General features: G+C 42.8%; 1 protein-coding gene, 1 non-coding gene and 3 pseudogenes across 5 annotated transcripts; 2 read left to right on the forward strand and 3 right to left on the reverse strand.

The window, feature by feature from the left end:
• Window positions 1-1,331: 1,331 nt before the first annotated feature.
• Window positions 1,332-52,932, reverse strand: VANGL1 (VANGL planar cell polarity protein 1). 4 transcript variants are annotated; one of them, XM_030824783.1, is made up of 8 exons: window positions 52,815-52,932; window positions 43,459-43,666; window positions 35,175-35,301; window positions 30,652-31,259; window positions 12,470-12,603; window positions 10,905-11,037; window positions 9,473-9,707; window positions 1,332-3,895 (listed from the first exon to the last, which is right to left on the reverse strand). In XM_030824783.1, the coding sequence occupies exons 2-8, from the start codon at window positions 43,527-43,529 to the stop codon at window positions 3,635-3,637; spliced, it is 1,569 nt and encodes a 522-aa protein (XP_030680643.1). In that variant the 5' UTR covers window positions 43,530-43,666; window positions 52,815-52,932; the 3' UTR covers window positions 1,332-3,634. The 4 variants fall into 4 exon arrangements, with proteins under 4 accessions (XP_030680643.1, XP_030680642.1, XP_003268078.2 ...); XM_030824782.1 differs by having other exon boundaries at window positions 35,169-35,301; XM_003268030.4 differs by lacking the exon at window positions 52,815-52,932 and adding an exon at window positions 52,195-52,272 and having other exon boundaries at window positions 35,169-35,301.
• A 12,334-nt stretch (window positions 52,933-65,266) lies between these two features.
• Window positions 65,267-114,141, forward strand: LOC100590637 (annotated as a pseudogene).
• LOC115837783 lies at window positions 70,808-70,941 on the forward strand. Its single transcript, XR_004032835.1, has one exon. It is a non-coding gene; the product is annotated as a small nucleolar RNA SNORA42/SNORA80 family (small nucleolar RNA).
• Window positions 114,142-124,204: 10,063 nt separating the features above from the next.
• LOC100590299 lies at window positions 124,205-125,026 on the reverse strand (annotated as a pseudogene).
• Window positions 125,027-132,376: 7,350 nt separating this feature from the next.
• LOC100589963 lies at window positions 132,377-133,012 on the reverse strand (annotated as a pseudogene).
• Window positions 133,013-144,179: the final 11,167 nt, after the last annotated feature.

A 144,179-nucleotide genomic window follows, 5' to 3' on the forward strand; every position in this document is an offset into this window, starting at 1 on the left:
AGTGAGGGAAAGGAATAAAGCAGGGGATGGAAAAGTCACTGGTTTAGAGCAACCTCCCAAAACACAGGGTTTTTAAGTAATCTCTCAAACACAGGGGACTGCAGAAACACAGACACCCTCACACACTCAGCTATATACACATTCACACGTATCTGCTGAGCTATGCACCTGCTACAGACAACACGGATGTTAAGATGTCTGACATATAAATGTGCTATCCTTCTGGTAATACACTCAGAGAAATGCTCACATATATGGAAATAAAAACGCACAAACAAATATGCATCCCCACTTAGGGATACTTACACAGCAGGACCCAGATTGGAAGGTAAACCAAGGACTCACTTTTGTTGGTTTCACTGAGTGGCTGGAACACTCACTCAGTACATAGGTTGGAGTGGCAAAGTAATCAATTTCTGTCAGTCCAATACGCTGGTAGCATCCCACAGAGCTACAGCCCTTAGGTAAATGCATGCACTCGAAAGTGATTATGAGAGGCACAATGAGAGAGAAATCTACCACCAACTACTGTAGAGAGGGGAGGGGTGAGCACTTTATCCCTATCCAACACACACCTGCACAGCCAGTCTCTCGATTAAAAAAGGAGTCCCAAGCCCCAGGCAATGAACTACAACATGGCAAACACACCAGGTCACCTGCCTCTTACCATTTGCTATAAAGAACTTGTCTTCTATGTAGATGTCAAAAGGCAAGAACAGAGGCGGGGGTGGGGGAAGGGAGGTGATGATAGTTGGGCAAAAATTTGATGGTCAAGTATTTTCTCTAGGGCTTACTTTATGAATTTTAGCCAAAGTATTATACATTTGATTTAACATTTTGATAATGCAAAGGACGGATGAACTATATAGCTTTAAAATCCTCTCTGAGAATGCACACAGAACTTTTTAACATTCAGTTCATGGACTATAAAAATTGTCCTATCTTCAAAAGTACACATTTAAGAACAAATTAGCTACCAGTCAAAACATCACCAGGGAAGACAGCCATCTCAGACACAGACTCCTCATTAAGTTCTTTAACACTCAATGCTCTAATTTTAATAATGTAGGCTGAAAATTATAAAAAATCTAAACATTTAAGGCAAATGAAATCCTGTCTACTATAATGTGAACGTATGTTCTACCAGCCTTAGGGCAAGGTTTACCTCCTTTTAAAAAGAATAGCCTACCAGTTCCAAGAATTGAAATAAAAATGCATTGTGTTCAATTGTGGGATGCAGCTTTCTGAAACCTTAAATCTTTTAAATGTCATTTACATTGTTCCCACTGCAACAGTAACTCAAGCTATAAAGAGGTTGAAAGTGCAAAGGCTTTACAAAGATCCTGCATTTTATTTTGTTATTCTTTCAAAAAGAACTCAATACAAAGTCAATATAAAAAAACCAATACTCGATTTAAAACAGAAACAGTTATTTCTGAATGTCTGACATTCTCCTATGCAAAGACTTGGAGAAAGAGGAAGGGGGAGAGAGAAAATAAATTCTTTAATTTAAACCTTTCTTCACCCTGCTGGGAATGCACATGCCAGAGCAAATGAATCCAGCTTAACCCCTTCTGGACTGGTCATTTAAGATAGGGTTGGAAGAACAGTATTTTAAAATGGTGATGAACAGTGTCATTATTAACTATATGTATATACACTTATGGCACTTGGAACTGCACTGTATCCATGACGTAGCAACCTCTGACACAGCCCATCTCACACTTGCCATCTCTTACCCCATCTCCCAAAATATTTCCTGAGAAAGATATTGTAAGGAACTTCCAGTTTGAAGGGATCTAACAGCAAAAACTAAGAACAAAAGCGCCATGGTTCCATGGTATGTGCTTTTTATAAACAGAACCACATAGTTGAATAGCACATCTTGGCTCCACGCCACACCTATGGGTTCCCCCTTCCTTCTTCTCCAGCATGTCTTTTCAAGCTGAAGCCTGGTAATTGAAGAATGTTGTTTACTTTTTCAGGTACGGTGTATTACAAAGACCGAAAGCGAATTTTGATTTTTACAATGACACAAAACACTGTATCACTTGTGGATTGCATGAAGCAGTAAGGGAGTAAGGGGCTGTGCACACATACAAAGAGCATTCGACAATGTCATCCTGTACTACAGCAAGGTGGCTGATTACCCGAAATACTGGAAAAAGCAAGAGTGAACACTTTTAAAAGATTTGTTGCAGATACAGGAAGGCAAATGGAGGCAAAGGCAGCCCAGTGCAAGAGGTCTGGATAGGGCTCCGGAAGGAGCTCCCTGCAGCAGGGCTCCACCAGGATGGCTCCTCTGCCCACAACCCAGTCAGTGTCTGCTCCCCCAGGGCCAGGGGAAAGCCCACTGAAATCAGCTGTGTTTCACAGACAGACTGCGGATGAATCTTTCTGGACAAGAAGATGGACTCCCTACTCTCCCTTCCCCAAACTCTGCAGAGTGTCCATTTTCCTTCACCCCACTTTATCAGCAACTAAGAGTGGGAGCAAAACCAGCCTGTTTCCTGGTCCTAAGTGGCAGAGGCGATGAGTTGCACAGTGACAGTGGTCAGAAAACACAGGGACTGGACAGCAGCAGTTGCCAGCGTGGTTGGCATGGTTTGGTGTCCCTTGGCAGGGCAGCTTGCTATAAGCTTGGGAAGAACTTACATCCCCAGGAAATTAAGTGGCTCCAAGTTGCACCTGCCAATCCCAGAGTCACAGTGTTAGTCTCCCCTGGTTGGTGTAGAACAGTGGGGAGGAAAACTGGGCAGTGTGGGGCTCCTGCTACAGCCTAAAGGGGGCATTCCTGCTGCCCTCTCTCCCTGTGCTTTACCTGCTGGGCACCCCACACTTCCCTATGCTGGGACTGACTTGAGGCTTCACAAAGAGCTGGAGGGCATACATGGAGAGCCAGGGCTGCCAGCCAGGTGGGACAGGATGGCATGGAGGCCAGGTGGGCAGCTGCAGGGCTGGGAAAGGGCTACCTGCTTCAAGCCAGCAGAGGGGTGGGATCAGAAACAGGGCAGGTAGGTTTTCTCTTTGGGAAAAAAACAAAATCAAATCACTTAATAGCTGTAAACGACAGTGCACATTTTTTGTTGTGATCTTTCTCTGAAGAACCTAAGGCAACAAAGAACAAAGACGAAGGCAGGTATCTCCTGAACCGCCCACGACTTTCGTGGGTGATGTGATACTGGACATTAACATACACAAATACATATGTGGACGTGTCGTGACTGGTTTCCTGAAACAGAATAAAGATGTGTCCCCTGGAAGTCTACAAGTAGGCTGACCAGAAGCAACGGGGGACTTGGTACTGGACGAAAGGCAGGAACTAGTTGTAAGGCGAGGCTCCCAAGAAGCACCAGCTCCACTTTGGTTTTCAGCTGTAACAGAAGCTCCAGGGAACGGCTTCTTGAGAAGTCCCATCGACAAAAATCAGATGTCATCAGTCACTCTTTTTCAGGGTGGACAGCCCCTGCTTCCTTCCAAATAAAGTGCAGATGGTCAAAGGATACTGGTCAATCATCTGCCAGTTTCAGTCAGCAATGAAGAAGAATTTTTTAAAAAGATACCCCTCTGGCATAGATATATATCTCTCTATATATTTTTCTTTTTTTTTAATAAAGCCACAAATATAGAACTTTTAAACTGATGTCTCAGACTGTAAGCGAAGGACAAATTTGTGAGATTTGGGGTCTATGAACTCTTCAGAGAGTATGATGAATGGAATTTTCTTCACATTGACTACGAGGCTGAAGTCCAAGCACTTAAGGATGAACACAATTCCATCCCGTAATCCATTAGTCACAGCCTCGTCACTGACAAGCCTCCACTGTGTAGAGAGCCAGCGGTCCTTGTCATATTGCAGGGTGGGGCCCGTGCTGAGGTACCGTTCTAGGAAGGCCTGGAAGCAGAGGAGAAAGGCCATTAGGGAAGAAACAGCCCATTTTAAGGGCAGTCCTGCCAGGCGGCTATCCACTCTCACATCTATGAAGAACTTTTTCCAAATAAACCAGCTTAGACCAGAGCCCAGCTCATCACACTCAATTCCCATCAGACCCTCACAACTGAGTCCTTACTGGGAAGGGAAGACTTCTTGGACTTCCTCACTCCCCTTTACCTAATATCCACCAAGGGCAAGAATAGTGGTACCCACAGAGGGAAGGGAAAATGGAGTGGCTGGTGTCAGTGTCTGGATGAAAGCCGTCATGGCTGCATCACTCCATTCCTAGGGTATGGTCCTACTGGATGTGTTTCTCCATGTCTTCCTCCTCCTGAAACAAAAGTTTCTCAGGGCCAGGGCTGTGTCGGGCCCAAAGGAGCAGTCAGGAAATACGAGCTGAATATACTTGCATGAACAAGAACGCATGCTCTACCATTTACTAGCAGTGATTCTGCACAAGTCATTTACACTCTCTATTAGTGGACGCAGTGACACTACCTAAGTCACAGGGCTGCCGTGAGGATGAAAGTGTTAGCTCTCAAAAAGCACTCATAGCAATGCCTAGCATGGTAAGCAAGCAATGGTTATTCCATGTTGGGCTAAGTGTGCACATGGCCAGTCCAAGGGAAGCCCAGACCTGATGCCCCCTTCCCTCTCCTGAGTTCTCTGCTCCAGTGGCACCTGGCTCGATGGAGTTCTGATACACATGCTGTTCCTCCAGCTAAACACTGTCATTCAGCTCATTCTTCCCTGCCCTTCAAATCTTCTTAAGCCTCCTCTCTTGAACCTCTCAGGCAGATTAACATGTCCTTCTCCAGGCTCCTGTAATCACTGACTCTCGTGTGACCCTTTACTTTCAAAGTGCTTGCTGACTTGCGTGTCTGCTCTCCACACTACATTTCACTCTCTTGAAGGGCAGGAAGTATGTTTTGTTTTTTTAATTTGAATTTCCAATGTGCCTGGCACATACTAGGAGTTTGACAGCATGCGAATTAAATCAAAGAAATACACTGATTTAGCCATGAGGGGAAGGAAGAATGAAATGAGCCAGTAATACAGATAGAAACATACTGGGATATATCAATCAGGTCCCAGACAGAGTCAAGAACAGATTTTGTTTTGTTGAGACGGAGTCTCACTCTGTTGCCCAAGCTGGAGTGCCATGGCAGAATCTCGGCTCACTGCAAGCTCCGCCTCCAGGGTTCAAGTGATTCTCTTGCCTCAGCCTCCTAAGTAGCTGGGATTACAGGCATGTGTCACCACACCTGGCTAATTTTTGTATTTTTAGTAGAGATAGGGTTTCACCATGTTGGCCAGGCTGGTCTTGAACTCCTGGCCATTAGTGATCTGCCTGCCTGGCCTCCCAAAGTGTTGAGATTACAGGCGTGAGCCACCGCACCTGGCGAACAGTTTTTAACTAGTATCCTCTTTTTTTTTTTTTTTTGAGATAGAGTTTCGCTCTTGTTACCCAGGCTGGAGTGCAATGGCACGATCTCAGCTCACTGCAACCTCCGCCTCCCGTTTCAAGCAATTCTCCTGCCTCAGCCTCCTGAGTAGCTGGGATTACAGGCATGTGCCACCATGCCTGGCTAATTTTTTTTTTTTGTATTTTTAGTACAGACGGAGTTCACCATGGGGGCCAAGCTGGTCTTGAACTCCTGACCTCAAGTGATTGACCTTCCTCGGCCTCTCAAAGTGCTGGGATTACAGGTGTGAGCCACTGCGCCCGGCCCGGTATCCTCTTTTATTCACACCCTGCTGCTACTGCCAGGTATATATTTTTTCATCTGTGGAGCATCTATTGTAAGGCAGAAAAGTAAGGCCTTGCATACTCTCACACTTCTAATATAAATACAGCTCTTATGAATCATAAGAAAAAGAAAATAACTCAACAATTAGAGAAATGAAACTAAAACAATAATTTTATAGGAGAATAAATATTATTGGAAAGTTAACATATAAAAATTTTTCTATCACATTATTAACCAAAGAAATATAGGCTGGGTGCAGTGGCTCATGCCTGTAATCCCAGCACTTTGGGAGGCTGAAGCAGGCAGATCACGAGATCAGGAGATTGAGCCCATCCTGGCTAACATGGTGAAACCCCGTCTCTACTAAAAATACAAAAAACATTAGCTGGGCGTGGTGGCAGGCGCGTGTCGTCCCAGTTACTCGGGAGGCTGAGGCAGGAGAATGGTGTGAACCCAGGAGGCGGAGTTTGCAGTGAGCCAAGATTGCGCCACTGCACTCCAGCCTGGGTGAGAGGGTGAGACTCCGTCTCAAAGAAAAAAAAAAAAGAAGAAATATAAATTAGAAGAATTAAAAACTAACTTCCTCCTGTTAGATGGGCAATGATTTTAAAAAATAACACCCAATGCTCCCGAGTATGTGGGAAATAAAAAATCTCAGATGTTAGAGGCAAAGCATGCAAAAGTACACCCCCTAGGAGGGCAATTTGGTAGGATCTACAACTCTGACCTGGCTTTTCCTCTACTTGAAACTTAGGCTTCAGAAATACTTGTACAAATACATATGTAAAAAAGTATTCACCACAATGCTGTTTAAACCAGGGGTTGGCAAACTTTTCCACAGATGTAAATATTTTCAGCGTTTCAAGCCATATTCTTTTTTTTTTTTTTTTTTTTTGAGACAGAGTCTCGCTGTCTCCCAGGCTGGAGTGCAGTGGCGCGATCTTGGTTCACTGTAGGCTCTGCCCCCCGGGGTTCACGCCATTCTCCTGCCTCAGCCTCCCGAGTAGCTGGGACTACAGGTGCCCACCACCTCGCCCGGCTAATTTTTTGTATTTTTAGTAGAGACGGGGTTTCACTGTGTTAGCCAGGATGGTCTCAATCTCCTGACCTCCTGATCTGCCCGCCTTGGCCTCCCAAAGTGCTGGGATTACAGGCGTGAGCCACCGCGCCCGGCCTTCAAGCCATATTCTGTCACAACTACTCAGCCCTGTCGGTGCAGAGTGAAAGCAGCCATAGGTGATACATAAATAACAGGGCATGGCTGTGTGCCAATAAAATCTGATTAACAAATACAACCAGCCCCTGGCTTTCACTAATGAAAACTCTTAATCCAAATGTGCATCAACAGACTATCAGTTGAATAAATCATGGTATTTGGTGGAATAAGACGTAGCTATTACCAGAAATGAGTTATATCTGTAGTTATATCTGTATGAGTAAGATCTGTATGTATTGACTTGGAAAGACAGCCAAGGGATAGCTTTAAGAAAAAAAAGCAAAGTTTTATATATTTATATCTCTCTACATATATAGAGAGAAAGATAATATACATTATATAGAGAGATGTAGTATGTAAATCTCTATCTATGAATGATATATATAGGCTATCTGTCTATCTATCTAATGAATGATAAATATAGGCCGGGGCGGTGGCCTGTAATACTAGCACTTTGCGAGGCTGAGGCAGGTAGATTGCTTGAGCTCAGGAGTTCGAGACCAGCCTGAGCAACATGGTGAAACCCTGTCTCTACCAAAAAAATACAAAAAATACGAAAATTGCCAGGCATGGTGGTGTGCGCCTGTGGTTTACACACACACACACACACACTCTCTCACACACAGAGAGAGAGAGAGAGAGAAAGAGAGAGCAATGACCCCATTTCTGTTTTGTTTTCCCATTTCAGCTTAAAAAACATCTACATATATTTGAAAGAATATATACTAACTCCTTATCAGTAAAAACTGTTTTGGGGCAGGGGCTGAAAATTTCATTTTCCGCATGATACTTTAATGTTTGGATTTCTATACCAAAAACAGCTATTATTTTTAATTCAGAAAAGTATAAAATTTTTAAATGAAACAAAAAGCAATCAGGAAACTAAAATCTTGTAAAAAGAAAAACAACCGTTTTGGTTCTACATGATAGAAGCCATCTTTTTATACCTGCAGACATATGTTCCTCATCTGCAACCACAGTATTCACGTTTCTGCATTCTATTTCTTGTAACTTACTATTCTAACAGATTCTTTCATGATTCAACAGGTGATACACCATAATTTATAAACCACTGTTATGTTTTAAGTTATTTCCATTGTGGAGGTATTACAGATTGTTTTGCAAAACACCACCTTTGTGTATATTCATGTGTATATATGATTGTACTAAATAGTTTTCCTAGGAGAGAGATTAGTGAATCAATACAGAAAACTTTTTGGTTTCTTACTATTTCTAAATTGCTTTCCTAAGGGTAGTTATTGGTTGACAATGTAACCAGCAGGATACACATATAGTGCAACATATAAACAGAGGTCCTTATAGAAAACAGCTACCAGATGTTACACGTGTACCACATGCCAAGCTCATCTACTCTCTACCATGTGATTTACATGCCTTGTTGCCATATTTAATGCAATTCTTACACAACAACCCTGTCAGAGAGATATTATTATTATCCTCATTGATACAACAGCAAACAAGTGCAGAGGAACTGAAAGAGTTAATTCATGTGATGTGCTTAAAACAGTATCTGTCATATGAAGAGGCCAGACTAAATTGCTATTATTATTATTGGTAAAAATAATGCTATGGCTTTGTCAGGCATTTTGGGTGTTACAGAGTCAGTTTTAGCGAATGGTCTTTTAGATTACAGTATTTAGCACACTTTTAGGGATATCACAAGAAACCGCCATGTATCTAATAGAGGGTAGAGTAATTTGTGCACGGTCACAAAACAATTAAGTGGTGGAGTCAGGATTTGAACCCACTTCTCTGTAGAGAAGTCAGTTGCTATATCTTTACTCTAGTTTGCCTCCTTGGCCACAACTCTCTATTAGATACACGGCTGTTTCTTGTAACACTTCTTAAAGTGTCCTAAATATCATAATCTAAAAGACCACTCAGTAAAACTAATTCTGTAACACCCAAAATGCCTGACGGCATTTTGTTTTTTTTGGACGGAGTCTCGCTCTGTCGCCCAGGCTGGAGTGCAGTGGTACGATCTCGGCTCACTGCAAGCTCTGCCTCCTGGGTTCATGCCATTCTATTTTTTTACCAATAATAATAAGAGCTATTTAGTCCATCCTCATATGACAGGTACTGTTTTAAGCACTTCACGTGAATTAACTCTTTCAGTTCCCAAAACATACAAATGAGATAGTTATTAGTATTATCCTAACCAATTAACAGGTTAGGAAACTGAGGCACAGAGCTATTGCCATCTCCCCAAGGTTATGCATCTAGTTGGTGGAGAAGCCAGGTTAGAATGAATCAGTTCAGCTCCGGAGTCCACAATGCACCCCTAATCACTATTCCATACTGTCTCCAATCACTATTCCATACTGTCTCCAAGTGAAATTCTCTCCTCTGTTAGAATCCAGAGGCCTTCAAAAGGCACATTTAAAAAAACAATTGTACTAACATAACATAAAATAAGTGAGAATCACTAATTCTTATTACTTGAGTTTTAGAGATGCCTTTCAATTTTATCACTTCTAGTAACAGGCTAAAATTCAACTGGCTCAGTGACAAGCCAGGATGACGGTGGCAGAGCCCGCCCGAGCGGCGCACCTTGGGGGTCATGCCGTTGGTGATGCAGAAGGCCAGGTGCTGCAGGATGCTCTCCATGCTGTGGTAGTTCTGCTGCCGGGTGGTGCGCAAGTACTTCTGGAGAGCCCTGGCCATGGAGGGGAAAATGGCCTGGGCGGCCTCCCTAGGGTCCATCACCTCCCCTGGGGCTTTCTGCTGCTCCTCAGCCTGGAGACGCTGAATGTGGATGAAGGCCTCTTCCACTGCAACCACCAGCCTAGAAGGTGATGCAACACTAAGTAATCAGGACGGTGCCTGCCACAGGGTGTGAGAACAGAATGACGCTTGTCTACCCTGCTGCGGCCCAACCTGCCAACATACCCAAGGCCTGACCACGCTGCTTGCATCCTTAGCTGTCCCCCAGAGAGTGGAGAGGGAGGAAGGGAGAAAGAAAGGCAACAGCAAAAATAACATGTGGAACAGGGGCCCCAGGGGTCGGGGGGAAGGAGCCCCAGGACTGGGAGATGAACTCTGTTCTGAATTCTGCCACCAGTGAGCTTGGGAAATGCACTAGTCCTTTTTTCATCTCTGCAATGGTTAGATGAAAAGAGTTCTAAGGACCCTCCAACTGGCTATAAAAGGCTCCCTGTACAGAGAGAGGTGGCTGGTGGTGCAGAAGCAGCCCTACAAAGAAGCAGAGCTGCGTGCCCCCTGGTCCGGCCACCCACACCAGCAGCCCCTGGGAAACAGGAAGAGGCACAGCACACATGATGGAACGCACCTCTGTCCCCTTCAGTGAATATGACCTGATGGTGAACACCAGCAAGGGTCCAGGGGTGCAGAACAGGCCCACTCAAGTGTGGGCTGGGGGCCAGGAGCATCGGCATCACCCAGGAATCTGTCAGAAATGCCATTTCTTGGGCCCAACTCCACACCTACTGAGTAGGGCCTTTGCAGGCAGGGCCCAGAACCTGCGGCCTGTATTTGAACAGCCCTCCCAGTGATGCTCATACAGGCTTCAGTTTGAGAAACACTGGAGCAAGGTGCACTCCAAAGGTGTCCCAGCAGGTCATATTTTTAAACAGAAACCTCATTCTAGTGGTAAAAAAGGAAAGATTAAAAGTCTACAAGAGGCCGGGCACGGTGGCTCATGCCTGTAATCATGGTACTTTGGGAGGCTGAGGCAGGCACATCACTTGAGGTCAGGAGTTTGAGACCAGTCTGGCCAACATAGCAAAACCCCGTCTCTACTAAAAATACCAAATATTAGCCAGGCGTGGTGGTGGGCGCCTGTGATCCCAGCTATATGGGAGGCTGAGGTATGAGAATCACTGGAATCTGGGAAGCAGAGGTGACAGTGAGCCAAGATCTTGCCACTGCACTCCAGCCTGAGCAACAGAGTGAGATTCTGTCTTACATAAAATAAAAATTTAAAAGTCTGTAAGAGGGTACTGGCATCAGGAGGGCAGTATACCTTGCTTTCCGCTTCTTTACTCGCCGTTCATGTTCGGCCTCTTCATAATACAACTCGTTGTGGCTTGAGTCCCTGCGCCGAGCAGCTGCAGCAATCATGGCCCGGGACTGGCCAGTGGCATTGTTACTGGGGCCTTTGGGGAAAGGACAGTGAAAGAATAGTGTTAATACCATGAGGCTGGGAAACAGAACAGAAAACTAGTATCCAATCTGTCAATGTTGTCTACCCACCCCCTATGAAACACACACACATAAATCCTAAAGGTCACTTCCCAGGAGGGTGAACTGTGCCCCGGCTCCACATTCACTATGTCCAAGGCAAGGGAGCAGAGGAATCTCCCTAAACCCCAATCTGGTCAGTGGAAATGGAAAAAGAACTCAGAAGGGGATGAAGAATGCTTGACAATTAAAATGTTGGCCAACAACAACACATAGAGAGTGCTGAAGATGTTACCATCTGTTACATAAAGTTTCAGTTTGGCCATAGGGCAGCTGGGACATTAAATTTCAGCAACAAGACAATGAGACAGAATGAGAGGGATGGGGAGAACAAGGACAGACAGACAAAAATGAAAGTCAAAGGACATGAGACACTGAGTCTACAAGGGAAAGCAAGCTATGCTGGAATGTCATGGCAGCCACAACTTTTATAGGAAATGCCAGTGCTTGAGGGTGTGCAACATGACCCATTAATGAATACAGACTCAGAAGTCCTGTCCTGTCCCCTGACCACTGACCACCTTAACTTTTCAGAAACATAGGCAGATTTCAGGCTTTCTTATGGATGATCTACTTGGCTGGTGACTTGGTTTCACTATTGGGAATCTTCCCTAAGTTTTCAGATCACAGGTGAAATTTATCAATCCTTCAGGCTTCGTGAGGGAGCTCACACCTCATATAGCCAAAAAATATACATACAAATAACTGGGAGGATATTGCCACCAAAAACTGACACTGTATATAAATCACTCGACTTGTTGACAATATAATCCTCTCCTAGGGTTTGCAAAGTTCTTGCCCTCACCCAGCGTACCCAGTAAGAAATGACACCGCATCCTGTTTCTTGCACTTAACCATCTGATACCCTGAAACATAGCTTGGCCAGCCTGGCCTCCAGCCTCCTGCCACCCACTCAACTCTGGCTCCTAGCCACAAGTAAGAAGCGCCCGTAGGTATCTCACCAGATGCCTGAACTACTGAGATTTCTAGTCTTAATGATTTAGGTAGCTTTCTGAGTTTGTGGGTAATGTGCACAAATTTTGAAAAGAAACCCTTTCCTAATAGCTTCCAATATAAGGTGATCCTGGCAGAAGGCAGGAAACACACACCACTGCTGTTTTCAATCATAAAATCCCAAAATGAACAGGCTTCCCACACAGGTAGATGGTAAATCAACATTCCTCTAAAAATGTGTCTGCCTACATAAAAAAGAGAAATTGTTCTGAAACAAGAATGTACCATAAAGGTAGGCCCAGAGAGGAAGTAGAACCAAACGTACCATGAAGCTTAAATAGTCACCCAACTGTGCTTCTATGAGCACTACAGACACCCTTTCAAGGCACATACCATCTACATTGTAGACTTTCAGCCCGGCCATGTGCTTGGCTGCTCGGAATTTGGAGGCTGTTAGGAGGTTTGGGTTATAGATGGTGAAATCTTTGTAGTAATTTTCTAGGACCACCAATGCTGCTCGCTGGATACTGAGAAAAAAAGAACAAAATTAATGCAAAGCTTTTTCACTGAATAAGCAGGTCCTAAATGAAAAATCCTCTTTTGGAGTCAGGTAAAGGAACACAACATCAAAGATAATCTCATACAGAAGTCCACTGGGTTCCACCACACCTCAGGTCTCCAGGATGAGAACTTAAAGCTGAAACTAAGCCCCATGGCCAAGTGGCTTCTGTGCCCTCTCCTGGACCTGTGATTAGCCACATCCCATCTAGCCCTTTGTTGAAAGAGGAAGAAGTTGTAACTCATAACTTACATTTAGCTTTAGGCACACAAGAACTTTTTCTATTTTTCCTTGGTTTACAAAAGAAGAAACTGAGGATGCCCCCAAAAGGGCAGGAGACTTACTAATGGTTGCAGAGCTAATGAGTGAAAGAACAAAGTACAGATTCAGGTTTCTCAGGTCCTCATTCAGGGTTTTGTCCCCTAGGCCTTGGTATCCCTGGGTATAAGGAATCCTGGAACTTAGGTTTTATACAGACCAGAACAACTGCAGCCATGCGGGGCACAGCGTACTTAAGAGGGCCTTGGCCAGGCTCTCGCTCTGTAATTACAGGCTCACGCCTGTAATCCCAGCACTTTGGGAGGCTGAGGTGGGCGGATCACCTGAGGTCAGGAGTTTGAGACCAGCCTAACCAATATAATGAAACCCTGTCTCTACTAAAAATACAAAAATTACCGGGGTGTGGTGACATGCACCTGTAATCCCAGCTACTCGCGAGGCTGAGACAGGAGAATCACTTGAACCCAGGAGGCGGAAGTTGCAGTGAGCCGAGATTGCACTATTGCACTCCAGCCCAGGCAACAAGAGTGAAACTCAGTCTCAAAAAAAGAGAGCCTCCGCTGAGACCACTTGATCTTTCTGGGGCCCCCTGCCCCTTGGACTGCTATCTCTGGCCTTCGGCAGAGGGGTATGAAGGTGACTATCCATGTTCCGATATTCTAGGTCTCCAACCTATCCCCTGCTTTGTCCTCAGAGAGCAGCAGGGGAACAAAGAACAGGTACCATCAACAAGTGGGAGAGAAGATGTGGGAGGGTACTTATAATTGGAAATGAGTATAGACAGCAAAACAATATGCCCTTGGTCTATGGTGCAGGACACTTGCCACTTTGAAGAACATCTTGCAATGATACAGCAAGGGTTTGCACATACCTGATTCTCATTTAACCCTCACAATCATTCGAGGTAAGAAAACTGAGGCTCAAAAATCTATGACCTGCACAACAGTATGCATTTAATAAACAGGAGAGCTGGAACTCTGATATGATTTACAAACCTCCAAGTTGGGCTTCCTGGTAACATGTGGCCTCTGTGTAACAGCGTACGTGCTGACATCTCCAACCACCACCGTGTTAAATACCACAGATATATTTTTATCTTGCCCTTTAGATTTTCCTTTCTAGTACTCTGCTAAGCAGATCGGCTTACAAGGATTATTTGCAGTAGCCAGAGCACCAGGATGGGGCTCCCTTTAATTCCTGGATGACCACACTGTGTTCCAACACTCTCAGGGTGGCTCAGGGATCTTCACTTCACACCAAGACAAGGGAGCTCCTAAACCATCCACTGGCAATTCTGTCTACCCACCCATTTGGCTCCCCTTGGAGCTCTGCTTCAAGACTTTAACAGAGTTGAATCTGGAAGTCAGTCAGCTAACCTGCTTAAGAGCAGAATCACGGCAAAACTTTCTGAGTTATATCCCCAACAGTGCCTGCATTAAGTTGGTACTTAATATTGTCCTAGATAATGTACAGTCATGTGAGTCTGGGGAACACTATCAGGGGAAATCTGGTGAGACCAACTTTGCATAATGGAAGTAAACCTAAGACTCCTAACAGTAAATCTGCATTTCGAAAATTCTGATCATTCAATTACTCAGTTGCTCACTCGTCATTCCATATTTGACTGCCTGTGTCTGCTAAGCCCTGGGAATATCAAGACAGACAGAAGGAGCTCCTCTCCTTAGCCGGTACATGGAGCATGAACCCCATGACAGTGAGTATGTTCTCATGCTGGAACATGTAGGGCTGAGTAACCACAGAGAAGAGCTTCTGGCTGCCTGGGACAGGGTGCAGCCTTCCTGAGGGGGTGGCCTTCTATGGAGGTTTGTGTGTCATGAGAGCTCTTCCTGCAAAAGTCCAGTCTGCTTGCCCTGAAGGTCTCACCCGGCAATCTCCAAGTCAATGTGGCTCCAACCCCGTCCTTGCCCCCTGTCCATGGCATTCTCCAGAGAGGGGCAAGTGCTTCTTTATTCCTGCCCCATCCAGAGATTCATCACAACCCTCTCCCTGATCACACACACCACACACACACACACACACACACACACACTATCCTGCCCCATCCAGAGATTCATCACAACCCTCTCCCTGATCACACACACCACACCACACACACACACACACACACACTCCCTGGTGTGCCTGGCTCAGTTCCCACCCCTGTGCATGCCTTTTCTGGAGTGCCTGGGCTTTGTGGGGCAAGGAGTCCCTCCACATGGCTATAAGACTCAGTTTATACACACAGATCCACTGGGGTTCAAACCCACTTCAACCCCCCTCCTCCACTGATAAAGAAACATCTCTAGGCCCCTGGATTCCAACAGAAAAGTATTACCCTGATCTAAATTTAAAAATTAAAAGGCAATCATCAGTTCTCAGAACCATTTTCAACTCAAAACTGTCTTGTAGTTGCTGGGTTTTGCTTTTCTGTTCAGCAAGCCTGCAAGGAGGGGTCAAGGGAATCCCATTAATTCAGCTGGGGCCTGTGAGGGGATGGCTGGGTCGGAGCCTCCTGGCTGTGTCTCTCACCCTTCACCCTGTGAGTGTGATGCACTGCCCAGAGCAGTGGCTTCTGTCCACAGGAGGGCTCCTGGCCCACACCGCCTTCCAGCATGGGGCCTCAGCAGATGCTCTCCAAATGGGCCAGCTCTCCAAATGAGCCAAGTCCATAGCCCACCTGACAGTACCCTCAGAGCAAAGTCCTGGCGTCCCAGGAAGTGCCCAGAGTGGGGGCAGGTACCGTGGGATGCCAGCCCTGGGTGTCACAGGCATGGCTCTCACAGTCCTCCCAAGGAGTGAGAGTCTTTGCTCAAAAATACCAAACAAGGGGAAAGTGCAGGCGTCCCACACTCCCTCTGGCTCTGCCCTCTCAGAGAAGTGACAGGATGACTCAGAGCCTGCCGTGGGCCTGGCCAGCCCCACAGGCTGAGAAGCCAATGCTGGAGCTGAAGGGATCTCAGGGCGAAGTTGATAAACGCCTCCAAGAGTGTGCATGCTCTCACCTACAGAGGATGGTCTGATGCCCAGCATACCTGGCAGTATTAGTGATTGAGAATTTCCAAGTAACTAAACACAAAACTCAAGTGCACAACTTAAAATGGTTGTGACATTTTGGGATAAAATCCAATATGCCTTTCTTCTTTTTTTTTTTTTTGAGACAGTCTCCCACTGTCACCCAGGCTGGAATGCAGTGGCACAATCTCGGCTCACTGCAACCTCCACCTCCAGGTTCAAGAGATTCTCCTGCCTCAGTCTCCCAAATGGCTGGGACTACAGCACGTGCCACCATGCCCAGCTAAATTTTGTATTTTTAGTAGGGACGGGGTCTCACCATGTTGCCCAGGCTGGTCTTGAACTCCTGAGGTCAAGGGATCCGCCCACCTTGGCCTCCCAAAGTTCTGGGACTACAGGTGTGAGCCACTGTGCCTGGCCTTTCTTCATCGTTTTGAAGAGAGTAAGCTATGTGATATACGATTTAAGTCTTCTTGATTACTCCAGATGATGATTACGCATCTTAACACTGAGCTGTGCCACGTACATAATGCAGTGAAGACACTGGGTTCCATCAGGAGGCAGAGGCCATCTATCCCCACTCTGTCCCAAGCTGCAGCAAGTGTGAATAGGTGAGGCTGTTTTGTTTACATTTTTTCTACATTCTCCCTCACTACTGCTATCAGTCATTCCTAATCACTATGCCATGGCCTCAGTCACAGCCCCAGGAGGCCAGGATGCAGGGAGCAGCCGTTCCCTCCACTACTGTCAGTGGCCAGCATTCCTCTTGCCTTGATTCCTCTCCACCCTCCAAATATGGAAGGAACCACAAAGCCAACACACGACTGGCTTCTTTCAGGAAGCCTTTTCGAATCCTCCAGTCCCTGCTGATCTGTCCTTAAACCTGCAGCATCAGCAGTGATGACACATGACTTGTGATATCTTCGAGGGAGTCAAGGAAGCTGGTCTTGCCCCTTCAACAAGCTTGCCTATGCAAATCCCTGACACACAGCGGACATGTCCTTTGGTTCCTCCATGGGTATATAATACTTGCAGGCTTAACTTCTCTGTTCATGCAATCTTAGAATTCCCATAGGCCTAAGATCAGTTCTGAATATGTATTTCACAAAATCATGGAATTTCAGAGGCAAAAAGGGCCCCAGAGATGAACAAAAGCAAATCCTTCTACAAACCCCAATCTCTAGACCAGACAATCTTGGGGAAACGTGGGAGGCAAGAAAAATCAAGTTGGTTAGAAACTTGCCCCCTCTGTTATCACCATTACATTCAGAGAGAAAAGGTGGTAGCCTGACTGAACAGGACCCCTGTATTGCCGTCAGGGGGAGCCTGAAGTATAGACTGTGGACTCACCCCCTCAGAAACCTATGACAAGGAGCATTTTCCCAAGATAGAGGACTCTGTGCTCAACTGGTGCCACATGCCAACATACCTGCCTAGTCACAACCCAGGGAAAGAAATACCCTCTCCCAGACCACACAGATTTGTGGAAAGCAGCACATGAAGGTATGCCTAGTTGTGACAGAAATTCGCTTGAGACATATGCATAAAAACCTCCTCAATAGGCTTGAGTCTAGGTTGGTCCAAACTTGAACTCCTGGGAAGGATGGGCCAGCAATGGGTCTACAAAAAGGTCTAAGGGAATCTGACGGCTACATTTTAATTTAAAACCCACTGCTGACCACATTGCCTACCGGCCTATTTTCTTTGCAGGACAAAGAGGGTGGAATGAGAAATGCTGTAGGCTTTCGTGTCTAATCAACCACGAAAGCACTTCCAGTGTTGTTGACAAATGTTATATGACTGCCATGGCAACAGAGAAGAGGGGCTCGCCCTTGGGCCACATTTCTTAAACAGACCTGGAAAGAAGCACCTCAAAACACAGTTCAAATGTTAATGCACAAAAATCTGAAAGACATATTTTTTAAAGATAAATTCTGAAGAAAAGAATACAAACCAAATTAATGCCCTGCATATCTAGACCATCCACCGCCGCCCCATGCTCTGTGCATGTCTGAATCTGCACAGAGGCTGCGGGAGGAGGCACGCACAGTGCAACTGGTGCAGACTCTGGCCCCAGACAACATGACTCCAGGCTCTCTCACTCATTCATCCACCTTGAACGAATTAGTCACTTCTCCAAACCTCATACTCTTCATCTGCAGGATGGGAAGAGCAGCACAGAAAACCCTGATTACCACAATAATTGGGCTCCAAAATACTCAGTGGCATAAAATGTCTTACTGAAAGGCTAATGAATTGACTGGGGCAGGCCTGGTACAGGCAGCTACTCGGAACCTCCAGCAGCAGCCTGCGAGACCCAAGTATACCGGGTGCTGGCTGAGGTGGGCATCGCCCTAAGGCAGGTTAAGTCTCATGAGCTTAAATATCCATTGGGACAATTCCAAGTTCTACGACATTCTGAGACTTCAAAGCTATTTAGACCAGTATTTAGACCAGGAAAAATACTGGAGACTTGGGAGTTCACCCACCACTTTCCTGCTTCCTAAAGAGGAGTAGCCTGCCTGGTTTAGGTCTGTGCTGAAGATGAAATAACACATTTTAAAGTGTTCAAAGTAAATAACTCATAAATGCTACATGAGCTTATATGGCCATATATGTTAAAGCGGCCAACTTGATCCCATGTGCGCCTGTACCAACCTCCCCCAGAGGCCCACCATGAGGGTACTCCCATGGGAAATGAGCCAAGATGGGTCCACTCTGCACAGTTTTCCTTAGGGACTGGGGCCACAAAGTTATGCTACTCTTTGTTTTTATGCAGTACTTCCTGCCAACTCTCGGCCTCCTGAAAATCAAACCTACCTACAGGGAGGCATCCATTGTAGGAGTACTAGATTTCAGAAGGTCTAGATTCCCGCTACCTACCCTGTAATCCTGTAGAAGTCATTTCTCCTTTCTTGGCCTTTTTTTTGGCCTTTGATAAAGAGATAACACCAACTACTGCATGTGGTTGTTGAGAAGAGCAAATGAAATAATGAGAGTGAAGGTATTTATAAACTATAATGCGTTGTACAAACACAAAAAATTATCACATTACTAATAATAAGTCTGAACATTTCGCAGTGGGGATGGGGTTGGTTGGTGGCTAGAATATACACACAGCACCTAGGCACAAAAGCATGACCCCACTTCCATTTATACTGAACCTCAAAATTTTAGAAATGGAAGGAATCTTAGTGTTCACCCAAGCAGAGATTCAAGAATCAGAGAAATCAAGAGTCCATCAGTCCAATCTCCCCCAATCCATATACCAATTAGTTTTTTAAATTATTTTATTTATTTAGAGATGGAGTCTCACTCTGTCGCCCAAGCTGGAGTGCAGTGGCGTATCTCAGCTCACTGCAACCTCAGCCTCCCAGGTCCAAGCAATTCTCCTGCCTCAAATCCCAAGTAGCTGGGATTACAGGTGCACGCCACCATGCCTGGCTGATTTTTAGTGGAGATGGGGTTTCACCATGTTGGCCAGGCTGGTCTTGCACTCCTGACCTCAGATGATCCACCTGCCTCAGCCTCCCAAAGTGCTGGGATTACAGGTGTGAGTCACCAAACCTGGCCAATTTTTATTTTTATTTTTGAGACAGTCTCCTTTGTCGTCCAGGATGGAGTGCAGTGGTGCAATCTCAGCTAACTGCAACCTCTGCTTCCCAGGTTCATGCAATTCTTGTGCCTCAGCCTCCAGAGTAGCTGGGACTACAGGCACATGCCACCACGCCTGGCTAATTTTTTGTATTTTAGTAGAGATGGGGTTTCACCATGTTGCTCAGGCTGGCTCAAATTTCTGGCCTTAAGGGATCCACCCATTTCAGCCTACCAAAGTGCTGGGATTATAGGCGTGAGCCATTGCGCCTGGCATCCATATAACAATTCTTTTTACAAGCTCCCAGATGACATCCAGCCTTTGCTTGAAAAGAAAGTTCACTTTCACACTGAAATGACCTTTCAGTTCTACCACTGGTTCACCCAATGCTTTGTTCTGAACCCAAGTCCCCCTTTCTTGTGAAAGCTGTTTAGATACTTGAAGGAAACAATCATGAACATAAATCACCTCCATTTTAACTCCCTTATTTTATAGCTAAAGGAACCAAAGCCTAAAAAAATGTGTGCGCACATGAACACATACACACAGACGTACACACGGTCCCTTCTATTTCCCATTCATTCACCCTCCCTTGAACTTGATTGTGGCTTCTGCAATCAAACTTGTACTCTTACATGTTATTAAAATCTGAAATTAACATTGAGCTTTAGAGCTCATCCAGGCTGATGCCCTCACACTTTATGGCCTGCAACTTCTCCCTGAGCAGGGAGAAGGGATGAAGACATCCCCCATGGACAAGTCCTTTTCAAGTTTTAGCCACATCTTTTCAAATATGAATTTGATCCCTTCAGCTAGGTCAACAAAAACAGCTTTCTTCACACGTGGAAAATGTCAAAGTACTTCTTGTATGCTAATTCCCCAAATACATGCCAGGTCATTCTTCTCATTACCTAGGTACGTGCTGACAGAAAAAGCACTAAAAAGTTTTCTCATCATACAGTAAAATCTGCAAAGATCTCCTTTTAGGGCATGCAGTCACTATCCTGAAAGCCAGCTAAGGATGCTACATTCAGAAAAATCTTAACTAGCCTCTCCAACTCCATCAAAAACAGTTATAAATTATGAGCAACTGCTAAGTCCCCAGCACTGAGACTCGGATGTAAATGAAGCCTTCAAGGGGCTTATGCTCCAATCAGTGGTGAGCACCACTCAAACAATAAGTACAGTCAAGTGATCCAGAGACCGTGACAGAGACCGTACACCAGGAGAAGAGGGATGGTGTTTCCGCCAGGGATCCACAGTGGGGGCAAAGCTGGGCTGTTAAGTCTTACAAGATGAATGATGGTCACACCAGGGACAACAGGCTGTAAAGCAAATTCCAGGCAGAGAAAGCATGTGAGCAGAAACAGGCTGGTGTTAATCCTCCCAAACATCCACAATAGAGCAACAGGGTCAGTGTTCCGTCACAGGGCAGCACAACTTGGAGAAACCCATAGTGGCAAATAGTGTCTCCCAAAATTTGCATCTACCTAGAACTTCAGAATGTGACCTTATTTGGACACAGGGTCTTTGCAGATGTTATGTTTAGTTAAGGTAGAGTCATTCTGGTATCCGTATAAGAAAAGAGGTGGCCAGGCCTCTTTGGCTCATGCCTGTAATCCCAGCACTTTGGGAGGCTGACACGGGCAGATCATTTGAGGTCAGGAGTTCAAGACCAGCCTGACCAACAAAGTGAAACCCCGTCTCTACTAAAAATACAAAAAGCAGCTGGGTGTGGTGGCGTGCACCTGTAATCCCAGCTACTAGGGAGGCTGAGGCAGGAGAATTGCTTGAACCTGGGAGGCAGAGGTGGCAGTGAGCTGAGATCACACTAAGGCACTCCAGCCCGTGTGAAAGAGTAAGACTCTGTCTCAAAAAAAAAAAAAAAAGAGGACATACAGAGACCCACACAGAGGAGGTCGTGTAATGATGGGGGCAGAAACTGGAGTGACACAGCCGTAAACAAAGGAACATGAAGGGTTGCCAGCAGCCACCAGAAACTAGGAAGAGATAAGGAAGGATTCTTCTCTAGAGCCTTTGCGGGGAGCACAGCTGTGCCAACACCTAGATTTTGTACTTTCTGAGAAGGAGAACTTTTAAGCCATCCAGTTTGTGCTATACTCTGTTACTTCAGCCTTAGGAAACTAATGTACTTGAACTTAGGGAAGGAAGGGTGGAGGCACGTAAGCGGCAAGGCTGGTCAATGGTAACGGAGGCTGCAGATGAATACAAACGTGAGAGAATGGGAGGAAGGAGTGTCAGTGGACAGGGACAACCAAAGGAGGCCAGTACTGACAGCTGCCCAGGCACTAAGGCCACTCGTTACCTACTTTTTAAGGTGTGCCTGCTCTGGTGGCTGCATTTTAGGGCCCAAACCTAGGTCTTTGAGAAAACTCTAAAATGCAGAACCCCCAATACAAGTTGATTCAGCTTTCTGTGAAAACCTCCAGCTAGGGTGCAATAGCTGATGCTTTCAGTTTTACCCACCTGCTACTTCCCAGAAGAGTCCGTAAGAGCTAAATCTACCTGGACCTGTGGGCTTCACTGCTCCCCACACTTGGAGATAAATGACTTCGGTTTGACAGTCAGAACCATTTGTGGCAACATTTGTGTGACTCCCAGAGAAGAGAATATAATTAGCCCCTGGACGCTGAACGCCACCGCCTTCACTGACAACCAGGCACATGAGTGTTTATATCTCCTGGCCCCTCTGCCTTTTAATTAAAATGTTTGTCTCACAGCTGCATTTGGGAAGTTAGCTTACACAAGTCCCATAGATAACAGGCAATGATCACCTTGGAACTTGAGAAGGACAAAGAGGGGCAAAAACTGGAATTAGCTCATGTTTACTGACAGGTCTGGTTTAAACTGCAGGACAAAGGCCTGGACTTGGTTGGACTTTCAAGATAGAGGAGGAGGGCCACAGGTTTCTGCTTGAGGTCTCGAGACACACGAGACTGACTATCCCGCAAAGGGAAACAGATCAGAGGCTCTTTGTGGCTGCTGAGGCCCACGGGAAGGCTCTTCCTCGGGCCACCTGGATTCACTGGTGCCTCGGGCCTGCTGGTGCCTCAGCTACACAAAAGCTTCAGCAGACTAATTCTTTGAACCAATATCCGAAGGCTGGAAGGCTTACCTGGCTTTTGGTTTGAAATTCAAGCTCTGCAGGGTATCCCCACTGAAAGATGAACAAGCAGATCGGCAGGCTAGGGTATCTAATCCCAGAGCGCCAAGGAAGTGGAATCAGCAGGACTTGGGAATCACAGAATGATCTCCAAAGTGCAGTGTGGGGGACACCCAGAGCACTTCTCCATGAGTCCCTAATAATACAAATAAAACTATACCCAGAGCATGCCCAGAGGACACCATTCTCTGTCAACACTGGGAGGAGTTTGTGAGAACCAGAAGTAGCTAACAGCTCATGCAATTACCTGGTTCTTCTGGTCTCAGCAACTAAGCAATACAAGGTTGTCAACATGTGCACCCCTCCTGGGCTTAACACCATGACCCAGTGGCAGTTCTGAGTGCAGAGACACACTGCTGGTCTCCTCCTGAGGAGCTGAGCCAGTTACGGCTGAAGCCCTCTGGCTGCCTTCCCCACAGCACAGCGATGCTGGCAGACCTCCCCTACTGGGGCACCTAGGAGACACGCTTCCCTACAAGTGAGGGGCTTGGCTCTGCCAGTCTGCCTGGGGAGCATGCAGCCCTGCTTGTAGGCCGCGGCACAAACCTCGCCACGCTGCCATTTCCTTGCACGGTCCAACCTGCACTGCGCCTCCCCTGCCTGGGATGGGAACTCTGCTCTCTCCACATCTTAAATTACAGTGATGAATCACACCAAGATAAACAGCAGAGGCATGGGGATCAAAGACAGCAGCCTGCTTAGGGTGCTCTAAGAAAAAGATTTAGATATGGACTCGAAACACCTCCACTCCACCCAGGATGCTGGACTGCCTCGCCTTCCTCGTGAGTAAGCAGGAAAGAGCAAACCATGAAGTCTGGAGTCTGAGGCTCCCGGCCTGCCCAAGTGGATCCCGGCTCCCCGAAACCTGGGCTGGAGCACAGCTGAGTGGTGGCTTGGCAGCCAGGGAAAGGAGGCCGCAGGCTGTTCACCCTCCTGAGTGCTCGCGCCCCACCACTTTCACACCGTGTCAAGTCACACCCAGCCACTCGTGGTGAGTGTGGAGAATACGGGACCTGGCCTGCAGCAAGAATCCTCCAGGGAAACCAACAGCACAGCATTCAGGGAGTGTGACCCATCTTCCAGGGGCCAGGGGCCCTCAGGACACCATGAAAACCAGCTTCACCTTTGCCAGCTCCTTTTCCTGTGAGTCCTCTGGGCCTCGGCGCAAGGCTGTGGGCAGACGCCGTGCGAGGGAAGCCATCCCAGCTGTAGCTGCTGGCAGGAGGCAGCTGAATAAACACAGGGCTTCAGTGTGCAGCACCTTACACTCTCATTAAAGCCACTTTCAACAGGCACCACAGCACCAAACCACAAACGGCAGCTCCACTCCCACCTTCAAAATTCTCCCACAGCAAAGCATGGCCTGAGCAAAACCCTCCACACTCTATGTTTTAGTCCTTACTTGTTCTTGTCCTTTGCTTTACTATGAAGTAGAGCTGAGGACTGGCAAAATGTCTTTATTAAAAAGTAATTACAGGAGTACAAAAACACACATTTCTAAAAATGAGATGGTATATGAACCCACAATCGTAGTAACATGAGCCAAAACCACTGATGGTCATTTAAGGATTTTCCCAACATTGCAGCCACTGGCTCTGGGCTCTCAGAGACCGTTGGTGCTCATCGTGAACATGGGATGGAGGGCGTGGCCCAGCATGAGAGACATGCCTACCAGTAATGTAATCACTGGCTTGGACATTACTTGACCCAGAATCACAAACATAAGATTTCAAAAGGAGCTGGAAATATCCTGGAATTACTGCAGCAATTTTAACCTCCCTAGAAGACTCTCCCTTTGTCACTTAAAGCTAGAAAATCAAAGTGCAATCCAGAGAAGCAACGCCCCCGTGCAAGCTGGGAGGATGCATGCATGAGCTGGAGAGAGGACAAGATGAGCTCTATTTTAACAGGTCAAAAGTCTTTGGGGTCAAAAGTCTCCAGTGTATGTAATATTCCTGTCTCAGCTCAGGCTGCTGTATCAAAATGCTACAGACTAGGTAGCTTAAACAACAGAAATTTATTTTCTTACAGTTCTGGAGGTTGGGGGTCCGAGATCAAGGCTCCAGCCAACCTGGTTCCTGTTGAGGGCTCTCTTCTGGGCTTACAGATGGCCACCTTCTTTCTGTGGCCTCACACAGCCTTTTCTAAGGGTGTGTGCAGAGACAGAGCAAGCTCTCTGGTATCTGTTCTTGTAAGATCAGGGCCCCACACTATGACTACATTTAACCTCAATTACTTCCTTAGAGGCTCCATCTCCAAATATGCCACACTGGAGGTTAGGGCTTCCACATACGAATTTGGGGGGACCACAAACATTCAGTCCATAACACTTCTTTGAATATAATCACAATTGACAATGTGACAATCATAAACTTCCATTGCTTGAAAAGCAATCCAAGGATCATTTCTTCTAAAGCACAGGTGGTTCTGTGATTAGTTACCACATCTTTGATTACAAGATCTGTATTAGTCTATTTTTATGCTGCTGATAAAGACATACCCAAGACTGGGTAATTTACATAGAAAAAAGAGGTTTAATGGACTCACAGTTCCATGTGGCTGGGGAGGCCTCACAATCATGGCAGAAGGCAAAAGGCACATCTTATGGCACATCTTACAGAGAAGAAAGAAAATGAGAGCCACCTTTTATAAGGTTTCCTCTTATAAAACCATCAGATCTTGTGAGACTTACTCACTACCACAGGAACCATATGGGGTAAATCACCCCCGTGATTCAGTGAACTCCCACTGGGTCCCTCCCACAACATGTGGGAATTATGGGAGCTACAATTCAAGATGAGATTTGGGTGCGGACACAAAATCAAGGTCTACGGTCAGTGTCGATTTATAAGCTACTCTCTCTCTGTCTCAATGAATGAAGCATTTTTTGACCCCAAAACTTTGACCCTGAAGCTTAAAAACCCAAACAGTTACAACCTGCTGGCTGAATTAGGTACAATGGAGCTTCAGCAATATAAATATCCTACAGAATGGGTCACTGTGGAAAGTTTCCCAGAGTGCTGAGTCATACCTGCTTTTGTGGTTTCTCTGTCTCCCTCCTTGTTGATGACTATCAGCTATCATTTTTCATTGATGTTCATATACCTCCTTAAAGCTGTACTTTTTCCCCTCAAAACATGTTAGTTCTGGGCTTTTTAAGGTATAGAAATCAATAATTAAATTTGTTAGAACTATATGCAAAATAAGAATAAACAGACTCTGAGAAAGAGAGCCTGAGGTGATTGTGGGAGTTTGCGACATTGAACTTAACATCCTAGTAGCCTCTGTCTTGTGTCGTCGTCTCTCCTTAAATGTGGGATAGGGCTGTGGCTTGCTTTCACCAAGAGAATGCAATAGAAATACTACTGGGACAGTTCCAGGCCCAGACCTTAAAAGGCCTGGGAGCTTCTGCTTTTGTGCTCCTGGGAGCCCTGAGCTGCCATTTAAGAAGTCTAGCAACCCCAATGAGGAAAGAACAAGGAGGGGCCACGAGAAGGAGAGAATATACAGGAAAAGAAGGAGGAGAGAATACACAGGAAAAGAAAGTCAGCCTCGGCTGACTCACCATGTGAGTGTAATCACACAGGACCATGGGCAGGATCAGCTAAAGAACCTCCTGGCTGAGCCCAATCCATGCTGCAGAATTGTGAGAAATACTGAATTGGTTGTTTTAAGCTACTAAGTGCTTGGTAGTTGTTACACAACAATAGATAAAATGTATTTTCTTTGAGACATGTGAAGTATAGGAAGTTAAAAAGGTCTGACCAAAGGCTCAAACCTACTGCTATGACTTTAAGGCCCAGGCTTTGTCAACTGAGTGAATAAAATAACCAGTGGAGCTAAGGAATGGACCTCAGAGTGCAAGCCATCTTGACAATCCTCCACATTCTTACTGTTCCAGCCCTAAGCACTGTGGTAAGTGAAATACGATGATGTATACAAAAATATCTGGCACCCAGGCTGGCACATGGGAAACACTCAAAAAATGCTTCTGGGTTTGCTCATGTGTTCCTAAAGCAGTGAGGTGAACACGAACCTATCTATTCAGAGGTAGTATGGTGAAATGGGTAAGATCATTCTGGAACCAGAGAGCCTGGGCTCAAATCCTGGTTCCCACAATTACAAAGTGTGGGGCCTTAGACTTACCTAACTCTCCCACGCCTCGGTTTGCTCATCTGAAAAGGAGGCTACCAGAACCTACCTCACATGATTGTTGTGAAAACTGAGTTGGACATTAAAAGATTAGAAGGTACCTGGCTCCCAGAAGGACTATGTAATTGTTTATTGTTAAGGTTTTCTTTACCTGTCTCTGTTGTTCTACCATTTCACACTCAACCAGTCAATTACACTAGTGCCTGTGCACCAGTATTCACACTATTTTCCTTTAGAGGTATCAAAACTGAAAAATGATTAAGATAATTGAATGCCAATTTTTAGGCTCTTCTATTCTTCTGGGTTTCCCCTCAAATAAAGTCATATCAACAGTCATTAGTCTCTGGTAACATCCTGGAAAAGTTAGCAACTTATTGTGAGAACGGGGCCAAGAAAAGTGACGAGCAAGGTGTGTATGGAAAATGACAAAGCGACTGTGTGAGACACCAGGACGCTGTAGAGAGTGCAGTGGGGTAAGCGGTGTGATGCACAGGAAGGTGCTGATTCCCTGTGACCTTGAGCAGGTACCTTACCCTGGGGCTTGGGGACCTCAACTGTAAGAGGGGACACCTCTACCCCACCTGCTCTGACCTCTGACAGGGCAGCAAGGAGGGGTAAATGAGTCCAAACCTATATAAAGCTTTTCATAACTCCTAGGGCACTGGGCAGAGGTTAGGAAGTAGCTCAATCTATTTACAGTATCCTACTTTCTGCAACAACTTTTTACATTTTTGAAAGTTTTCAAATAAGCCCAAAACTTCATTCCTGCCAACAAGCAGGGCCACAGCAAGTGCCTTTTATGAACTAACGAGAAGCCTATTTTCTTTAAGAAACTAAAGAGTAGACATTCTTTTGACAACTCTCAAAAATAGCTCAGTCAATTCGATAAAATCGTCTTTGAAAACATAAAAAAGAACTCACCATCGCTTGGCACCTAAGCCCAATAGGTTGCTGCCACGGTGAAGGCTTTACATAAAGGGAGAGTCGACAGCCTGTGATTCTGCTGGGTCTGATGGAGACCTGCTATTCTGATTTCCAAGGCTTGCTTTGTCTATTCCCGCACCCTCTTCCCTCTTGTCTGTTTCTACACTTTACAAAAGGCCTTAGAAGTTGTATTTCTGGCCTAGTAACTCTTCCAGCCACTGCTGGGTTCAGACCAGATTTAGCCCAAGGATCGGCGGGTGACCAGGCCCACACAATGCCAGGAGGCAGTCTGGCAGACTGGCTGTCACTTGGGCATCTGGCTCTCCCTGAGGGCTCCATTTGTCAGTAAAGACATCCCTTTTTCCCCAGCCATTCTTTCCACCTCCTAACCCAGGCTCTCCACGAGAGGGACAAAGGGGGCCTTATTAAAGGCAGGGAGAGGAGGAACACCAATGGCCCTAAAGAGAAGCCAAAAGGATGAGGCTGGGGACCACCTCAAAACACTCTCCCCAGGGCAGATGGGCACTTGCCACCTTTCAGGTATCCCTGGGGAGCTGGGATGACTGACTTGAGTTTTTGAAAGCCTGGACAGCTGTTGGTCATGGTGAGAGCAGACTGAAAGGTTTGCAGCAAGCCTGGGAGCCAGGCAGCACAATCAGTCTGGCTTCTCCCATCCAGCTCTGCCCTGACCAGCAGAGCTGTGTGGTGAGAGGCGAAGGCTGCTGCTAATTACGTTTTCTGAACACGCCACAGGCATACTTTCCTCGGGCTATTTGGTTTGTCCCCTCTCCACCCCCACTCAGATGCAGTGTGCAGCTCAACCAGTCGTACAGGGAGGAGCGATGTGGGAGCCCATGAGGGTAAGTCAGTCCCACTACCCTGCATGACCTAAGGTGAGAAGACACCCTGCCCTTTCCCACCTACACAGGTGGAATTCACACCAACTAGGGCTAAGGGCCAAAAAACAAAACCGCCATAGACCTCACTCCTGGCCAGTGTCTTGGCTACTTACATATAGAGTTCCAAATATCACTCATCTCCACTGTGACCACAGCCGGATTTTTCTCTACCACTTTAACTGCAGCAAAACCTGTTCTGAGACAGACTGTCTCCTGCTCGGCTTTATTGCTGCCACAATCTGAAATTCTCTGTCCTCCTGTGTTCCTATCACCTATACCCCCAGGCCTGTTTCTGCACCTGTCCACCAGACAGCGGTGCACTGGTCTCTTTCCAAGTGACTGTGAGCGCCACAGGTGCAGAGATAGAGTTCTGAAGGCAGCCAGCCTGGTGTGTCCAGGGCTCTGCACACAGCAGATGTTTAACACAAATCTGCTGGTCATTCCCTGATGCAAAACATGGGGAAAGAAAGCCTTCTGAGATGAATGCGCAGCAAAGCGGTGACCTACTTGTCTTCAGAGCCCTACAGGCATCTGTGAAGGACTCAGAACCCCAGATTTTTGGTGCACAGACGTGTGACTCGGACACCAGTTTCCACCAAGGATCAGTTAGGGTGGCAGCAACCTTGAACACTAGATCATCCCGTCCTCGTAGCACAAGCCAAGCCAGAGGAATGGAGGAGGGTACACACCAACATGAAGATGGTTTGGCAGCATGGCCTGACTCCAAATACAGGCTGAGCCACCTTCCTGGAGCCCAGCCAAATCTATGACAAAGCCGATTGTTCTGATACCCACTAAGGTGTGCCCTTGCTGATTTTGGCTGCTCTGCCAGCTACATGATCACAGCAGTAATAGCTGCAATGAACTAAGTGCCTACCCTGCCCCAAGCAGGCTACACACATCAGCATATACTGTCTAAGGAGGCAGAGAGCCTGGGAGAGGGTAAAGGCTTTGAAGTCAGATGTCCCAGGCTCTGCATTCACCCAGAGACCATCTCAGTGCGAGCCATGCTCCATGCCAGGCACTGACGATGTAATGAGGTATAAGGGTGGCCCCTGGCCTCAGGGAGTTCATAGTCTGTGGAAGAAAACAGATGGAAAAATAGGCCACTAACCACAAAGTGAGAGATGCCATTATGGGGGCATTCACTCAGCCCTGGCCTCATGACATCTGAGTGAATCCTAAATGAGGCTAGCCATATGTTTTTGTGCAAATTACTTAAATCCCCTAAGCCCTAGTTTCTTCATCTGTGACACAGGGATTAATAATACCTAGGTCACAGGGATCTATGAAGACTAAATATACAATCTATATAAAGTGCTTACCTTAAAGTAAATAAAATGATGGTAATCACTCTTATTTAACCACAAAATAATGAGATTTTATGCAGAGATGTAAGTAAGACAACCCAACTGACTTCTAACTTTTTCTCAGGCATACATTTTCACAACACTCAAGGCTTACACATTTGGAGTCTCTAACCTGCACTTGATTCTTTATTGGAGGGTCCCTAGGATGACCATATAATTTACTGCCCAAACCAGGCCTCTGAGAGTGGGAAAAAAGGAACAATTCATGATTCCACTGGGACAACATGGTAAACCAGATGTCACATTTGGGACGAAATGGAGCTGCTGGTCACTTTATCCATTGTCCACTGGCCAATTTCAGAGTCAAAGAAGGCAGCCATCACTATGCATCTCCTTTCTCCATCATTTTTGGGAGCTGCCAATAACTTTGAGAACAGGCCCAGCAAAATCTCAACCCGGGTGAGAGCCAGCAACTGCCCCGTGCCATCTAGAAGTCCAGAAACTCAATGAACATGGACACCCTCCCCATCCCCAAGCCAGAAAAGAGTCAGACTCTGGTCCTAGCTCTTGGCATCTGTCACCACCCCTCACGTGCTACAGAGCAGCTGTCTCCCAGCAAGACATCAGCCATCCTTTCTGCCTCCTGGATGTTGCCTCTTACCTCAGGTGTCCCAGGCTGTAGAAGCGGGACTCGCCATCGGTGGAGCGGACCACCTGCAGTGTGAACATGGGCTGCAGCTGCCTGATCTCCAGCAGGACGATGGCCAGGTAATGGATGAAGAGGAGGGCATCCACGAGGGAGACTGCATATTGCACAATGCCCTGGTAATTCCGGTCCCGAGAGTCCAAAATGCGGACCCCATAAAAAAGCCAATAGGAAACCACAAAGAGAAAGATGAGGACCAACAAAAGGGCACGAAACACAAACACCCGTGGCATGTCAGCTCTCCGCTTGCGGAAAAAAAGTGCCCAGGTCCCTATGAGCAGAATGAGGAGTTTGAATGCCACGGAGATAAAGAGCCCCTCACAAATTGTGCCACAAGGCTCCAGCTCATCCCTCCACAGGATCGGAGGTAAAAGGATGAAAGCAATAGGGGTGAGGAAAACTAGAAGTCCAAGAAAGGAGGCAACAGTGAGGCCCAGGTAGCGTTTGCAATCCAACCCCACGCTGTCCTCCATGTCCTTGCTGATCCTGGCAATGTCCTCTTGGGATATGCTGTGCTCCGAGGTGCCTGTGATGGCCGTGGTGGTCTCTCCCCAGTTGTCATCCTGGTGGGGAGAAGACAGTGAGGATGACATGACGCAGGTCATTTGTAAAAGCTACAAAGAGCAGTGAACATGCAGGGCCCGCTGCATCTACCCAGCCCTATTCACAAAGGCTTCCAGAAAATGAAAGCTTAACTCTTTAAATATTAGAACTTTTTACCTCAAACAATTTTCACTGAAATTTTCAAAATGTATGAGGTATTTACCTTTTCAAACAGAGAAAACATAATGTGATCTTTCTGTCTGTTTGGCTGATTCATTGACATAACATTGATTATCATCCCCTGTGTTGAAAAGCCTTGAGCGGCTCTGAGGGCCTGGAGCTGTTTGCCCTGCAATGCGCAATCCAGGTATTAGACTAATCTTGTGAGAGCTCATCTATAGAGATAAACCTCCTGCATCTTCTTTCCAATTCACGCTGGGTTAGAAAGGCTTACGAAGTCCGACTTCTGGAGGTGGGAGTATTACTACACCCTCCAGCAGCCCAGAAGAGCAAAGGGCATAGCAAGGGAACTTACACCACTACACAAACCCAAGCTTACCTGCAGCTAGGACCCACATTTTAAAATCTCTTTATGGGCTGGGCGCGGTGGCTCACACCTGTAAACCCAGCACTTTGGAAGGCCGAGGCGGACGGATCACGAGGTCAGGAGATCGAGAACATCCTGGCCAACATGATGAAACCCCGTCTCTACTAAAAATACAAAAATTAGCTAGGCGTGGTGGCGTATGCCTGTAATATCAGTTACTCAGGAGGCTGAGGCAGGAGAATTGCTTGAACCCGGGAGTCGGAGGTTGCAGTGAGCTAAGATCTCGCCACTGTACTCCAGCCTGGGTTACAGAGCGAGACTCTGTCTCAAAAACAAAAACAAAAAAATCTCCTTATGATGTTCACAAGATCCACTTAACAGGTATCAGTGTCAAGCACTCTTTAACTCCCATGGACCAAGATAAGCAAATCCAAGAATCCGTGTATGGCCAGATTGGCTTAAAAATTCTTTCTGAAACATGTTTTCATGAGGAACTAAACATCAAGGGCATAGAAACAACCAGGATTATTAAAATGTATCTTTTACTTTCTAGCTTCCTCTCTTTTTAAACTTCTAGGCAGTTGCTAGTTAAAGCAATTAGTCTATTCACTTCGCAAAACCCAGTTGATAGAATTTTAAAGGATTTTGCTGTTTAAAAACAACTGGCAACAATAATGGAGCAACAAGAGAGCAGGGCGCTGAAAAGACACAGGGGGCCAAAGAGCTTTTGGCCTCTGAAATTTGTATGTATCCTTTCACTCGGAAAAAAAAAAACAGATGCAGTGGCAAAGTGGGTGAAATTAGGACACCAACTTAGAAAAAGCTAGTTTAAGTTAGTAGCTAAATCAGCAAGACAGAGATCGCTCATAATCAAATAACCTCAAATCTAGTAATGACCAAAAAAACATGATTTATGAAATGTATGGGCTATGGTAAGAAGTGGTGGTGGTGAAGGTCTCAATCTTATGAACTAATAATCCTTCAACTTGGAAAGTCAGAAGTATCACATACAGTGAGAGAAATTCCTATTTAAGACGATGGCCAGAAGCAGCCAGGACTCTCGAACACTGCTGGTGGAGGTGGACCATGGTACAGTGCCTCTGGAAAATCACTCTGGCGGTTTCATATAAATTTAAATATACACTTAGCTATATGGCCCAACAATTCCACTCTCAGGTTTTATCCAAAAATTAATAAAAATACACATCCAGCCAGGGGTGGTGGCTCACGCCTGTAATCCTAGCACTTTGGGAGGCCAAGGCAGGCAAATCACCTGAGGTCAGGAGTTCGAGACCAGCCTGGCCAACATGGTGAAAGCCCATCTCTACTAAAAATACAAAAATCAGCTGGGCGTGGTGTTGCATGCCTGTAATCCCGGCTATTCGGGAGGCTGAGGCAGGAGAATCACTTGAACCCAGGAGGTAGAGGCTGCAGTGAGCTGATACCATGCCACTGCACTCCAGCCTGGGCGAAAGAGCAAGACTCTGTCTCAAAAAACAAACAAACAACAACAACAAAAAACCCCAAATGTCCATCCATTAGGAGAATGGATAACAAATTGTGGTAGACTGATACAATGGAATACTACTCAGCAAAAGTAAAAAGAATAAGCTGTTGAAACATACCAAAACATGGATAAATCTCAAAATCATTATGCTAAGCGGGGTGGGTGGGAGGGGGCAGGAGACAGACCATATGATTCTAATTATATTAAATTCAAAAACAGGCAAAATTTATCTACAGTGATAGAAATCAACACAGTGGTTGCCTTGGAGAGGTGAGGGTGGGGCAGAGATTGACTAGAAAGGGCATGAGAGAATTTCCTGGGGTGCACATGCATGCCTAAAAAATGTCACATGCATGCCTAAAAAATGTAGATATACAAAGGATCCTGTTAAGCTTCAGGTTCTTAGAAGAAAAAGCACCTAAGATGCTTTCATCAAAACTCCTAGATTTTCAATAAAGAAATTGAGGCCTACAAAGGCTGTGACTGCTCAAGGTAACGTAGCTACTAAAAAATACAGCCTCCAAACACCCATCTCAATGCTTTTAACACCAGATCATCCTGGGGCAACACCAAGAGCTTCCCAAAGTGTTCTCAGCTACGAGGTGCAGAGGAGATGCAAAGAAAGAAGAGCCTTTGCTGTAGGCCACCGGCACCTCTGAACCCACATCCAGGAGGAAACTGACCCCTTCAAGTACTCCAGGGTGATCCAATCCTAGGATTGGCCCCATCCGACCATCAGCCATCCCAGAGCCAAGGCGGGCAGCACTAAAGGCATTTGCTCATTGCTCAGTGAATCCCACGTTCAACCCACAATTGCAGTTTTGTGTCCCGAGAACACCTTGTGTACTCTGAGGAATTCCAGTTTCAGTCCACCTATTTGATTATAAATGCTTACCTGTGTGTGTGTATGCACAGGTATATACAGATGTATGCTTATCGACAGTCCTATATCTATCTTTACAGCTGTGTATCATACATCGCTTTGCTTATGAGGGGCAAGGCTGGACATGTGTATATATACTTCAGGATGTGCAGAGGGTATGCAAACATGTTTCTGTGTATAGCTCAGATGTTTATTTAAATCAGGTGGGCTGCCAGACAGTTGGAACCTGGAGAAGAACCCACTCAATGGTTTAAAAAAATTAATAAAGTGTCAGTATTTCAAAATTACTATAAAGTTAGGATTTCACATAAAATCCTGATTTGCAGCTTTTCTCAAACACTGAATCCCTGCATTCCTGAGCAACAGTAGGGTGTCTGGAGCTGCGGAGCTGCTGTTTCCTTTACAGAGGAAATGCATTCTCCAGTTAGCCATAGGGTCCTTCACACCACACTACAGCACTGACCCTGAGGCACTGCACAGATTGCTGTTAACCCAAAGCTTGTTTAATATATTTTTGCCCCCTCTTTTCGACCCCGGGCCTCCTTAGTTAACTTATGTTTCTCTACCAGGCATCTGAGCGTGCGGCCTCTGAATTACTGCATAGCTCTAGTAGTAATGGTCAGTCTGGGCTGCCCCATGTTTTTTCAACTTCGTAGGTTTTCTGAGTTTCCTTCTCCCTCTTCTACCCTTCCATTTTGAAATGAGTTGTGGGAGACTTCAGCTTTTCCCTTCCCTACCCTGTCATCAACCTTGCTGGCTACTTTTCCACACCATGTAAAGCAGGCCAACCAATCATACTTCAGAAGAATCTCCACGCTACCAAAGGGCAGGACAGGCTGTCCTTAGACCAACAAGAGACCATGGGACATAGATAAACTAATTAGCATGCTAGAAAAATAAAGACAAAAACCCAAGAGAACCTAAGGCAAACATTTACAGAAAGGAGTCTTGGTCGAGTGGGAGTGTGCTTACAGACCACCTTTGATCCTTACCTGAACTTCCTCTGTCCGAGTAGAATCATTTCCTAACAGGGGCTCTCCAGTGGGAGGCTGAATGGTGACAGACTTTTCTGACCCTCTGCCGTCTTTATTCCGGGGTGACTTGTGTCTCTCTCTAGTTCTCTCCCTGAAAAACAACAATGAGCTAGCACATTTATGCCATAGAGAGTTAATTAACTCTCTGGATTTATCAAAATGTAAGTATCATTTTGAATTTAGGCAAATTCTACACACACACACACACACAAACACACACACACACACGCAGCATCGAAACCCACCCATCTTCACCACACTTCAAGGGGTACACTGATCTTTACTCCCTACTTAATATTTTCTTTCTGCCATCCCAAGACCCAAAACAAAGACGGTCACTCTTCCTCTATCAACAGTGATATTTTCTCAAAGCCTAAAATTGTAATTTTAGGATTTCTGTAGCTAGTTACACTTTATTGTAATAATTAGTGATTAGATTTGGTTATAATTTGCCTTAACCAATTTTCTAGGGCTTTTAAAATTGGGACAACACTGTAGAGTATCTAAGGTTTGGTGTGTCCAAAAAAATCTGGGACACATTGTCACCCTTCATCTTTGGACAACAGAAGAAAGGAAATTCAAAGTCAGTACAAAGAATTGTTTACTTCTCATTCTTACAGGTTCAAAACTAAGTCATTCCCATAGGTTCTAGCTGAACTTGAAGACACCCATAGAAACAAACAAGCTAGGACAAAAGGCCAAAGACACCAAGAGGGGTGGAGGGTGTGTGTTTGTTTGCGTGTGTGTGTGTGTGTGTGTGTGTGTGTGTATACATCGGGAGGGTCTCAGGCCTCCTGAGGAAAGCAGGCTGCTGCATCATTTTACCCCACAGGAACTTCCTGGGTGGTCTTCCAGCGTGATTGTAAGAACCCTGCCTGGGGGTCACTCATGAAATTTCAAAATGAACCAATCACTGGCCAAGCCCAGGTCACAACCTGGGCAATAACCACTTATGGGAACTGGCACTCCCCCTCCAGCTGCCAACAGGAAACCCAGAAGCCCCACCTAAGGAGCCCCTCAAGCGTCAGTGAGTACCCTCAGCCTCCTGCCCCCACAGCCACCTTGACATCAGCCCTCCTTCCTACAACCACTCGCCGTCATTCCCAAGGTCTCCCAGGCAGGACAGAAGCAGATTTTGGAGACAAACAGATCTTGGTTCTGCCCTACCAGATGTGTGATCTTGCACAAGTTATTCAATCTCTGAAAACCTTGGTTTCTTTATGTATGAAATGGTGACAATGACAACCACATAATGTAAGTAGTGCTCAGTACAAGGATGTGGAGTAAGTGCTAATGCACAGTGGCTGTGATTGCTATTACTATTAGCCAATGTCAAAGAATGGTGTCTTGACTTAGTGACGCAGAGTGTGTATACCTTGGAGAAAGAGATGTAAATGGAACTATTAACACACAACATATCTTCTGTTAACCTACTACTTAGCTTAAGAAAACGTAGATTTCTTGTCAAACTTCAACCTTATCATTATCTCCCTGGGATAAGCATTGACTGATTCCTTCAGAGCCAGGAGGCTCCCATGGCCAAAGGAATCTTTCAGTGACAACAATTCTATTCCTAGAGCATAACTTATAATTACAATCTATCGCTGATACAGTTCAGATAGTTGTCCCTATCCAAATCTCGTGCTCAACTGTAACCCCCAATGCTGGAGGTGGGGCCTGGTGAGAGGTGTCTGGATCATGGGGACAGACCCCTCATAGCTTGGTGCTATCTTCACAATAGTGAGTGAGTTCTTGGGAGATCTGGTTGTTTAAAAATGTGTGGCGTCTCCAACTGTCTCTCTTGCTTCCACTTTCACCACATGATGTGCCTGCTCCCACTTCACCTTCTGCCATGACTGTAAGCTTCCTGAGGCCTCTCTAGAAGCCAAGCAGATGTCAGTACCATGCTTCCTGTAAAGCCCACAGGACCGTGAGCCAGTTAAACCTCATTTCTTTATGAAGGTGTCAGGTATGTCTTCATGGCAATGCAAGAAGAGACTAATACAACTGCAAAGTTAGATTCCAAAAATAGAGGTGTTCTGGTCAACTCAGGTGTTTTGTTTTAACAAGGCAGCTAGGGAAACAGCCAAATAAGCAGATAATTTGGTTGTTTACCCAGAGATGCATGTAACAATGCCAATTACCTCACATCCTACCCCAATTTATAGAACACTTTGCTGAATGCTTCACTATAATATTTCATTCAATCCTAATAATAATCCTGTGAAGGCATTATCATTGTCTTCATTCTACAGACAAGGAAACTGAGGCTCACAGAGTTCAAGTTACTTCTCAAAGTAGTATTATAGTCAGTGGCAGACCTGAATTCAGGTCTGTTGCCACCACTTCTATTCACACCCACTATGGTGCACCATGTTGAAGAGCAATTGGAAGATTTCATGGCATAAATATTCTTAAAGCTCATTCTCACACCCTTATACCTGAAAACTATTAAAGCTATGAAATATGCCTTGAAGCTATTGCTAGGAGTCACAATTGGACCATGACCTTAGATAGCACAAAGCTGTGTGCCCAACACTCTGGGCTGTCAAATACAATCACTTCAAAAGGCACCCACTGTGAGAAACTATAAACAATTTGGGAGAGACTTCCCACGTTGTTTGGTCAGTTTCTGAACTAACCTCAGAATAAGTCTATAACTGCTGCTCCACCAGCCCTGCCATCGGCCAGATGGACAATGCCCCTCTTCTGTCTTAATCCGTTTCCATTTTCCCCAACTACTCTCACATTTATCACTCTCTCGGCCACCAGCCAAGTCACATGCTCACCTAACCCATCTATCTATTCACTAGTCCCATGGGTCAAATCTTGTGACAGCACAAATTCCACTGGAAATCAAAATTCTTTCACTGAGTGCCAATTCCCGGAGCCTGAACCCTATCAGGGCAGAAAGCAGGTGGGGAGCCACCCAGGGGTGGAAACAGCCTCTGTTGCCAGGCAGGGTTGCCATCACCAGCCCTCCCTGCCTGGCTCTTAAAAGGCCCAGGAGCACCCAAATGTGAAACAACTAACAATTCCCCCGATAACATCGGAGGGAAACCAGAGAAGAACCTGTTATCTGATAACCTAAGCAAGGTTTCTCATCCTCCAGAGCCCAAAACCCTAACCAGTGTGTCTTAAACTTTAAAAACTTCTTAAACTTAAAAAACTGTACAGAAAAACTACCCTAGGTATGGACTCAAGTGCAGATTTGTTGGCCCCACTCTCAAATAATGTTCTGGAAGGGAGACAACAGAAATCAAAATTTTCCCCAGCATCCCAGGTGATTGCAGGTGGTAAAGGAAACTTGCCCCAAGATTCTCTTCCCCAAATGTTCCCAAGAGGAGGCTGCTGAGTGACTGCTTGGAAGTTTGCTTCCTTGTGAAATGCCCTGTATATAGCAGGGGCTTGATAATGGGAGCCATGAGTATAATGCTCAGCTGCACAATGTTATAATACACAGCACCGCTTTATTAAAATAGTATGAAGTGGATGAAGTTGGGAGAAAAGCTCAGGACAGTGTGCAGTCATGACTGAGGGATACCCTGAGCCAAGAGCCTTCCACCCACTGTCAAGTGAGAGGTGAAGGTGAGGCACTTCTTGTCAGCTCAGCACTAGCACTTCGCCAGGTACTGGTCATGCTACCAAGGGAGCAGGACCTGCCATATGGCTTTTATTAGAAAACAATTATTAGAAAATTAGAAAAACTTTATCAGAAATCCACTGGTCCTGAATTACTGCTCTAAGAAGGTCTCTGAGCCAAGCCAGGACTTCATAGTGACACGCTACAAAAATCCTGGCATTCAGTGCCTTCCAGTCTGCAGAACTGCGGGTCACAGTGTGGCCACCTCACTGTAATATGTACTCAAATGCTCATCCCTGTAGTTCCAGATGCCACAACTCCAGGGAAAACCTATGGCTGCCAAGTGCTGTCTGGGAGAGGGTTCCCCAATGATGAAGACAATCCATTCACGGCGTCTAAGTGTATGGAAAAGGGAGACCAGGAGAGTAAACAGACTGCCAAGACACAGGGAGAGGTGTTACAAATACATGTACACATGTGTGTTTTTCCAACTCTGCCTCAGTGGTCTGGATCACCTCTGTGCCTTTGCTGGGCGGCTGTGTCAGCTACGAGAGTTTTTCTTCGTATCTTTATCTCTGAATCTGTCTCCATGCAACATCTGCCTGTATGAGTAAAGATAAGTATATCTGTGTGTGTTGTGTGAGGGGCAGGAAGAGCAAGTGGTGGCATGCAGGCAGCCTGGGCATGTGTCTGCACCGCACGTGTGTGAGCAAATGCGTCTGTTTAGGTGGTTCTAGAGTTAAGCCCTTGGAGGTTGCTGTCACCCTCCTCTTTCCAGCTAGAACCCCTGTAATTCTCACTGTTCCCACTTACAGTCAGCATTTCCTGGGAAGATTATTTAGTCCTGTTTCTGTTGTTTGCCTATTTCTATTTGGGGAAAGCTGGCCCCACCGGTTACTCCTCCCTTTCCTTCTCTCCCACAACCCACGACCTGTCCTTTCTCTCTGCTGGCTGCTGGGGCCCGGCTGGCTGCTTCCTCTTGGCTATGGCCGGGGTAGGAGGGCTGGGCGCAGGGCACACAGACTCTGAAGCAGCCTTGGAACAAAAGCACCAATTCCTCCACTGCCCCGGCGGCCCTCTTTTTGTGCATTTTAGCACATTAATCACGAGTCACCCTTCATTTCCCTTTCCCAAAGTAGCATTTCTCTTCTAAAGAAACAAGGTGGGCCCAAAATCTACTGATGGCACCTGCTAACTTTGTAATTTTAGGCAAATAACACTGCCCTCTGTGCCTCGATTTCATCACCTGGAAAATGGGGCTATGACCTCCCACCATTCTAGGACTGCTGTGAGAATAGGAGATAATGGCTATGAGGGAGGGGCCTAGCAGACACCCCCAAAGCAGTTAACATAACTGGCAGCTGCTGTGTTTAAATCAGGGAACTTGTGCTCCAAATCCAACTTCAAATAAGGATGAGAAACAGAAGGAGCTTGGGGCAGGTGCTGCTGGACGGGGCCTGTGGTGACATGGCAGAGCCCAGCTCCTGAGACAGTCAGAAACCCTCTGGCCATAAGAATTGAATCACACATTTCAGCTGGTGGGTAAACTTATCAGATTTAGTTATGAAATACCAGAAACAGCTGTTTTAAAATACCAGGTTTTTTTTTTTTTTTTTTTTTTTTTTTTTTTTTTTTTTTTTTTAGCCCTACCAATTCCCTTGTCAATACCAGGCTTCCCTCATCCACACCACAATGATAGAAGTTAGGCGGGGTCAGCAAGAGTCCACACCATTCTCCCAGCAAGTTAACTGGACACCCTCTGGAGACTTCAGGCATCGCAAAACCAGGCCACTGACCTCTTTGTTAGAAAAGAGTCACTTGTCATCTGCTTGGAACCTGGCCAGTCTTCTAATATGATCACGGTGTCATCAGGCATATCAAGTTTGGTGCATTTCATTATTCCTCCCTGAGTTGGAGTTTGACTAAAATTACCAAAGAGCATGGTCCCCCTCCAACCCCAACCCGCCTCCTACCCTTCCATTCAAGTTCCCAACAAACCTCTGAGCAGGGCAGCCTTCACAGGAACACTCCTCGGACAAAACACCCTTGGCTGGGCCTGGGGCCTGCTCTCATGCCTGTGGAGGGCAACCCTACTGCTTAACATTCTTTAGGCCCCAGCAAAGTACACCACAGCCCATGCTCTCTAGGGATGGTGCCCCTCGCCCCACAGTTGCTGTGCCCTATGCTGCCGTCAGTTGGAGAATCCACCACCCGTAGGTGGTAGTGGTGTTTTTTAAAGAACCCACGGAGTGCACCTACAAATCTCTAAGGCTCATCTCCTCACTCAGAGCTTTTCTCAGAGTACATATCCAGGAACATTTTTTGAATAATTGATTAAAAGACTCAGCTTGTATTAACATTTGCCAAATACTTTCTGTATGGGTCCAAGAATGCATTAAAAATTCTGCGTGTTGTTTTAATTGGAAGTTACAGTCTCTTAAAGTTACTACGAGGGTATTGGAATATCAATTTCTGGAAGCCCCAAGAGGCCTAAGGAAATAGCAGAGCGTAGCAATGTGCCCCGAAGCGTGAAAGTCAGAACTCGAGTGTAGACAAAAGAGGCCAGAGATGGTTCCCACAAAGGATACTGCAAGCCAACCTCCTTTATTCATCCCCAAGCACCCAGGGAAGCCCAAATTCCTACTTCTGTCATTGTGGTGTGGATGAGGGAAGCCTGGTATTGACAAGGGAACTGGTAGGGCTAAAAAAAAAAAAAAAATTGGTATTTTAAAACAGCTGTTTCTGGTATTTTATAACTCAATGTGGTTAAGTTTACCCACCAGCTGAAATGTGTGATTCAATTCTTATGGCCAGAGGGTTTCTGACTGTCTCAGGAGCTGGGCTCTGCCATGTCACCACAGGCCCCGTCCAGCAGCACCTGCCCCGAGCTCCTTCTGTTTCTCATCCTTATTTGAAAGCCTTACCTGGACTCCAGCACAAGCTCACTGACATGTTTTCCCCAAATTTTTATAAGAGCAATACATACAAATTTAGAAAACAATTAAAGTTAAAAAGAAAATACGACCATAGTCCTAAGAGACAGGCATAGTCACTATGTGAATACTCATCATATGTATATGTAACTACCATAGCATACAACATTTTGAATCCTCTTTCTTTTAACATGGTCTCATGAACATTTTCTCATGTCATCAAATATCTTTGAGAACCTATCCTTATACTCTATTCCATTCATTTCTAAAAATTACAAAATATACACTTGTAAAAAAACTGAACAAGCACAAAAAGATAAATGAAAATTCCCATCATTCTCCAGCTTCTGCCGAGCCTCCCCCTATGGATGACCACTCCTGGCAGCTTGGAGAATACCCTCCCAAACCTCTTTCTACATGAGTAATCCAGATGGGATTGTAAATAATTCGATATATGTAGCTCACTGCTGTTTTACAGAACAAAATCTCACTCTGCATTCGGCTGCTTGTATGGGGAAGAGCGCAGTCAGGGAAAAACCACTACAATCACTATTCCCAAGCCAGTGCAGAGCTGGGCATTTGGGCTGGGGCCAGTTGGTACCTCGGAACATAGTGCTGAAATGCCAAGGCCATTACAGCATTACTTTAGCCACTGGTGAGTGACCTCCAACCTGTACTGTGTTACATGCTTCACATGCATAATCTCATTTAATCCTCTCAACAGCCCTGTAGGAGAGGACTGCTGTACCCATTTCACAGATGATGAGGCTAAGTAAACGGCAGCACTGCAATTTCACCAAGTACAATTCTAACTGGTACAGTACCACCTATCTGTTCACTGATTTCTTTATTCATTCATTTGCTCTTCTACTTAGCAAACATTCTACAGGTCAGTAACACAGCAGGCCCTAAGAATACCAGTGCACACCTGCTAATTTTGCAGAGAAGGGGAAGTTTGACCAATATCACCCAGGACAGTGTTTTCAAAACCCAAACTTGTTCACCTGAAGATTAGTCAAAGAGAATAAGGTGCCAGGGCAATCCTACCAGTTCACTAAATAAGCCTCGTGACAAAGGCATAATGGACAATGAGTCAACAACTTCAGGTGAAAAGCAACAAGCAATGAACACTTTTTAAATCTTCCATTTACATTCTTCATAAAGCTTTTAGGAGAGCTGATACCTATAAGAAATACCTAGAAACCGAGGCGGGCGGATCACAAGGTCAGGAGATCGAGACCATCCTGGCTAACAAGGTGAAACCCCCGTCTCTACTAAAAATACAAAAATTAGCCAGGCGTGGTGGTGGGCACCTGTAGTCTCAGCTACTTGGGAGGCTGAGGCAGGAGAGTGGCGTGAACCCGTGAGGCGGAGCTTGCAGTGAGCCGAGATGGCACCACTGCATTCCAGCCTGGGCAACAGAGCGAGACTCTCTCAAAACAAACAAACAAAAAAGAAATACCTAGAAATGAAAAACATTTTCACTGCAGGAAGAAACTTTAATTTAAAACCAACTGTGAGCAATTAAAGTCATCAACTCTAATGGTGGCTATAAAATGTAAACTGGTGGCGTAGTTACTCCCAAGAATGTTAAATGCTCTTAAAGCTCAGCTTCTCATGCACCAACAGTCCAAACGTCCAGCACCGAGTCCCTGAAAAGTGAGTGTAGAGAACCCCACCAACCTGTAGGTTTCCCCAAAAGGAAAAGTGGAATAACGAACAACTTACATACCCTTGTCTGTGAGATTTTTTCGAATGACTTGAATAGTAAGAATACCCAGAATAAGTGGATTCGGTATCCATAGCAATGGAGGGCTTGCTCTTGAGGAAGGAGCAGGTACTGTTTCTCCTTAGAGGTAGAGAATTTCACCTACCAGACTCCTAAAACCTCAAGGAGTCTGGAAATTAGAAGAGGAGCCACTCTTCAACAGGAACAAATTCTGGGAAAGAGGGAAAAAAACAAGACATTAATCTTCAGAGCCAACCTTAGTAGGGCTGAAAGATAAATGACAAAGCCACATCTCCTCTCTGGGGTCTCTATCATGGAACAAGGGAGCGAGGGTGAAGCAACTGAACTCTAAATGCTCCACCCATGCAGCAACCAGCTTTCCCAGGTGTCTGGGAGGGAGACAGGATAGGCGCTGAGCAAGCTGAACCCCTATCACAGCAGCAGGAAAATGGGAGGCACTTGTCTACGTCCTCAGGACGACCTGACCCCTGCTCACTGGCTTTAGGAGGTGGCTTTCCACATCTACGACCCTCCACACAATGCCCAGCCCCCCCACTGCCAGTTTGCTGGTTAAAAAAACAATACCCAGCGAAGCTGCTTTTAAGAGATTTGGTCATAATTTCCAAAAGTCAATTAAAAAAAAAAAAAGATCTTCAATCTTTTCGATCTAGGATCCAAATTTCGGGGAATTTATCTTAGGGAACTGATTTCTTTTTTAAAGAAAAATTATTGTTGTCTCATTGTCTATAAATAATAAAATGCTAGAAACAATCTGAATGCCCCCAGAATACAGGAATAGGTAAGGAAAACATGGTTCATCCACCAAAAAAGTATCACATATATTTAAAATGATCATTATAAAGAACAGAAACTCTTATAATGATAAATTTTAAAAGCAGGATACAGTATTGTTGATACACAGTGAACCACCATTACAATTACAATTGTATAAAATTGCTTATGTAAGGACAAAGATTTTTAAAAGGAGACACAGAAAATGAAAACAGGCAATTTATTATTTGCAGGCTCCTGGGTCTTTTCCCACATTTTCATTAGACATTGCTTTGCAATAAAAATAAATTGGAAACATTTCCAAGTACATTCCTGAGCTCCCACATGCTAAAGTTTTTACTTCTAGAAAACCGAGATCCACAAGTTCTGTCTCTTTATGCACCCCTCACCCCAGAGCTAGTCTCAGCTCAACAGGGTTCCTTCTTCCAGCCGCTGGAAGCTGAAACTGCAAACACAGCCAGTGAGATAAGTGTGAAGAAAAAACAAAAGAGCTGTAAATGCCATACCCTAACCCTCCTGGGAGGAGGCCAAGTTTCCCTGACCCTAGCAACAACACATAAGTCTGGAGGGAATCAGGTCAGCACAAATCGCCATACACCACCAACACAGCCCCCACAGCCTCTAATCCCAATTAGGGTGTATTTATCCTTACCATTCATTCTTCCTGGGAGTCAGGTACGTTCACTTCCAAGGTCTGCCACCCAGGGCCAGCCTCCTTTGTCCCTGATGCCCTGACTTACCATTTCATTTCTCCTCTGCCATCAAGAGCCCAAGGCTAGCCCTGGGGAAACCTGAGTTCTAGTCTGAGCCCAGCCACTGTTTAGTACAACCTGGGATAAGCCACTTGCTTTCTTATGCCTCAGTTTCCTCATCTGTTAAACAGGGTAAACCAACCAGCCACTGACCTCACAGGTAGATCTGAAAATATAAGCAGATACAGTTTCCAGAGGTGGGTTCCAATCTCGGGTTTTACTCACTTATTAGCTATCAGGCCCCAGTCAAAATTAGTAAGCCTCTTTCAACATGTAACTGTAAAATGCAAATATCAGGGTTGCTGTGAAGACCAAATGAGCTAACAACTATGAAGGCACCCAGGGCGAGCTCCAGATGTGCTAGGTAAACGAAAGTGTCTATCAGCACTCCCTTTGGGGGTTCTGAAATGCTTGTTCCTCTGTCTTTCTAATGAGAGAAATGCTTGGAAAGAAGCAGAGCAGACAGAGTCTCTGTGCTGGCCTTCCTGCCACAAGGCTCACCTGCAGTCAGACAGAATGGAGCTCGCATCTCAGTCCGCTGCCTACTAACTAGCTGTACACCTGGGCAAAGCAGTTTCTCCTGGGAGCCTCAGAAACTTCCCAATCCATAAAAAGGAAGCAAGGCAGCCTATTATGGTGGGCGTTTGTGGGGGGAGGTAGCTGTAAAGATTAAATGTGAAAACACAGCAGGCCTTTTTTAAATGCTAAGTTTTGCTCCTAGGCTTACCCTACTTTCCTAGAAGACTTCAAGGGCTGAGTCATCTTTTTTTCTGCCTACTGTCTCCACCATTTTCACTAGCAATTTCAATCAGCTTTCAGCACCTCAGTCTCACTTCCTTTCTGCCCTGGGCTTTGCTGTTTTCTCACCTGCTTCATAACAGGCAGACGTCAACATTAGGATGTGCTTCGAAGATCTCCAGCCCTGAGTGAACTGAGATCCTCCCTGAAAGCCCCTCACCCAGCCTCTGCTGATCTGCAGATTCTACTGTCCAGTTCCCTGGCCCAGAACACCGATTTCCCTCTCTCTTCTAGATTCACAATTAACCCTTCACAACTCCTACACTCTTTCTGCCTTGCAACCCATAACTCTGGATTCCCCATTCCATCCCAACTTCCAGCTACTTTTTGCTAAATGCTGCTGGAGTGTCTCAGAGGCAGGTGGCCCAGGCCCCACAGATCTGGGCAGATCCAGCTTGGTGCTTCCTAGCTGTGACATCAGGGGGCAGATGTTTGCCTCCCTGAGCTTGTCCAACCCTGCCCCATAAAATGAGGTCATGTAATATTCTCTCTTCCCAGTGTTCTTGCGAGGATTAAACAAAACTGCAAAGGTAAAGTCTCTGGCACATGGTAACCCAAGTTTTATTCCCTTCCCCCTCTGCCAGAGGACTTCATTCCTTGTCCTCAATGAAAACTTGTGGCCATTCATTAAGACAACTCCAGGCCTGTCCCTCAAAGGAAACCATGGGTCCCAACCGCCCTCCAGGGAAAGGCTTTATCTAACTCTACCAACCACCCTAGTCCGGTTTCCCTCCCACGGTTCCTTCCTGTACTTACCAAAGGAGTGGTCTATACATGCTGTCACTCCCTCCTTCTCCACTTTCAGTCCAAATCTCCATCCACAACACTCCACTGAAACAACTCAAAGTTGGCCAAGGATTGCTGTGAGCCAAGTAACATCCTTGTCCTCCCCGCCCAGTGCTTTTTATTTCATTTATTAGTCCATCCACCTCCATATTAAGTGGCACCTACAAGACCATGCTAAGCAATGCTAGGGCACAGCAATGACAAAGGCACGCTGCCTGCCCTAGCAGAGTTTCTCTGCAGCTGGCTAGCCTCCAATTTGATGCCGCTTATGTTACTACTTCTCCTCTAACACTCCCTCTCCTCTCCCCTCATCACGTTATCCCTTGACATTCAAAACTCTTCACATTCTTCTCCATCCACAGATTTCCTACGGCAGAAGCTCCTTGAACACAGCAACTACGTCTTACCTCCACCCAGGATATTTTGAACATAACAGGTACCCAACAAATACTTAGTGAAAGACTAAATCCCAAGTGCACATTTCCTACTGAGATTCCTCTTGCTCCCCTTGGGAATACCATCATCCCTCTCATAGGTGCTCTCCAGTATCCTGTCCTGTTCTTCCCAATTCCTCAGCTAAAGCAATACCCTCATCCTATGGATCCAACCCTATGCCACCTTCAACACCCTCTCTGATCCTCCCCTCACTCTACTGATTCACAGCCACCCACTTCCTCCAGGCTCCACCTACACAGGGCTAGACCACTACAAAGCCTCCAGGTGTCCTCACCAGCCTATACACAGCTATGACCTTCTAAGTCATACCGTTTCTAATAGTTACCAATTCTTATCCTATCCAAGATCTGAGTGAGGATTAAGAGGATGCAGTAAGAGGCAAACTAATAAAATCCAAAGTGAACTCATTTTAAAAGAGTCTGAGCCAAGGTAAGAACTTCAACAAACTTAATAGAAAAGGATATCCTGAAGCTTATCACTGCAATGATATATCTCTGAGATAGTTCCCTTGCATACACAAGAAATTAACAAAACTCATGATAAGGTCAGAAGGAATCCCTTATCAGAAAAGATAATAAAGCAATGAAAAGGAATCAGGTTCCCAGGCTAATAAACTGATAGGCTGTCACACCAGCATGAATGAGACAGTCATATAAAGGTGGGAATATGGCTCCTAGAACCTGGAACTGTCTGTCATACATGACATGACTCATACTGTGTTTGGCCCAGGCTGGGCAGCAGCCAGAGTGACCTTTTAAATTACAATGCAGACATCACTTCCTTGTTTAAAACCTTTCCGTGGTGTCCCACTGCACTTTAAATAAAATACAAAAATCTTTCATTTGGTATGCAATGTCCTGCCCAGCGCTCTAGCTCCCTCCTTCTTCTCTAGCCCCATCTCCTTTAAGGAAGAGTCTTAGGGCTTTGGCAGAGCCCAGTATATCTGTTGGTACTCACCCTTTACATGCCCTGTTTTGCCAAATTCCTACTCATCACTCCTTAATTTAAATACTGCTCCTTTCAAAAGTCCTTTCCTGATCCTTCAATCTCAATCAGGCTCTTCTCTAGTACCCTGTACTCTTCCTTTCTATCCAACTTCCAGTGATACATTTGTTTGTGTGATCACTTATTGTCTAGTTCCTTTACAGGCTGTAAGCTCCATGAGGGCAGAGGCACTTTCATGACTGTCTGTCTTTCCAGCTCCTAGGACATTATGAGTACCTTATAAATGTCTGCTGAATGAAGGGTTTTGTGGCAGATCTTAGGACATGAGGCCATAGATTCATTGTGGAAGAAACTTTAGAAATTATCTATTTTAAATCCTTAGTTTTAGAGGTGGAAAAAAAAAGATGCGGATATTAGACAGAGGCGTGATACCAGAACTATCAAAAAAAAAAAAAAAAGCTATACTACTGGCTCGAATGGCAGTCCCACTCAGGGGCAGAGTTCGTATGCCAGACACACTGAGTAAAAATCAGCAGCAGCCTCTTTCAGCCACTGCCCAAGAGCATCTTGCCTCACTGGTCACCCACTCCTTAAGAGTGCACTGCTTGGCACTGCTTGGGTAGGGGCTGGAGGCAAATATTAGGACAGGGCCAGGCTCATTGAACCACATCGCATGCAGGCAAGGTCAACACTGGCAGATAGGTGCACGGGGTGCTTCTAAGTGGCAGTGTCTTAAATTCTGGACTTCCTAGGCAAAAACGTCAGAAAGAACCTCCTTTACCACCCTTTATCAAAAGTAAAATGAAGATAAGCAGCCTCAAACAGAATTCTCTCCTAAAGTCATGTTCACTCATATAAAAATCCTACTACTTAAAATGAAAACAGTGTTTAGCAAATCGTATGAAGGAAATAATGTTATGATAATGACAGTGGTAAACATAAGCTAACCTTCGCAAAAAGGAAATTATAAAAACATCAACAGCTCTGCCTAGAGCTATTAAGTAATTAAGGGAGCTCTGGTTTGGAAAGTTACTATGTAAGGGGTACAGAGACATGCACTGAATTTAAACAGAGATTTTGCTTCCTATGCAGTAAGTAGATCTATTTCCAAGGAAAAGTGGTGTCTGGTACAACCATGCTTATACGTGCTGTGTACATTATTTTGAATATTTGATTTTTACATAGAATTCTGCAGAGATTATGCTATTATTACTTATATTATGTCTTGAAGCTAACATTCTTCTTAGGGGTACCCATTTTTAATTAAATGGCACTCAAGGGGAAAGTGACAATTGAAATAATTTTGTTTAGAGTAAACTATTCTTCTAGAGAGTAGCAATGAGCCCAGATTGTGGGTTAAGAGCATTCAAATCCTGGCTCTAGTACTTAGCTGTGTGACCTCAGAGCAAGTTACTTAACTGCTCTCTGCCTCAGTTTCCCTGACTGTAACAACAGATTTTATTTTACTTATATTATAGATCTGTGGTGGGTATTAAATGAGATAATTCATAAAAATTATTAGAACAGTGCCTAGCACATGGCAGGCACTCACAGCTGTCAACTACTACTAGCATTCACTAGAGTAAAATTCCTTCAGTTAGGAAGAACTGAAGGGGTTGTATGGCATATAACTTCTGTATCATTTTCACTTAACTTATACACATTTTTCTGGTCTCTGCTACCACCTTTAACTACTACTATTAACTATAGCTAAGTAACAAGTGATTTCTATTCTGTTTCTTACAGGCCTCTATTTACCATCCCCAGGTTGGAAGCAAATGTCAGAGAGACCAGAGAAAACCGTGTGTGTTTTAGTGGGTTTATTTGAAGGGGCATGGGGCTGGAAAGGAGCGGGCAGAGATGCAGGGCAGATCTATAAAACATTTTGAACTTGTGGTCTATAAACCATCAAACATCATGCAGGTCACTGATGTGAGGATCTGCTGGGCTTATGGCATTTGTGACAAACCCAATGATTCTTTTATTACAACAGCTTATAAATGAATGATTCTGGGTCATTATTTACAAGGAAAGAAAATGTCAACTTCGTTTTACTTGTTTCGCCAATGATTTCAACTCACCTTGCCAGAATAACTTCTCTCAGCTCCAGTCATTAATTACCCCTGAAACACCTCCAGCAGCTGGGTACAGATTTCTGAAGAGGTGTGAATTGTTAACATGTCTGGAGTTATGTGATGTACATTTGTTTCCAAGTGACTCCCTTGTCCCCTGCCAGATATTTAAACTACAGAAAAATAGATCTCAAGAGTAGTACCTCCTCTGTAAATCTGATGGTACAGAGTCTAATCACTGTTGTCCCGTAAGTGGGATTCAGAAGGACACTGCTAGAGGCAACAGAACACACATGTATCCTTGCATCAAACTTCAATACTGCTAACATCAAACCAATACTGCTAACAGAAACATGGTCCAATCACGAGCCCACCTAATCTTTTCCATCTTAAGGAAAATAGAATAGCATGATGCCCAAATCACATGCCCTATACAGCGAGACCCTAACCAGCTAGCTGATTTTACAGAGATGATGGTAATAGTCTAACAGTTTCTAGTTGTCATGTGTTTACTATGTGTTAGATGCTGTTTTAAGTCACTTACATGTAATATCTCACTTAATCCTCATAACAAGCGTTTAAGAAGAATAAGACATTAATATCATGTTAGTTAGGGAAACCAGACTGACACATGAGCCAGGGCATGAACGTTGAGTCTAACTCCAGAACCTATGTTCTTAGCTACAGAAAATTGACAGCACTGTAGCAATTACTAGAATTGTTTGTTTATATAGAGGAGTATAAGCAACAATCATAAATTGTCCCAAACCACATATAACCCCACTAAGAATTTTGCAATTTCAACTTCTACTCACAGGTTCAGTGTCCCAAGCATCGTGGGGCATTCAGGAGAAAAGAAACGGATCTAAAATAGTTCTAATTCCTAATGAGCTCACAGCCCCAGTGTGGAGACCTCCAATTAAAACACAATGTGACAAGGGCCCCTCCCACCAAAATAGCTGATAAGGCCTAGGGTAGCAAGCATGGTGTGTGTATATATGTGTGTTAAGGGGATGATGAAGGGGAGGATGCCTTCTTCATTCAACACATTTATCCTTCAAACAAAAGGTGACATGGAATTGTTGCTTAGTAAAGAAACTTTAAATTTCCTTTATGGTTTTGTCCTGTTGCTTAATACATAAGACAATAAAAATGTACTGCTTGGCAAGCAGTCCTTACAAATATATCACTCTCAAAATTCTTCTCCCATTTTACTTACAAATTAAGTTGCACGCAAGCCTCAGTGCCAACATTGTTAATAGTGAAATTCCACACTGAGTGTTTTCACTAATTATATTGAGACATCAACGTTTGGGAATGTTTAATGCTCATGGATAGGTGAAGCGTGTTATTTCTTTTAACTGGAAAAAGAAACAGTTTCCTCCCACAAATCAAAGCCCCAACTATATCACATTGATTTAATTCAACCCTAAAAACTCTATAATTAGTGGTTACAGAAAATGGCTAATTACCTCTCCCTGTATTCAATTTCTGCCATCTCACTTGCAGAGCCTGGGAGCTGTGTACTCAACCCACCCACTGAAGGGAGAATGCTAATTAGCATTGTTGACTGGTGATACAAGTTATAATATTTTTCAGCAACTCCGTAAAATTTATAAACATGTCAGTGAAAATGCCAGATTCTTTTACAGTCTGTTAGCTTTTGGACTAAGTGTCTAAGAATACATTCATTTTTAACCAAAGCCAGGTCAAGAGTTTTAACAAAATGCACGGGCCATCTACACAATCATCATCATAAGGCGCTCTAACACTTCCTAACGAGAATCTAAGGGAGCTCACGACACCTTCGCAGCGTGGGCATTAGACCTGGTTTGGAGAAGTGAAAACTGAGCAACAGATTTCTCGGCTCCAAGTCTCATCTGCTCATCACCCAGCAGCCAGGCCGCGGCTCCGCCCCACTCCTGCCGCCACCACGGACGCGTTTAAATTTTTATAAAGCTTCACACTTCTCTAGGCGCGATGCTTGGGGCAGTTCAAAGACTGCAGAAGGAAATGAGGTCCTGCCGGTGGCGAAGGCTGCCCCGGCGCGGTGAGATTTCCTCCAGCAGGGACACCTTAGGCAGAGACCCGCCGGGCGCCTCTGCTCCACCTCGGCGTTTTTGAAAGTAAACTCCTACCTGCCTGTTGCGCTCTCCGAGGCGCAACCGGACTCGCCCCCCAGGCCTCCAGGGCCGGCTCAATTTTTTGTGAGCGAGGTGTGCACACAGACCAGCTCTGTCCCGGTTCCTGGCGAAGGGCCAGGCGGTGCCCGGGTCGAGTCCCGCCAGGGGTGGGAACCCCGGTGCGCGCCCGGCTCCCGCCCTGCACGGCTGCTGCAGCCGCACGGTGCCTCCAACGCTCGGCCACTCCCTGCCGGCCTGCCCGCCGCCCCGGCACGCGCCCCGAAGGGGCGCACTCCAAAGGCCAGCCCGGGGAGAAAGGGGCGTCCGAGGTGTGAGCAGGGAACCCCGGGACCCCAAGGAGTGGGGTGCGGCGGAGATCGCACGGCAGGGCCAGGAGGGGCGCAACGCATGGGAAGAAGAGTGGAGTCAGAGGAAGCACGACCCGGAGCGCTCCGGCGGAGGGGTGGGAGCTCCCGGCCCGAGGCGGGAGCCGGCGACCCGGGGTCAAAGTCCGGCTGGGCGAGTGCGGGAGGAGGGCGCAGGGGCACGCGGGGTCCGAGGTGGTGGCGTCTCCCAGCCAAAGGTCTGCCCCGGGAGCCGCCGCCGCGCAGCGCTCGGCCTCTCGCGGGACTCACCTCCGCGCCGGCCGCCCGGGCTCCGCGGCCCGCGGTCTCGGCTCACAGCGGCCCCGGCTCTGCGGCCTGCGCCTGGGCTCCTGGAGAGGCAGAGCCCCGCCGCCGCCGCCGCTGCACTGCTGCTTTCCGCTTCCTGTCCCGGCGCCGCCCCGCAGCCCGAGCCCAGCCCTGCGAGCCCGGCGCGGCCGCGAGCCAAGAGCAGCGAGCGCTGCCGGCCCCGCCGCGGGCCCGGCCCACCTGCAGCGGAAGGCGGGGCCCGGCCGGCGTCCCCCTCACCTCGTCACCACCCCGACCCCACACACCCGGGACACACACGAAGGCGTGCGCGGTCACACTCTTGCACACGGACCAGGGAATGACATCTCCCACACACATTCACCCTCATACACACACTCACACTACACAGACGTTCACAGCCCGGTAACCCACTCTCTTCTGGGCAGACACACACACACTAAAAACACATGGCCCAGCGATTGATCTCCGACACCGCCCCTCCCTCCCCCACATACTTGGAATCTCAAGCTCACACACACACACACCACACACAAAATCATGCACAAAATCCGAGCCCATTTGCCCTCATGAGCGCCCCCATGCATATATTCACACGGCACAGGGACTAACCCCCAACCCCACTCAACACATACTCATATACACACTTTCCAAGAACTGACTGACAAATATGCATATACACCGTATCTCAACCCATATACACACACTTAAACTCACATGTAGCCCTGGAAATGACCCCACAAATAGACACACACACACACACACACCCTACAAGCCACCACAGCAAGCCTCTCCCCGCCTCCTCCCTTATCAGAGCAGGCACTGCCGCTAGCCTAGTCTCCTAGAAACTGCTAGATGAGCACATCTCTTCAGGCAGGCAGCTGAAGCTTCAGTGCTGATTCCAACCAGGTACTGTTTCCTTTCTGAGCCTTTGTTTGCCTGTCTGAAAAGTGGTGAGGATGCTGCTGTCCACCTTGCAGGATTGTGGTGAGGATTACAAAACAGTTGGCAACGATTTTCATGAATATTTGCACTTTTCTGAGTTGTCTTGTGTTGGTAGCATTAGGGTTCCTTACTGATCATCTCCAATCTAGCTAGGACCCAAAGCTGCTTACGTGGCAGGATTTTGCAGTGGAAGCAGTGTATAATGAAGTGCTGAATTTCCTGAGTTGTCTACAGGAGTATTGCAGGCATTTGGGGTGGGGAAATGCAGGCCCATCCTGACTAGCCTTAATCAGGGAACCTTGGCCCCAAGAACCCCTCACTCCCCTGATCACCTCTTCCTCATCCCTTCTAGCCTCCATTTTCTCTTGCATATGTCACACTTCCTTGAGAAGACACCCATATGTTCAATGTGGCTGATTTTCACCACTCCCAGCCCCCAGGCTCTACTGCCCCACTCGGTGGCCTAGACCATCTGCCCCCCCGACCCCCAGCCTCCCAGTAGGCTCCAGAGAGCAGATGTTGCTGACTCAGGCAGCCAGGTTCCTATAGGTAAAGCCAATGGTCTATTCACCCAAATCAGCACCCAGGTGCAGAAATGTAGAACATTATAAAAACATGTCTCTCTCATCTCTAAAATGTAGAACTTTCAAAGTTCAAACAGGCCAGGGATTTCTAATTCTAGTCATGTACCTGAATAGCTCCAATTAACACAGAGATCTTCAATGAGTTTTCAGAAAGTAATTCTAATTCACTTAGGTTCTTATGTCTAGCCACCTTACCAGATGATGTTTTGTGAGAAAGAGGGGTAGTTGCAAATAGCCTATTTTAAAATAATAAATTCACCTTTAAATGCCATTTAGAGGCCGGGCTTGGTGGCTCACGCTTGTAATCCCAACACTTTGGGAGACTGAGATGGGCAGATCACTTGGGGTCATGAGTTCAAGACCAGCCTGGCCAACATGGCAAAATCCCGTCTCTACTAAAAATAAAAAAATTAGCCAGGTGTGGTGGCGGGCACCTGTAATCCCAGCTACTCAGGAGGCTGAGGCAGGAGAATTGCTTGAACCTAGGAGGCAGACATTGCAGTGAGCCGATATCATGCCGCTGCACCCCAGCCTGGGCAAAACGAGACTCCATCTCAATTAAAAAAAAAAAAACAAAAAACATGCCGGGGACCTGGGCAAGATGGCTGAATAGGAACAGCTCCGGTATGCAGCTCCCAGCAAGATCAACGCAGAAGGCAGGTGATTTCTGCATTTCCAACTGAGGTACCCAGCTTATCTCATTGGGACTGGTTAGACGGTGGGTGCAGCCCACAGAGGGCGAGCTGAAGCAGGGTGGGGCGTCACCTCACCTGGGAAGTGCAAGGGATCGGGGAACTCCCTCCCCTAGCCAAGGGAAACCATGAGGGACTGTTCTGTGAGGAACAGTACATTCCAGCCCAGATACTATGCTTTTCCCATGGTCTTCACAACCCACAGACCAGTAAAGTCCCTCGGGTGCGTATGCCACCAGAGCCCTGGGTTTCAAGCACAAAACTGGGCGGCCATTTGGGCAGACACCGAGATAGCTGCAGAAGGTTTTTTTCATACCTCAGTGGCTCCTGGAATGCCACTGAGACAGAACTGTTCACTCCCCTGGAATGGGGGCTGAAGCCAGGAAGCCCAGTGGTCTAGCTCAGGGGATTCCACCCCCATGGAGCCCAACAAGCTAAGATCCACTGGCTTGAAATTCTCACTGCCAGCTCAGCAGTCTGAAGTCGACCTGGGACGCTGGAGCTTGTTGAGGGGAGGGGCATCCGCCATTACTGAGGCTTGAGTAGGTGATTTTCCCCTGACAGTGTAAAGAAAGCCAGTGGGAAGTTTGAACCGAGCAGAGCCCACTGCAGCTCCACAAAACTGCTGTAGCCAGACTTTCTCTCTAGATTCCTCCACTCTGGGCAGGGCATGTCTCAAAGAAAGGCAGCAGATCCAGTCAGGGGCTTATAGATAAAACTCCCATCTCCCTGGGATAGAGCACCTGGGGAAAGGGGCGGCTGTGGGTGCAGCTTCAGCAGACTTAAATGTTCTTGCCTGCTGGCTCTGAAGAGAGCAGCAGATCTCCCAGCACAGCACTCGAGCTCTGCTAAGGGACAGACTGGCTCCTCACGTGGGTCCCTGACCCCTGTGCCTCCTGACTGGGAGACACCTCCCAGCAGTGGTCGACAGACACTTCATACAGGAGAGCTCTGACTGGCATCTGGCAGGTGCCCCTCTGGGACAAAGCTTCCAGAGGAAGGAACAGGCAGCAGTCTTTGCTGTTGTGCAGCCTCTGCTGGTGATACGCAAGCAAACATGGTCTGGAGTGGACCCCCAGCAAACTCCAGCAGACCTGCAGCAGAGGGGCCTGACTATTAAAAGGAAAACTAACGAACAGAAAGGAATAGCGTCAATATCAACAAAAAAGACATCCACACAAAAACCTTATCCCAAGGTCACCAACATCAAAGACCAAAGGTAGATAAATCCACAAAGATGAGGAAAAACCAACACAAAAAGGCTGAAAATTCCAAAAACCAGAGCACCTTTTCTTCAAAGAATCACAATTCCTCACCATCAAGGGAACAAAACTGGAATGGAGAATGAGTCTGACAAATTGACAGAAGTAGGCTTCAGAAGGTGGGTAATAACAAACTCTTCCAAGCTAAAGGAGCATGTTAAAGGAACCCAATAAGAGGAAGCTAAGAACCTTGAAAAAAGGTTAGAGGAATTGCTAACTAGAATAACCAGTTTAGAGAAGAACATAAATGACCTGATGGAGCTGAAAAACACAGCATGAGAAGTTCGTGAAGCATACACAAGTATCAATAGCCAAATCAGTCAAGCGGAAGAAAGGATATCAGAGATTGAAGATCCACTTAATGAAATAAAGTGTGAAAACAAGATTGGAGAAAAAGAATGAAAGGGAATGAACAAAGCCTCCAAGAAATATGGGACTATGTGAAAAGACCAAACCTATGTTTGATTGGTGTACCTGAAAGTGATGGGGAGAATGGAACCAAGTTGGAAAACACTTTTCAGGATATTATCCAGGAGAACTTCCCCAACTTAGCAAGACAGGCCGGCATTCAAATTCAGGAAATACAGGGAACACCACAAAGATACTCCTCAAGAAGAGCAATCCCAAGACACATAATCATCAGATTCACCAAGGTTGGAATGAAGGAAAAAAATGTTAAGGGCAGCCAGAAGAAAGGTTGGGTTACCCACAAAGGAAAGCCCATCAGATTAACAGTGGATCTCTCCGCAGAACCACTACAAGCCAGAAGAGAGTGGGGGCCAATATTCAACACACTTAAAGAAAAGAATTTTCAAACCAGAATTTCATATCCAGCCAAACTAAGCTTCGTAAGCTAAGGAGAAATAAAATCCTCTACAGACAAGCAAATGCTGAGATATTTTGTCACCAACAGGCCTACCTTACAAGAGTTTCTGAAGGAACCACTAAATATGGAAAGGAAAAACCAGTACCCAGCCACTGCAAAAACATACCAAATTGTAAAGACCATTGACACTATGAAGAAAATGCATCAACTAATGGGCAAAATAGCCAGCTAGCATCATAATAACAGGATCAAATTCACACATAACAATATTAACCTTAAATGTAAATGGGCTAAATGCCCCAATTAAAAGACACAGACTGGCAAATTGGAGAGAGTCAAGACCCTTTGGTCTGCTGTATTCAGGAGACCAATCTCATGTGCAAAGACACATATAGGCTCAAAATAAAGGGATGGAGGAATATTTACCAAGCAAATGGAAAGCAAAAAAAAAAGCAGGATTGCAATCCTAGTCTCTGATAAAACAGACTTTAAACCAACAAAGATCAAAAAAGAGAAAGAAGGGTATTACATAATGATAAAGGGATCAATGCAACAAGAAGAGCTAACTATCTTAAATATATATGCACCCATACAGGGGCACCCACATTCATAAAGCAAATTCTTAGAGACCTACAAAGAGACTTAGACTCCCACACAATAATAGTGGGAGACTTTAACACCCTACTGTCAATATCAGACAAATCAATGAGACAGAAAATTAACAAGGATATTCAGGACTTGAACTCAGCTCTGGACCAAGCAGACCTAAGAGATACCTCTAGAACTCTCCACCCCAAATCAACAGAATATACATTCTTCTCAGCACCACATCACACTTATTCTAAAATTGACCACATAATTGGAAGTAAAACACTCCTCAGCAAATGCAAAAGAATGGAAATCATAACAGTTTCTCAGACCACAGTACAATCAAATTAGAACTCAGGATTAAGAAACTCACTCAAAAGTGCACAACTACATGGAAACTGAACAACCTTCTCCTGAATGACTACTGGGTAAATAATGAAATTAAGGCAGAAATAAATAAGTTATTTGAAACCAATGAGAACAAAGACAAAAGGTACCAGAATCTCTGGGACACAGCTAAAGCAGTGTTTAGAGGAAAATTTATAGCACTAAATGCCCACAGGAGAAAGCAGGAAAGATCTAAAATTGATACCCTAACATCACAGTTGAAGGAACTAGAGAAGCAAGCAAACAAATTCAAAAGCTAGCAGAAGGCAAGAAATAACTAAGATCAGAGCAGAACTGAAGGAGATAGAGACATGAAAAACCCTTCAAAAACCAATTAAACCAAGAGCTGTTTTTTTTTGAAAAGATTAACAAAATAGACCACTAGCCAGACTAATAAGGAAGAAATTAGAAAAGAATCAACTAGACACAATAATAAATGATAAAGAGGATATCATCACTGATCCCACAGAAATACAAACTACCATCAGAGAATACTATAAACACCTCTACACAAATAAACTAGAAAATCTAGAAGAAATGGGCAAATTCCTTGACACATACACCCTCCCAAGACTAAACGAGGAAGAATTTGAATCCCTGAATAGGTCAATAACAAGTTCTGAAATTAAGGCAGTAATTAATAGCCTACCAACAAAAAAAGCCTGGGACTAGACGTACTCACAGCCAAATTCTACCAGAGGTAAAAAGAGGAGCTGGTACCATTCCTTCTGAAACTATTCCAAACAGTAGAAAAAGAGGGACTCCTCCCTAACTCATTTTATGAGGTCGGCATCATCCTGATACCAAAACGTGGCAGAAACACAACAAAAAAAGAAAATTTCAGGCCAATATCCCTGATGAACAGCAATGTGAAAATCCTCAATAAATTACTGGCAAAAACCAAATCCGGCAGCACATCAAAAAGTGTATCCACCATGATCAAGTTGGCTTTATCCCTGGAATGCAAGGCTGGTTCAACATATGCAAATCAATAAACATAATCCATCACATAAACAGAACCAATGACAAAAACCACATGATTATCTCAATAGATGCAGAAAAGGCCTTTGATAAAATTCAACACCCCTTTATGCTAAAAACTCTCAACAAACTAGGTATTGATGGAACATATCTCAAAATAATAAGAGCTATTTATAACCCATAGCCAATATCATACTGAATGGGAAAAGCTGGAAGCATTCCCTTTGAAAACTGGCACAAGACAAGGATGTCCTCTCTCACTACTCCTATTCAACATGGTATTGGAAGTTCTGGCCCGGGCAATTAGGCAAGAGAAAGAAATAAAGGGTATTCAAATAGGAAGAGAGGAAGTCAAATTGTCTCTGTTTGCAGATGACATGATTGTATATTTAGAAAACTCCATTGTCTCAGCCCAAAATCTCCTTAAGCTGATAAGCAACTTCAGCAAAGTCTTAGGATACAAAATCAATGTGCAAAAATCACAGGCATTCCTATACACCAAAAACAGACAAACTGAGAGCCAAACCATGAGTGAACTCCCATTCACAGTTGCTACAAAGAGAATAAAATACCTAGGAATACAACTTACAAGGGATGTGAAGAACCTTTTCAAGGAGAAGTATAAACCACTGCTCAAGGAAATAAGAGAGAACACAAACAAATGTAAAAACATTCATGCTCATGGATAAGAAGAGTCAATATTGTGAAAATGGCCATACTGCCCAAAGTAATGTGTAGATTTAATGCTATCCCCATCAAGCTACCATTGACTTTCTTCACAGAATTAGAAAGAACTACTTTAAATTTCATATGGAACCAAAAAAGAGCCCATATAGCCAAGACAATCCTAAGCAAAAAGCTGGAGGCATCATGCTACCTGACTTCAAACTATACTACAAGGCTACCTACAGTAACCAAAACAGCATGGTACTAGTACCAAAACAGAGAGATAGACCAATGGAACAGGACAGAGGCCTCAGAAATAACACCACACATGTACAACCCTCTGATCTTTGACAAACCTGACAAAAACAAGCAATGGGGAAAGGATTCCCTATTTAATAAATGGTGTTGGGAAAACTGGCTAGCCATATGCAGAAAACTGAAACTGGACCCCTTCCTTACACCTTATACAAAAATTGACTCAAGGTGGATTAAAGATTTAAACGTAAGACCTAAAACCATAAAAATCATAGAAGAAAACCTAGGCAATACCATTCAGGACATAGGCATGGGCAAAGACTTCATGACTAAAATACAAAAAGCAATGGCAACAAAAGCCAAAGTTCACAAATGGGATCTGATTAAACTAAAGAGCTTCTGCATAGCAAAAGAAACTATCATCAGAGTGAACAGGCAACCTATAGAATGGGAGAAAATTTTTGCAATCCATCCATCTGACAAAGGGCTAATATCCCGAATCTGCAAGGAACTTAAACAAATTTACAAAAAAAAAAAAAAATCCCATCAAAAAGTGGGCAAAGGATATGAACAGACACTTCTCAAAAGATGACATTTATGCAGCCAACAAATATATAAAAAAAAAAAGCTCATCATCACTGGTCATTAGAGAAATGTAAATCAAAACCACAATGAGATACCATCTCATGCCAGTTAGAATGGCAATCATTAAAAAGTCAGGAAACAACAGATGCTGGATAGGATGTGGAGAAATAGGAATGCTTTTACACTGTTGGTCTGAGTGTAAATTAGTTCAACCATTGTGGAAGACAGTGTGGCGATTCCTCAAGGATCTAGAACCAGAACTACCATTTGACCCAGCCATCCCATTACTGGGTATATACCCAAAGGATTATAAATCATGCTACTATAAAGACACATGCACACGTATGTTTATTGCAGCACTGTTCACAAGAGCAAAGACTTGGAACCAACCCAAATGTCCATCAATGATAGACTGGATAAAGAAAATGTGGCACATATACACCATGGAATACTATGCAGCCATAAAAAAGAAGAGTTATGTCCTTTGCAGGGTCATGGATGAAGCTGGAAACCATCATTCTCGGCAAACTAACACAGGAACGGAAAACAAAACACTGCATGTTCTCACTCATAAGTGGGAGTTGAACAATGAGAACACATGGACACAGGGAGGGGAACATCACACACCAGGGCCTGTTGGTGGGGTGGAGGACTAGGGGTGGCATAGCATTAGGAGAAATACCTAATGTAGATGACAGGTTGATGGGTGCAGCAAACCAGCATGGCACATGTATACTTATGTAATAAACCTGCACATTCTGCACATGTATCCCAGAACTTGAAGCATAATTTTTAAAAAATGCCATTTACTGTCCATTTTTCTCCAGTAATCTTAAGTGTTCAAGCTGAAAAGGTAAGCACTGGAAAACTTCTCAGGAACTGAATGATGGAGGCCTGTCCTAGCTCAAGGTTACTGTCACCAAGTGGTTCAGCCTCATTTGGCTTTTTCCCAAAGTTGAGTGCTCCAGCTTATCCTTAATTAGTAATAAAAGTAACATTATGGGCGCCACATGCCACTTCTTTGTTTCACTAATATATTTGTTGCAAATTCAATGTGAGAAGTGGGGTACTATGCACTGGATGATCTCAAGACTCTGTGTTCCACAAATGCATACAAATATTTCTCCCTTCTCATTCTCACAGCTTTCCCAAATCTTGGTATGCTGCAGTGACATGATGATGTATATGTTTTGGTTTTCATCCATGGTGGTTCCTGGCTCACATCTCCTGTGAGATTCTTATTTCCTAAGTGACTAGAGCAGTAAGGATATCTTTTGTTCAAGTATTTGGCTTTTTGTCCTTGATTCCTGAAGCAGCTCTGGAAACAGTTTCAGAGTGATAAAGGTGAAAGAGAGTCTTTTGTTATTTATAATAAATGCTTTTCACCCACACCTGAGCTTATGTTAGTTAATGAGGCAATTTTTGGGAAGTCCCTAGATAACACTTTGTAGGATTGGGGGAGAGATACTAGTTGTCAGGGAAACCAATCCTGTAGTCACAGGGTTGAAGGGTTCTGCCTGTGGTATTTACATTATCGAGGAGATAGGATGCAAATAACCAATAGGAAGCAACAAGGTGAGCATTCAGATTGAGTGCTGTGGAAATTCAAATAGGAGAAACTGTTTTCTGTTTGGGAGACCTGCAGAAGGCTTCGTGCAACTGGTGGCTTTTCAACTGGGGCTTGGTGGATAGGAAAAGTGTTAGTGGGTAGCTGAGAAGAAAAAATAAACTTAGTTTCTTTCTATTGTACTCTCACAATACAGAATGCTTTTCAGACCCAGCTGTAGGAATATTTCCCCACACACCAAGCTAGCAATCAATTCTGCAGCAGATACCAGCTGAGAGGAGAGGGGGGTGAGGGTTAAGCTGATCACAGTGGCCAATGATTTAATCAATCATAAAACCCCCAAAGGACTGGGTTTGGGTAACTACCAGATAGGCAAACACGTGGAGGCTTCTAGGACGGTGAAGAAGAACATATCCATGTATCTAGAGGGTGTTGGAGCCTAATTCCACCAAGATGGAAGCTCCTGGGTGCCACCCTTCCAGACCTCCTGCTGTGTGTCTCTTCATCTGACTGTTGATTTGTATTATTTCAGATATCCTTTATCATCAACATAAGTGTTTCCCTGAGTTCTGTGATCCACTGTAACAAATTAATCAAATCTGATGAGGGTGTTGTGGGAACCCTGATTTATAGCCAGTTGGCCATAAGTTCCAGAGTCCTGGACTTGTGACTGGCCGAAGTGAGGGCATTCTTGGAGGCTGAGCCCTCAGCTTGTGGGTCTTGACACTCTCCAAGTCCATAGTGTCAGAATCGATTATGAATTAGAGGATACCCAGGTGGTGTCTCCTGCAGAATTGCTTGCCTGCTTGGTCTGTGGGAAAACCCCTTTCACATGTGGTCAGAGAAGCATTCCATGTTGTGAGAGTACATAGGAAGAAACTGAGTTTGCTTTTCCTTCTCAGCTACCCACTGAAATTTTTCCTGTTCACTAAGACCCAACTCAAATGCCACCTGTTTCATGAAGCCTTTTGCAGGTCTCCCAACCAGAAGTTTCTTCTATTTGAATTGCCATAGCAACTCTGAATTTTTTACTTTCACCTTGTTGCTTTGTATTGGTTATTTGTGTCTTATCTCGTCAATAATGTGTAAATACCATGTCTTATTTATCTTTTTTCTATCACAGATCTTTTCACACAGTAGTTACTTTCTAAAATACTTAGCACATGAATAAATGACTATGAAATACTTTTTGCCCCTGGGAAGTTAATAATTTAACCAGAGAACCATCTAATTACAGAGTTTTTATATATGCATATAAAGGTTGTTGACAGAAGATAATACATAGAATGCTAAATGCATTAAATCACACTTTTTAAAGAAGTTATTTAACCAACCTCAAGAATTATGAATAAACCCCAAATAACAGGAGTTAAGTGAGAAAGCCCTCTGATCCACAAAATAGACTGTGCAAAGTCTATGCCTTAAAGTAGAGAGAGTTGATAAACAAGAGAATCCCTCATACCCCACTTAGATACTGTTTACACTTGGTTTACTAACAATTCTAATAAACTTTACTATCTGATTCACTATAGATTAGCAACACATCAAAAAGAGTCAGGCAGTGACCTCAGGAAGACCCCAGGGACTGCAAAGAGGATCACTATGAGGATTGTTTAATTCCAGAGCTCATGCCCTTCTCTTTTGCTCCTGACACACTACACATCACAGAATAATGGCTAGGGATGCAAAGTGCCTTCGCTGTAAAAGGCGAGATGGCCCTTCTGTATACAGTACTCTATTTCAAAAGACAGGGAAGATGTAAAATAAATATCAGAAAAATTTCCATCCAAAATGTTTGAAATGTTAAAAAGTGCCAGTTCTTTAAAGGGCCATTTTCTGTAAAATCTACATATGTTTATTTTATGTCTGCTGGTTAATAATGCCAGTGATGAGGTGCTACAGTTTGGGTCATTAGTGCCCAGTGAGAGAGTCACACAGGCCTGGATAGTTAAGGAAAGCTTCCCAAGGGAGAGTCAATTTGTCCTCGCCTTGAGGAAAGAGAAATGGAATAGGCATAGATGGAGGACAATGGCTGGATCCCAGGTGCTCAGTATGCACATGTTGAAGAATGGTTCAACAGTGTTTCTGTTTGGAGTGTGGGCCAGAGAGAGGAAGAGCAATGCCTGGTATTTACTCAAGGGCAGGGAGCAGGGCAGTCAGGGTCAAGATAAAGGCTTATGCTGAGACAAAGAGGATTCAAAATTGAGTGGCTAGGATTAGAAGGTAGAGAACCTGGAATCCAACACTGTTTGGATTTTTTTTTTTTTTCCTTAAAAGTACATGCTCCGGCACCACAGATAAACCTGAAATGTTCTTTCCAAGTGTTTTAAAATTTCATTTTTATTTAAGTTTATTTTTTAGAAACAGTCTTACTATATTGCCCAGGCTGGACTCAAACTCCTGATCTCAAGCAATCTTCCCACCTCAGTCTCTGGGACTATAAGTGCATGCCACAGTGCCTGACTTCTATGATATCTACTTCTGGTATCTACTATGTGCTAGGCAATATGTTAGCTACTAGAGATATAAAACTAGGCAATGTAACATTGATCAGTGATTCAACAATTAATTCAACAAATATTTATTGAACACTCACTGTGTACCAGTTACTATTCTAGTCTCTGGGGATATATTAAAACAAACTAAAGCTTCTGTACTCAGAGAGTTCATATTTTAGTGGGGAGAGATGGACAAATGAGCATCATGTGTAGTATGTCCAATGGTAATGAGTGCTAAGGAGAAAATAAAGCAGGAAAGGACATGGAGAAGTGGGGTGAGGGTGCATACGGCACTCTCCTGGAGGAGCTCAGGTGCTCCAGGGCAAGACTGCTACATAAACAAAGTCTTGCCATCAAATACTGTAGTGCAGATCGTGCCAGTGCCCTGACAGAGACCAGAGGCAGGATGGGAGCACCGTGGGAGCACAGAGAGAAGGCCTAGCTAAGTCTGCAGAAGTGGCATGGCTTCACCTGGTTGTAACTCTTGAACCAGAAGGAAAAGGGTGTATTTGGCAGATCAAGGGGGAGGGAGCATTCTGGGCCAAGGCACAGAAGGGTGACAGAGTAGGTCTAGGAAGGCACATTTGTGGCTTCCGTGCTAATGGACTTCACAGGTCTGAAGAAACAAGGTGCTGAATGTGGGGGTGTTTCACGGGAAGGAGAGGCAGGTACAGAGTGTTGAAGCAGGACGGCTCTGTGGGGCGCCTATTGGCAGTTTGGCATCATGGGAGCATAAGAGAGGAAGCAGGCTGGGATACAGGGGAGAGAGTGGGGATGGGCCTGGAACAGGAGCAGCACCAAAGCTCAGAGGGCCCTGCAATGGCAGGCTTAGAAGTTTAGATTTTGGCCAGTTGCAGTGGCTCACATCGATAATCCCAGCACTTTGGGAGGCAGGAGGATCACTTGAACTCAGGAATTTGAGACCAGTCTGAGCAGCATAGTGAGGCTCTGTTTCTACAGAAATTACAAAAAAAATTCTATAGTCCCAGCTACATGGGAGGCTGAGGTGGCAGGATTGCTTGAGCCCAACAGTTTGGGGTTACAGTGAGAGTGAGCTATGATTGTGCCACTGCACTCCAGCCTGGGCGATGGAGTAAAACACTGTCTCAAAAAAAAAAAAAAAAAAAAAAGGTTCAGATTGTATCTGGTGGACAATGGGGAGCCACTGGGTTTTTATGGAGAGGAATAAGATGAGCCGATCTTGACTGCAGTGTGGAGAGTGGCTTGGTGGGTGGGAAAAGTAAAGTCAGGGAGACCAAATGAGAGGCTGGTGAGACCATAGGAAGCCCAAAGAGGCCAATAGCCCTTAGTTAATGCAGCCTTCACAGGCAAAGCTCAGTCACAAATGGGGAACCAGGCAGAGGAAGAAGCTCAAGGAGAAAAGGTTAGTTTAATTCTAGGCATGTTGAGTGTAGGGGACCTAAAGGATGTGCAGGTGCAAAGAATAATTGTTCACATTACAGATCATTCGTTGTGTGTCAGGCACTGTGTTAAGCATTTCATGTCTTATTTATTCCTCACACAACTGATGATGTAGGTGGATTTTACAAAGAGAAAAACTCAAGCACAGAAAGGTTAACTTGTTGAGATCAACAGCTGCTAACTGGTGGGGCCAGGCTTTGAACCCAGACTGGCTGACCATAGATTCCTCATTTTTGATCCATAAGCTATACTGCTTTCTAACAGTATAGATTTAGAGCTCAGGAGAAGATAGGCTAGTGACAGTGACTAAAGGTTTCAGAGATTACATATAGCTGGCAATGCAGTAGAGAAAAGAACAAGAAGCGGGTAGAGGAACACAGACCGTGTGAAGCAGAGATAAGATAGGGAGTGTGGCAGGGGCTGTTGTTTTGTTTTGACATAAAAAACCCTGAAACCTTTGTATAGACCAGGGAGAAGCAGCCAGACGGGTTCAAAATTTAAGAAGGGGTAACTTGTGGGACAAAGAAGATGTGTGATGGAGAGCACAGGTGGAAAGACTAGCCTTGTACAAGTGCAGACAGAGGTGAGAGCACCGGTGAGTGCAGGAGGTCAAAGGTGCCTCAGTATTTGCCATGAGGTAGGAGGCAAAAAGCTCTGCCAGAATCGGGGGGGGGGGGGGGGCAGAGATATAGTCAGCCAAGAAATAGAGCCAGCTGGGAGAAGACATGTATCTGATGGCTTCTCAGGGCCCTTTGAGAATTTGATTGCCAATGGGATGGAAACCACCGAAAAACTACACATTCCCCCAATTTTTGCAAACAATTTGAATGGGCCCTTCAAATTGAGGAAATTGCCAAGGGACCTAACTGGTTCCTTGCAGGGGCCCTAGACATAGCAGTCTCTAACGGCTCTTCTGTGTCCAAGAATTTTTATCTTTGATGGGTTGAGTTTGAGGTGAGGGTAGGATGTCCAAGAGCAAACTTAAAAAAGCAGTTGAATGGTGGGATTTTCTAGTAAATAGCCTTGCTTGGGTTTGAGAGTGTAGTATACAAACAGGAAACAAGCTTGTTCTGTGGAAAGCCACTGGCCCACAGGAGCCTAAGCAAGCAGTCATGGTCTGTGGACCAAGTGTACCAACTCCCAGGCGCGCCGGTCACTGGTGTCCCGCCAGGCTTCTCTGCAGGCCCTGGCAGACAGGCCCGCTCCCAGGCCCAGTGGCTAGTGTTACCTTGGGGGTTGGGAGGGACCCAATGTCAGATAGAGATTTCAGGTCGCAAAAGTGGGATCCTTCCAAGACTACAGCCAACCCCTCACTTTGGCCGCCTTGTTATCATTGAAAAGGATACAAGTCAAGCGGAGAGAAAGAGAGTCTGATAAAGACACCAGTCAGTGCATGTGGCCTTAGGGCTGCTGGGTGCTCCCCAGATGATTCCACTTGCCAGGGCAGTGCAAAGGATCACACTCAGGGCCAGTCATGGGCAGAGCTGCACTAGGCTAACACCACCTTCTACAGACTCAGAAGTTTCTTCTCTAATGTTGTTTATTTCATCTGTGGCATCATCATCAGTAATTCATTAACTATTTATGAGAAACACTTGAATAACACACCACATACAGTGTTGAACTAATTATTTGGACTGACACCAGGTGGTATTATTTCCCCAGGGTGAACCAGCCTCCAGAGCTTCTGGCCCAGGCTCAGACTCTTTCTGGCTGTAGAGGAAACGCAGGCATGCAAGGAAGGCCTTGGCTCCTGGTCTGCAAGCAGTCCGCCCTCCCTTCTGAGTTACAAGTGGTCTCCATGGGAGCTGCAGAGGGGAGGGCTAGGTCTGGGCATGGTAGGACAACATTGTTAACCCATCTTAGCAGTCAGACTTTGTATTAATCATGTCTATTTATTTTCTGGATCTCTGATGCTTTGACATCTGGAGGCCTGCTTCCCAGGGCTAGTTAGTTCCTAGTGATAGTAAAGTTCCATAAGCATCCTTTTCGTGTGCAAATGAATCAAATCCAGACCCTGTACCCCAACCGACTCCTTTATTGAGCTCTTGCAGGGGTCAGATACTCCCCCTGCCGAAATCACTCCAGTGTCAGATACCAGACAAATAGAGACAGTCGTTACACCCCAGAGCCTGCTGACGTCATTTAAACTAGCCAATCCTAAGCCTGCTTACCCTGCTTGGCCTGTTTCTTCCCATAGGGACCACAGTAAAAGCTCTTGCCCATGTTTCCTGCCTGCTCTGTCTGCCTCTTGGCTGACTGTGGTGCGTCCCTGTGTGGCCTTGCACAGCATGGCATGCGTTCTCCCCTTAGGAACTATGAGGAACCAACTATCATTTCAACGGCAATTGTCTCCTGATTTGTTGGCCTCACCATACCCCAGTATAATAAAACCTACTTTTTTTTTTTTTTAAGAGAAGTCTCACTCTGTTGCCCAGGCTGGAGTGCAGTGGCGTGATCTCAGCTTACTGCAACCTCTGCCTCTCAGATTCAAGCAATTCTCCTGCCCTCAGCCTCCCAAGTAGCTGGGATTACAGGGATGCGCCGCCACACCCAGCTAATTTTTGAATTTTTAATAGACACGGGGTTTCACCAAGTTGGCCAGGCTGGTTTCGAACTCTTGACCTCAGGTGATCCACCCCCCACTTGGCCTTATCCCTGAGTGTTGGGATTGCAGGCGTGAGCCACCATGCCCGGCCCCATAAAACCTACATTTTAAAAAAGGGTTTGTATTCGATCTTTGCTGATTTGTGAACTATATAAATGAACAGACAGAAGCAATTAATATTTATTGTGTTTTTACAACGTGTCAGGCATTGTAATAGTCATTTTTTGTCTATTACTTATTTAATGGTAATTTCCAAAATCAAGTAGTTTAAATAACTTTACCAATGTCACAAGACAGGCTAAACTCAGGTCTTCTGGTTCCCAGCTCAGGACTTTCCTACCACACTATTTGTAGATAACTAAGACAAACCTCTTTTCTTTTTCTTTTCTTTCTTTCTTTTTTTGTTTGAAAGAGATGGGGTCTTGCGATGTTGCCCAGGTTGGTTCAAACTTCTCCCCGCCAGCCTCTCAAGTAGCTATGACTATAGGTATGTGCCACCGTGCCCATCAGATTTCTTTTTTCTTTTCTTTTCTTTTTTTTTTTTTTTTTTTTTTTTGTTTTTGAGATGGAGTTTTGCTCTTATTGCCAAGGCTGGAGTGCAGTGGCGTGATCTTGGCTCACTGCAACCTCTGCATCCCAGGTTCAACTGATTCTCCTGCCTCAGCCTCCTGAGTAGCTGGGATTACAGGTGCCCACCAACACATCCAGTTAATTTTTTGTATTTTTAGTAGAGATAGGGTTTTACTGTGTTGGCCAGGCTGGTCTCAAATTCCTGACCTCAGATGATCCACCCTCCTTGGCCTCCCAAAGTGCTGGGATTACAAGCGTGAGCCACCATGCCCAGCAGATTTCTTTTTGTTGTTTCTTTATTCCCCTTTCTTTCCTTGATTAATGATCACTGTCCAATCCTCGCCACCACTTTTCTACCTATCTTTTTCTTAAAAAAAAAGAAAAATTCCTCTGCAGCATTATTTGTTTGTTTCCTCCCCTCCCAGGTGAAAATATGAAAGACAAATAAATTATAAATTACAGAATATAACAAAGTTCTTCATTTTGATTACAAATGACTTTAAGTTTGGATATTAATATTTTTATGTTTTTAAGTTTAACAATACAGTCTTCAAATGTATACTTTGTTTTAAATGTTTTTTTAAAAAAAGATGAGGACCACAATAGACTAACAGGGCCAGATTGATTCTCCCACCTGAAATAGCTATGAATTAGGACAAAATACAGGAAACAACAGGATTCAAGAAATTGGACATCAGGTAACAAAAGACCATGATTCCTGAGAGACAGAAAACAAATTAGGTATTCCCTACAGTTGTCACAGCTTGCTGCCTAGAGGGAATTTTTAGGTTGTACAGGGAGAGGAAACCCAAGCGGAGACTATTGATCTCCTTGCCTTGAAGATGGAGGCCTAGGATTTCAAGGAGGCCAAGGAGACTAGAGTTTGCAGGACAGAGTAACAGAGATGAGAGGGCTACAGAAAGAGAACACCCTAGAAATCCACAGCGAATCCCCCCAAGCATTCAGCTGAGTCCTGTTGAGTGCAGATGTGTGAGGAGAAAATCCTCTGAATGGATAAGAGGGAACAGTACCTAGAACTCACACAGGAATGTAAATAGTGCCTGTTATGACCAGCCAGGCTGGAAAACCTCAGTTTATGGGGCACTGGGTAGTGTAATCAGAAAGGTATTGCCTCAGTAGTGGGACAAAAAGCCCCCTAATTGAAACGTTGCTCAGGTTGTGCCAAACAAAGCTTAGAAGCAAGACCTGAAAGTGTCAAACTCTTTCTAATAACTCTGTATTACAGAACAAAGTTCAAGGATGTTTATGAAATGCACAAATATCTATCACCCAATAAAGCAAATTTACAGTGGCTGAGATCCTATAAAAATTACCAAACATACAAAGAAGTATACAGGAGAAAGTGAGCCATAACAGGGAGGACAATATATCAATTGAAAATCACAAAAGTGACATAGATGATAGAAGCAGAAAAACAATATCAAAATGGTCATCTTAATTTGTATTTTATATGTTCAGAAACTTAGGTGAAAGATTAAACATGATAAGTAGAGAAATGAAAGACATAAAGCAAACCCAAGAGCATGGTAATGGGTTCATTGGGGGCCCTTCTCTGTGGGCCTCATAGCATACCCATGCCAGTGTAAACTTCAGCCTTGAACCATTGCCCAGCCTCCTTCCCATGGGCTGTGAGTACTGAAGGGGGTTGCACAGTGTCAAACAAGCAAAAAAATCCAAGTTGAGCTTCTAGAGATGAACATTATAATTTCTGAAATAAAAATTACACTAGATAGGATTAACAAAAGGTAAGACATTGCAGAAAAAAAATTAATAAACTTGAGGACATAGCAATAGATACTATCCAAAATGAAACACAGACAGAAGGCCAGGCATGGTGGTTCATGCCTGTAATCCCAGCATTGGGAGCCTGAGGTGGGCAGATCACGAGGTCAGGAGTTCAACACCAGCCTGGCCAACATGGTTAAACCCCATTTAAAAATACAAAAATTAGCTGGCTGTGGTGGCAAGTGCCTGTAATCCCAGCTACTCAGGAGGCTGAGGTGGGAGAATTGCTTGAACACGGGAGGCAGATGTTGCAGTGAGCCGAGATCACACCACTGCCCTCCAGCCTGGGCGACAGAGCAAGACTCTGTCTCAAAAAAAAAAAAAAAAAAAAAGAGACATAGAAAAAAATTAAAAAGTGAACAAGGCATCATTAAGTCATGGGTATAATATACATGTACTAGGGGTTTCCCAGGAGGGGGATAGAAAAAATACATGAGGAAATAATGGCTCCCAACTTTCCAAATATCATGAAAATGAAACTCTCAGATTTAAGAAACTCAATGAAACATGAAGAAAATGACACCCAAATCCATCAACATCAAATTGTTCAAAGCCAGTAACAAAGGGAAAAACATCTGGGGGATGAGGGGCACAGGGAATGGAGACATTACATACAGAAGAACTAAGAGAAGAATAACAGCAAATTCATCATCAGAAACAATGCCAGCATGAAGACAATGGAGTAACATCTTCAAAGTACTGAAAGAAAAAATGTCAGTTTAGCATTCTATACAATATACTTTTATATCCATTGAAAATATCTTTCAAAAATGAAGGCAAAGTAAATAAATTTTTAGACTTAAAAGATCTGAAAGTATTAATCACTAGCAAGTTTATGCATCTTCTGCAATATCTAATCAGTTGTTAATCCCATTCAATGTTTTTTTTTAATTTCAGACATTGTAATTTTTAATCCTTAAAGTAAGTTTTATTTTGGTTTCTTTTATATCATCCATGTTTTTACTTAACTTTTTGAAATAATTATTTTAATCCCTTTGACTGCTAAATTTAACATCACTATCAATTCTGTGTCATTTTCAGATTATTTATTTACCCCCTTATTTTAGTTAATATTTTCCTGCTTTTCATGTTTTGTAATTTTTTACTGGATGCTAGATATTGTTAATTTTACCTTGTGTGCTGGATATTTTTGTATTTCTATAAATGTTCTTGAGCTTTGTTCAGGGATGCAATTAAGTTACTTGGAAACAGTTAGATCCTTTCAGGTATTGCTTTTAAGATATGTTAGGTGGGACCTGAGTCATATTTAGGCTATGGCTCATTATTTCTAAACACGGAGGAAAATATTTTGGAGTACTCTACCCAATGCCCCCTGAATTGTGAGGTTTTCCAGCCTGGCTGGTAGGATTAGGTACTATTCCTAGTCACTGTGAATGCCATGTACTGTTTCCTCTAATCCTTTTGGGTAGTTCTTTCCTCAGTCTCAGATTGTTTCCTCTCACCCATGCACTGATCAGTACCCTGTAGAATACTTGAGAGGGACCCTCTGCAGATTTCAGTTTTCTCCCTCTGCAGTTGTTGACTTTCTGGTACTCTCTACTGAAAACTCCAGCTACCTTAGTTTCCCTGGACTCTCAGCTCTGTCTCCTCATCACATAGTATTCTAGGCTTTTCCTGGGTTTGCTTTCCCTGAACCAGAGGCAGGAACTCTTCCAAAGGATATACCTGGGCAATCATAGGTCTCACTTTGTTTGTTCTCTATCTCTCAGGAATCACTGTCCTTTGTTGACTAATGTTCAGGGTCCTGAAAATCATCATTTTGCATATTTTGTCCAGTTTTTTGGTTTCTGGCAGGAGTGTAAATATGGTCACTATTATTCTGTCTTGGTTAAAAACAGGTGTCCTAGATCATTTAACATTAATTATAGATGTGGTTGGCTTTACATTACCACATTGCTATTATTTTCCTTTGTTTGATTTGTTCTTTTCCTGCCTTCGGTTGTATTAGTTATTTCTTTGATTTCATTTTATACCTATTATTAGTTCATTTAGTTATACTCCTTTTTAACTTTTTCAGTGGTTGGCCTTGGGTAGCTAATATACATTTTTTATCTTATCATATCTTTCTTTCAATAGTATTATATCAGTTCATATGTAGTATAAGAAACAACAATATATTTACAATCTCTCTTTCCAATTATTTTGTGCTGTTTTTGTCATATATTTTACTTTATTTTACAAACTGTACAATGCATTGTTATGCTTTTTATCTTTAGTTAGCCAAGTATCTCATAATACAATCAACAAATAGAACGTCTTTTATATTTATCTTAATGTTTGCCTTTTTGTGCTCCTCCATTCCTTGATTATATTCAAGTTTCAATTTGGTTATCATATTCCTTTTACGTAAAGAACTTATAATTTAACATTTCTTATGGAACCAAGTCTGCCTGAAATTAATTATCCTAGATCTTGTTTGTCTAAAAAAGTCATTATCTTACCTTCATTCTTGAGATATTTTTTTCTGGGTACAAAATTCTTGATTAAAAGGGTTTTTTTTCCTCAATTTTTAAAAGATATCACTTCATTTTTTTTTCTGGCTTGTATAGCTTCTTACAAGAAGGTTGTTGTATTTCTAATCTTTGTTTCTCTATATGTGTTTATTTTCTCTGGCTGCCTTCAAGATGTTCTCTTCATCTTTGGTATTTAGCAATTTGGCAATGATGTGTTTAGGTGTTTTAAAAGTGCATCTACCGCTTGGGGTTCTCTGTAACTCTTAGATCTGTTGTTTCATGTATTTCATTATTTAAAAAAAGATTATTATGTCTTTAAATATTTCTTCCACTTTGTCCTCTTTCTCTTCTTCTAGGATTCAAATTACATGCATATTAGGCCATTTGATATTGTCCTATAGCTTTGAATACTTTGATCTTTTTTTTCATTCATTTATCTCTTTGTGTTTTAGTTTTAATAGTTTCTATTGACCTGCTTTCAAGTTTGCTGTTTCTTTTCTCAGCTGTGTCTACTTTACTCATGGGCTTGTGAGAGGAATTCATCCCTGATATCATGGTTTTAATTTCTAGCAGACATTTTCTCTCATTTCCATTTTTCTGCTGAAATTTCCAGTTCATGCATTTATATTTTCCCATGGAGCCTTTAACATATTATTTAGTTAGGTTAAAATTTCTGTCTGATAGTTTCAATGTCTGGATTTCTCTGATTCTGGTTTTGTTGATTCCTTTACCTCTTGAAGATAGGTTGTTTTCCCTTGCAATTTTGTCTGTCTTACAATTTTTTTGTTGAATGCTATATATCATGTGTAGAAGAACAGTAGAAACTGAGGTAAATAGTATTTATAACTTGTTAAGGTTCATAGACCTGGCAAGAGGTTTTGCACAAACCCAGCTACCAGAGTATGAGTCTGGCAAGGTAGAAAACCTACACAAGTCAGAGAAAGCAACTTGTTACTCACCAATAGGCAGCAAGAATCAACAGAAGCGTAGGATCCATGGTGAGCCAGTCCTCCAAGGCTCAGGAAAGCTGTCCACAGCAGATGGAGTCTTATCTGCATGTGTTCCACTTTGTACCAAAGCTGAGGGACTCCAAAATCATGGCATTCTGGGTTTCACTCCCCAGGGGAAACCTGGATCACTGTGCACAAGTGTTGTAGGACATCCTGTTCTAGGAGAAATGAGGACAAAGCCCAAGCTATTCTGGACAGGTCCTTCTTATCTCAGCATATTGCTTTCTCAGAACATTGTTCCAAATTGCAAGCAAGAGGAGGAAGAGCTGGGTTAACCAAGGTCATTTGGGGACCTGTCCTGCACACCTGGAAATAGAAATGCCTCTTCTACTCTTAGGCCATTAGTGTGTATGTAGGAATGGGAGATGGGAGTTGAGCTAGACTAGTCAGGAGTTGAGCTGGTTTGGGCTTCAAATTCTTCTAGCAGTAGGATGCCATTACCATCTGCTTAGTGTGGTTCTGGGGTTCTAGTGAGTTTCTCCTGGTGTTTCTGCTTCCCCCTAAACATTTCACTGTTCTTGAGTGCTTACACCACAGAAGGGAGTCTCTCTTACTGCTATTCCCCCGTCCTCAACAGTAGAGTTCTTGTTACTCAGTGCTAGGCTGAGAGTATGGCAGGAGATATTCTCTTGTCCTGGACTGGCCTCAGTCTTAGGTAGACCCTGGGCATCTGGGACTGGGGATGAGGTTTATTGATGTTCCTGCACTCCTCGTTGTGGCAGGGAAGCTCTGTTTTGTATTTGTTGTTAGTCTTGGGTGGAAATGGACTGCCACGACCCAGCTGTGCAGTACTATTCTCGGTGTCAGTGTAGGATTCTGGACCCAAAAGGTTTCCTGCCTTCCCTAGGAGTAAAGGGTTTTTGCTTCTACTCTTCCAGCAACAATGACTCTTTGCCCATGTCCTGGGAAATGGTTTCCTACCTTCTCCAGAGAAAGATGGGTTTTACTTTACTATTTTGCAAAAAGTCATGGTTCTAAACGGCTCACTACCTGTTCCCAAGTGGCATCATGCTTTTTTGTTTCATAGAAGAAAAGAGTCCAGAGAAGTAAGTAAGCAGGCTGTGTGCCTGTCCTCCAGCTATTCATTGCTTATACCATCCCCTTTCCCCCTGCAAGTGAGGAGGCTTTTGCCAGTCTCTGCCTGCCCCCAGTCTTTGAGGCTCATGAAGAAGAGCTTGCCAGGGAGAACAAGCTCTCCAAAGCCCGCAGCTATTCCAAGCTGACATGCTGGTCCATCCTGGGCCCCTAAGAATTTGCTAATATTTTAGTTTGCTGCTTCTTACTCGCTTGTTTGGCAGCCATGTCTTTCTCCCATGCTCTGCCAAAGGAGAGACTGTATGTGTCCGATCTTGCTTTCGAGGGTCTCATCCCTCCCTGGAATTTGGTTTACTTGGTGCCTCTCTCTTGTGGGCTCCATAAAACCTGTAACTTTGTAGCTTATCCAGCTTTTCCTTATTGTAGGGTGGGAACATCATTCTTTCCCACTTTCTTCATCCTGAAAGGAAGTCCCATTTTCTTATTATGGAATACTCTCTTTGTTCTCAATGACCAGTAGAGGTGAGTTTTTCATTTTACACACAGGAAGCTAAGCTCTCAGAGAGGTCTTGTTCCTTGACTGGCAGGTGATGAGGCTGGGACACCTCAGCTATAATGAAGACGGTCGTCATTAGGACGAGGGAGCAGGAAGCCATGGAGAAAGCCTGAGGTTCCTGGGAGGTGAGAGAGCATGGGAAATAGACACCTGCCCCACCAAGAGCACAAGGATCATCAAGACACACACCTCTATCAGAGGCAAGAATACATCCAGCAACCAAGAACAAAAACCCTGACTGAGTGGATTTCTGAAATACCCCTGATCAGGAGTGGCCCCCCACACAGAGTGAGGAAGGACTGTGAGATGACTGTGATGAGAACTTCTGCCACTAATATGGTTTGGCTGTGTCCCCACCCAAATCTTATCTTGAGCTGTAGCTCCCAGAATTTCCATGTGTTGTGGGAGGGACCTGGTAGGAGACAATAGAATCATGGGGGCAGTTTCCCCCACACTGTTCTTGTGGTGGTGAATAAGTCTCATGAGATCTGATGGTTTTATAAGGGGAAACCGCTTTCACTTGGCTCTCATTTTCTCTCTTGTCTGCTGCCATGTAAGATGTGCCTCACCTTCTCCCATGATTGTGAGGCCTCCCCAGCCACGTGGAACTGTGAGTCCATTAAACCTCTTTTTCTTTATAAATTACCTAGTCTTGGGTATGTCTTCATCAGCAGCATGAAAACAGATGAATACAGCCACAGCTCACTGCATGCAGATCAAGGACCACCTGGCTCTATCTTCACAGCTGTGCTTTCCCCAGCACTCTCCCACCTGCTCCACCCCCACCATACACAGTAAAGATGCCCCAGCCTACTAGCGATTCCTCAAACACAGGCTCCCCTTCCTGCTGTTATTACCTTCTTTGAGGTGTTTCCTTAATTGTTCTGCCCTTCTCCCACAGGGCCACCTTCTCTCGACACTTCTGCATGTCCAAAACTCAGGATGGGGAAGAAAACCTCTGTGCGCTTGGGTGTGTCCAAGAGCGCGAGCAATTGTGTGCATCGTGTGTGTGAAATAAAAGAAAGGGTGTGGGTATGAATGACAGCAAAGGTGTGAGACAGCTCAGAGGGCACAAGAGGGGAGGAGAAGCAGATAAAATGGAATTGCTGATCTTATTACAATTTTAGAACAGCCTTGGAGAGATGTGTCTCTGTCAGCACTAAAGTTTTCAGGTAAAATGCAAATGTTTAGCTCCAAGTGAGACAGAATTAGCATCGAGGGTAATCGTGACAGCACACGTTGTGACAGCACTTTGGAAAGCATTTGCTGAGGTGTCCTCTTTTGAGCCTATAACCACTCTACAAAGCTACAGAGCAAGGCTGGGTTCAAAGGAGTGTCATGTCTTGTCCAGGTCACCCGGTGAGTATGCTGTAGAGAGGAGCTCAAATCCAGGTGTTCTGAGTACAGATCCAGGGTTCTACTCATTACCTAGGTGACCACTGATGTTGTACAGGAGAGGAATGCTCCTCCAGTATGACTGTATGAAAAGGGGCATGGTGAGGCACCCTGTGCTGCAGATAGAGTGAGCAGAGAGAGGATGGAGGCACCTATGTGATATGGCTTGAAGGTTTGGGGAAGGTCTACTGCTGAATGTATGAAATTCCACCATCAAGGATTCGACACTACCATATTCTCCATACTATCTTTTAAAATGCAAACACTGTCTGGGCATGGTGGCTAACACCTATAATCCCAGCACTTTGGGAGATCGAGGCAGGAAGATTGCTTGAGCCCAGGAGTTTGAGACCAGCTTAGGCAACATAGTGAGGTCCCATCCCTACAAAACATAAAAATTACCTGGTGTAGTGGTGCATGCATGTAGTCCCAGGTACTTGGGAGGCTGAAGCAGGAGGATCGCTTGAGTCCAGAAGGTTGAGGCTGCAGTGAGCTGTGACCAGGCCAGTGCACTCCAGCCTGGGTAACAAAACAAAAGAAAGTAAAAATAAATAAAATGCAAATATTTTTAGGAAGAATAATATGTTTGATTCCGTTGGTTTGGCTTTATATTAGAATAAATAATAGAATAATTCCTTCAATGCCTTCTTCTATTTTAAAAAATGGATAAATAATTGAATCAGAACTGAGTTCAAATCCTGACTCTACCAGTTATCAGCAATGAGCACTGTGAACCTTTTGTTTGTAGTTTTGAATCATTCTGATTATTCACTTCCTCATCAGAAAAATGTGATATTCATCTTAACAAGTTTGTTGTGAGGGTGAAATGAAATAATGAAGATAAAATGCTTCCCACAGTGTCTGCCACGGAATCACTCCTTTGTTCATTCACCAGATGTTTACTGAGCATCTAGTAAGTGCCAGGTGCTGCTCTACATGCTGGGAAATGTTCAGCAGTAAACAAAGCAAATTCCCTACCATCATGGAGTTCATGTTCTAGAGCAAAGTGATAGAAAATAAATAAGTAAGCCAACAAGTAAATATAAAATGTGTCAGATGGTGAATGGTTTGGAGAACAATAAAGCAAAGGGAAAGGGAGTGAGGGGAAGACGGGCCACTATTACAATGTTCTATGGGGCATCAAGAAGACCTCTTCCATGAGGTGAGGTTGGAGCAGAGCCTGAAGGAAGCAAGGGGGTGAGCCTTAGACATCTGGGGAGAGAGTTGCAGAAGAGGGAAGACTCACACAAAGGTCTTGAGTCTGTACCTTGCTTGGCAAGTTTGAGGAACAGCACTGAGGTCAGGGCAGTGGAGCAGAGTGAGGGAGTGGGGAGTGGTAGGAGATGAGGTGGAGGCTGAGGGTGGGAGGCAGCCCCAGAGGATGCCATGTGTCATGCAGGACTTGTAGGCCATGGTAAGAACCACAGCTTTTGCCTGACATGGGAGCCATAGAAGCGTTATGAGAGGGGAGAGACCTGGTCCTCCTTCCACCCCAGGTGCTATGTGGGGTATTGACTGCAGGGAGCGGGGAGATGCAAGGAAACAGGGAGAAGCAGGGAGCGGGGAGAAGCAAGAAAGCCATTTAGGAAGCGATTGCAATATAAGGAAAGGATGGCTGTGGCCTCTGTCATAACAGATCAGGCTCCACATAGAAAGTGGAGCTGAAGGATATGCTGATGGCTAGAAAATGGTGTGTGAGAGAAAGACAAGGATGATTAAGTTGTTTGGCTTGGGAGGCTGGAAGGACAGACTTGCCATTTACTGAAATAAGGAAGACTATGGGAGGAGCAAGTTTGGAGAGGAGAAGAGATTCGGGTTAGTTTTAGACATGTGAGGTTTGATACCCAAGAGGAACAGTCAAGTAGACAGATGGATATGTGAGCTGGCGTGCAGGGGAGAGGTCTGGAAATAAAAAATAGACACAGTGAGGCAGGGCAGTATTTGGGGGACCGTTCATTCTTTTTCACATCTAGGTATGGTTTTAGGAGCGGGAAGAGAAGACCCTAGAAATGAAAGGCCAGGCTTTAAATAGGCTCCAGCTGTTCACATCAGGCTCCACCCCTTCCTAGTGTGCCCTTTTGCAGGTGATTCTCCTATTTTGAGTTCATTTTCCTGTCCACAGAGAAGGGGTTGGACAAGAAAACCTAAGGTCTGGCACACTATGGCTTTGTGGATATCTTATGAAGATTAGATACATTTAGAAGAAGTAGCGCCTCAAACTAGCAATTATTTGTGTGGGTTCATCTCTTAGGCATCTACCTAAGGAAGCAGGGGAAATATCCTAAGAGTTAGAACTCACAAAGGCAAGCATTAAAGAGGAGGGGTGAGTGCACACCTGGAAGGACATGGGACATGCTCTTCAGAGTGGAGGGGAGAAAAAGGTGGGCTTTATAGAGCTGCCCAGGGCTGCTCTGAGAGTCAGTATCCCAGCCATGCCCTGTAGGGCCTGGCTGTCCCAGCAACTCTAGAACCTGTTCATTTTGTAGCTCAAACCCAAAAGCTCCATCTTCCTAAGAGAATTCACTGCCTTTCCTAAATGGACTGTCTCCCTACCTGAAAGCCCATCACACCTTCAACTGGGGGCTGCTAGAGTGTCTTAGTCCATTTTTTGTTGCTTTTAACAGAACACTTGAAACTGGGTAATTTATAAAGAAAAGGGATTTATTTCTTACAATTCTAGAGGCTGGGAAGTCCAAGGGTATGACCTGACATCTGATAAGGGGACTCTTTAGAGTCTAGAGGTGGTGCCGAGTATTACATGGCAAGAGATCTCTCTTCTACTTTTTATAAAGCTGCCAGTCCCACTCCTATGATAACTCGTTAATTCATTAACTCTTTAATCCATTAATCAGTGAATAGACTAATCCATTCATGAGAGCAGAGCCCTCATGACCCAGTCATCTCTCAAAATTCCCACCTTCCAATATGGTACATTGGGGATTGAGTTTGCAATACATGAAATTTGGGGAACACACTCAAAGCATAATATGGAGGGATTCAGTTATAGGGGAGTGTATTGTAGACAGTGGAGACTGAAGCCTAGACATCAGGACAGACCAGCAAGACAGCAGTAGGATCAGGTTGTTAATTGGGCCTGGGCAGGCTCATCCCTGGTGGCCAAGTTTTGGGTCCATGTAAGAATACATATTCTCAGCCTCCCAAATGGCAGACAGGAAGGTGGAGGAACGAGGAAGAAATGGAGCCAGGAGGAGGGCATCAGTGACTCCACCTCAGATGAACAGGGAAGGGAGAAGTGAAGAATTTGTTGCTAAACTACATGATGTGCCAACGTAATTTATGAGGTGTATGTGTTCATGCGTGAGTTTCAACCATGGTTAACTGAAATGGAAGAGCTTTGTTCCCAAAAGATTCATTTATGAAAACGTCAGACTACCCTAGCCTTCCTTGGCTGACCATAAACGGACTTGTTTTTGAACCAAGAGTCAAATTTTAGAAATAAAAAACCTTGTCATGGAAGCTTGTTCATCTAAATGGGAAGAAGCACTCTAAAAGGGTGTGCTGGCATGGCATTTTCCTTTAGGTGTTTGGTGCACGAGAGAGGTTAGACTCTACGAATTGGGGATGTGTAAACTTGCCAGCCCATGGCTATGAATGAGGCCTCATTAGCTTACATGATCACCCCATCTGGGTGCATCAACATGGCATTGTAGAAACATGGCATTGTAGAAAAAGTGAGCGGTAAGACAGGTATGCAAGTAATAGAGACGCAGGGCGCAGATACTGCATCTGTCACACCAGGCAGTAAAATTAGCCATCTTTTTAACCTGCGTCTTGGATTGGATCACTCTGCAGAGATTGTGATTTTTTTCCCTAGCTTAGGGGAGTGATTTATAACTCTGGATGGGTACACAAATAAGTATAGAGATAATGAAAAAGTGGATGTGGATTTCTTCTGAGTGGGTTGGATTATATGGGATTTGTAATAGGTCTTGAAATCGTTAAAATTTCATTGCTCTGCTTTGTATACGCTTTGTTTGCTTTCCTGTTTTCCTAATGTTTGAAATGGGTAAGAGAATCTGATTTACCACATTACAAGATGGATTTGTTAATTTGCAAAAATAGCGTAATTGCTGAGAATAATTTTGATCGTTAAGTCTGCCACAACAGGGGTTTCATTTGCCTGGAAAAATCTGATATATTAAATTTGTGGTTGTGGTTGTAGTTGTAAATGTCTAAGAAAATATGATTTTTTTTTAAGAAGTGAAGTCAATGTTTAAGAAGGATTTAAACCATTAAACTTTAGTTGAACACTGATCAAAGAGCCAGTATCAATCATTTAAAAATTATTTTTATTGATAAATCTGCAAATAGAGCAAGAAGATTTGTAGGTTTAACTTAAGGGTTTAAGACAATCTAGGTTTTAAAACAAAAACTTTAATATATTGCACATTACCCTTTAAAAATGAACTAAAATTGGTATTTTCCAGGTACGAAAGCCTTTTTTCCCTGTATGAAAAAAAGAAAAGAAAAAAATTATAACTGCATCTTATTGGCCTTTTGTAGTTGCTCTAGGTCCTGCCCATCACTGGTTGTTATTGCTTTTATTAATTTCCACCAACCATATGAGTCAAAAATGACATTTCTTTATTGCTTATTACATTGCTATGACTACAGTGAGGTTGAACATCTTTTTAAACATATTTTAAACTGGACATTTCTGGTCATCTCAGAAGTTGTGCTAAAGCCTCAAAACTAAAAACAGTAGATGATAAATACTACCTCATTCTAAAGAGAGGCACTGGGCCCATCTTAGGGTTTGCTGAGGGGTGGCCGAGATGATCCAGATTCCCCACCCACCTCAGGACTGTAAAGAGAAAGTAGTGAGTCCTTGAGGAAGGAAGGAGACCCTAAAAGGGAACCAATAGGAGTAGAGAACACTAGAGTTTCTCCTCCTCTCGCCAATGTGGTGGGGTTCCCTTACTCTCAAGTTAAATATGAGCAGCCCAAAGAATGCCAATCTTAGACATAAGGGAAGTATTTTTCTGCAAACAGAGGTGACTGACGTTTTGCTGCCCTGACTGGCTGTTTACTGAGGGATGGAGAGGTAGGAAAGATTCCGTGCATCCCACTGGGAGACACAGGGCTCCACTGAAAATGAAGCTTTATAACCGCTATCTCATTTTGGGATCCTCGTGTCAGTGGAGCAGCATGCAAAGAAAGAAGTTGCAGTATTGGTAGGGGTGGTTGGCCCTAGCTACCGTGAAGAGCTAGGGTTTCTGCTACACAATAGAAGTATATCTGGAACCCAGGGATATCCTTTTTATGGCCCAGCAAGCACCCCTCAGAGATTAATGTCTGAAGCACCACACCAGGCAGGCAAACTAGACCCACTGAGGTGCCAGCTGAGGAAAAGGGACATCTGGGAGTGGTGGTGGTGGGGGCAGGATGAATATAAGTTATAGCTTGGGCACCAGTTGCAGCAGTGCACACTCTAGTTTATTTGCTACATCTGTGTGTTAAGTCTGGCTGCTGAAGTCTCTGTAACAGCTTAGACATACTGTTAGGCAGGAATCTGAAATACAAAGGGTAGTTTGTTGGGCCAGGCATGGTGGCTCATGCCTGTGTAATCCCAACACTTTGGAAGGCTGAGGCAGGAGGATCGCTTGAGGTCAGGAGTTCAAGACCAGCCTGGGCAACACAGCCGAGACCCCATCTCTACCAATTTGTTTTCTAATTCACCAGGCATGGTGGTGGGCTCCTGTAGTCCTGGTTACTTGAGAGGCTGAGGCAGGAAGGAGGATTCCATGAGCCCAGGAGTTTGAGGTTACAATGAACCATGATCACGCCATTGTATTCTGCCCTGGGCGACAAAGTGAAACTCTGTCTCTCTCTCACTTTTTTTTTTTTTTTTTGGTTGTATTGGACACCTCTTGAGTCTGGCCTCACATCTTCTCAACTCACCCTTTTTATGCCAGTCATTGCTGAGGTGACCAGCCGGGCACAGGAATAAACTGACCACATCTGGCTTCCACTGCACTGCATACGTCTAGTGTTGCATATCTAGCTTGCATACTCTTTCTGGAGTTTCTCTGACACTGTGATGTGATATGTCCACAGCCTACATAACCATTCTGAGGCATGTGTAAACCTGGAAGTATAAGAGAGTTAACCCCCATTAGGTAATCCTTGACTGTATCAGTTGAGTCTTCTAGGAAGCAGATGCTGAGAGGGAGGTAGGAGTGCAAGTGGTTTATTTGGATATAACTCTCATGAAAGGTTAAAAGAAGGTGGGTTAGGGGGAGAGAAGCAGGACTGGGTAGGAAAATTCTTCAGACCGCAATGCAGTTCAGACACCTGTGAAAGAAAACAGGCAAGGACACACACAGGGTTGGGCAGGGTGAGCCTCAAATGGTGAGGCAGATCTGTCACAGTCTTAGCTCAACACGGAGCTTTGGAACAACGATTGCCCATGTTGAGCATAAATGACAAAGCCCTGGGACCCCCACCATGCTCACCCATTAACTGGTGCTGCCGCAGAAGAGCATGGCTTTGGTTCAAAAGCTGCGGCAGATCCTGAAGGCACTCAGCTGAAGGCTTTCAGATAAGCGCCCTTCTTGCAGTTAATTAAGTAGCAAGTTATTTCTTGAAAGGAGATCCACACAGTCCACCTCCATGGCTGCACATGAACCAATGGGGGAGGGAACCAGCAGATTAAATGCTGCTCTCTGTCCCTAGGGCAGACAATGCTGCATTCTCCATGGCTCTACAGAGGATTCCCAGCAAGAATGAGCCCTAGTTGCCTACAACAATAATTAGCGCAATAATGCACATTGGTTTGCTTTTTCCCTCCTTCCTTTCATCCCTCCCCTAGTCCTTCATGCCTATTCCTTGAGATCACTTCTCAAAATAAATTCTCTGCATGCAAGCCTTGTTCTCAAGCTCTGCTTTTGTGGGAACCCAGGCTGACAGCAGGCTTTACTGGATTTTCAAATTCAACAGTGCCCTCTTTTGATGATATAATGAAGTTCAGTTTCTTTAATGAATGGTGTGTGTGCGTGTGTTTGTGTGACACACACACACAGAGAAAGAGAGAGAGAGAAATGGCATGCTAATGATTTTGTGATACTGTTCCTCATGACACTTAATTCAGATATTCCTTCTTTTCTTTCACTACCAAGCCTTTAAAGGATGCCTCCTTCTTCCAAGTTACCTCGCTCTCTCCCTAAAGTTTTTATGGCTCACACACTTTCTAAGGCTCTTTGTTTTGCTCAGATTTACTTAGTCTCAAATGTATTGTCAATATTTCTCTACTAGGATGGAAGGCTCTCCTTCTGATGCTGTACTCTAGGGATTGTTTTTATTTATTTATTTATTTATTTATTTATTTTTATTTTTTGAGACAGAGTCTTGCTCTGTCACCCAGGCTGGAATGCAATGGCACTATCTCAGCTCACTGCAACCTCCGCCTCCTGGGTTCAAGCAATTCTCTTGCCTCAGCCTACTGAGTAGCTGGGATTACAGGAGCGCACCACCACACCCAGCTAATTTTTGTATTTTTAGTAGAGAGAGGGTTTCACCATGCTGGCCAGGCTGGTCTCGAACTCCTGACTTCGTGATCCACCCACCTTGGCCTCCCAAAGTGCTGGGATTACAGGCATGAGCCACCGTGCCCAGCTTCTGGGGACAGTTATTTATTTTCTGCTGCTGCTTGGATCTTGTTGCACTTTTCTCACACAAAATCCCTTCCTGATTCTCCACTCCAAAGAGGGCTCTAAAGCTGGGTCTGCTCCTTGCGTAGATTTATAGCCACATATATGTAAATTATCTTCCAAAATAGGTGTGGGTTAACAGTAATCTTATTTGTTCTCCTCATTAATCTGCATAGTTTTTGGAGGATGTCTGTAGAGATCTTTCTTTGGGTGGCTGCAGTTCACCAGTGAGAAACAAAAGTCCCGATTTAACTTCTGTTCCAGTTTCCTATTACTTTTTGAGTCAGTATTGAAGTTATAACCAGAAAATCATTATTTCCACATAGGTTTTCAATGTATTGGCATAAGATTTACTTAAAATACTTGCTTACTATTTTTTAAATCTTTGCTACAGTTTTGTCCCTCTCTTCATTAGTCATTTATTTGTTTCTTTTTCTATTTTTCTTGATCATTCTATCACAGACTTTTCTAAAGTATTTATATTTATTAATTAATTAATTAATTGATTTTTTTAATAGAGATGAAATCTTGCCATGCTGTGTGGCTGGAGTGCAGTGGCTATTCACAGGCACGATTTCTTTCTTTCTTTTTTTTTTTTTTTTTTTTTGAGACGGAGTCTCGCTCTGTCGCCCAGGCTGGAGTGCCGTGGCGCAATCTCGGCTCACTGCAAGCTCCGCCTCCCGGGTTCACGCCATTCTCCTGCCTCAGCCTCTCCGAGTAGCTGGGACTATAGGCGCCCGCCACCACGCCCGACTAATTTTTTGTATTTTTTAGTAGAGACGGGGTTTCACTGTGTTAGCCAGGATGGCCTCGATCTCCTGACCTCGTGATCCGCCCACCTCGGCCTCCCAAAGTGCTGGGATTACAAGCGTGAGCCACCGCGCCCGGCCTCTTTTTTTTTTTTTTTTTTGAGATGGAGTCTCGCACTGTCACCCAGGCTGGAGTGCAGTGGTGCAATCTTGGCTCATTGCAGCCTCTGCCTTCTGGGTTCAAGGATTCTCCTGCCTCAGCCTCCAGAGTAGCTGGGATTACAGGTTCCCACCACCACGCCCGGCCAATTTTTTGTATTTTTAGTAGAGATGGGGTTTCACCATGTTGGTCAGGCTGGTCTTGAACTCCTGACCTTGTGATTCACCCGCCTCGGCCTCCCAAAGTGCTGGGATTACAGGTGTGAGCCATGGCGCCCAGCCTTTCACAGGCACAATTCCACTACTGATCAGCACGTGGGAGTTTGGACCTGCTCTATTTCCAACCTGGGCCAGTTCACGCCTCTTTAGGCAACCGGGTGGTCCCCTGCTCCCTGGAGATCACCATACTGATGCTGAACTTAATGTGGACATCCTATCAGCCTGGCACACTACAGCCCAGAACTCCTAGGCTCAAGCGATCCTTCTGCCTCAGAGCCTCCTGAGTACCTGGGGCTATAGACGAGTACCAACGTGCCCGGCAGCATTTATAAATGAACTAACTTTTGGGCTTATTGACTTATATCTTTGTTTTTCATTTCACTAACTCCTTTTAATGTTGTTATTTCTTTCCTTTTATTTCTTTGGATTTATTTTATTATTCCTTCTCTAATTTTCTAATTGGATAGTTAACTCATCAATTTTTACCTTTTCTTCTTTTCTAATCTAGGTATTTTAAGCATAAAGTTTCCTCTTAGATAGTTCTAGCTACATTTCAAATGTTTTTATATGTGGCGTGTTCACCATCAGTCACTTTTAAGTTGTCTTAGCCCAGGTCCTTTCGAAGGCAGAGCTTGACACAATAATTAAGATGTTCACATGTTTGGAAAGTATAAGCACAGGGCAGTGAAAGTGAGAGAAAAGAGATGAGGCAAGGTAGCATTTGATGCAATGTGATGCAGTGCCCAATTGTGCCACATACTACTTCACCATGAGCCATGAAAAGGCAATTGTTACCCAGCAGCTGTGTTCACTCAGTGTGTTAAATTTCCCTAGAAATGTTGCTATGAGGGACCTCACCTCAGAGTTAACTATAGGAGAGTGAAAGAAGGAGAAATTTATTTTCCCAGCTGCCTTTTTCATCCCCCATTTCCCATTAGTCAACATTCATACCCAATTCATACTCAATACCCTACATTTCCAGGATATAGGGCCTTCATTGATTGTTCAGAAAGCCAGATCCCATACTCCACAGTGAGGGGTTTCATTGAAGTCCAAAGTGTAGGGGCAACCTGGTGTGGTGGACCACTGACCAAGAGACAAAGGGGAGGTAGTTGAGAGATTGAGAAGGCACACAAAGTTTGTTTCCCAAAACCTAAGTAATACCTAATTTCCAGTGTGATTAATTTTATAACCCATGAATTATTTAAAAATATGTTTCTAAGTGTTTAAATATATGGATGTTTAAGGCCAGCACTTACAAAAATTGGTTTTATGTGTGTTTGAGGGAAATGTGTATTCCCTAGTTGTTGGATGCGAAATTTCATATATGTCCATTAGATAACTGTGTTGTTCAAATCTTCAATATCTTTACTGATTTTACTTCAGGACTGATCCATTAGTTACTGAGAAAGTGTGATAAAATCCATCATGATGGAATAATATATTTTTCTCTGTACGTCTGTCAATTTTGCTTTTTATAGATCAGGGACATTAGGTGCATATAAGCTTAGAATGCTATTTTTTCTGGTAAAGTAAATCTTTTTATGTGGTGATTTCTTTAATTCTAATAATGCTATTTGCCTCAAAGCCTATTTTGCTGATTTTAATATATAACTGCACTACTTTCAAAGGTAACATTTGCCTGACATATATTTTTCTCATTTTTTCATCCTTTTGCATTTGCATTCAGTCTCTCTGTATCCTTAGTTTGTTTGTTTTTTTTTTTGTTTTTTTTTTGAGACAGAATCTCTCTCTGTCACCCAGGTTGGAGTGCAGTGGCGTGATCTTGGCTCACGGCAACCTCCTGGATTCTCATGCCTCAGCCCTCCAAGTAGTGGGAATTACAGGTGCACGCCACTGTGCCTGGCTAATTTTTGTATTTTTAGTAGAGATGGGATTTCACCAATGTTGGCCAGGCTGGTCTCAAACTTCAGACTTCAAGTGACCCACCCACCTCGGCCTCCCAAAGTACTGGGATTACAGGTGTGAGCCACTGCGCCAAGCCTGTATCCTTAGTTTTCAGCAATGTCTCTTAACACATAGATGAATTTCTAAAAATCTAGTCTGACAGTCTTTATTTTTTAGCTAGAGCTTTTAAGACATTCATATTTATTACGATAACTGACATATGAATTTCTAACATCTTATTTTATAAATTCTATTTCTCTCACTTAAATTATTTTCTTCTTTCCTGTCTTCTTTTGAATTAAATACATTTTCATATTACATTTTTCTACTTCACTAGTTTAGCAGCTTTTCACTCTTTTTCTCACATTATAGTAATCTATAGAAATGCTAACATGCATACTAATCAGTTAATCAATCTTCTTACTATCCTCTGAAAAAATAAGAGAAGCTCAGAACTCTAACGGTGACCATCCCCTTGCAACCTATGTGCTATTGTTGTCATGCTCTTGTCATTCTTTTTCTAAATTTCATGAGGCATTACTATGTACTACATAGATTTACCCACATCTTTATTGTTTTATTTTCTCATTCTTTCTCGCACCTCAGATATTTCCCTTAGAATGGTTTTTCTTCTTTTTAAAGAATACTCTTTGGAATACCTTTTAATGATGGTCCTTTGTGATCAACTCTTTCAGATTTTGTTTGCCTAAAAGTGAATTTATTTCATCCTTGTATTTGGAAACTATTTTGTTATATAATTTTAGTTGTTTTTCTCTTAGCAAATTAAATATATTCTTCCACTATATTTTTGTCTTGAATCCTTGTCTTTGATCAGATAATCATCTGTTCAGTTGTGAATTTCTGTGTCATCCTTATATGGATTTCTTTTTATTTAATTAGTTTATTTAATAAATTCTTAGATTTTTTTACTAGATGCCAAGCATTTCCAACCACCGCGCAAATATTAACTCATTTAAATCTCAAAACAACCTAATGAGGTAAGTATTATTAAGTGTCTGCATATGAGGAAACTGAGGCCCAGAGACATTAGGAAACTTTCTCAACATTACATACCTAGTAAATGGTAGAGCCATGATTTCAACCAAGGCAGTCTGGATATAGAATTTTCTTTATCAATTTAGAAATATTCAGGTTGTTTAACTTCTTGAATGGGCTTTGGTAATTTGTATTTGTCAAGACATTGATTCATTTTATTTAAGTTTTATGTAATGTATTGGCATAAAGTTTTTTGTAGTATTCTTTTATTATCCTTTAAAACGTATGTAGAATGCACAGTGATTCTACTCCTTCATTCCTGTAATTGGTAATTGGTGTCTTTGGCTCTTATCTTTATTGACTTTCTTTGCTTGTTTTCAGTTTAATTTGGTCTTCTTTTCCTAATTTTTTTGGAGTTAAGACTACTGATTTGAAAACTTTCTTATTTTATAATATAATTAAAGTTTGAATGCAATAAATCTCCCTCTGTGCACTATGTTAATTTTAGTATGTGGTAATTTCATTTTCACTGAGTTTAAAATATTTTCTAGTTTCTCTTATGACTTCCTGTTTGATGCATGAGTTATTTCAATTTTTTGGTTTAATTTACAAATATTTGGAGATTTTCCCAATATCTTTCTGTTGTTGATTTCTAGTTTAACTCTACTGTTGTCAGAAAACATACTTTGCCAAATTCTACTTCTTTTGATTTACTAAGTAAGGTATGTTTTATGGTTTAGAATATGGTCTATCTTGGTGAAAATTTCATGTGTACTTGAAAATAATGTATATTATGCTGTTGTCTTTGTGTGGGGTGTTCTATCAATGTCAGTTAGGTAAAGTTGTTTCAATAACATTGTTCAGGTCTTTCTTTCTCTTTCTTTCTCTCTTTCTTTCTTTCTTTCTTTCTTCCTTTCTCTTTCTTTCTTTCTTCCTTTCTCTTTCTTTCTTTCTATTATTTTTTTTCCCTTGAGACAGAGTTTCACTCTTGTTGCCTGGGCTAGAGTGCAATGGCAGGTTCTCAGCTCACTGCAACCACCACCTCCCAGGTTCAAGCGATTCTCCTCCCTCAGCCTCCTGAGTAGCTGGGATTACAGGTACCCGCCACCACACCTAGCAAATTTTTGTATTTTTAGTAGAGACAGGGTTTCACCATGTTGACCAGGCTGGTCTCGAACTCCTGACCTCAGGTAATCCGCCCCCCTCAACCTCCCAAAGTGTTGGGATTACAGGCATGAACCACTGCGCCCAGCTTCTTCAGGTTTTCTGTACCATTGCTGATTTTCTTTCTATTTGTTTTATCATTCCTGAGAGGTTAATGTTGATATCTGCAGCTGTAATTGTGGGTTTGTTGATTTATCTTTTCAGTTCTGTCAGTTTTTGCCTCCTATATTTTGAAGATCTGTTATTAGGTGCATACACATTTAAGATTGTTATATATTTTTGGTGAATTAATAACCTGTTAATCATTATGTGATCACCGTCTTCATCCCTGGTACTATTCCTTGTTCTGAAGTTTACTTTGTCTGACATTAATATAGCCACTTTCATTAGTGTTTGCATGATTTATTTTTTCTCTCCCTTGACCTTTAATCTATCTATGCTTTTATATTTAAAGTGGTTTTCTTGTAGACAATATTAATTGGGTCTTGCTTTTTTTGAGACAAGGTCTTACTCTGTCACCCAGGCTCAAGTGTGGTGGCATGACCTCAGCTCACTGCAGCCTCTGCTTCGCAAGCTTAAGCAATCCTCCCATTTCAGCCTCCTGAGTACCTGGGACTACAGGTGTGCACCATCATCCTCTGCTAATTTTTAAATTTTTCATAGAAACAAGGTCTCACTATGTGGCTGAGGCTGGTCTCAAACTCCTGGGCTCAAGTGATCCTCTCACCTTGGCCTCCCAAAGTGCTGGGATTACAGGCATGAGCCACTGCACTAGGCCTGGATCTTGCTTTTAAAATTTAATCTGGAAAATTTTGATCTTTAAATAAATATATTTAGGCCAGGCATGGTGGGTTATGCCTATAATCCCAGCACTTTGGGAGGCCAAAATGGGAGAATGGCTTGAGGCTAGGAGTTTGAGACCAGTCTGGTCAACATAGCAAGACCTCATCTCTACTTTAAAACAAACAAACAAACAAACAAACAAATAGATGTATTAAGACTATGTATGTGTAATGTAATATTTTATCTGCCTTATTTTTTATTATTTTAAATTTATCCCTAATGATTTTATTATTTTTGTCTCCTTTTATAGTCTACATAGAGTTAATATTTTACTACTTTAAGTAAAATGTAGAAGTCTTACAACCATATAAATCCTTTAACTCCCATTAAAAAATAATTTTCATATATATCTCATCCATGCATATTGGAAACCCAACCAATGCCATCATTTTTGCTTTAAACATTCATACTTATGTTAAAGAAATTAAGAGAAGAAAAGTAATCTATTGTATTTACCCATATTTTAGGTTTTTCTTAGTTCTTCATTCCTAAAGTTCCAAAGTTTCCTCTGGTGTCATTACTCTTTAGCCCAAATAACTTCTTCTAGCATTTACTTTAGAGCAGGTTGACTTATGACAAATTCTTAGTTTTCCTTTACCTGATAATGACTATATTTTGCTATCATTTCTCAAAGATATTTTCCTCAATATAGAATTCTGGGTTGTCATTTCAAAAAATCACTTTAAAGATGTGCCTTCTGGTCTCCAAGGTTTTTTGATGAAAACTCCATAGTCATTTGAATCATTCTTCTATATATAATGTGCTGTTTTCAAGATTTTTTCCTTTATCTTTGGTTTTCAGCAGCTTATGACGTGTCTAGATATAGTTTTCTTTGAGTTTATCCAGTTTAAGTTTTGTCTTTCATAAAATTTGTGGTTTTTGCCACACACACACACACATATACTCTGCCCTCCCCCATCTTGCTTTCCTCTCTTTCTGCCACTCGCCACTCTGTTAGAACTTTCATGTCATTGGCTCACAGGTACTTGGGGCTCCATTCATTTTATAATATGTTTTCTTCTCTGTTTTTTCTTTTCTTTTTTTTTTTTTTTTGAGATGAGGTCTCCCTCTGTGACCCAGGCTGGAGCGCAGTAGCACAATCACAGCTTGCTGCAGCCTTGACCTCCTGGGATCAATCAAACCTCAGGCCTCAGACCCTGATTGACTGGGATTGCAGGCATGTGCCACCACAACCAGCTAATTTTTCTATTTTTTTGTGGAGAAAGTGTCTCAATTTATTCCCTAGTCTGGTCTCAAACTTTAGTGCTTAAGCAGTCCTCCTGCCTCAGCCTCCCAAAATGCTGGGATTACAGGCATGAGCCACAGTACCTGGCCTCTCTCTTTTCTTAAGACTGGATAATTTGTTTACTCATTCTTTCTTCTGACATCTCATTTTCCTATTACACCCACCCAGTGAATTTTTCTATTTTGGATATTGCTTTTGTTAATTCTAAAACAGTAGAACTGAGTAGTTGTGACTGAAGCCATATGGTTTGCAAAGCCTAAAATATTTACTATGTGCCTTTTTACAGGAAAACGTTGCCAATTCCTGCTCTAGGAGATGGGAAACTATTGAGGTGTTTTAAACAGTGAACCAACAAATATATCCCTTTGGCTAGTGTATCAAGCATGGATTTAAGAAGGGGCAAGAGAGAACCAGTAAAACCAGTTAGGAGGCAATTGAAATATCTATGAAATAATGGAGAAAGGCCTGAACTCAAATAATAGGCAGGATAGAGAGGAGAAGACAGAAGTTTGTGAGGCAAAATCAGCATAAATCACTGAATAGCTATGGGGAAGTAAGGAAGAAGACAGACTCAAGGATAATTCCCTGTTTTCTAGTTTGGTGACTGGCAATATGGTGGTTCCTAAAACAGCTAAATGAAGGCAAAAAAGTTATGATTGTTAATTTTATGTGTCAACCTGACTGCACCATGGGTTGCCCAGACAATTGGTCAAACATTACTGTCAGTACCAAAATCTGCATTTGTCAGAGTTCTCTGGGAGATTGTTCCTTTGTTTATTTATTATAGGAAATTAGCTCATGCAATTATGAAGACTGACAAATTCTAAGATCTGCAGTGAGCAAGCTGGAACTCAGGAGAGCTGATGGTGTAGTTCCAGTCCAAAGGCTGGCAGGCTTGAGACCCAGGAAGAGCCAATGTTTGAGTTAGAGTTTGAAGGTAGAAAACAAAAAACAAAAACAGTGTTTCAGCTCAAAAGCAGTCAGGCAGGAAGAAGTGGGGCAGTGGGTGCATGTTCATGGAACTCAATGGTCTCACCATGTTTTCTACCATCCTTAATCAGCTGGCTTGATAGAACAGTGGAATGGCCTTTTGAAGATTCAGTTACAGTGCCAACTAGGTGGCAATACCTTGCAGGGTTACGGCAAGGTTTTCCAGAAAGCTATATATGCTCTGAATCAGCATCTAGTACATGGTGCTCTTTTTCTCATAGCCAGGATTCATAGGTTCAGGAATCAAGGGATGAAAATGGGAGTGGCACTACTCACTACTACCCTTAATGACCCACTAGCAAAATGTTTGCTTCCTGTTCCTATGGCCTTATGCTTAGGTGGCTAAGAGATCTTTGTTCCAAAGGGAGGAATGCTTCACCAAGAGACACAACAATGGTTCTATTGAACTGGAAGTTAAGAATGACACTCAGACACGTTGCGCTCCTCCAAGTCAACAGCCCAAGAAGGAAGTTACAGTGTCAGCGGGGGTGATCAATCTGGACACCAAGGGGAAATTGGACTACTGCTCCACAGTGGAGGTAAAGAAGAGTATTCTGGAATATAGTAGATCCCTTAGGATGTCTCTTAGTATTATCATGCTCTGTGATGAAGGTCAATGGAAAAGCAAAACAACGCAATTCAGGCAAGAATGTTAATGGCCCAAACCCTTGAGACAAAAAGGTTTGTATCACCCCACCAGATAAAGAACCACAAACAGCTGAGGTGCTTGCTGAAGATAAGGGAAATATATAATGGGTAGTGGAAGAAGGCAACAAGATATGTATACGTGTGTGTGTGTGTGTGTGTGTGTTGAATATCTTTGTTTTCCTCCTTCTCTTTTCCCCTTATCATGTAACATAAGATGTGTTAACTTTATGTCATAGTATTTAAGTATTGCTAATTTATATGATAGTATTTAAGTTTTGGTATATCACAGAGAAGAGTGAACATAGCTCAAAAACATTGTTTTTTCCTCTGTGGAAGGGTTTAGTGTGTTTTCTGTTGTACAAAGGACAGTTGTATCAGTGTAGGTGAAATTATGACCACGTTACCGTCTTTGTTTGGAGGTTAGCATGGTTTAAGTACATGCATATGCATGCCAAGTTGAGAAGGAGTAGACTTGTGCTGGTTAATTTTTTGTGTCAACTTGACTTGGCCGTGGGGTCAAGTTGGTCAAACATTATTTCTGGGTCTGTCTGTGAAGGTGTTTTTGGAAGAGATTAACATTTGAAACAGTAGACTGAACAAAGCAAATTGCTCTCCCTAATTGTGAGTGTCCTTCATCCAATGAGTTGAAGGCCTGATTAGTACAAAATGTCTGGCCCTCCTGTAAGAGGGAAATCCTCCTGCCTGACTGCCTTGAGCCAGGACACAAACTTTTCCTGCCTTTATATTTGTACTGAAAAGCCTTCTGGCTTTAGGATGTGAACTCAACCATTGGCTCTCCTGGGTCTCCATCTTGCTGACTGAAGATCCTAGGACTCCTCAGCCTCCATTGTTGCATGAGCCCATTCTTTCTAATAAATCTCTTTCCATATATATGTACATCCTGTTTGTCTGGAGAACCCTGACTAATACAAGGGTTATTTGGCAGTTTGGGATGATGTATAGAGATTAAAAATTCAGAGCTGGCCATGATAATTCTGTGTGTCTGTTCTGGAGACAGAAAGCAACCAGTCAAAAAATAGCAGCTGAAACTCAAGAGACTTTGCCTAAGATACGGATTTAGGAGTGTTCAGCACAGTTCTCAAAACTAAGTGAGTGCACATAATTATCTGTGCAAAGCAGACACTTAAGAGGCATGGTCCTTCAAGAGACTGGTTCTCAAAGTGTAGTCCAGAGACTTGCCTTACAAACTCCTGAGATACTAGTTAGGAAAACACATTATTGGATTCCTTCCCAGATAAACTAAGTTAAAACCTCAGTGTCTGGAGCCCAGGAATTTTTTGGGGGGGATCTCACCATGTCACCCAGGGTGGTCTTGAACTCCTGGGTTCAAGCGATCCTCCTGTCTCGGCCTCTCAAAGTACTGGGATTACAGCCATGAGTCACCGCGCCCGGCCAGGAGTCCTCATTTTTGACAAGCATCCTAGGTGACCGTCACACACACCAAAGCCTGAGAAAGTGTGCACTGTAAAAAGGCAAACTGCCTTCCTGGGAGAGCTGTCTGACAGGGTGCAGGAGGGCCTCGATCACTAGGTGGCGCCAGACGCACATTTACACTAATTTTCCAGTGCTGTGGCTTCCTCAGCCAGCATGGAAAAGGAAGCCCATGGGGCTCCCGGGATCTCTGCCAGCACCTTCTCAAGGGGAGGGAAATACAGAGCTAGCAGGCTGACTAAACTGTAGTCACTGGCGCTATCAATCACCTCCACAAGGGTCTGCCTAGAAGAGGCTCCAGTTATTGGCAGAGCGTAAATAAGGAGAATTCTCTGCAAAGCCACCCATTTTGAGCCACAGTGATCCAGCAGGCAGTCTTGGGAAGTAATGGTGTGGATTTCCCAAGACCGAGTCGGGGCAGAGCTGTGAGAGGCCAGGGGTCCCCCCCACATCCCAGACCACCACCGCTCCCAGTCAGGGTATCCTCAGAGGGACAGAAGCAACCCCTTCTTCTGTCCTAGGAGACCTGATGGTGCTGCAGTGGTGCCTAACACTGGGTCTGCCTACCCCCTGTCTCCAGGCTCAAACAGTCTCCCAGCCTCTCACAGAACTAGAAGCTGACCTTTCCTCCACCCACTGCTTTCCGCCTTGGCTCCCAGTGCCTCACGCTTGAGCCATTTCCACAGCAACGACTTGCGTGCACCCCCGAGTCTCCATGACCTCCCACCAGTCTGCACATATCCATGCTGGAGCTTCAAGCACTACTGTTGAGAAGTCGCACCTCTTGCCTGGCATTGAGGACCTGCATCTTCTGGCCTTTTGGTATCAGACTATTGGAGCTCCTTAGGCAGAGAAGTCCTGATGGAGGGGGACTGGGGGGTGAAGAGAAGACCTGGGGACTACCGGGCCTCTGGACAAGCACAAAGGCTTCTACTGGATTCTCTGGACCAGGGAGAGCCACAGGGTCTGAGAGGAAGCAAGTCAGCTCTGTGCCTGGTTATACTGGCTGAGCCCACCCAGCTGCCCCCAACCCATCGGCCTAACACAAAGCCCAAGGAGCATCACTTCTGCTTTTCCTGACACAGAGATTCTCTATGCCCTGAGACAATCCTCACGGTTATTCTGGCTACCCTCTCTTTCCTCAGGTCCCTATGCCTCAGTCTTGCTCTTCTCATATTCGGGGCCCCAGAAAGCAACCCATAGTCCAGGCAGGGACAGCAGCACTCCTGGGGCCCAGGGCAGAGTGTGGGAATCCATCCTGCAGTAACGGGACTTGGTTGTGGTCCCAAAGTCAAGGAAATGACCACTTACAAACTAACAGGAGACAGGCCTGAGTGGTTCCAAGGCTGGGGAAGGCTGTGGAAGGAAGGACTGGGGTCCTTGAATCCTCACACCCAGATCCAGGGGCACCTACCTTGTGTTGCTACAGCCAGTTCACTTCTTCTCACATTTGCAGCCTGCTCCTCTCAGACATACCACATGATCCCTCATGTCCTTCACCACCTGGAGGGCCACATCAGACAGCCAGGTGTGCAGGCGCAGGGCTAGGAGGGCCTGAGTCTCCCCTGCCCAGAAAGCCTGAAATGTGAGCCCTATACTATCTCCAAATGTGATTATTCAGTTATACATTTTTTGTCAAAAACATTAATTAATAATTTATAAATTGCCCTTTCTATGATCCCATTATAGCTTTTATCCATTTCTTTAAAATGTAGCAGAAGCTTCAAGAGACAGAAGAGAACTGGGCCATTCTCAGATCGTGAAAGGCCCTGCTGTAGAGGGTCCCAAAGAATCCAACATGGAGCAGGTGCTTTGGTAGAAGAGTCCTAGCTTGTAGCTCCTCCTCTCCCCTCCCCTCCTCTCCTCTCTAAGGAAACCTTTTGGGTTAAGAGAAGCCCACACAATAAATTCTGGTCTGGCCTGGAGTCAGGGCAGCCCAGCTTTCCCTTCGCTTTCTCTAGGTGGGTGGGCCAGCTCTTCTCTGACACACAAGGAGGCTGTGATCCACCCAAGAGGGGCCAGGCCTCACAGCCCAGCTTCCCTGGGGTCAGCAGCAGCTGCCCCACCAAAATCCACACACAGAAAGCACTGGGGTCACTGCAGAGCCTTCTCCAGGAATAAACTCCTAGGCTGGGCACAGTCACCTGGGGCACCCAGGGCCTCAGAGTCCCCAAAACACATACACCTAGCTGGGGAAAAATCACAAATCATGGGCTCTGACCTCTAGAGGTAAAAGCTTGGCAAGTAGAAGCAGCCACTGGGGATTCAAAATGTGTCAAAGGGCAACAACCAGGCCAGGCAGCTCTTTCACTTACTAACATCATAGGCCCTGGGGATCCCAGGGAGGAAGTGATGATAATAATACAATAGCTACCATTTACTTTGTGCCAGTAACAGAGCTAAATGTTTTACAGACATTATCTACTTAAATCCTAACAGCCAAACTAGAATTTGGATATTGTTTTTCTCACTCCACAGATAAGGAAAATTGAGGGCTAAGAGAGACTAGGTAAACTTGCTGGCTCACCCAAGAGAAAGGGATGGAGAATTCCAGCCCAGATCTGCCTCCCAAGCTTGTAGCACTAGGGTTTCATATCCTTATTTTTGGGAGAAGTGGGACAATCTCTCTGCCAGCAAGCAGATTGTGAGTGGGTCAATGCTACGAGGCTAAGAGGTGTAGCATTGTCAAGAGCCTAAACTTGACCTACCTTATTCCTGGTTTGAAAATCTGATCCCTCTTGAAATCTCAATTCAAATGCTATCTCTCCTCTTAGCACAAGCCATCTCTTCATTAATTCATTCATCTATCACTTAGCCATTCATTCATTACTTGGTCATTCATTCAGTCATCCTATTTTCAGCTCCTATGTTGTGTAATCTGCTGTTCTTTGCCCTCAGCCTCTCAGGATAACTAAAAACATGCAAGTGCACTGAGAATCTGGGAGGGAGAGGTCTTCTGGATAGAGAAGGAATGAGGGAAGGCTTCCCTGAGGAGGCATTTGAGCTGGGTCTGGAAGGATGTTTTGGTTTGGTGTGGAAATCCTTCTGATGGAGAGGTTTAAGTAGAGAGAGATTTTAGGCAGAGGAAACAGCATACTACTGTTGCAAAACTTTTTCCTTAGTTCAGCTAAAACTGGGCTCTTGTCACATGACCAGGAAAGATTAGGCTCGCGAACACACAGAAGGGTGAGGAAAATGGAATTTATAGGGCAAAAAGGAAAAAGAAAAAATAACTCTCAGCAAAGTGACAGAGTTCTGCTAGCACGTTTCCTGTCTCATAGATCGAGTCCCAGGTCACCACACAGGAACAGGAGAGGCCGGGCTCCTCCCCACTGCAAATGGCACAAATTTCCTGAGGTTCCACCCCATCCTCCTACTGCACAGGTGGGCATTATGCAGAAAGAATAAAGTGGGAAAGGGCGAGCTTCATCCAGAACTGGCAGTCTGGTTTTTCAGCCTTCAGGCTATTTCAGGCTTGAAGATGGGGTTTGCTGGGGAGTGCAGGGAACCCTTGGCTGCATCCTGTGTCTATCATTACCCCAACTAAAGAAGCACATTTAACTGCTGTTAGAATAAGGATAAGGATAAGCATGAAGATTGATCTTAACTCCTTCCTGCTGACAGGGGGTGCTGTTTTGGGAAAACAGCAGTCAGATCTCCCTCAGAGGCCTATCTAAGGGTCCCTGGCAGAAGGGGCCATCATCCGATGCTCTGGTTGCGTGACTGTTTGGAGTTTGATAGCCCGAAGGTGAGAAGAGACAAAGTGGGTTATTAGAAGATATGTATCAAAATGAAACAAGAGGGGTGGTTAAGGACAGCTAAAAAATTCCAAGGCCTTTTACCAGTTTGTACAGGGATGGGGAGGGGGCAAAAGCCTGACTGGAAAAAAAAATTTGCCTTTTTGCTGGCATGTCAAGCTTCTGGGTTCCCTTCCCCTAGCCCAATTCTAACCAGTTTAAGGTTTGGGAAGTTAACTTTTCCTACTTTGGAGGATGCATCCAAAGGAGTGTCCCATAGTATGGAGACACAGTTACTTATCAGTGAAGAGAGGGAAGAAGAGAAAGGATAAAAGAAGAATTTTTTTTTCAAAGGAGTCCCAAGGGTTCAGGATGCATTCAAAAGGGGTACAGACTGAAGATGAACAGCTATTCATCTAGAAGAAGAGGAGCAAGGCATCCCTGGCTCCCTTCTCTTCCTAGTGAATACCTGGGGTACATGAGGGAGGGAAAGTGAGGCATTCCTCTTTCTTTTCACCATCCTTTTATCACGAAGTCCCAGTGACCGTAACAGGGTGCTGCCCCTGGGTGTCAAAGTGGCTTTCACCCAGGTTAACAGAGGGGCCTAAGGGGTGGGAGTATCTGCTCTTACCCACGTACACTGAATCTCTCCTGTTGTCAGTAGCCTTTGAATTCCCTAGATTTCATTTATGCAATGGACACTAGTGTGACCTTTATCCACGAAATGGGAAGCTTGGCTTAATTGGCAGGAATCAGTCACACTTATCTGTACTCTGCCTTTTAACCTCCATTATTGTCTGCCTCTGGATCCCTCAGATCCAGTTTTCATTTCTAGGGCTTTGACTGAAAGCTTGGAATTGAGTTCAGTACAAAAATGTGTCTTGTGGTGGGGAGATGGGAGGGTTGTATGGACTCCTTATCATAAGCTGAATGCTAAGGTGAAGCTGTGGAATTGTGTCCTCCTCCAACAAGAAAGAGAAAAGGATGTCTTGTGACATGCCCAGATAGCTGGTGGCTATAGTTATGCTTGCGAAGATTTGGGTGCATGGGGCTTGACTTTGGTTAGCACCTTTGGTCTTACTTTCCCAAAAAGGAAACCTCCGGGTGATGGGCACCCTATTTATTCACATCATCTGGCAGGATTAGCAGGATGATTACTCAGAACTAGAATATTGATCCAGATTTTTACATCATCCATCCCTTTTGTTCTTTCTGAGCTGCAGCCAGAAATTGCTAGCTAGTTCATAGGAAGAAGCAGAGTTAGTCTAAAATGTAGGCAAAAACTTAAAAACGGCTAATGAGTCTAGAATCTAATGACAAATGTATGATAAGTTTTGAAATATAATTTCTCTCTCTCCAGTCCTCATTTTTGTTACAAAAACAAATCATGATAGGACTGACTTCTTTGCAAAATAGAAGTTAGTCTTATACTTGGCCTGATTATTTGTACAAAGAGCAGCAATAATAATTATTTCTACATAAGGCTTTATATTGGCTTTGATGAAACTCTGTTCCACAAAGAATCTCAGATAAGACCTTTTAAAGCCAAGCCCAGCCATGGGTTTTTTTCCTTAAGTACCTGTGAGTTGGTTAATCCTCTTTTCTTAAGGTCCCAAGATAAACTTGGAGCTCCTGGGCCTGTCTGAAAGTGATATTCTTTACTTACCACAGATCAGGAACCCTGTACAGGGACTGCATAGACAAGGGTATGAGGCCAGTTTTCCCAAGGGGCTTTTATTGGCGCTGCAAGTTGAACTTGACTCCTTAAAGGGAAGCATACCTTTCCAGTTAAAGCCTTGGTAAAACAACTAGTTTCTCCAATTGCATCCAGTTGCAAAAGAAAATGGATTCTTATTGCAGTGATGCAAACAACTATATTGCCATAAGTTAATAATATGTACAACTAGTTTCCAAATTGTGGAGAAGCCAGGCAAAGAGAGAGAGAAACAAATATGCTCCAAATTTTGTTCACAGGAGTATACCTTACTCAATTATTAAAGGCCACAAGTAGTTCAAAATAAGTTTCCTTGACTCTGAAAAACATAACGAGGATCAGCATTATTCCAAACAAAAGTCAAAAAGATTGCTTCAGTGTTATATTTCAGTCCATTTAGCTAACTCTTGTTTCGCTTGATATTCATGAACATTTTAGCTCTTCAAGAGTCCTGTGTGTTTTTTCTTCATTCAAGTGTTAAAATCTCCAAATTTATCAGAAACTTGTATTCAAGAGCACCTGTCAGAGTCCTATAGCTTACTATAAGCCATTTTTGAAAAGGATCAAAACAAGACAGCAATTGTCTGTGAATAACAAAATGTCCAGAGTAGTTGCAGTTAGAAACACAATTGACAAAGAAGTTTGGTTATCTCTGTGGTTTACAGTAAATTAACAACCTTAATTATAATGGATAGTATATACTTTAGACATTAGAATTTTAGAAATCCCATACAATTATGAAACATATGTTAGTATTATTCACCAAAATATAACTAGAAGAAGATTGAACACTATTTTGGCAATCCCATGTAACTAAACACGTTCAATAATCTTGTTTCCCTCTCTTCTGGATACTTCAGGGGCCCTCTGTAGCATCCAAAAGCCAGGCATCAGGAAAGACAATTTTGAAACTGAAGTTTGATTTTGGGAAGCTTCTTAAATATGTTAGAGGTTTAAAACACTTGCTGTCATGAGATAGAATTCCAGATTACAATTTATTTTGCCAAAATGACTCAAAATTTTAAAAAGCAAAAACCTTATATAACCCTTTACAAATTTTGCTAAAGAGCAGATTAGTGCCTTCAGATTACATTGTTGTACTTTTATTTCAATGCTCAATTTACAGAAAAACCATGTAATACCATTTTGAATTTAGTCAGTATGTTCACACATGGAATTTTTTGCAAGATTAACTTTGAGAATCCTTCCATCATTTTTTTTTCAAACATCCAGCTTTATATTATCTAATTAAAAGCAATCCTTTAACCCTAGGTAAGAATTTACATTTCCATGCCTTCTTATAATCTTTTACTGAAAATTCATCTTACTGTTCTTACACACTTCACTTGTAAACCTATTTCTAGTAGTTTCAATTACATGTTATAATGGTAACTCCTAGCAATTCTAACTTTAATGTAAAACCTGGTAAGTTGTTTTAATTATGTGCTGGATGCAGCCAAGATTTGACTCCTTCCAGCATAATTAAGGGCATGGTTAATTCCATATATCCCAGTCCTTACCAATGGTGAAGCCAGCAAGTTGAAAATTCTTAAAGGCAGTTTATAACCTTACAACATTTAGCAAACCTAGTATCTTACCTGCATAATTTACCTATTTACATTTTGATGATATCTGCATTTTACCAATAATTTTTAAGGCTGTTTTTATTTCTCAAAGATTAAAGTCATGTGAACTAAAAGGTACCACAGCTTTTATCTTCCCTTTAAAAAATATTTGATCCAAGCACTTGTATTCCTTTAGGCCAATTAATTAGAGCTCTTTTTTATAGACATCACATACACAACACATATATAACTACAGAGACAGGCAGAAGAAAATCCAGCAGCCATAAGATTTTTTGTTTGCCAATCTCCTAATTGGATTATTGACCTCTGAGTGGAGCCCTTTAAGAGACAAGGTTAGGAAAACATTCCACTTTTAAGGCCTTTTAATAGGCAGGCATAACTGTGAGTCAAAAACAGATTTTGAGAGGGATTGATCTGCCTTTAATTCCTGGGGTTTCATGAGAAAAACAGAGGTCTCTCTCCTCTTGTGCATGCATGAAAAGTGGCAAAGTAAAATGGAAAAAATAATTCAGTCAACCAAAAACAAATCTTTTCCAGCAAAACAAGGTCAAAGTAAAGAAAAAAATAAAGGCCTTTTAAATATACCTATGTCTTGTGTACCCACTTTTAATTAAGCTGAATGCTATTTAAGAAAATCCTTTTAAATCCCCTATTACCTGACTTTAGCCACACCAAGTGGCCAATAATTCTGGCTTTCAAACTTCATTAAAGGCTCAGAGAAAGAAAAATCCAAGGTGGTTCATGGTGGTGGGGAAGAGAATCAACAAATACAAAGGTTGCACAGATATCAAACCAGAAAGGACTCATACCCTAAGCCAAAAGTGAATCCAGCTGCCATTGTGAAATGGCGGAGGCTAAGCAGAACATTGCTACATAGTTACAGGTCATACTCCCAAGGATGTAAAACAAAATGAAAGCCTACAGCAAAGCTTGCCACTGACCATAGAAAAAGTCATGCAAAGCACACCAGATTGGCTACAGCTTAAGACCAACCTCACAAATTCTTTTTCAAAATTAAAACTTTACAGAGAATATAAACAGTGATATTTGGGGTCCTAGCCTAGAAAAATATTTTCTAAAAAGAAAAAAACCTCTCCCATAAAAGTTAACTGCTGACAGGGTAGAGAAAAGGAAAAAGAAATTAAAGTGCAGGGTTGGAAAGACGCCTGGGGGAAGAACTTCTTATTCATATGCCAATGGGTTCCTCCAGCAGGGAGAAAAACTTTAGAAGGGAGCTGGGGAGCCGCTGGTTCACCCATTCATCCCAAAAAGAGAAGGAAAAGGCCAACATTCCCTACCCCTAGGAGCAATGTGCGGTGGGGGCATGAATTCCTCTACCCTCAGAAGAAGTCCAGGGACAAAAAAGCTTAGATGCAAAAGGAAAAAAGATTTTTTGATTTGCACGTTACTCACCCTTCCTCAAGCCCCATGTTGGGTGCCAAAAATGTTGCAGAACTTTCTCCTTAGTTCAGCTAAAACAGGGTTCTTGTCACACAACCAGGAAAGATTAGGCTCACAGACACATATAAGGGTGAGAAAAAATAGGATTTATTGGGCAAAAAGGAAAAATAACTCTCAACAAAGCTAGTGAGAATTCTGTTAGCAGCTTTCTCACCTAACAGATTGAATCTCAGGTTGCTACACAGGAACAGGAGAGGCCATGCTCCTCCCCACTGCAAAGAACATGAACTTCCAGAGGCTCCACCCTGTCTGCCCAGTGCTCAGGTGGGCATTATTCAGAAAGAATCAGTCAGGAAAGGGCAGGCTTCATCTGGGACCTGCAGTCTGGTTTTTAAGCCTTCAGGCTGTTTTAGGGTTGAAGGCAGGCTTTCACCAGTGCTGGGGGCGGGGGACACTTGGCTGTCTCCTGTCTCTATCATTACAAGGTCAAATCCAAGAAACTCTCTCTACCAGACTTCACCTGTGCTACCTATATATTTGAGCAAATCCCTGTCTTCTTAAGGTCCCCTAAATTTGCTAAAGTCCCAGGCTTTCCAGGAAATGATCTTCCTTACTGCCTTTGAGAATGAGACTTTATAAACCAGGACCATATTCCCAGGGGGAATTTGTATGCACCAGCTCTATAAGTAAAGTCAACCCTTCTTCCTCAAAAGTGGCTGGTCATACTGAATTCAGTGAGGATTATTCTCAAATGTGACACTTCAGCAAATGGTGCATGATTTGTCCAATCATATCCTGGTAAGAACCTATGCAAATAACTATGTTGCCACAGAAAGCAAGGAGACTCATAATTTAGAATTTCTGATCTGGGGTTCAGGAATAATCAGGTATCATTTTAAATTTTTTACTTGAGCTTACAGAAATTGAGTTTATTAATTTTTTTTGGATCCAGAAAGCTCAGGAAGAGATAGAATACATATCTATATCTATATCTGTATCTATATATTCTACATATACATATGGAAGATAGACCACTAAAACAATACCAACAATATAAAAAATAAACAGTTACCAAAAAATTTCCCTCATCAGTTTATTCAGTCTTATGTAATTAATTTTTATGTTAGATCTTGGGTTGGCAGTCTGCTTTCATGAAGCTATCTATTTCTAGACTAAAAATGATTCTGAAATTCTGACTCATTCCACTGCTGTGGTATGAAAGTTGTCTAAGCAATGTCAGCACAGAATCTTGGACCTAAAAGTCTATTCTTTGAAGTATTCATAGTTTGTATAGTCCTTTTTCTCAAGGCAAGCACTGTGATGTTCTTTATTGGAGAAACAAATGCTGACCTGTAGCTTTTAGCAGAAACTTTAAGCAAGTATCTGGATGAAACAAAAGCTATCTGTAAATGACAATGAGACAGGCAATTCTATGGACCAAACTATACAAGTGGAACTGACCCACGACTGTGGCAACCAGCCTGGGAAGCCAACCTACTTTCTGTAGCAACCAGTCCAAGAAATCAGATGATAACCCTGGAAGCAATTGTCCTCAAATGGCCAGGACGTGATTCATAACTGATAGTTTCCCTAATTTTTACCCCTGCTACCAATTTTAGAACCAACCAGAGAAAGCCAAGTATGTTCCCCAAACCAATCACACAGGATGTCCCACTTCCAGCTGGCCTACCTACAACTTCTCCAGGCCAACAGCCTTTAGTAAGGGCACACTTGAAGCCTTCCCTCTTCCCACTGTAAAGCTCTCTCACTCCTCTGCCTGTCTTTGAATCTCTGTCAAAATGCAAGTGACGGTGGCTGACTCCTTTGCTATAGCAAGCTCAGGATAAATAGGCTTTGCTTATTTTCATTTGGGTTTTCTCCATTCACTTGCATAACAGAGGCTTAATGGCTGCAGTTATTTTATAACTATTTTTTTGAGACAGAATCTCACTCTGTTGCCCAGGCTTGAGTGCAGTGGTGCAATCTCAGCTCACTGCATTCTCTGCCTCCCAGACTCAAGTGATTCTCATGCTTCAACCTCCCAAGTAGCTGGGATTATAGGCATGTGCCACAACACCTGGCTAATTTTGTATTTTTAGTGGAGATGAGGTTTCATCATGTTGGCCAGGCTGGTCTCCAACTCCTGACCTCAAGTGATTCACCCATCTCATACTCCCAAAGTGCTGGAATTACAGTCTTGAACCACTGTGCCTGGTCTATTTTATAACTAATAATTTTCAAACCTAAAAGTTCTGATGAATGTTTGTAAAATAAAAAATGCAACTGTTGAGGAAATTTGCTTGTTTCAAGGCATGTAAAGATTTTAAAAATCTTGAGGTCAACATATAATAATCCTGAGACATCATTTTTTTCTGAGAATATTAATTAAAAAATTCAGTAAGTATGGAGTAGGGGCTAGACATTTATATTTTTATAAAACTCCAAGAATAAGTCTGATCTGCATCCCAACTTGCCTAGAAGATGCTTTATGCAAATTAAAGAAGTAAGATTGTGGCCAATTAAATATTTCAATAATATATAAAATTATTACAGATAAGGTGACCTAATATCAGACAAAGTACCTCCAGGACTCTGGTAAATATAGGAAAAGGCAGCAGAGCTATATCATTAGACTTTTGATTGGTGTTATTCTGAGGGTAAAACATATGATTACAGGACACTTCCAAGGTGGCTGAATAGGAACAGCTCCAGTCTACAGCTCACAGCAAAACGATGCAGAAGATAGGTGATTTTTGCATTCCCAACTGAGGTACCTGGTTCATCTCATTGGGACTGGTTGGACAGTGGATGCAGCCTATGGAGGGTGAGCAGAAGCAGGGTGGGGCATTGCCTCACCTGGGAAGCACAAGAGGTCAGAAGAATTTCCCTTTCCTAGCCAAGGGAAGCCATGAGTGACTGTACCTGGAGGAATGGTACACTCCTGTTCAAATACTGTGCTTTTCCCATGGCCTTCGCAACTGGCAGACCAGGAGATTCCCTGTAGTGCCTGGCTTGGCAAGTCCCAAGCCCACAGAGGCTTGCTTGCTGCTAGCACAGCAGTCCGAGATCCACCTGGGATGCTGGAGAGGGGAGGAGTGTTCACCATTGCTGAGGCTTCAGTAGGTGGTTCTATGCTCACAGTGTAAACAAAGCAGCAGGGAACCTCAAACTGGGCAGAGCCCACCGCAGCTCAGCAAGGCCTACTGCCTCTCTAGATTCTACCTCTGGGGGCAGGGCATATCTGAACAAAAGGCAACAGACAGCTTCTGCAGACTTAAATGTCCCTGCCTGACAGCTCTGAAGAGAGCATGGTTCTCCCAGCACAGTATTCAAGCTCCAATAACAGACTGCCTCTTCAAGTGGGTCCCTGATGCCCATGAAGCCTGACTGGGAGACACCTCCCAGTAGGGGCTGACAGACACCTCATACAGGTGGGTGCCCCTCTGGGAGAAGGCATCCAGAGGAAGGATCAGGTAGCAATATTTGCTGTTCTGCAGCCTCTGCTGGTGATACCCAGGCAAACAGGGTCTGGAGTGAACCTCCAGCAAACTCCAACAGACCTGCAGCTGAGGGACCTGTCTGTTAGAAGGAAAACTAACAAACAGAAAGGAATAGCATCGACATCAACAAAAAGGACATCCACACCAAAACTCCAACCATAGGTCACCAACATCAAAGACCAAAGGTAGATAAAAACCACAAAGATGGGGAGAAACCAGAGCAGAAAGGCTGAAAATTCCAAAAACCAGAATGCCTCTTCTCCTCAAAAGGAACACAACTCCTTGCCAAAAAAACAAAACTGGATGGAGAATGAGCTTGAAAATTTGACAGAAGTAGGTTTCAGAAGGTCGGTATTAACAAACCTCTCTGAGCTAAAGGAGCATGTTCTAACCCATTGCATGGAAGCTAAAAACCTTGAAAAAAGGTTAGAAAATGGCTAACTAGAATAATCAGTGTAGACAAGAGCTGAAATGACCTGATGGAGTTGAAAACCACAGTACGAGAACTTCGTGAAGCATGCACAGGCTTCAATAGCAGATTTGATCAAGCGGAAGAAAGAATATCAGTGATTGAAGATCAAATTAATGAAATAAAGCATAAAAACAAGATTAGAGAAAAAAGAGTGAAAAGGAATGAACAAAGCCTCCAAGACATGTGGGACTATGTGAAAAGACCAAATCTGTGTTTGATTGGTGTACCTGAAAGTGACAGGGGGAATGGAGCCAAGTTAGAAAACACTCTTCAGGATATTATCCAGGAGAACTTCCCCAATCTAGTAAGGCAGGCCAACGTTCAAATTCAGGAAATACAGAGAACACCACAAAGATACTCCTTGAGAAAAGCAATCCCAAGACAAAAAATCATCAGATTCACCAAGGCTGAAATGAAGGAAAAAATGTCAAGGACAGCCAAGGGCCAGACATGGTGGCTTACGCCTGTAATCCCAGCACTTTGGGAGGCTGAGGTGGGCAGATCACAAGGTCAGGAGATTGAGACCATCCTGGCTAACATGGTGAAACCCTATATCTACTAAAAAACACACAAAAAAATTAGCTGGGCATGGTGGCAGGCACCTGTAGTCCCAGCTACTCAGGAGGCTGAGACAGGAGAATGGCGTGAACCCAGGAGATGGAGCTTGCAGTGAGCTGAGATCGTGCCACTGCACTCCAGCCTGGGTGACAGAGTGAGACTCTGTCTCAAAAAAATAAAAAAATGTTAAGGGCAGCCAGAGAAAGGTCAGGTTACCCACAAAGGGAAGCCCATCAGACTAACAGTGGATCTCTCTGCAGAAACCCTACAAGCCAGAAGAGACTGGGGGCCAATATTCATCATTCTTAAAGAAAATAATTTTCAATCCAGAATCTCATATCCAGCAAAAATAAGCTTAATAAGTGAAGGAGAAATAAAATCCTTTACAGACAAGCAAATGCTGAGAGATTTTGTCACCACCAGGCCTGATTTATAAGATCTCCTGAAGTAAGCACTAAACATGGAAAGGAACAACCAGTACATGCCAAATTGTAAAGATGATCGACACTGTGAAGAAACTGCATTAATTAACAGGCAAATTAACAAGCTGGCATCATAATGACAGGATAAAATTCACACATAACAATATTAATCTTAAATGTAAATGGGCTAAATGCCCCAATTAAAAGACACAGACTGGCAAATTGGATAAAGAGTCAAGATCCATCGGTGTGCTGTATCTAGGAGACCCATCTCACATGCAAAGAAACACACAGGCTCAAAATAAAGGTATGGAGGAAGATCTACCAAGCAAATGGAAAGCAAAAAAAGCATGGATTGCCTTCCTGGTCTCTGATAAAACGGACTTTAAACCAACAAAAATCAAAAGAGACAAAGAAAGCCATTACATAATGTTGAAGGGATCAGTGAAACAAGAAGAGCTAACTATCGTAAATATATATGCACCCAATACAGGAGCACCCCGATTCATAAAGCAAGTTCTTAGAGACCTAAAAAGAGACTTACACTCCCACACAATAATAATGAGAGACTTTAACACCCCACTGTCAATATTAGGCAGATCAGTGAGACAGAAAATTAACAAGGATATCCAGAACTTGAACTCAGCTGTGGACCAAGCAGAACTAACAGACATCTACAGAACTCTCCACCCCAAATTAACAAAATATACATTCTTCTCAGCACCACATCACACTTACTATAAAACTGACCACATAATTGGAAATAAAACACTCCTCAGCAAATGTAAAAGCACTGAAATCACAACAAACTCTCTCTCAGACCACAGTGCAATCAAATTAGAACTCAGGATTAAGAAACGCACTCAAAACTGCACAACTACATGGAAACTGAACAACCTGCTCCTGAATGATTACTAGGTAAATAATGAAATTAAGGGAGAAATAAAGATGTTCTTTGAAATCAATGAGAAGAAAGACACAAAGTACCAGAATCTCTGGGACACACTTAAAGCAGTGTGTAGAGGGAAGTTTATAGCACTAAATGCCCACTATAGAAAGGAGGAAATATCTAAAATTGACACCCTAACATCACAATTAAAAGAGCTAGAGAAGCAAGAGCAAACAAATTCAAAAGCTAGCAGAAGACAAGAAATAGCTAAGATCAGAGCAGAACTTGAAGGAGATAGAGACACAAAAAAAAACCCTTCAAAAAAAATCAATGAATCCAGGAGCTCGTTTTTTGAAAAGATCAACAAAATACTTAGACTGCTAGCAAGACTAATGAAGAAGAAAAGAGAGAAGAATCAAATAGATGCAACAAAAAATGATAAAGGGGATGTCACCACTGATCCCACAGAAATACAAACTACCATCAGAAAATACTATTAACACCTCTATGCAAATAAACTGGAAAATCTAGAAGAAAAGGAAAAATTCCTGGACACATACATCCTCCCAAGACTAAACCAGGAAGAAGTTGAATCTCTGAATAGACCAATAACAGGTTCTGAAATTGATCCAATAATTAATAGCCTACCAACCAAAAAAAGTCCAGGACCAGATGGATTCATAGCCAAATTCTATCCAAGGTACAAAGAGGAGCTGATACCATTCCTTCTGAAACTACTCCAATCAATAGAAAAAGAGAGAATCCTCCCTAACTCATTTTATGAGACCAGCATCATCCTGATATCAAAGCCTGGTAGAAACACAACAGGAAAAGATAATTTTAGGCCAATATGTCTGATGAACATTGATGCAAAAATCCTCAATAAAATACTGGCAAACTGAATCCAGCAGCACATAAAAAAGTTTGTCCACCATGATCAAGTTTTCTTCATCCCTGGGATGCAGGGCTGGTTCAACATATGCAAATCAATAAACATAATCCATCACATAAACAGAACCAATGACAAAAACACATCGTTATCTCAATAGATGCAGAAAAGGCCTTTGAGAAAGTTCAACAGCCTTTCATGCTAAAAACTCTCAATAAACTAGGTATTGATGGAACGTATCTCAAAATAATAAGGGCTATTTATCACAAACCCATGGCCAATATCATACCAAATGGGCAAAAACTGGAAGCATTCCCTTTGAAAACCAGCACAAGACAAGAATGCCCTCTCTCACTACTCCTATTCAATGTAGTATTGGAAGTTCTGGCCAGGGCAATCAGGCAAGAAAAAGCAATAAAAGGTATTCAATTAGGAAAAGAGAAAGTCAAATTGTCTTTGTTTGCAGATGACATGATTGTATATTTAGAAAACCCCATCATCTCAGCCCAAAATCTCCTTAAGCTGATAAGCAACTTCAGCAAAGTCTCAGTATAGAAAATCAGTGTGCAAAAATTACAAGAATTCCTATACACTAAAAACAGAGAGCCAAATCATGAATGAACTCCCATTCACATTTACTACAAAGAGAATAAAATACCTAGGAATCCAAATTACAAGGGATGTGAAGGACCTTTTCAAGGAGAACTACAAACCACTGCTCAACAAAATAAGAAAGGACATAAACAAATGGAAGAACGTTCCATGCTCATGGATAGGAAGAATCAATATCATGAAAATGGCCATACTGCCCAAGGTAATTTATAGATTCAATGCTATCCCCATCAAGCTACCACTGACTTTCTTCACAGATTTGGAAAAAACTACTTTAAATTTCATATAGAACCAAAAAAGAGCCCACATAGCCAAGACAATCATAAGCAAAAAGAACAAAGCTGGAGGCATCACACTATCTGACTTCGAACTATACTATGAGGCTACAGTAACCAAAACAGCATGGTACTGGTACAAAAACAGAGAGAGATAGACCAATGGAACAGAACATAGGCCTCAGAAATAACACCACACATCTACAACCATCTGATCTTTGACAAACCTGAAAAAACAAGCAATGGGGAAAAAAATTCCCTATTTAATAAATGGTGCTGGGAAAACTGGCTAGTCATATGTAGAAACCTGAAACTGGATCCCTTCCTTATGCCTTATACAAAAATTAATTCAAGATGGATTAAAGACTTAAATTTAAGACCTAAAACCATAAAAACCCTAGAAGAAAACCTAGGCAATACCATTCAGGACATAGGCCTGGGCAAAAACTTCATGACTAAAATACCAAAAGCAGTGGCAACAAAAGCCAAAATTCACAAATGGGATCTAATTAAACAGCTTCTGCAGAGCAAAAGAAACTATCATTAGAATAAACAGACAACCTACAGAATGGGAGACAATCTTTGCAATCTACTCATCTGACAAAGGGCTAATATCCAGAATCTACAATGAACTTAAACAAATTTACAAGATAAAAATAAACAAACCCATTGAAAAGTGGGCAAAGGGTATGAACAGACACTTCTCAAAAGAAGACATTTATGCAGCCAACAGATATATCAAAAAATTCTCATCATCACTGGCCATTGGAGAAATGCAAATCAAAACCACAATGAGATACCGTCTCATGCCAGTTAGAAAGGTGATCATTAAAAAGTTAGGAAACAACAGATGCTGGAGAGGATGTGGAGAAATAGGAATGCTTTTACACTATTGGTGGGAGTGTAAATTAGTTCAACCATTGTGGAAGACAGTGTGGCAATTCCTCAAGGATTTAGAAATAGAAATACATTTGACCCAGCAATGCCATTACTGAGTACATACCCAAAGGATTATAAATCATGGTACTGTAAAGACACATGCACATGTATATTTATTGTGGCACTATTCACAATAGCAAAGACTTGAAACCAACCCAATGTCCATCAATAATAGACTGGATAAAGAAAACGTGGCACATACACACCATGGAATACTATGCAGCCATAAAAAAGGATGTGTTCACATGTCCTTTGTAGGGACATGGATGAAGTTGGAAACCATCATTCTCAGTAAAATATCACAAGGACAGAAAACCAAACACCACATGTTCTCACTCATAAGTGGGAGTTGAACAATGAGAACACATGGACACAGGGAGGGGAATATCACACACTGGGACCTATCATGGGGTGGGGGGCTGTGGGAGAGATAGCATTAGAAATACCTAATGTAAATGATGAGTTAATGGGTACAGCAAACCAACATGGCACATGTATACCTATGTAACAAACCTGCATGTTCTGCACATGTACCCTAGAACTTAAAATATAATAATAATAAAAAAAGAAAAAAATTCTATTACAGTAGCAAGGAATATTGAGAAATATCCAGGAAGTTCTTGTAAAATTTATAATTCCTGAAATATTTATACAAACATCACTTTACCTATGCAAATGTATGTATTTGCATATCATTTTACCTATGCACTTACCTATGCAAATTTAGCCTAGGGCAGATTGGGTGTCTTTTCTGATTTGACAACTCTTCCCATGTAACTGTTATAGTAGATGGACATCAAATAAATCTAATTATTTCTGGCTGGGAGTGGTGGTTCACGCCTGTAATCCCAGCATTTTGGGAGGCCGAGGTGGGTGGATCACAAGGTCAAGAGATCAAGACCATCCTGTCCAACATGGTGATATCCCATCTCTACCAAAAATATGAAAAAAATTAGCTGGGTTTGGTGGCACATGCCTATAGTCCCAGCTATCCAGGAGGCTGAGGCTAGTGGCATTTGGACATATGAACAGAAGTGTGTGGTTCCAGTACAGTGGTTAGATGTAGTCACTTTGAAAGCCAGAATGGCAAATATGACTTACCTGGATACCAGTGGCTTACTCATGGTTGGAGAGTTTTCAGTGGGAGTTTAAGTGTTGTGGAGTGGTATGTTTCAATGACTGGTTGGAAATGACAGAGTTGGACTAGCCCCCAGAATCCTGCTATGCTAGAGAATTCCCACCAGGAAGATCTTAGTGACCTCTATCAAGAGGACTGTGGGAAGAAAAATGTTTCGTTTTGAAAGGAACCAAACAATCACAGGTGCTAAGGTTTCTGGGAATTTCCACTAAAGTGACACAAACCTGGCCATGATTCTCACCACTACTTAGCTCTGGGCTCTGTATTATGAGAGAAGGGAGGATGAGATAGACCAAATGAAATCCCTGAAGCACCTCTCAGCAACTCATGTCACTCAGTAGAACTGTCGAAACCAAGACTGTCAAGGATCTTTGAACATATATCCTTGGCAAAAAATTTTAATACACCCTTTGAAATGGAGTAAATATTAAGAATGTCAAAGAAGGGGACCATAAACTTGTTTTATTGGACTTGTGAATTTTTGAGTACACACTTAGCTGTTTTAGAAATTTGTAGAAATAAACATGTTGCTATAAAAGAATGCCTGAGCATATAATTTTCTACCCCTATAAATGAAGAAAAAAAGTTATCATGTTATGTCACCAGCTGGACACTAATTGATGCCCTTTATAATACTGAGGGCAGATTTAATACCCACTTTATAGCCTGTGTAAGATTTTTTTACTGAACACAGTTATGTTTTGAGGTGGCATGGTTTGATCAGCATTTCTGCATCCATGTAAACGAGCCACATATGGCGGGACTGGAACTACAGTAAATGTTGATTTACTTCTACCAGGTAGTATATACAATACCAATCAACCGCTAACATAAGAAAGCAAACAGTAATAATGACTTTCATTCCTTGGCGATATATTCTTTTGAGTGTGAATAGATTACACAAAAGAAAATTTTTAAGATTGGTGAATGTGAATACCTACATGTAATTTTTGCTGGTTACTAAAATATTCTTACCACTTGTAAGAGCAAACAAACACATTGTCTTAAAGTGATCATGGACACATGCATTTATAAGCCTGTGTTAAGTCTTTATAATTCAATAGATTTCAGTTTTTATAATGTTAATAATAACAATTGTAAAAAAGATAAATTTGTCCTGTATGGCACCATTATTTTTAGCCTTTCCTGTCAATGGATCTTTAAAATTCTGTTTTGGATTTATATAATAGCATATACATAACTGTGAATTCAAATACTTAACCACTAATTTGAAAATTACCAGTGTGATACACAGGAATCATTATTCAGAATGTGGTCTGGTCTCTAGGAAGTATTAACAGGAAAGTTACCCCACAATTTAGTTGATTTAGCAAAGACCTGGATGCCATTTTTCTCCAAAACTAAGATTCTTTTTGACACTAAACACACACACACACACACATTTTAAATTTATTATATATTTTTAAAGACAGGGTCTCCCTCTGTCATTCAGGTAGACTGCAGTGGCATAATCAGAGCTCACTGCAATCTCAAACTCCTGGCCTCAAGTGATCCTCCCATCTCGGCTTCCCAAAGAGCTGGGATTACAGATATGTACCACTGTGCCTGGTGGACACTAAATGCTTTTTAAAAGAGTTTATCTTCACCTTCTCCAAACAAGAAGCAACAGTCTCCAAGTCAATATAATCCCACAGACAATGGTGTTCTTTTTCTCCAGAAAAAAATGTTTGTGAGAGCCATTAAAATAAGTGACAATTTAACTAGGGATTATCCTTATTTCCCTGATAGTATATTGATATGGTTTGGCTCTATGCCCCCATCCAGATCTCATGTCAAGTTGTAATCCCCACGTGTTGGAGGAAGAGGCTGCTGGGAGGTGATTGAATCATGGGGGGTGGACTTCCCTTTTGTTCTTGTGATAGTGAGTGAATTCTCACGACATCTCATTTTTTTGAAAGTGTGTAGCACTTATACCCTCACACACTCTATCTCTCCTGCTCTGCCATGGTAAGACATGCTTGCTTCCCCTTTTCCTGCTGCCATGATTGTAAGTTTCCTGAGGCCTTCCAGTCATGCTTCCTGTTAAGCCTGTGAAACTGAGTCAATTAAACCTCTTTTGTTCATACATTACCCAGTCTCAGGTATTTTTTTTATAGTAGTGTGAAAATGGACTAACACATATACTGTGGTGAATTACACAGATTATTACATGTTTTGCAAGAGCAAATTATATTTATTTGAAATGGGAAGAGGGCATTTTATTGCATTTTGTGTATTATGTTTATTTTCCAGAATACGGAAAGAAAATTAAAATAAATGTTAATAAATGCTTTCTAGAGAGTAATAAAAAATAGACACAAAAACAAAAATATCACAATTACAGATATAAAAAATCTCTTTTTCTTCTCAGCATGCACCAAATACTTAGTTGATTTGAGATAAAAGTGAACAAATAAAGGAAAAGGGGTGTCAAATGGGATTATTTGTCATCTCTCTCAAAAGAGAATAGATGTCTGTCATGTATCTAGAAAAATAACCCAAATTGTGAGTGCATAAAACCAAATTCTCAATTATTGCTGCTACCAGTGGAGAATAACTTTTTGACCAAAAAGTTTGTTTGGCCAAAAACAAAACAAAAAATTCAGTAAAGATAAAAAACCTGGAGAAAAGGAGACTTAACGTAATAGTGTAATTAACTCTTTGCTACTGGGTTTTCCATCAGTAGTAGTTTGTCTACATAAAGCTGTTTGTTTCCTGAGTAAAACTAGACATGGAAATCCTGCTTAGCCCACTGGTACAGTCTGAGGTTCTCTAAGCAGTGTAATCTTGGAATTATGTATTCAAGAATCTATTCTTTGAAATATTGTATTACTCTGTTTTCATACTGCTGATAAAGACATATCCAAGACTGGTCAATTTAAAGAAGAAAGATGTTTAATGGACTCACAGTTCCATCCATGTGGCTGAGGAGGCCACACAATCATGGCAGAAGGTGAAAGGCACATCTCATATGGTGGCAGATAAGAGAGCTTGTGCACAGAAATTCCCATTTTTTAAACCATCAGATCTCGCGAGACTTATTCACTATTATGACAACAGCACAGGAAAGTGCCAACTCTATGATTCAGTTATCTCCTACCAGGCCTCTCTCACAATACATGGGAATTATGGGAGCTACAAGATGAGATTTCGGTGGGGACACAGAGTCAAACCATATCATTCTGTCCCAGCCCCTCCCAAATCTCATGTCCTCACATTTCAAAACCAATCATGCCTTCTCAACAGTGCCCCAAAGTCTTAACACATTCCAGCATTAACTCAAAAGTCCACAGTCCGAAGTCTCATCTGAGACAATGCAAGTGCCTTCCACCTAAGAGCCTGTAAAATCAAAAGCAAGTTAGTTACTTCCTAGATACAATGGGGGTACAGGCATTGGGTAAATACAGCCATTCCAAATGAGAGGAATTAGTCAAAACAAAGGGGCTACAGGCGCCATGCAAGTCCAAAAACCAACCCGGCAGTCAAGTCTTAAAGCACCAAAGTGATCTCCTTTGATTCCATGTCTCACATCCAGGCCACGCTGATTTCAAGAGGTGGGTTCCCATGGTCTTGGGCAACTTCGACCATGTGCCTTTGCAGGTTATAGCCCCTCTCCTGGCTGCTTCCATAGGCCAGCATTGAGTGTCTGTGGCTTTTCCAAGTGCACACTGCAAACTGTCAGTGGATCTACCATTCTGGGATCTGGGTGACCGTGGCCCTCTTCTCACAACTTCACTAGGTGGTGCCCCAGTAGAGACTCTGCTTGTGGGCTCTGAACCCACATTTCCCTCCCATACTGCTCTAGCAGAGGTTCTGCATGAGGGCCCCACCACTGCAGCAAACTTTTACCTGGGCATCCAGGCATTTCCATACATCCTCTGAAATCTCGGTGGAGGTTCCCAAACCTCAATTATTGACTTCTGTGCCCTTGCAGGCTCAACACCACATGGAAGCTGCCATGGCTTGGGGCTCCCACCCTCTGAAGCAACATCCTGAGCTGTACCTTGGCCCCTTTTAATCATGGCTGGAGTGGCTGCAATGCAGATCAAGTCCCTAGACTGCATACAACAGAGGGACCCTGGGTCTGGCCTGGGAAACCATCTTTTTCTCCTAGGCCTCCAAGCCTGTGATGGGAGGGGCTGCTGTGAAGACCTCTGAATGCCTGGAGACAATTTCCCCATTGCTTGGGGGTTAACATTCATTAATTAACTTGTTCCTTGTGCAAATTTATGCAGTGGGCTTGAATTTCTCTTCAAAAAAATGGGTCTTTCTTTTTTATTGCATTGTCAGGCTGCAAACTTTCCAAACTTTAATGCTCTGCTTCCCTTATAAAACTGAATGTTTTTAACAACACCCAAAGTCACCTCTTGAATGCTTTGCTCCTTAGAAATTTATTCTGCCAGATACCCAAAATCATCTCTCTCAAGTTCAAAGTTTCACAAATCTCTAGGGCAGGGGCAAAATGCCACCAGTGTCTTTGCTAAAACATAGCAAGAGTCACCTTTACTCCAGTTCCCAACAAGTTCCTCATCGCCATCTGAGACCCCTTCAGCCTAGACCTTATTGTTCATATCACTATTAGCATTTTTGTCAAAGCCATTCAACAAGTCTCTAGGAAGTTCCAAACTTTCCCACATTTTTCTGTCTTCTTCTGAGCCCTCCAAACTTCCAGCCTCCACCTGTTACCCAGTTCCAAAGTCACTTCCACATTTTCAGGTATCTTTTCAGCACCACCCCACTCCTGGTACCAATTTACTGTATTAGTCTATTTTCATGCTGCTGATAAAGACATATCCAAGACTGGGAAGAGAAAGAGGTTTAATGGACTTACAGTTCCACATGGCTGGGGAGGCCTCACAATCATTGAGGAAGGCAAGGAGGAGCAAGTCAAATCTCACATGGATGGTGGCAGGCAAAGAGAGAGAGCTTGTGCACAGAAACTCCTGTTTTTAAAACCATCAGATCTTGTGAGACTTATTCACTATAATGAGGACACCACAGGAAAGTCCCACCCCATGATTCAATTATCTCTCACTGAGTCTCTCCCACAACAGGTGGGAATTATGGGAGCTGCAGGATGAGATTTGGATGGGGACACAGAGCTAAACCATATCAAATATCAATAGTTGAAAATTATTGATGCAAACCTTTCCATGGGGTTCTGAAACTTTCCTTAGTTGAAAACACAGCCTCTAAAAGCCTTTTAGCTGTTTGGCAAGAATCAGAGTAAAACAAAAATTATTTGTAGATGAGAAATACTAGAAGGATGAGGCCAATTATATCATATGTTAGGAAAGTAAAATTCCCCATTGGGATACAATACAGAACTTTTTTTTTTTTTTTGAGACAGGGTCTCACTCTGTCACCCAGGCTGAAGTGGAGTGGCATGATCCCAACTCACTGTGGTCTCAACCTCCTTTACTCAAGCAATCTTCCCACCTCAGTGTCCTGAGTAGCTGGGGCAACAGGCACGAGCCGCCATGCCTGGCTAATTATTATTTTTTTGTAGAGACAGTATCTCACCATATTGCCCAAGCTGTTCTTCAATTCCTGGACTCAAGCAATCCTCTTGCCTTGGCCCCCCAAAGTGCTGGGATTACAGGTGTGAGTCCCATGCCTGGCCTATAACTGGCATGCCAAACAAACCTAGTTATTTCTAACATCTCTTCTAGTTATAAGGTAAAATAAAAAATTATGGCTATTTTCCATGGGCCCTTGGGGTTATCTTAACAGTTCTAGGTGTAAATAATATTCTGAAAATATTACTTTTTATTTGTTCTAAATGTAGGGCCTGATCTTGGGAGAGCAAATTCAAGAAGGTCATAGGAACAGAATTGATCACTTGATGTAGAGAGGGTCTTGGGTGACTGAGGAGCAACATTTAGCAACTTAATTATAGTAAAATATTTAAAAATAAACCAAAGAAAAAATACAGCTCCACAGAAACTTAGTGCTTCTGTTTTTTTTTTAATAATCATAAAGTCAACAAAAACACAGGAAACTATTCTAAGACATGGAATTTTTTATCTGTAGGCAGATTGCAGAGATGATAATTAGTAAACTTTCACGTTATAAATGAAGTCATTAATCAATAAACCAAGAAAGCAGGTCCATCAAAACTGACCAAAGTTTGCCAAAATTTTAGTAGACTTCATAATTTCTTTTTAGACTCAGATGCTTTAAACCAAGGCAAATGCAATTCATTCTGCTTAAGCTTTGTCCTTCATTATGCTCTTTCTTCCTCTAACTGGAAGAAACTGTTACTTTAGGACTATTTTCATTTGAAAAATAAACATACAGGTTATTTTCCTTGTTACTATCGTTCTGATATAGTTTTAGCCAACTATATTATTATTACTTTTAATCAAAGTAATTAATTTCTGTTTTGCAGAAAATTGGGAATAGGTAATTGACTTCTGTCATATACAAGCATTTTAGCAGGTCATCAAAGATCTTGAATACACAAAGCACAACTTTCTACAGCCACCCAATCCTTTTATACTTTCTTAAAGTGGCAAAAATGACTGAAAGGTATAGCTGCTCTATTGCATATTAAAATAAAAAGCAAAAGAAAATAAATTAAAATTATTGTTAGTACTCAATGCTTGTATCCAATATTTTCTTTTTATTAGCTCACTTTAATATTAGTTCTGTTTGATGTTTTCTAAGACCTTCAAAATTATGTTTAAGCTGACATACAATAAAACATAATTTCTGCTGATATTAAAAGTTTGCTCACCAAAGAAGTTGAGGTTCCATTGCCACTTGGAAACCACTCTGAGAACTAACAAAAGATGTGCCTGGACTTAGGCAGCCCATGGGATGCATGTCTCATGCAGTGCAATTCACCTGACTCCTTCAGGAGAGTCACTGGAGAAGCTTAGTGGATGATCTCCAAAAGTGCTAAGATAGTCTGAGAATGGCAAATTCATGACTCTCATGGAAATTTAAAATAAACATGTATCAATACTTTATATAACTCTTTAAATAATGAGGAAACTGGTAAGATATTAAAATCAGTTTAAATCAAGATTTGACCTCCAGTGATTTCTAGTCTCTGTGGGGCAAAATCCATTTACATAGTTACAGACAGGAATCATTTTTACTGCTATGGAAGAAAACACTTTTGTTTGTTTAAAGAAATTTTTATTAAAATTTAAAAAGTGTAAACTATACTGATAACATTCTTTTTCATTGATATATAAAAATTATATATATTTATGGAGTACATGTGATATTTTGAGATATGCATAAATGTGTAATGATCAAATTAAGGTATTTAGAATATCCATCACCTCAAACATTTATCATTCGTTTGTTTGGAGAATATTTCAAATCTTCTCCCTATTATTATTATTGTTATTATTTTTAGAAAATGTCTTGCTCTGTTACCCAGGCTAGAGTGCAGTGGCACCATCTCAGCTCACTGCAACCTCCACCACCTGGGTTCAAGTGATTCTTGGCCTCAGCCTCCCAAATAGCTGTGATTCCAGGCATGCACAACCATGCCTGGCTAATTTTTATATTTTTAGTGTTGGCCAGGCTGGTCTTGAATTCCTGACCTTGGGTTATCCCCCTGCCTTGGCCTCCCAAAGTGCTGGGATTACAGGTGTGAGCCACCATGCCCAGCCTCTCCTCCCTATTTTGAAATATAAAATAAACTATTGTTAACTATAGTCATTGTTTTGTGCTACTAAGCACTAAGAATTTATTACTTCTATCTGACTGTATGTTTTTACCCCCTAAACAACCTCTCTTCATCTCACTACCACCCTTTCCAGCCTTTGGAAACCATCATTCTACTCTCTACCTCCATGAGATCAACTTTTTTTAGCTCCCACATATGAGTGAGTACATACAATGTCTGTCTTTCTGTTCTTGGCTTATTTATTTTAACATAAAGATCTCTAGTTCCATCCATGTCACAAATGACAGGATTTCAACCTTTTATTATGGATGAATAGTATTTTATTAAGTGCTACACACTTTTAAACAACTGGATCTCACCCACTATCATGAAAACAGCAGAGGGGAAATTCACCCCTATGGTCCAATCACTTCCCACCAGGTACTTCTCCAAACATTAGGAATTACAATTTGGCATGAGATTTGGGTAGAGACACAAAACAAAACCATAGCAGGTAGGTTCCTTCTATGCCTGAATTGTTGAGAGTTTTGATCAAGAAGTGATGTTGAATTTTATCAAATGCTTTTTCTGTGTTTATTGAGATGATCATAAGGTTTTTGTCCTTCATTTGTTGATATGATGTATCACACAACAAATTTGTGTGTATTGAACCATCCTTGCATTCCTGTGATAAATTCCACTTGATCATGGTATATTATCTTTTTGATGTGTCATTGGATTCAGTTTGCTAGTATTTTGTCAAAGGTTTTTGCATCTGTGTTCATCAAAGATATTGGCCTGTAGTTTTATTTTTTATTGTGTCCTTATCTGATTTCAGTATCAGGGTAATGGTAGCCTCATGGAATGACTTAGGAAGAATTCCCTACTCTTCAGATTTTTGGAATAGTTTGAGAATAACTGATGTTAATTCTTCTTTATAAGTTTGGTGGAACTCAGCAGCAAAGCCATCTGGTCCTGGGCTTTTTTGTTATTGTTGGGATAATTTTATTACTGATTCAATATTATTAAATGTTATTAGTCTGTTCAGATTTTCTATTTCTTCCTGGTTCAATCTTGGTAGACTGTATGTATCCAGCAATTTATCCATTTCCTCTAAGTTTTCCAATTTGTTAGTGTGTAGTTATTCATAATGGTCTCTAATGGTCCTTTGGATCTCTGTGGTAGCAGTTGTAATGTCTCCTTTTTTTCTGCTTTTATTTATTTGAGTTTTCTCTCTCTTTTTCTCTTACTCTAGCTAGTGGTTTATCAATTTTTTCTTTTCAAAAAACCAATTTTTTATTTAATTAATCCTTTGGGTTTTTTTACCTTTTTAATAAGAAAACATTTTTGAAACCTTTATTTACAAAAGCTCTAAAAACAAATAATACCTTCTGCTCTGTAAATAATCTTTTGTTTAAAAAGGATTACCCAGTTACAGCACTGTAATATCATGAATAAAGAATGTACAAGGGAGACAAACCAATGTGGCTAACATTTGGAGATTCGCTAACATTACTGACTGAAGTGTAGGTAACACACATTATAACTTGTAGTCCATCATTTCAGGGTAGAGTTAATGATTACCAAAAAGTCTTCCTACAAATGCTCTGGTCTGGTCACATGTTCTGCATGGCTAAATATTTCACAGTCTCTTTTGTCAATATATATATAAAATATATTGCAAAGATATACACACACACACACACACACACAAAAACAAAAACAAGCATTACACTTCTCAGGTAATTTTATTAGCTGTATATATATATATATATGCACATACATATATATGAATATGTATATTATATTATATTTTGTTGTTTTGTACCAAATTTCTTCATTATTTATCTTTGTAGCAACTATGAAAGCACAATTTTTGTCTTTAATTTAATTTGGTACAAAATATACCTAAAGACTTGTTATCTTTGGATTTTAATAAAATTGATTTGTGTAACCAACAAATCAAGAGCATCATAAGTATGGCTACAAAATGAAAGAAAATAAAGGGTAAACAGTGATGGAATAAAACGAAGCAGATCAAGAGAAGTGTGCTATCATAAAATAACTGTAGCTTCAACACCCTGAGTACCAGTTTCCTGGCAGATACTAAACATCCAATCACAAAGGATTTTTCCTGAACAGTGTAAAGCTGGTTTTAAAATTCTTCAGTCACAGAGCAGCCTACATGCCAATTAGAAACTGACAGACACTAGAAGCGCTTGGAAGATTAAACGCTACGTACAGAAACAGCAGTTACTAAGCTCCTCAGTAGTTTCTTGTCTTTCTTTTGGTTTTGCTGAATTGACAGTTTGCACAATGAATGTGCTATATTCTGTGGGTCAAAAACAAGTAAATACGGTGTAAAGTTGGCAGATGGTCATTTTTCCAGCTAAGATAAAGAAAAAACAAAATTTCTGATAAAACAGAGGTTTTGAGTCAGAATCACTCTCTAAAGTGCAAAATTGATGGTTCCCGATCTCAAATAGCTAAAACGCCTGCAGGATGGAAGGGAGAGATATGAGACAGGGAAATAAATTACAGTCAGTGCTAGTTAATTTAGGAAAAGGGAAAAATAAACCAAATTCGAGTAGATAAAGTTTATCAAAATATTCAATAGGATGTCTCTTTCCCCATTAAATTATATTAAATTAAGGCCAAATTTAACCTGACTGTGTTTCTTTTTATTAAGATCTGAGATAGGAATGGTCATACTTAGTACTGAAAGGCAGACAATAAAATGGGCCATGAAAGATGGGGGGGAGGTACTGTCTGTTGTTCAAGGGATTCAACCAGAGATAAAATCTATATACAAGCATGTGTGTAGCTCAAAATAAAATAAAAATAAAAGGACTATTTCATGTCATGACTGTTTGCTGGCTTTCTCTTCATATACATTGCCTGTGCCATTCTGCACACAGGAGGAACCAGAACCAAGGCCATGCAAATGACCACAATATTTGGCATCATCAATATGATCTTGAAAGAACATTTCTCTCATTTCGGAAAAGGCCATTCCTGTGAGAGATGAATCAGATCCTGCCTGATGCTGTGGTCCTATCCGTTCCAGCTCTACCTATTCTGCCACCACCTTTGCAGCTCTTCATGAGCTACTTCACAGCATAAATGACAGGAAAAAACAGTCGAAGGATCTCAAAGAAGTCAAGTTCTTCTTCAGGCAAGTTAGAGTTGGTCAGGATTTTAATTAAATAGCCAAAGTCATAACTGTTATGAAATGACAACCATTTGACCCCTTCACAGAGGAGCACTCCCGAAGTCATAAGTTCAGCAAAGTACTGGGTCTCAATTCCTTCCTCCTAATGTTTTTTATACTGGAAATCAGATGTTGTTAATAGCTCCATAGAGTGCTGGGCATGCATGTCCTCAGTCAAATTAAATTTAAAATTAAGCTGCGAAGTTGAAGTTCCTGGAGGGTATTCACCTTGCTCATTCATAAATGTCAGTCCTAGCTGAATTATCTTTAACAAGTCTACATTACACCGCAATGGTTGATACTGGTAGGATTGCTCCTGAATTCTCTAATAGGTCTTGCAATCACACCTGGAAACTCGGTGTCCATAGCAACGTAATGATATTTTCGGATAACTTGACGAATTTTCTTCATCTCTTCATCCAAGTTGCAAGCCCAAACTTCACAAATTCTAGGGCTATGAGCTACAGTTGCTGCTGGGGTAGTGAGGGCACAAGGGGGTCTCGATGCCAAGCATTAGAATGTTATACTTGATTGAAGATTTGTTCCATAAAATATTTTCTCCTTTATTTATGCACTTGTGTCGCTGAGCTCGCGCTCCACCTCCTCCTCCTCGCCATAGAGACAACATCCAGCCCAGCGGCGGTGGCGGTGGCGGTAGCGGCGGCGGCGACCAGGCGCCATAGGAACCTCTCGCCTAGCAAGGGAGAAAGGCGAGCAGGAGCTGCGCGCCGCCGCACCGTGCTGCGCCGTCCTTTGTATTTTTTTTTTTTTTTTTTTTTTTTTTTTTTTTAGCATCTATTTCATTTAGTTCTGCTCTGATCTTTATTATTTCTTTCATTTTACTAATTTTGAGTTTGATTTGTTCTTGCTTTTCTAGATCTTTGAGGTGCATTGTTAGGTTGTTTATTTGAAATTGTTCTACTCTTTTGATGTGGACATTTACTGCTATAAACATGTCTCTAGGCACTGCTTTTACTGTATCCCATAGGTTTTGGTATGTTGTATTTTTGTTTTCATTTGTTTCAAGAATATTTTTGATTTACTTCTTAATTTCTTCATTGACTCCACAGTCATTTGGGAGCATGTTGTTTCATTTCCATGTACTTGTACAGTTTTCAAGTTCCTCTTGTTATTTATTTCTGGTTTTATTTCACTGTGGCCAAATAAGATACTTGGTATAATTTCAAGTTTAAAAAATTTGTTGCAACTGGTTTTATGGCCTAACATATGGTCTATACTGAAGAATGTTCCATGTGTTGCTGAGAAGAATGTACATTCTGCATTTGTTTTCTAAAATGTTCTGTAAATGTCTGTTGGGTCCATTTTTCTAAAGTACAGTTTATGTGCAATGTTTTTGTTGATTTTCTATCTAGGTGATCTGTACAATGCCGAGAGTGGGGTGTTGAAGTCCCCAAATACTATTGTATGGTAGTCTATCTCCCTTTAGACTTAATAGTATTTGCTTCTTTATATATCTGGGTGCTCCAAGTTTGGAGATACACATATATATGTATAAAATACACATATATTTATATGTACATAAATTTACAAAAATATACAGGTACAAAATGTACAAAAATATACATAAATATATATATTTAGAATTATTATATCCTCTTGCTGAATTGATCCCTTTATCATTAAATAATGACCTTTTTATCTCTTTTTACAGTTTTTTACTTAAAGTCTATTTTATTTGATGGGAGTATAGCCCCTTCTGCTCATTTTGAATTTCCATTTGTGTGAAAATCTTTTCCCGTTTCTTCACTTTTAGTTTATATGTGTCTTTACAGGTGAAGTGAGTTTCTTGTAGGTAGCATATAATTGGGTTTGTTTTTAATCTATTCAGCCAGTCTACACATTTTAAGTGGGGAATTTAATCTGTTCATGTTCAAAATTTTCATTGATAGGTGAGGACTTATTCCTGTCATTTTGTTAATTGTTTTGGGGTTGTTTTGTATATCCTTTATTCCTTTCTTTGTCTCTTACTGCTTACTATTGCAGTCTGGTGGTTTACTGTAGGGGTAATGTTTGGCTCCTTTCTGTTTCTCATTTGTACATCTACTGTACCAGTGAGATTTATACTTTCATGTGTTTTCATGATGGTAGATATCATCCTTTCACTTTTAGATGTAGGATTCCTTAAGCATTTCTTGTAGAATCAGTCTAGTGATGATAATTTCCCAGTTTTACTTGTCTGGGAAAGGCTAAATTAGCTCTTTTAATATAGCATAACATTTTTTCCTAGCCTGTAAAGTTTCTATTGAGAAATCTGATGTTAGCCTGATGGAGATTCTGTTATATGTGACTTGATGCTGTTCTCTTTCTGACTTTTGAATTATTTTTTTCTCTTGGACTTTTGACAGTTTGACTATAATGTGCCTTGAAAAGACATTTCTGGGTTGAATCTATTTTGTGATCTTTGAGCTTCCTATATTTGAATGTCTACATGTCTTGCAGGACTTGGAAACAGTGTTAGTCCATTCTTTTGTTGCTATAAAGGAATACCTGAGACTGGATAATTTATAACGAAAAGAGATTTAATTGGCTCACAGTTCTGCAGACAGTACAGAAAGCATAGTGCCAGCATTTACTTCTGATGAGGCCCTCAGGAAGCTTACAATCATGGCTGAAGTTAGAAAGGGAACCAGCATGTCACATGACAAAAACAAGAGCAAGAGAGAGAGGGGGAGATGCCACACTCTTTTAAACAATCAGATCTTGTGTGAACTCAGAACGAGAACTCACTAATTGTGTTAGGCTGTCCTTGCATTTCTGTAAAGAAATACCTGAGGCCGGGAACAGTGGCTACCACCTGTAATCTCAGCACTTTGAGAGTCCACGGCAGGTGGATTGCCTGAGCTCAGGAGTGCAAGACCAGCCAGGCAACTGAATTATAAAATACCAAAATTACCTTGGTGTGGTGGTGCACTCCTGCAGTCCCAGCTACTCGAGAGGCTGAGGCACGAGAATTGCTTGAACCCAGGAGGTGGAGGTTGGAGTAAGCTGAAACTGTGCCACTGCACTCCAGCCTGGGTGACAGAGTGAGACCCTGACTCAAAAAATAAAAATAAAAAAGAAATACCTGAGACTGGGTAATATATAAAGTGAAGAGTTTTAATTGGCTCACAGTTCTGCAGGGATTGCAAGAAGCATGGTGCTGGAGTCTGCTTGGCTTCTAGGGAGGTCTCAGGAAGTTTACGATCATGGCTGAATGCAAAGGGAGAGCAGGCATGTCACAGGCGAAAGCAGAAGCAGGAGAGGGAGAGCTGGGGGGAAGGTGCCACACATTTTAAATGGCCAGGTCTTGTGGGAACTCACTATTGCAAAGACAACACCAAGCCATGAGGCAAACACCTCCCAGGCCCCACCTCCAACACTGAGAATTACATTTCAACATGAGATTTGGAGGGGACAGTCATCCAAATGATATCAGTAAATTTTCAGCTATTATTTTGTTAAATAAGTTTTCTATGCCTTTGCCTATATCTTCTCCTGGAACTCACAGAATTTGAATATATGGTCACTTTATGGTGTCCCATATGTCATGCAGCCTTTTCAGTCCTTTTTTTTTCTTTTTTATTATTTCCTCTTCTTCTTTTCTTTCTTTCTTTCTTGTTTTTTTTTTGGGGGGGGGTCTGACTAGATTACTTCACAACAACTGTCTTTGAGTTCAAAAATTCTTTCTTCTGTTTGATTTAGTCTGTTGCTCGTGCTCTCAATTGTATTTTTTTATTTCATTCATTGATTTCTTCTGTTTTAGGATTGATGTTTGTTTCTTTTCAATAATATCTATATCTTTTTTGAATTTCTCATTCAGATCATGAATTATTTTCTGGATTTCTTTGTATTATTTATCTGTGTTCTCTTGCATCTCACTGAGGTTTTTCAATATTATTATTTTGTATTGTTTTTCAGGCATTTCATAACTTTCTTTTGAGATCTGTTACTGGAGAATTATTGTGTTCCTTTGGATGTGTCATGCTTTCTTAGTTTTTAACATTTTTTTTTTTTTTTTTTTTTTTTTGAGACAAGTTCGCTCTGTCGCCAGCTGAGTCGTGGCGCAATCTGGTCATGCAGCTCTGTCTCCGGTTCACGCCATTCCTGCTCAGCTCTCGGTAGCTGGACTACAGCGCCCACCACGCCAGCTATTTTTTTTTTTTTATAGACGGTTTCACCTTCTCGATCCCTGACTCGTATCTGCCACCTCGCCTCCATGCTGGTTACACCGTGACCACCTCCGCCATTTTTACATTTCTTGTGTCTTTACACTGATATCTGTGCATCTGGTGTAACAGTCACTTCTTCCAATTTTATAAATTGGCTTTCATAGGGAAGATTTTTTACTTATAGATTTATCTATAGTGTTGGTCAGGCAGGGTGCTTCAGTTTTGATTCTGGGTATGTGCAGTAGTATAATTTCCATGTGATTTCTTTAGTGATAATTAGCATTAGTGAAATTTGTGTGCTCCTCAGTGGCTTACACTGCAGTCATTAGTGAAGGTTATGATGGAGCTTTTCTGGGCATGGGAATATTAGGTGGGCTGATCCTCAGGCACCAATGGTGGCAGCAATGGACAGAAAAGGCTTGCTTTCAGGCCCCTGTTTTCAGTGTCCACAGGTGCTGGCAGTGGTGAATGGGGTGAGCCAGTCCCTAGGCCCATGGATAATGTGTGTGGACACTGGTGCTAGCTGTATCAGGTGGAGCAGATCGATTCCCAGGCCCCTGGAAGGTGAGTATGGCACTGGTGGCCTATATATAAATATATATATATATGAGGGGTGGATCCCTCATGGCTTGATGCTGTCTTTGCAATAAGGAGTTCTTATGAGATCTGGTCATTTAAAAGTATGTGGCACTTTCCCCCCGCAACTCTCTCTCACTTGCTCCTGCTTTCACCATGTGATGTGGTGAAATACACACACACACTCACATGTGTGTAACATATATATTACATATATATGTAAACTTCTGTATATATGTTACATATTTATATATGTAGACATCTGTTGCACTGGGACTGACAAGAAGGCTGTAGAACATGGTTCTGGGATGATGCGATGAAGCAGCAGCCAGATGATGTCATCAGGGGCCCAGGCTCTGTCGGCTTTCCTCTGCTTATCTCCATGGGTGGCCTTTACCAGCTGGCTTTTCCCCTCATGGCACATCAGGCCACATGTCATTATATAGCACACTACTGGGGGTCTCTTGTCCTCTGGCTTCTGGTTGGGTTTGACAAATAGAAGACTTTAGCAGAAGATTTAAGGGGTGAGTATGGACCTGAGAAGTCCCACAGTCTGTTGTCTATAAGCTGGAAGACCAGGAAAGCTGGCAGTGTAATTTATTCCGAGCCCCAAAGCCTAAGAATTATGGAAGCAAATAGTGTAAGCCCTGGTCTGAGTATGAAGGCCAGAGAACCAGGCATGCCTATGTCCCAGGGGCAGGAGAAGACAGAAGTCCTAGCTCAGACACAGAGAGTGAACATTTGGGAAGAGATATTTTTATTACTATCAATTTTCTACAATTTCATCTCTACTTCTATAGAACTGTAAGACAGCCTAGTTAATCAAAGGCAATCAAAGGCATACAATCCTATAGAATCAGATCATCCCTGAAGGCCCTACTAGACAAGGCCAGCATTTCATGGAAGACACCGCTAGGGATCACTTTTCTTCATTTTCAAATCTTTAAGTTTTTCTCCCGAAGAAGCTAGGACGTTTTTGGAAGAGTTAACATGTATGTGTGTATGTGTGTGTGTTGGGGGTGGGGGTGGGTATTTAAGTATCACCACTTAGACCAGATTGTGAAAGCCTTCTCTGGCATGCTAAAAAATCTGGGCTTTACTCTGTGCAGTAATAAGGTTCTGAAACAGGGAAGTAACATGATCACTTTATATATTAAAGTGATCAATCTAGTATCAGTGGAGGATAGTTTGAGAAGAAAGAGATGGAGGTTGGGAGTACAGTTAACAGGTTGGTATAATGGTTCTGAAAAAGAACAACCAGGTGATTCAGTAAGGGGATAAGATGAAGAATTTAAGGGGTAAAACCAAGGTATTGTTTTTAAAAAAAGTTTAAAACCAAGGTAAAAACACCCACACTTGGCAAAGCATCAGGTTTAGGAGTCCAGGCATAGGATGCATCAAAACTACTTAAGGTTTCTAGCTTGTAGCCATTGTTGGAGTCTGGGAATACAGGAGGATCAGTAAGTTCCAGAAAAATAACTTTGGTTTTAGTCACACTGCATAAGAGAAGACCTAGAAACTTTCAGTAGTAACATCTAACAGATAGTTAAGGAGAATGGTCAGGGTTGGGAATTAGGTGTTAAAGCCAAATGAATAGATGCATTACCTAGTGAGTAAGTAGAAAAGAGGGTGGAAAGTGAGTACTTACAAAAAGGAAAAGGAGCTCATGAAGGAAGCTGGAAAACAGTGGTCACCGAAAGAAGAGCATAATGGAATAGTTCTTTCCTCTGACCCTTCATTCTACCACTTGGGACATTTATTACTGCAAAGGTTTGTAGGCCTAGTCCAGTGAGACAGAATCTATGATCAACAAATTAGTCAAAGCAGATTTGTTACTGACAGATAAACAGAAAAAAAAAGGAAGAAAAAGAAAAAAAAAGAAACCAAGGATTTGGTCCAGCAAGGCTCAATACAACTTTCCAGGGCAGATGGAGTCTTGTCTGCCCATGTTCCATGTCACTCTGCAGCTGAGAGACCCTGCAATCGCTCTGCCATGGGTTTTATACCCTGAGCATTTCTGGGCTCACACAAGGATTGCAGAACACAAGGATTGCAGAACACAAGGATTGCAGAACATCCTGTTCTAGTAGGAACAAGGGCATAGTTTGGGTTGTTCTGGACAGTTCCTCCTTATCCCAGGACATTGCATTCTGTAAGTGACAAGGGAGAAAGCTGGGTTGGCCAACGCTGTCCAGGTACCTGTCCTCCTAGATTAGCACTCACTACTTTTTTGAGAACTATTTAATGATATCTGTCTCTTAACCAATTGCATTTCCACTGTATAACTCCTCTAGCATGGGGCCTTGAACACACCTGCCATTCAACGCATTTTGAGTAAATTAATGAAAAGAACTATGAAACAAAAAGGACATTAGAGAGAATTGCTAAGCCACATAGGAGAAACTGAGAAAATGGTCTGCTAGAAATGTTTAAAGAGAAACATCAGGCCCAGCTAGAAAACTGTGGGGTTGGGGTACAGACATCCCAGGGAGGCACCAATAAAGATGGGGATAAACAACAAGTAACTCAATTCTCCAGCTGTCAGAGTCAGCTGGAGTGATGGTGCCAGCAGGTGGCCACAAGCCAATGAATTGCTTTTTAATCACTTGTGTAGTGTAGATCCTTGTAGGGAGGCTCCCTTAGAAAGGAACTAAGACTCCTCCTTCTGAGTCTGCCCACCTGGTGAGATCATTGATTGCCCAGAGTACTGATTCATTATCACCAATGAAGATGGAATGGTATCCAACTCACCAGGAAACTTAAGTTCCTACTTTTGATTTCACCCTTGTGAACAAGATTATTAGATTCTTGGTCAATGTAACAGTTTACTCACCCTCTATTTCCCTTGCCTGTTCTGTTACCGATTGATGCCCTTCTCACTTTATAGTCATTGTCACTTCAGAAAGCAGATATGAAGATAAAGAAACTTTACGTTACATCATTTTACATTCTTGGTTTCAAAATTAAAAACAGCATTTTAAAGTAGAGATTTCATATTTGTCGGTTGCCAGCTTTTTGGATGGTTGCATTGTTCAAGGGTTAACTTTTGGTATTTTAAAAAATTATTATAATTTATTTAACAATCTAGGAAGTTCACAGTCATCAGCAATTCTGGTGCAATTTGAGGTGTAGTTGGGAATTTGAGAATCTCTGTGGAGCTGTTAGTGTAGTGAACCTTGTATGTAAAATATATGCATACTTTTTTTTAAAGACAAGGTCTTGCTCTGTTACTCACTCTAGAGTGCAGTGTTGTGATCATAGCTCACTGCAACCTTGAATTCCTGGGCTCAAGGGATACTTCCACCTCAGCCTCCTAAGTCGCTGGGACTACAGGTGTAGGCCACTGCGCCCAGCTAATTTTTAATTTTTTTTGGAGAGACGGGGTCTCACTCTGTGGCCCAGGCTGGTCTTGAACTCCTGGTCTCCAGCAATCCTCCCACCTAGGTCTCCCAGACTGCTGTGATTACAGACTTGAGCCACAGCATGCAGCTTACATGCATACTTTTGATAGCACGTGTGAAGAGATTTCTCTAAAACTGACCTCACTGATTTCATTTTCAGCAAGCTGACCTGGGCCACTCAACATAGCCTTTATTGTTATTGATGTTACTGCATATTCTCTTTTTACAATAACTTTGTGACTATTAGATGATATCGATTTGACATACATGGCATCGGGGCCTTCACAGTCACCATAGGTTTTTTTCCTTCCATCTATATGTTCTTATCAAATTCCACATTGCTTCGCCAGGAACTTTAGTAGTTTCTTGTCAGCCCCACAGCTGCTGCAGCTGTGTCCATGTGCACTGCCACAACCACTACTCCAGGGCTGCCCCCCTACTCCCAGCTGCCTGCCCCCCTGGGTTCCTGACTTTTGGTGCTTTATCCTTGATTTCTGCCACATTAAAGCCATAGGAGTCAGGGGTGGGCTTGATGCATTCAGGTGACATAGTCTGCCTTCCATGAGAAATAACAAATTCCCCATTTTATTCTTCTAGCAAAGGAGCAGTAATGAATTAACTTTTTAAACATTCTTTATTTAATACTCATGATCCTAAGTATAGTGAAAAACATAATAAACATTAAAGTAACATTTGCCAAATATGTCAAATCTCATCCCAAACATCAATAAGACCAAATATTTTAAATTCCTAGCAGATGGTGCATTTATTTAGAGGTTCCCATCCCTTTTAACTACAGAGATCTCTTTACAGTGTCAGACAATTTAATGGATTCTCAGAAGAGTATCTGAAGTTTTAATGAAAATTCTGATGATTGAGAAAACATCTGATGAAAATCTGTTATGGATTCGGTAACTCCTTTTTTTTTTTTTTTTTTTTTTGAGACAAGGTCTCGCTCTGTCTCCCCAGCTGAAGTGCAGTGGCATGATCTCGGCTCACTGCAACCTCCACCTTCTGCACCTTCTGTGTTTATGTGATTCTCCTGCCTCAGCCTCCCAAGTAACTGGAATTATAGGCACGCACCCCCATGCCCAGCTAATTTTTGTATTTTTAGTACAGACGGGTTTCACCATGTTGGCCAGGCTGGTCTCAAACTCCTTACCTCAAGTGATCCACCTGCCCACCTCGGCCTCCCAAAGTGGTGGGATTACAGGCATAAGCCACAACGCCCGGCCTCAATAACTCCTTTACATGAATTTATGAATAATTAATTACAACACTGTAGATTGTTACACTGTTTGTCCACAGAAAATCAAACCTCCTGGTTCAATTTCTTGCCACATTAATTCTGGACTTGACTGTGTTAGCTCTGTGACCAAGGGCACATCAGTAAACTTGACACAAGTAGTGACTTGGTAAGTACTTGTGCACTGGGGTTTGCCTTGGAACCTGGCTGCCATTATGTGAGGAAGCTGATCTAGTTTTCTTGAGGACGAGCCATCAGCCCAGTCACCAGCTTCCCTGCTGACTGAATGCAGCTACGTGAATGATCCCAGACACAACCAGCAGAACCACTTAGTTGATGCAGAGAATTCTGAGAAATAAAAAATCATTGTTGTTTTAAACCATTAAGTTTTGGTGTGTTTTGTAACACAGTATAGATAACTGAAATAAAATGGCATTTGCAGAATTTGAAATGTAGCAGTATATAAATGAATAAGTGAATACTTTTTCACTCATTCATTAATAAATATTTTTTCCAGAGCCCAGTAAAACCACATTGTCCAGTCTACCCTAAAGGCTAGCTTTGCACAGGATCTACGGACTTTTTGTAAAAATTCTGTGGCCTCAGAAAATCTGAAACCCACAAGTAGAGAAGGAAGTCCCAAATTTGAATAACATTCTATATGGAGTAATTTCTTTTCTTTTCTTTTCTTTTTTTTTTTTTTTTTTTTGATATGGAGTTTCTCTCTTGTTACCCAGGCTGGAGTGCAATGGCGCAATCTTAGCTCACCACAATCTCCACCTCCCGGGTTCAAGCAATTCTCCTGCCTCAGCCTCCCAAGTATCTGGGATTACAGGCATGTGCCACCACGCCTGACTAATTTTGTATTTTTAGTAGAAGCAGGGCTTCTCCATGTTGGTCAGGCTGGTCTCCATCTCCCAACCTCAGGTGATCTGCCCACCTCGGCCTCCCAAAGTGCTGGTGGGATTACAGGCGTGAGCCACTGCGCCCGGCCTTATATGGAGTAATTTCAAAGTTTAGATGAAATCCAGAGAACTATATAACAGGAAGAGAGCCCTAGTGTAAACTGTGGACTTCAGTTAATAATATATCAATATCTAGATTATAATTAAGTTAATAATGTATCAAATTTAGTTAATAACAGAAACTGTAATAATTTGGCTAATATATCAGTATTGATTTGTTTATTGTAACAAATGTACTACATTAATGGGAGATGTTACTAGTGGAAACTGCTGAGGTGGCAGGGGAAGAGAAGGAGGGGAAGTCTATGGGGACTCTACTCGGTTCAAGTTGTCTGAAAAAATAAAACTGCTCTAAAATTTAAAACAACAACAGCAACAACAAACTAGACCCAACTTCACCCCCCACAACAAGTCTATGATGCAAGCCAACATATTACTTTGGTAGTTTGAGCACTGGTTCATAAACACTGAATTGTGGTTTTGTACCTGCCTGAGCAAATCATTTTTGCTTTGCTCTACTATTTTCTGTACTGTGAGTTCTGGTCCAAGCAGTCTCTGTTGATGTGGACCTTTACAGTTTATAAAGTGCTCTTCATTTTGCAAGTTCTTTGGTGTACATTATCTCATTAAGCCTTGCAACAATCCAGGGAGATTTTTTGCTCCAGGTCCCTTAGTGCAGACATACCCATGAAGGGTCAGTGCAAATCTGTCACCACTGCTAGACAAAGGATTTTGAACACAGATCTTTCGAGTGCTTGAATGTTTTCATACACTTGTATTAAAGATGATGCCCTCATAATCTTCCATCTCATAAAGATGAAGAATGACATATTAATAATACAATTGAAAAGGTGATACTCATTTACACATGGAATTAATGCTTTTTCAATTAGAATTTTAGGTCAATTTCTGTTTTGTTCTCTGAAAGTTTTAATTAAGACAGAAAAACTTTAATATGTCACACCCTTCACAATAACCATTAAAGATTTGGATTTTTCTCTTTTTGAGGCCCCTGTTCCCCCAGGGATATTTTAGCAAGAAGAATGCGATTCAAAGATTTCCAGATGTTACTTCTTCGATGTGTTTCAGCATGCATCTATAAACCATCTGGTAGCAGCAACAGCTGGATTGGGTCCAAACATAAATGTTCATGCAGGTAAAGGGGTATTAACAGAAAAAATTGAACTGACCAGTGGTTTGTCAACTAAGTTTGTGGTACTGTTTAATAATTTGTTGAAATGATCTCTCAGTAGCCAAGACTGGCTTTCAAAATTCTGCAGTCAGGCTTCCTGTATGCTTGAGGGGGTTATTCCTCACCTGTATTATATTCCAAATCTGTGGCTGAGTCAGAAATTATTTGTATTTAGTCTCAGAGGATATTTAAGTGGTCTGCAGTATTCCTAACATTACATTCACAAATATTAAACACGCTTGCAACTTCGTGCTCTTTCCAACCAGTGAAAGAAAGGGCTGTCCCTGAAATGTGCTGGGGAGCAGGGGTGAACACATTTAATGGGTCTCTGGAGTGTACAACTTGATCTTTGAGCTTCTTCTGACTCAGGAAACAGCAGTAAACATAAGCAAGTGGCAAGATTCCCACCTCCTCCCCTTGTTCCTGGAATGAAAGATTATATCTCTCAGTCATCTGAATCTGGGACCTCCAACAGGGTAAGATCATCTCATTAATTCAGCTCCTCTTTTTTTGGAAGTTGTGATAATTATGCCAAGAGCTGAGCTGAACTTTTCCTTGCTATAGATCAAGTTTTAATTCTGCAAATTAACAAAAATCAAGACAATTTATAGAAAGCATTAAAATTAATAACAACTTTTGCAGGAAGAATATTCAATCTGCATTTTAAAAAAGTACTTCCAAGTACCTGAAAAGTAACTGATTTCCCAATTTAAAAATGGTAATAGCAAACATTTATTAAGTATTCATATGTTAGTTATTTTACTAATAATTTATAGAGTATCTAATTACCACAGTGAACCTATGGGTTCTCTTATTAATCCTAATTGTATAGACAAGAAAACTGAGCCATAGGACATTAAGATATGTGCCCGAATGAACAGATCTTGTAAATAACAGTTGAAATGGGATTTTAAATGAGGTGGATTGATCCTAGATCACAGACCCTTAAACAGCCAATTATTCAATTATAATATCACACAATTATTGTCATTAATTCATTCATTCAACAGAAGCTTCTGAAGTACTACAGAGTCACAGTTCAATATGGCTCAGTCCCTCCTCTTAAGAAGTTTGCAGCTGGTGGATGAGACCAGCAAATAAATAAACAATGGGAAGACAGAACAATACATGCAACAATAGATAAATACATAATGTATGCTGTGAAAGTACCAATGGGGTTGGTCAAATCAATAAAGAAGGCTTCTGAGAGAAAAATTAACTTTGGGAGGAGTCTGTGATGGTTATAAAGAGAAGAGGGGAAGGGCTTAGTAGGAATGTGCAGAAGCATGAGATAGCCATCTGGGAGCTTCCCTGGACTTTCCCATCTTATTTCCTGTGACTTTGAGTTTTATTCATTCTGTAATCTGGGGAAGAAATAGGAGGACCTTAAGCAGGAGGGCAGAGGGTATAGGTGGAGACAGGATTAGAATGTATTTTAGAAGAAAGTATTTGGAGGCTGGGGGTACTCTTTCCCTTGATAATAGCATTAATCCGTTCGTGATGGCAGAGCCCACATGGCCTAATAACCTCTTAAAGGTCCAACCTCTTAACACTGCTGCAATGGCAATTAAGTTTCCACATGCATTTGGGATAGGACAAACTTTCAAATTGCAGCAAATAGAGCACTGAGTAAGCTAACATTTTTTAAAGTGCTTAGAATAGTACCTGCCACATAGTATATAATTGTTTGCTGAATAAAAGTTGAGCTGTCCAGTAGACAATTAGATTCCACACAGGGGAGAGGCCTGGAGACGGAGACATGATCAGGGGCTCATCAGCATAAAGATGGTGGTGGCCACATGGGCCTATAGAGAGGGTGCCCAAGAGGGCTTTACTGCATAAAGAGAGCAGAGGACTGAGGACAGACCTCAAGGCTATGCTCTCTAATGAAAGCATAGCTCCAGGGACATGGGGCTTGGCAATGAAGATCAAGAAGGTGGCAGTGAAGTGAAGCCAAGGCCCCAGAGGCTGAGGAGTCCAACACATTTCAAGGCAGAGGAGATGGAGAGGGAACAGAGAGAGAGGCATGAGGAGAAAGAGGAAGAAGTGTTGTTTCAGAAGCAAGGCAGGAGATCGTAAGCAAAAGAAATTAATTAATATTATCAAATGACGTACAGGGTCAGATAAGATACAGACAGAAAATGGCCTGTTGGACTGAAAAGTATGGAGAGCATCAGTGAACCTAATGAGGATAGCATTGATGAAAGGGACAGCAGTAAGGAATGAATGAAAGGAAATGAAATGGACACAGATAAGTTCCTCAAAGAGCTTGAGTGTGGCGTAATAGAGAGTGAAAACAAGATCTGGATGCAGACGTAAGATTGAGGGAGGTTGGTTGGTTTGCATTTTTAAGATAGAAGAGTCTTGGGCCTCTTTATTGGCTGAGGATTAAGACAGGAGAGGGGAGACTGATTGAGTGGGGGGGCAGAAGGGTATGGGACCCAGAGTTCAGTGGAGAGATGAATATGGCTGGCAGAGGAGGACCCCAGAAAGGAAGACAGCTGCCAATGGACCAGTGGTGGCCTGAAGGAAGTTGCCTGTTGGACACCCCATTCAAAGTAGCTTGCTCAGGTCTTATCTCTACCACAGCGGTTCATCATGGGATACTGTTACCAATCTTTCCTTTTGGAAAATCTCTCCACTTGTTTCTGTTATACAGGGATGGGCTGGTTCTCCTCCTCCCTCTCAGAATGAGTTGGTTCTACCTTCTCCTCAGTGCTTCTTTTGACCTCCCAGTTTGTGGGTGTGCCCTGAAGAGTCATCCGTAGCAGTGTTCTCTATCTCAGCATTCTCTTTGGATAGTGGTATTCATGCTTTCAGAGCTACCTACCACTTCCCAGATAGCCTCTCCACCGGAATCTCCCCACATTGAGTTACTTCTTTCCAGCCTACTTTATGCTTCACTCCAAGATTGACACATTTCAAGGGTTCATACTAGGTTTTTCCCTTGCTCAGAAATTCTTGGTGACCAAATTCAACCTATGCTTCCAAACCCACTTTCTACCACTTGGGAATTCTGCCTGTTTCACTTATCAGTGCAGGGTTCTTTGCTCCCTTCACCCCTCTTGCCTCTCACCATCCTCATACTTAGTGCATTTTAGCATGATAAGGAATCAAAGCTATGAGAGGCAATCGGTTTACTAAGAGAGACACCAGCTTGCCTGGTAGAGGCTCTTTAACGAAAGCATAGCTCCAGGATGTGGGGCTTGGCAACGAAGGTTAAGAAGGTGGCAGTGAACTTAAGCCAAGGTCCTAGAGGCCGAGGAGTCCAACATGAAGGAGGAAGACTGGAGGGGAAAGAGACCTCCCAGTAACTCTTTGAGGGAAAGGCAGCTCTACTCCAAGGGAACAGTGAAGAAATGCTTGTTCTGACTTCTGGATACCTATTATATCCATGGTTGACAAGTTAGATCTTTCTAGAAATGGACTACACGTTTGTATTTTCCACTGTGATGGGTTGTATCAGTAGGACACTCCCTCCCTCTAATTAGACTGAATGGCTCAGAGTGTCCTATACACACTCCAGGCCTCCCTCCTTCTGTGTCTCTATCCATGCTGCTCCCATTGCCAGGCCTCTTTCACACACTGCTGTGCTTTGTCAATCCAAGCCAGCTTCAGAAGCCAGCTAAGGTGCCAGCTGATGCCAGCTGATGGATCACTGTCATAGCCCAGGGGCCGAATTTAGTATGAAAGTGAACAAAGTGTGTGGCAGTAGGCTGGGAGTGGGAGAAGTGGTCTGTTACATATTTTGAACGATTTAACAATCAAATGCATCTTTGATTGGATCCCCATTCCTAAAAATGTTACAATATATATTCTGGAAATAATTGGGGAAGTATTAACATGAACTAGATAGTAAATGATATTAAGGAACTATTGATTTGGTTACTGCATAATATTGCTGTAATTATATAAACAATGACAACTTTTAGAGATGCTTGATGAAGTATTTGGGAATGAAGAATCGTTATGTCTGTAATAGTTTAGCAAATAGATATGTGTGTGTGTGTGTGTGTACATGTGTACATATTATACCTACATATATATGCATTCATATTATAATATGCCAGAGTGCTAATAATTGGAACTAGCTAGTAGATTCTTCATTATGCCATTCTTTTTACTTTTCTGTATGTTTAAAAATTTTTATAATAAAATTTTAAAATAAAGGAGTAAAGAAGTGACACGAGACTTCTTGGCTAGGTAGAGTCAAGAAACTAGGACTAGGATGGCCTGAGTCCCGTCATCATGCCAACAGAGTGGTTCTTGAGCTTGGGTGCAGGCCCCTCACCTGCGGCGATGCTATTTCTCTCCTTAATGGTGAGAAGGGAAAATGAAAGAGGACATCTTCATTTTTTTTCACTTCAGAAATTCATTTAATATTTGATAAAAGCTTGCTCTGTTCCAAATACATCCACACATGCTCACTTATTTAATTCTCACAATAATTTGGTGAAGTAATTTTTGTTCTTGTTATTCCCATTTCGTAAGTGAGGAAAATGAAGCCCTGAAATTCAGTGATTTTCTTTATCTCACAGAACTAGTATATGGCAGAGTGAGATTCAATCCCAGTTCTGCGGACTCCAAGTCTTGGATCATCCTAAGCCCCTGCATTGTCCTTTCCAACATTATAAAGGTCAAAGGCCTCAGGCCAGAGCCGTAAGCCTGTGGAGCTGGTCCCTGAGTGGATTCACAGGAAAAGCAAAGAGCCCCTACTTGGGCCATCCCAAGCATCCTTTGGGTATGACACTTTGCAAAAATAGAACATCAGATCTATCTGGAGGACCACGGTGTTTCCTTGCTTCATCACAGCATCTCCTGAAATTGAGAGTTTGCCAAGCGCAATATATAAACATGTTTGATGAACCCCTGTCTAGCCACTGGGTCAGTATGTACCACACAGGGACTCCTCTGATTGCACCAAGGAGGAAGTGCTATCAGCAATTTCCAAAAGCAGCAAGGAAATCCATCTGCAGTTGGGAGTCAGGCTCTCATAGGGATTTCTAAATATGAGCAGACAACAGACACCTGACCACATCAAGGGGGAAAGAGACTTTTAGGCAGACATTGAGTTGCGACAATGGGGAATGATGATTGATTAGTGAACCACAGAGTAGGACATGCTGGGCTCCTCAACTGAAGCAAAGAGGAGCCGTGAGGCTGGAAGGTGAACCAAAGCAGGCTGGAGGCATGAAGTGTCAGGATCTGTGAACATCTGGGGATGCTTAATCGAGAGGAAATGTAGACCTCCCACACGGTAGCACTTTTATGAGCTCTGATTATACACCAGGGTACAGAAAAAAATAACAGAAACTAGCGCACTGGTAAATAAGAAACCTTCTTGATCTGTAAAACATTCTGCTTTCTCAACTCTTTCCCCGTCACACAACATATTTCAGAGGCAAATGATGCTGAGTGTATCAATGTGACAGGAAGGAAGCTAAGTGAGTATCTAGACATTGACAGTTCCTGAAGGGCCAGGGCAGATGGCAATGCCCCAGCCAGCTCAGTGTCCTGAGGCACTAAGGGGAGTGATGTCCCCATGTTCCTTTGGGAAATCTGCAAAAATGTAATTCTGATCTTTCAGTCTCAGAACCAGCACATGAGTTGGGAGGGCAGGGTGGGAATGGAGGGTGAAAGATGAGGGGGATAGGCCTCAGCTCACTCATCCACTCACTCTTCATTCATTCATTCATTCATTCAGTACAATGTGAAGGTGTGTATTCTGCAGTCAGGCACGCCTTGATTAAGATCTAAGGCCTACAGCTTGAGAGCTCTATGAACTTGGGAAAGTTACCTAGTCTGTTTAGACCTCAGTTTCCTCCTGTGATAAAAGGAAGTCCCTGAATCATAGAAGTATAATGAGGACTGAAATTCACAGCCCAGTAACGTAATAACACCACTGGGTCTGGCAGGTAATGGGTGACCAATCAACATATGCTACAATTGTTGCTGTGTCTTTCAATAACCAGGTGACCAGCTCTGTGCTAGTTGCTCAGTGTATGAAGACGGTGGACTTGGAGACACAATTTTACCCTCCACTTGTGGAATGACACCTTGCCAAACTTTTATTCCAGGCCTATATTTTTCTTCCCTTCTATTTTTCTTCCTACTTTCCCATATACAGAAAAGTTCATGAATGAAACAGAGAGAAAAGAAGATCTATGGTCAGAGAAGAGATGAGAAAATAGAAAACTTCTAGCATTCTATTTGTACCTGGCACACAGTAGGCACTTGATGATTGAATAAATAATGTGCTCCCAGGGGCCAAATTCTCAGGAGAATGAACATTTTTACCTAATTTTCTTGGTGTTTTCATTAAAATGAAGTCACTCATCTGGAATTCAGGGGTTGTAGACTGATGGCTAATGGATCAGCTCTGGCCTAGCAACATGTTTTGTTTGATCTGCAAAGTATTTTAAAAATTGGAAAATGTCACATAAAAACCCATGTTTCTGGCTTCTCCTGGAAAATGACAAAATCTGGCAACCCTGGGCCTGCATTCCTCCACGAGAACGGTCAGAGGGAGTCAGGGAAAGGCTGCCCGCATTCCATGGGACTTTCCCTCCCTACGGCCTTGGGCGCCACTGCCCTCTAGTGTATTACAGCCTCCTGTGGCTAGGGCACTTCCTCTCTCCTGCGTATTCCAAGCAAGGCAGTCTCACTGGGTTGTTTTGGTCATCTTGTGAGGGATCGCAGGTGAGGAACGTGGAGCGGGGAGGCCTCCTGGCACAGCCCTTTCTCAGTCCCACACTCACTCCCAGCCCTGTGCTCCTTCCTGGGGCCTCTCCGCTTGGGCTTTGAGCCTGGATGACTGACTGAGATTTCACTTTCCATCCAGATATGTTGGCCCCGTGTCAACATCACTGATACCACCCTTCCTTTTTGATTACTCCCCTTCTGGGCAACAAGAAAATGATTGAATGACAATTATTGTGCCATCTGATACAGGGGTAATTTCCCTCTGGTTAGCAAACCACATGATGGAACACAACTGCAGATTCTTCGCATACCTTCACCATGATTGAGAGTGATCCCACAGCCACGGCTTTGCTGATTCTGAGATCAGAGCATTCAAAGTGAAGACAGAGGGTATGTCAGCATCCCGTAGTGCCGTAGCCTTCAAGCTTGCCCTGTCTTTTTGTTATCAATGATCAGTAGTACACTTTTATTTATTTTTTTCTTAAATGAATTCCAAAGAGACCTGATGAAACTAGAGCTTACCTAGGTCCTACATCCTCGGATCCCTGGAGGCCCAGAGAGTCCAGATAGAAAAACACTGGCCCAGTTGCCTCGTCTCTTTTACAAAAGGGGGCCTGAAGAGGGAACGAGACTTCTCCAGGCTCATGGAGGGAGTGAGGGGCAGAGGGCACTCAGAGAGGTCTCGTTCCAGGTCTCACGCCTTTTGCCTGTGCCGGCTGTCCTGAGTGACAGTCCCAGAGTAGCACCAACAGCCGGACCTCTGGCCTGTGGCTCCTGCGGAGCAGATACGGCCTTTACTTTGCAACATTTGAGCCAGGTCCCTGTTTGGCTGAGTGACAGCATTTTGGCAACCACCACTCTGAATTTCTGGTTTCTGGGTCTGTCAAGCCTGCTTTCTGCTGTCTCCATGGGGCAGGCAGCCTCCACAACAGCTCCCAGGGATCCTGCCGCCTTTGCATTCCCCTCCAACACTGTCCCAGTGTTGGTCTGTGTCATCACATGGCAGAGAGAGGAAACAAGCTCTCTTGGGGAGATATTACTTCCACTCAGGCAGGCTGCGCCCTCATGACTTCATCTTATCCTAATCACCTCCCAGAGACCCCGCCTCCTGCTATTGTCACATTAAGGGGCAGGGTTTCAAAATGTGAATTTGGGGGGACACAAGCATTCAGACCATAACAGGCATCCTTAGGAAAAATTCAAAATACAAGCAAAAACTTAAATGTTTGGCTTCCTACAGCTAAATATGATTCTGAGGACATTAAGGGAAAGTTGGAATTAATCTGTGTTATTTACAAACATCAGAATTAACCAAACCATTGTGTGTATAAAATACCTGCCTCCCGCCACACATATACATAACATTTATTAGG

The sequence above is a fragment of the Nomascus leucogenys genome, chromosome 12, assembly GCF_006542625.1.
Source record: "Nomascus leucogenys isolate Asia chromosome 12, Asia_NLE_v1, whole genome shotgun sequence".
Lineage (NCBI taxonomy): Eukaryota > Metazoa > Chordata > Mammalia > Primates > Hylobatidae > Nomascus > Nomascus leucogenys.

What these genes read in the sequence shown, in the direction of transcription:
- VANGL1 (XM_030824784.1), bottom strand. Translation starts at nt 43,529, where the DNA reads ATGGATACCGAATCCACTTATTCTGGGTATTCTTACTATTCAAGTCAT. An exon ending in AAAAAATCTCACAGACAAGG is followed by an intron (nt 35,302 to 43,458) that starts GTATGTAAGTTG and finishes GTTGTTTTTCAG; the next exon opens with GGAGAGAACTAGAGAGAGAC. An exon ending in TACAGCCTGGGACACCTGAG is followed by an intron (nt 12,604 to 30,651) that starts GTAAGAGGCAAC and finishes TTTTTTTCTCAG; the next exon opens with TATCCAGCGAGCAGCATTGG.